The sequence below is a fragment of the Anolis carolinensis genome, chromosome 1 (assembly GCF_035594765.1).
Source record: "Anolis carolinensis isolate JA03-04 chromosome 1, rAnoCar3.1.pri, whole genome shotgun sequence".
NCBI lineage: Eukaryota > Metazoa > Chordata > Lepidosauria > Squamata > Dactyloidae > Anolis > Anolis carolinensis.
In genome coordinates this window covers 58,891,932-59,036,110 of record NC_085841.1, presented here as the reverse complement: position 1 = coordinate 59,036,110, position 144,179 = coordinate 58,891,932, and the positions used below count along the sequence as shown (strand labels likewise).

General features: G+C 41.0%; 2 long non-coding RNA genes across 4 annotated transcripts; both read left to right on the top strand.

Annotated features, from left to right (window-relative positions):
* Positions 1-26,640: 26,640 nt before the first annotated feature.
* Positions 26,641-35,460, top strand: LOC134297484 (uncharacterized). The gene is made up of 5 exons (XR_010004244.1): positions 26,641-27,014; positions 30,167-30,754; positions 32,521-32,611; positions 33,679-33,822; positions 33,925-35,460. It is a non-coding gene; the product is annotated as an uncharacterized LOC134297484 (long non-coding RNA).
* A 6,890-nt stretch (positions 35,461-42,350) lies between these two features.
* LOC134297481 (uncharacterized) lies at positions 42,351-118,601 on the top strand. Of its 3 annotated transcripts, none has more exons than XR_010004239.1 (4): positions 42,351-44,120; positions 100,817-100,866; positions 114,106-114,230; positions 115,425-118,601. It is a non-coding gene; the product is annotated as an uncharacterized LOC134297481 (long non-coding RNA). The 3 variants fall into 3 exon arrangements; XR_010004243.1 differs by having other exon boundaries at positions 100,817-100,878; XR_010004236.1 differs by lacking the exon at positions 42,351-44,120 and having other exon boundaries at positions 95,835-100,866.
* The last annotated feature ends 25,578 nt before the right edge of the window (positions 118,602-144,179 follow it).

Below are 144,179 nucleotides of genomic sequence, written 5' to 3'. Positions count from 1 at the left end.
GCTCTAAAAAGGGTATATGTATGCTTAAGGGAAATGTAAATGTGTCTGCATAACAGGATGTCATCATTATCCAGACTATCAATACGGATAATCCAAAATCCTCACCTTTCCTTCAGTTCCACCATGGATGGCTCTCATGAGATTTTGAATTGTCCCCTTTTTATTTTTTACCTCCTACTAGACAAATGCCCCGTGAACTGATAACTGTGCAATGATTTAACATCATGTGCTGTACTCCCCCCAATTTTGTGTGCTTTAAATGCTATTACAATTTAGTTTACAAATCTATACTGTATTTCAAATGTGTAATATTTAATAATTCTGTAGTATTAATAATTTTAGCAGAATTCTGCTTAAAACTCCAATGTATACATTCTGCATGCAGAAAATGGGACTTAAATCCACTGATCTATCATTCTGGAATGGGGAAGGTCTGGATTAAATGGTCATTTGCTCAGAATTCTCTAAGGTAGACCAAAAACTGCTAGTGTGTTATTACAAAATTCTAATGGCCATGTGAAGTAGTGTTTTATCAGGATGAGCTGATAAAACACATTTGAAAATTTAAGATAGGAGGGAATGGATAACATGATATTTTCTTTAGATTAAAAACAGCACATTCTGGTTTTTCAGTATGCAAAGCAGCTATCTGATGGTTTCTTCCTTGTCAAAGACTGAAATGTGAATTGTAGCATATGATTATTAGTATGTTGTTTTTTCAGCTGCAGCTATGCAGATAGTAATGTCATCTGGGGTCATTTCATTGATTGGATGGCAAGAGAAACATACACATTTTTGTAAGATAGCTTTGTGCATGAAGACAGAGATGTAAATGCTGCATTAGACTAATTGAGCCTTTTGCTACACTGGCAAAACAAAACAAAAAAAAAACCCCAAAAAAATCCGAACCCCAACAAATATAGCTGATTAAAATTAATGATGATAAATTGAGTAAGTGAAGGTTACCTCTTTGCAACTCATTTTAAACAAAGTCTAAATTGCCTAATCAAACATTTGTAGGCTCTTGTTTAAATGCCAATTGCTTAGGAATTGCGGCTGCTCCATCAGCTGTCACTGTGAATGCTGTGAAAACTTAATGAATGATCATCATGCTCCAAATAGATTAAAACAACTGTTGAAATCTGATTATGACAGTGAACCTGAATATTTCCTGTGCAAATGTACCCCTACTATAAATAATATTTGGCCCAATGGCATTAGCAAAATGTATCCAAAAGATCACGGTACAAATCAAGATGCACATTATAAACGTTTTATCGGAATTAGTTCAACTACAGTCTATCAGCATTTTTGTTCGAGAGCTGGTTGGGTACCAGCTAGTGTCATTTGTGACATACAGTAGAGTTTCGCTTATCCAAACTTCATTTATCCAACGTTCTGTATTATCCAACGCAGTCTGCCTCCCACCTGGATCCACAGATGTCTCTCTAAGCAGAACACATAGCGGGCTCTGCCTTTACTCTCCTTTGCTTCAGTCCCCTCTGTTTAGGTTCTCAACAGTGTAGATGCCTCCATTTGTATTAGTTTTTGGGTGGAGCTTAACCCCCCCCCCCCCAAGGTCAGTCTCAGCTGGTTTAGTCCCTCTGCCTGCATAGAGCTTTCTTACTAGGTCCTCTTTTCTTTCTACAGTAGAGCTACAGAGGTTGAGGCCTGGATATTGTCTGGAAATCTTAGGCCCTAGCAATTCAAACAGGCATTCTTAGCATGTACAAACTCTTCATATACCATCAGTCCTAATGACAACAGAAGCTTGTGGTCAGCCCAAGTTTCACAAAGTAGAAGATCAAGTCCATCACTTTGCATCAGAGGCAAAAGACTTCCCAGACTCCAGAAAAATGTTTGCAATTAGCAAAATCTGTCTTCGTTATGTATTGTTTTAAGCTATTTTACAATAGTCCCGGGTGGAGTTAGCCCTTTGTTCTTCCTGTTTTCAGTAAACTTGTTTTGGTTAACTTTCACCTTGCCTAAAGTGCCTCTGTATGTTAAAGGTCTTGATCTTAATAGAAGGTATATAGATAGCCGTCGAGTAAAGCCAGACACCACAGTTGTCCCAAAGGCTCGGATGTGCCATCATGAAACCAAAAGTTCCACTGTGAATTTCTAAAGGAATCAACATTAGATAGAAAGGAGATCACTTGTAGTTGTTGCTATTGTCAATATTGGCCTGTAGTGTTATGATCAGCATTACATTTTGATCTCTTTATTTTCTGCCCTTGTATGATTCTAAGTTTGACACTGTAATTATTGCAGATTAGTTCTAGCATAAATTTTGTATTGATATAGTGCTTTGTAGATTTTTTGCCATACACAAATGAAGTTAATCTGAATGCATTACACTTCTGATGTAGGGATAGTCTAGAACAGTGATGATGAATCTTTTAGAGACAGAGTGCCCAAACTGGGGTGCAGTGGGGTTGGGCACTTGAGGGCGGAGAGTGTGTGGGGTGTGTGTGACTATTGGAATGAGCAACAGGCAAGCAGTGGGCAGCAAAAGGCAAGCAACCAAAGGGGCTGGCAAGCAATGAGTGGGCGTCAAGTGAACAAGGAGGACTGGCAAGCAGTGGCCAGTGGTCAAGTGGTGAGTGAGCAAGGGGGCAGGCAAACAGCAGGCTGTGGATGAGTGGCAAGTGAGCAAAGGGACAGGCAAGTGGTGGGCAAGCAAGCAAGAGGGTGGGAAAGCAAGTGGGGGGGGGTCAGATGAGTGGGTGATGATGGTGAGTGGGTGGGGATGACAGCTCGCATGCCAGGAGAGAGGGTGCTGCATGCCCCTTAGGGAATGTGTGCCCTAGATTCACCACCTAGAATTTCTCAATACGTCCAATTCAAGTTGAAATAGTTTGGAATCTAATCTTTTTTCTAATGTACACTTTTAATTCAAGTTAATGGCCAGTAATATACTATTCCTCTGTACCAAAATTGGTTAAATTAGTGCAACCAGCTGGTTTAGACATTTTCTACCTAGCAGGTTTACATCAAGTTCAGATACAGTTTGTGAATCTTCTAAAATATTCAATGCTCTAAAACAGTGGTTCCCAAACTTATTTGGCCTACCGCCCCTTTTCCAGAAAAAATATTACTCAGCGCCCCCTGGAAAGGGGGTGTGGGTTAGAGGGGTAGGCCTGGCTACTGCTCAAGAGGGTGGGGCTGAGCCCCTCCCCTAGTCCAAGATGCAGGGCTGGGAAGGGGAGGGGGAGGTGGGTGGGGCCACAAATGGGCAGCCAGGACTGGGATGGACAGAGTTACGAGCTCTGAGCCAGGGCTGATCTTCTATCCCTGTCCTGCGGCGCCTGCCAGAACACAGGGGGTGGGGCTAGAGGAGGGGGTTGAACCTCTTCCCAAGTGCCTGACAGGGCTGAACCTCTATACCCCACCCCCATGTTCTAACAAGCGCCCCAGCGGAGGTATACAGAGGCTCAGCCTTGTCTCTCACTCTTGGGAAGAGGCCCCGCCCTCACTCCTAGCCCCGCCCTTTTATCCTAAAAGGCCTCTCAGGAGAAGTATAGATTCTCCGCCCTGTCTCGGGCTCTTAGAAGGAGGCCCCGCCCCCTTCCCTAGCTCTGCCCCATCTCCTAATAGGTACCATCACTGCCCCCCTGGATCGCTGCAGCACCCACCAGGGGGTGGTAGCGCCCACTTTGGGAATCACTGCTCTAAAAGGTCACATCCCTTAAAAAGCCAAAAAAAGTAAAATGGTCAGAAGTGACATAACATTTGGTGTTTCCAAGCATGCTCCACTATACAACTGCCTTCCCTTGAATAAAGCACATGACATGATCATATTGTGTATTGCCCCATTTTGACAACTGACAATGATGTAAGAATGAGCAATATGGTATGAGAATATCATATCATGTGTACTGATTGCTGCAAACTGTGTGACATCTATCAAGAACACTGAGATTATGAATGAAACATCTTAGCTTCTCTCACACTATCAAGTTTCAGGACAAAAAAACTTTCCCATTCCTCTGATCCACTGTTTTTTGCAAGTATATCACTGCAGTCAAATATTTACATAATGAGTGAGTGGGCTAGACGTACATGAAGATGTGTGAGAAGTGTCTGAACATGAGCTCAGGGCAAGACTTTGTTCAGCTGCCAGGTTTGTGTTCATACAAAAGTGTGTTCCTCAATCCTCTGCCCTAAACTTTCTTTGGATTGAGTCATATTATATGAATGCAACATGACAAAATCCTATGAAAACTTGGGATTTGTAGTTTGTGGAAGAGCATTAGAATTGTCAACCAGAACACTATAGTGCCTTACCCATTATAAACTCCAGGCCTTCTTAAAATGAAACCATGGACAGTTTTGCACAACCATTTAAACTAAGTCACAATTTGTATTAAAGAAAACTGGTTCACTGCAGAGCGCCTACACAAGCACCCCAGGAACTGGCTGGAGGCTGGGATGGTGGCCAAAGATATGCTGATTGTGGATTGATCCAAGCCCAGGGATTTTTTCTCTCTACTTGTCCAGCAGGATGTGCTGATGGTCATTGACATAAACCAGCACCAATGAGGTGAAGCATTTGTTTATTTTTTGTCAAGCCCCCCCCCCCCCCCCGTTGTTTTGAATGCATCAGAGCTAGCCCTGTCCCAATGAGTGTTTTGCATTTTTCTTTCTTGAGGCTGGCTCTACATGAGATATACACTGATTAGCTGGAGCAGATTTTATGGCTTATTTCAGAATTTCCAGTGTTTTTTAAATACACTATTTCTGGCAGGATATCTGCTGCAGTATATACGTTGTGTAGACACACCAACATCAAGGTGACTTGGAACAGCATTATAATGCTTATGTGGACCTGCCCCATGAATGTTTCAATACAATACATTTCTACTGTACTGGTAACTGAGGTTTCATGTACCCATGTCTGAAAAAAATGTTATCTCTAGACATTTTCTAGGTCATTTGACACAATTTTATGTTGTACCTTCACCAGAGGTCATAGAGTCACACTGGGGAATCTAGAAATGCTTTTACTGTACAAGCACAAAGCGTGGCCCTGAACTGGCATGAAAAACGCTAGTTTGAGACCACATTATCACCAGCCAGAGGTGCCAACTGTCCCTGCTGCAGAATAGTACGACTACAGCCAACTATGTTGGAGGTGGTCCAGCATGACTGGGAATGAGTTTGGTTTCTGCCCTCCCCAGCACCCCAATTGCAATCCCATTCCAAAGGCAGAAAAACTGCACATACATGATTTCCTGCTTGGTCTCTGCCATGTGACTAAGCAAGGCACTTTCAAGTGCTGACTTTCTGTCGTGGGGTGGGGGGTGCAGGGTGGGGACAACCCCATCTTCCCAAGAAAATGCAGGAAGGACTGCAACCCTGTCTTAACAGGCTGTCTGAGAAGTGTGGGATGGCTGTTCTGCATAGAAATCTGTAATGGGTGCCTGCACTTCCATTAACACAAGAAAAATTCTGAATATTTGAGCAGAATTCAGAATTTCTCCTGTGTTTTTAATGCCGGGTGCAGTTTCACTAAACTCATTGATCTGGGTTAATGTGAATTAGCCTGCATGTATTGTGTGGACACATGCAGGATGATCCAACCCCCACACCACATTAAATGACAGTGTGGAAGCACCCGCTGGATATGCTGTCACCCAAAATTGTTCATTTCAGTAAAATCCACTAATACCCAGTTTTGCATTTCCACAGTAAGTCCAGAAATGTGTCTCTTGTGGACATGATGTTCAGACTGTACAATTGCAAAATAAGTACATGCAGGGAAGAGTCCCTTCGTCTCAGAAGAAATGTAAAGATATTTCAATTTCTTGTCAATGCTAAAATAGCAAGAATTCTGGAATTCCAAACACAGAATCAAAGAGTTGAAAGAGTCCACAAAAGCCATCCAGTCCACCCCCGTGTCATGTAGGAAGGATCTTGCAAATGTTCTTTATGATACATAGAGATTGAGCAATAGATTCCAGTTTAGTTTTAGCCACACCTGATCTATTTAAGCTATGTGAAATCTTGCTCATAACAATATGTGATTTGATGTTCTCACATGAACAATCTCACACTGTTTGCCTACCTTCATAAAATCTATTTACATCCTCCCACTGCAGGCTGCATGTGAATTATTCTTGTCTTGTAGCTCATAAGGGCTTCCTTTCCTTTCATGACATTTTCATCGCTTATGGCTTGAGAATTCCTAAACCAAGCAGGACTTAATGGCATACTTTTGTTCTGAAGATGTTTTAGTTCATTCAGGCTTGAAATACAAGGCCAGGATCAGTGTCGTGACTCCACATGGAATAGAACCAAAGGAACATAGCCTAACAAAGAAGAGCACTGAGCACCCTGCAGATTTGCCTCATCAGTGTGTTTGCCTATTAAATTTTCTATTCTGTATATTTCATTCATCACTTATGTCCTCCAGAGCTTAACCAGTACTTGAGTGAATTAATGTGGCATAATAAGAGTAAGAGAGCACATTTAATTAGTGCTTGTTGTGTCTCTGCTCCTGGTAGATTACATTTGATATTACTAAGACTATGAGGCAATTTAATAAAATTTTAACTGTGATGTATAAGTCGCTTGTGCACTAAATCAACATTCTTATTCTGACTTTAGTTCACCCATTTGTCCTACAATATTGGCTTTGTCTTAATCATAGTCTAGATATCATGTAGATATGTAGTGTATATTTCCAGAGATGTGTTCTGCTTATTACTATTTACATTTATCTGGGTCATTTCTTTGAATGTGTAAATAAATATTTATATTTATGTAAATAGCCTTTCTATTTTTTTAAAAGGCAGTACAGAATTAATATTTGCCCCTACCAAATTATCCACCATTTTCACTATTATATTCCCCACCTCTTCTTTCACGCTCCCTTATTTTGTTTCAGTGTAGTAGTTGACCATAGTAATCAACAGAGCCTATCCTTCCCATTGTTTCAATTGTTCATTGGTATACTTACTTACTTAGGCGATCCCTTGTTGTCTGAGTATGACTGTCTTCCAAGTGCAGTGTCCTGGCAGTGGGTATGTAGTGACTGTAGAGCTCTATTCATGACTCCATGTTCTTCCGCAGTGGGGACATCAGTTTCCAAGTGAAAGGCGGTTCTGGTCAGGGTTGGCTTGATGCGCCTTCCTCTTGGCACATTTCTCCCTTTCACCCTCCATTCATGCCTCTTCAAATTCCATAGCACTACTGGTCACAGCTGACCGCCAGCTTGAGCACTCAAGGGCCAGGGCTTCCCAATTCTTGGTGTATATGCCACAGTTTTTAAGTTTAGCTTTAAGCCCATCTTTAAATCTCTTTTCCTGTCCACCAACATTTCATTTTCTGTTCTTGACTTGGGAATATAGTAACTGCTTTGGGAGATGATGATCAGGCATTTGGACAATGTGGCCAGTCCAGCAAAGTTGATGGCGTAGGAGCATCGCTTCAATGCCGGTGGTCTTTGCTTCTTCCAGCATGCTGACATTGGTCCGCCTGTTTCCCCAAGAGATTTGCAGGATTTTTCGGAGGCAACGCTGATGGAATCGTTCCGGGAGTTGAGTGTGACATCTGTAGGTGTCCGCGTTTTGCAGGCGTATAACAGGGTTGGGAGAACCATAGCTTTATAAACAAGCACCTTGGTATCCCTATGGATGTCATGATTCTCAAACACTCCCTGCTTCATTTGGAAAAATTTTGCACACGCATAGCTTAGGCAGTGTTGTATTTTGTGGAGATGTGGCTGCAAAGATAACTGAAATTGTCAACATTTTCTAACATTACACCATTAAGCTGGATTTTTGGCATTGCACAGGGGTTGGCTGGTGACTGCTGGAAAAGCAGTTTGGTTTTCTCGATATTTGATAAGAAGCCAAGCTTCTCGTATGCTTCTGCAAAGATGTTTAGAATGGCTTGTAGGTCTTCTGAATGTGCACAGACTAGGTTATCATTGGCATATTGGAGTTCTATAACAGATGTTGTTGTGACCTTGGTTTTGGCTTTCAGTCTGCTAAAGTTAAATAGTTTGCAATTTGTCCAATATTTCCACTCCAGTGGGAAGCTTCCCATCAACAAGATGAAGTATCATAGTGATGAAGATGGAAAATAAGGTAGGGGCAATAACACATTGGTTCATTGTTATGGAGTAATTCCACCTAGATTTTTTTCCATTTTGGATAGATAGAAGCAAAAAGAGTTTGTATGTGTTCCTTTGAATAAATAAAGTTCTAAGGACTTGGGAAATTACAAATGCATAAAAACTGGAGATATAGTCGTAGTCAGTGAATCTCATCCCAATTCCCCCCTCGTCCCTCCCTTAGCAGGCAGTAGTAGCTGCATCCAATGGGGATCTATTCTCTTGTTAACTGAGAAGAAACTAATTTCCACACCCTCTCCAATGCTACATTCAGAAACAGGCTCCTATTGAATTCCCTTTCATGGCAAAAGATTGCTCACACAAGGGGACTAGGACTATCAGCTAGTTACTTCCTAAATGACAGGGGAGCAGATCGCATAAATCACATGGCTGCTGACTGGTGATAATTTGGATAGTTTCATGGTCCCTGTGTATTCTCTAAACTTAGGGCTTCATGGGGACTTTGAAAACCAACTCCACACATTCTAGGAGCACCTTTGTAACTGCAAGAAATTCTACTGCACTTACATAAATGTATGGCTTATAGCAAGTGTTCTCCACATAATTATGATTTGTGGGATGTTACTAACAAAGGGTTTGTTTATTTTAAAATCCCTTAAATGGAAAACAGTACCCTTGCAGATAAAACTTTTAAGAGTTCTATAAGATAATTTTTAAATAAATGGCACTGTGGTTTAACAACCAGCTGCTTACCATTGAAATCACTGATGTGAACCTTTGTATTTATATATAAAATGAGGATCTATTTCATAGTAAACATTCTTGAAAAATGAGAATCTGAACCAGATTAAGAGTAATTTGCTGAATTAAAATATCGATTTATGTTAATCCAAGTAATCCATATATTTATGAACAAGGATAAATGTTCTCTTTCTATTCTACTTTCCATAAATTTATTCTTCTCTGAAAACTCTGAGTTGATTCTTTGCAGGGGCATTTTTCTGATTCAGTGTGAGCATTAAGATATATTTAATATTGTTTTCTCTAATTACTCTATTTTTTCTTCTGAAATAATCTTGGAACACCAGAGGAAAAGAATGTCAACATGCAATGTGAATGTAATTTCATGTATATATTTCTCTGTGGCTCTAATACAGAAAGAAAAAAGGAAGACCTTGCAAGAAGGCTCTGTGAGGCAAACAGGCTGAACCAACTGAGCCTGGCCTCTACGGTTTTTTTTAAAGCTCCACCCCAAAACTAATACAAATGGAGGAATCTACACTATAGGGAAAGCCTAAACAGGGAACTAAAGCAGAGGAGAGGAAAAGGCAGAGCCAAGACTTCACAGTACTGTACACCCTTTAAAATGCACATTTGTACAGAAAATTGCATTTTCTGCACAGAAAATAAATCCTATACAAAAATACTGATTGCTCTAGTCTAACACCATACAATGTAATGCACACCTCAATTTTCTAAAACTTGAAACCAAAATAAGAGGGAATTTGCTGGCAAATGTAATGCACAATGCTAAATAGTGCACTCTTTGTAATTTGCCCCAGAAAGGTGTGCATTACAGTTGTTGTGTGCTTAGAATTCCTTTTTTAAAAACAAAAAGTGTTAGAACACCGAAGCTTCCAGCAATTGAAGAAAAAACCCCAGAGAAATAGGAAACCCTTCCTTCCAAGAGCCTCTCCTGTTTATCCCAACTCAGCTTCCTTGGGTGAATCTATGCTGTAGAATGAATGCAGCTTCGCACCACTTTCACTGCCCTGGCTCAATGCTATGGAATCCTGGGGGCTGTAGTTTTACAAAATCATTATCCTTCTCAGCCAAAGGGTGCTGATGCCTCTCCAAACATGATTTACAAAATCTGATTTTGTGTAGTGTACAGAACCAATTTTTGCCATTTGGTTGCTTGTAGATGGCAGTGTCACTTTAAACCTTTGTGATGTGAAATTTATGAATGTTGCAACTAAATCAGATCAGTAATAAACAGTGGGGCTGCTTGAACTTTCCAATTTTACTTAGAGGTAAGTACAAAGCCTATGGGGTAAACAAAATTGAAACCATAAGAGCATGCTAGAAAGCCAGAAAAATGGCAATTTTTCTTGCTTATAACAGATATTGGCCACTTGTATGTAAGGCTCTCATAAATTTAAAAGCACATAGGCTCAGTGGAGAGGAGCAGAAGAGGCACACAAAGCCTCTGGAATCCAGAAACCCTCTGTGCTTTGTGCAGCCAACTCAGTAATATGTTTCTAATGACCCCTAGAGAAACAGGAACAAGAGAGGGGAGGAAGAGTGAATCACAGGAAATGAAAGCAGCAAAAATGAACTTCGATTTCCACCTTTCAAGAGGCAGAAAGAGAGCTTTGGAATTTGATCCTTTCCTCATTAAAGATGGACAGCCTTTCTGTTTTCAGTGCAAACAGGTTGATGCTTCTTGAGTTATACAAGGAAACACAGCTATCATGACAAGTGTGGATATAAACTTTACCAACAGTAATTAAACCACTAGCTATAAATCCCTCTCAACCCTTTATTATATAGGAATCAAACTGACAGCTTGACTGAAAACAAAGCACAGGGAAATCAATGTTTGTGGGGTTTGAAAACCTGAAATACACAATAATGTCACATGCATGCTATTTCTAAGTTGTATAATCAGGAAGAGCATCTGTAACAATGTTTGGGTTGGATTTGTACATTCATTTAAGCATAATTTTGCTTTCCTAGGCAATTTTGCTCAAGGATTTCACTAGTATTGCACTCTCTGATACTTCCCACCAAAATGTGGAAAGAGTATGTGGCACTGAAAAACAATGTGTGTGCACATCTTTCACATGTATGCCTTAAAGAGTTTGGATAAATTACACTTTTGGAGTATAGCTTTCATAATCTCCCAGACAAGTGGCTACGCTCATTGTGGAAATTCCGGGAGTTGCTTCCAAAATAGTATTCTTTACTTTTCAGTCTCTTACATGAATTGACACAGGGGCCATACCTTTCTAAGTTGTGTTGATATCCCTCTCTTCCTTAGCTATAGCACAGGCAGCAAAAGGGAGTAGCCCACACTGTCTGTCCTACTTTGGCAGCTCTCCACCTGGATACTGGAAGCTATGGTAACAGTTCTTCAGAAGGGTCAGTGGAGGACATAAGCAGCAAACTCTCAGCAGCTATGGGAGTTACTGCCAGATGGATGAAACTAGCCTGATTTTCTCTCTACTGCTGCCTACCCTAAACTACCTGGCAATGACACTGACTCCAAGTGACAGGTTGATAATTTTGGCTCTCTCTTGTTTAATGATAACTTGAAAAGATTGACATATTTCTTCATGAATAGGATACCTAGAATGTGGCATTTATATCTTTCCCTTGAAAACTGAATTCTGGACAAACTGAAGTGAACGGATTCATCCACTGAGGCAGAAAAATTTGAGTGCTGAAATCTTTAAAGGTCGGTTTTGAAATTCTGTATTTGAATTAAACATCGTTTGCACTGAGCTCCTACTGAGATTGCCAGCTGGAATTCAGGGGGAATTTTATTCAGATCTTTTAAGAATAAAAACTTACTAAAATTTACCCCAAAATGATCCTTGTCCCTCTTGGGGGAAGGGAAGAGATACAATTACATTTTAAATACAACTAATTACTAATGCATCTCTCAGACAAGGGAATTTTCCATCCCATTTTAAAGAAGCAGTAGTCAGACCACTTCTGAAAAAGCCCTTCCTTGATGCCCTGTATCTGAATAATTACACAGCAGTCCCTAAACTTCCTTTTCTTGGGGTGAGGTTGCCCTCAACTCCATGCAGTCTTGGATGACACACACACTTCCTTGACCCATTTCAAACCAGCTTCAGAGTATGATGCAGAGTTGAGACTGCTATGGTTGCCATTTTAACATTGACAAGGGGTGTGTGTCCCTGTTGGTGCTTCTAGATCTCTCAACTGCTTTCGATGCCATTGACCATGATATCCTTCTGGAGTACCTGGGGAGGGGCAGGGGATCAGAGGCACAGTGCTGCAGTGGTTCTGGTCATACCTCTCAGGCGGGTTCTAGATAGTGGTTTGGGGATAGCTGCTTCTCAAAAAAGGAGCTTTCACGTGGGATCCCACAAGGATCATTCTATCCCCAATGCTTTTTAACATTTACATTAAACTGCTGGGAGAGATTATCCTGAAGCATGAGGTAATGACACCCAACTTATTTTTTCCATGCCTTCAAAAACAGTTTTAGTGAAAGATAGTGTGTCTCCTCTGAATGAATCACTGGGGGAAGCAATGGGCTAGATGAGAAAGAACAAACTGAAACTGAAGACAGAGGTGCTTGCCATCAAAGGTGAGCATATCACCCCTATACTAAAGTCACTCAACTGGTTGCCAATTAGTTTCTAGGTAAAAAGTGTCAGTTTTGATCTTTAAATTCCTACATGGTTTGGGTCCAGGTTATGTACAAGATTCTCTTCTCCCATATAATCTGCCTTGAACACTTGAACAGTTGTTGTGTACTTGGTTTCTCTTCATACTAATGGATGGAAAAATTGTGAGAACTTTTTTTTTTCTGTTTCTCAGGTTTAGCAGTGCTGGTGTTTACAGTTTTTTTTTCCTCCTGAAATCCAACTTCCTGATCCACACCTCTTTCTGGTGGTTGCTGCTACTGCAATAACACATCTTCCACAACATCTCAGCCTGCATTATCCTGGGGCTGGGCAAAGAAAGCCATTACTCCCAACAAAAGAAGGAGGATATTTGGGGGAAATTTTGCATAGTGACCTTGTTTTTCTGTATAGGAGAAGCAGAAACAAAATGAGAAAAAGGCTTTCTGAAACTTCAGTGCTAATGTAGCATAAGCGAGTGCCAGTGTGATTTAGTAATTTGAGTGTTAGATGAGGACCATGGGACACCATGGCTCAAATCCATGCATAACCATGGAAGCCCTTGGAGTGACATTTGACAGATCCCACTATCTATTAACCTACAAAGAAGGTAGTAGTAGAATAAGTCTCTGAATAAATCAAGGCAGGTAATACAGTACAATAGGACTTCTGTAAGCCAGAGTTGCCTTGAACATGTATAATAACACGAATAATACACAGAGCTAGAACTAGGGGTACTTAGCCATGCAGATACAATTCAAGTGCACACATGTGTACACATGCACATATTCATTTAATTGAATAGGCAATCAGTTGGCAGTTAAGCTCCACTGATAATTGGCTGTGGATCTTCTATTGACAGCTGTAATGATTTTATAATGAAGGAAGACGCTAAATCCCTATGGTGGTGCAGTGTTTACAAAAAACAATTACAGAGAACATTTCCTGAGATAGTAGCAGTGAATACAGATTTTTCCTCCCCCCCCCCCCCCATCATTTACTTTTTTATGCCACAGTACCAATGACAGAGTGGAAGTACAGTCATTCCAAATGCCAGGGAATATTATCACCTCCAGTGCAGTGCACAAACCACAGATGAAGCATCCCAATAAGCTGTCAGGCTTTGACATTCGATCTGACATGCTCCTCTGTTCCTGCATGGCACTGTTTGGTACTTGGGAGAAAGAAGGCAAGAGACAGAAGCATCACTTGACAGTTATTATTTAAATGGCAAAATAAAGCACCAGGGAATTTACAGCTTTCGCAGCAGAAAAGCTGGACACTTGATGTCAAAAGTCAGACGCCAATAAGCGAACAAAAATAGAGTTTATTCAGCAGATAAGCCAAAAAGTAATGTTAACACAGAAAAAACCTTGAAACACTTCACTATCAGTGCTTCAAGAGCAGTTCAAACAAAAATATAATTCAGCAACACAAGCAGGTAAAAACAAAGCTAAACAAACTTAGTGCAAACTGCACTTTCTGAGTCCAAGCCCTGCCAGCCGGCTCTGTAGTTTTCAAAGGAACAGTTCCCAAAAGAAAACGCCAAATTGGTCAGGAAACAACCAAACAAACTAAGAATGCAGTAGACTGCTTCCACAATGTGGATAAAGCCGAAGGCTCCAAAAGGATGGTGAAAAGACGTCGTCCGGGATTCCAAGGTCAGGTCAGGAGATAACAGCGGTGTCCAAAGAGCAAGCCAGGAGTCAAAAGCCGATAGTAGTCATCAATCACAGGGCGAAGGCAGTAGCAAGGTCAAATTCCAATCCAAGGTCTGAAGAGGGTGCAGTCATCCAAAACAGGTCCACGATAAGACACAGCGAGAGCCAAGCTAGGTGATAACAGCAGATTCAAATCATAGTCCAAGTCCAGTCTTCATGGAAACACAGAGATCCCAATGGCGCCTCAGCAACACCTTGCCACACGCAAAGTGCAGTGGCCAAACATTCCCATTTTATTCCCCTTCCTCCTGGGTGACCAAACACTCGCACCCAAACACCAGGTGTCCCAAATCTACTCAGAGTCTGAGCTCCACACAGCTAGAGCTCGTGGATCTGGAGTACCTAGCAATTCGTCGGAGTCCCAATCATCCTGCCCACACTTAGCCCCATGAACACTTAAAGAACCATCCTCCCTTCTCCACTTAAAGAACCATCCTCCCTTCTCCAAGCATCCCAATTGGGATCAGCTCCTGCAGAAACCCCAGGTTCAGAAGTATCCATAGACCCCAAATCCCCAGACATCTCCGGTGGCTGTGCCCATTCAGTGCCCGCTTCCCCAGCCACCACCTGTTCCTCAGCATCCATCTCCCCATCTGAATCTTCCTCAGACGATCCCCCATATAGCTCTCTAAGTCGCTTCCTGCGCAACTCCTCCAGTGAACCCTCATCACGAGGGTTTTTTCTTCCTCTTCGAATTCCATCCCCATCAACCATAATCCCCGAAGGCGCAGTCACAACACTTGATGTGATGAAAGTTTGTGGTCTGCCTTCTAGAAATCAATTTACATGCTTAAACAGAGATATGGATCACAATTACATTTTTGGACCTTAACTGCTCCTTTGATATCATGGATTTCGGTTAAATACAACCTATTTCATAGAACATGCATGGCAGGGATGAAAGAGAGAGCAAAAAATTGGAAGAAAGAAATACACAGGCTTAAGCAACTTGACAAAGAAAAAAGGAAACATCTGGGCACAAAGAGGTCTTTTAGTTCCATTGCCTTCCCTCACTTTAAAAAAGTTCCTAGCCAAGACCATAAGAAATGGTTGAGCAGATGGATGGATTATGCAGACAAGAGATATATTTTAGGCCCTGCAATAACTTTCTAAAGAGTTGAACTGCATGCCCTTGACAATGTTGCAGTTCACCGAATTTGGTAGAATTGGCCATACTATTAGGTAGAATGTGCCAGTTGCTAGAAGGCAGATACTGGCTGAAATGTGCTGGAGGACAAAGCTCTGTGTGCCATATGACCTGTCTTGTGCCCCTCTTTACCTTCTCCCTGGCTGTAGCCCTCAGGTGTAGTAAAGGGCACTGTCAGATTGGTACTGTTTAATGTATTGTAGTTATCTGCCAAGACAGGTAAACTGTACATAAATTGGCAAAGAGGGCACCATTTTGTCCTTATCCTCAGATGAAGAGCTCATATACACTTACCAAAAAACTTGGGTAGCAATCTGGATATGAAACAGCAATCTGGATTGCCCCTGGAGGTATTCAGATACCCTGCTTCTGTTGTGTGGCAGCAAGAGAAGAATGCAAATGTTCCTGGCTAGACTCCCACTCTAACCTTTCTTGTTAGTCCCAGAGCTGCATCAGATAGGAGAGTGACGTAGGTCAAATCTATCCCAGTTTCTCTATGTCACCAAGGACAGGAAAAAAGGGATGGTGGCTCCAGCCCATGTGGACATCAGACTCGTTCTCATTGGAGCTTGTCTGCTGTCCACAGTCTGCTTGAAGTCCAGCATGTCTCCAGGGTTTTGGTGTTCCCTGATTTTGATTAATGCAGGACTAAACCACTTTACCCTGGTTTACCCTGAATTAAGAACTGGGGGTGCTTGGATTTTGTTTGGATATCCAGGAGCGACTTTTGGTTCATTCATACTTTAGGGTTTGTGTAGACAAGCCAGAAAATATCTTGGGCTGCCAATGTGAATTTGGCTAGGCCTAACAATAATTGAATTGTGCCATTAGGCTTAAGAAACATGGGATTCCAGCTGGCAACTCTCACAGCTTAAAAACTGAGTTCATTCTCCTGGAGAAAGATCTAGACTAAACAACTGTTTATAAAATGTAAACCATGTACTTAAGGCACCTTGAACAATATCTCATGATTCTGAAAAACCATGGAGCCCAGTTCAAATGTTCTTTCAGGACTGATTTGCCCAATCAGTTTCTCTCAAATCCTTCTTTCTCTTTCGGAGTCATCATGAATATGATCTGAAGGTATTAATTTGAAGTCAGAGTCGGTCCAACAATGAGGCAAATTAAGCGGTCGCTTCGGGCGCCAAACATATGGGGGCGCAGTCGAGACTGCTTTTTCTGTTGATTTGTTGTAAAACATGATGTTTTTGTGCTTAATTTGTAAAATCTTAATGTAATTTGATGTTTAATAGGCTTTTCCTTAATCCCTCCTTATTATCCAACATTTTCGCTTATCCAACGCTTTTATTTTTCAGTGATTGGTTTTTTTGGGGGGGGGCAAAATTCTGTTCACCTACACTTGAAAAATACCTAGGAATGGCTCTGTTTGAAGTTAGTATTAACCTGAAGTATTTCATTGGGGTTCCTTTCACATTGTACACATTGTACAAAGTGTTATCATAGGGAATTAAGGGATCTTCCATTCAGGGAAGGCTATTTAGACTTTTTTTTTTTTGCTAGAGAGCTGTAGTGTCTTTTCCCCCAGCTGCAACCCACAGGATTCCATAGGATGCAGACAGGGAAGTTAAAATGGAATCACAGTGCTGTAACGGAATAACATCAAAGAGACCCCAAAGTAGCAAAGCAAGGCCCCCATTGGTCCTATCTAACATAGCCATGAAATTCCATCTCAGCAGCAACTGGGAAGTTCGCCTTTTTTGTTTGCAATCAAAGTTGCTGTAAGTCATATCTATATTTACCTGAATAATCTAAGTTAAGGCTTTTTGTTCACAGGCAGCTAGCAGCTCCCTGCTACCGGCTTGCTGGTGATGTCGCATGGCTGGGCACCCTGGTGTATAAAAGCTGGTATCACCTGTAAACCTCTGCAGGATGCTGCTTGTTGCAAGTGATACAGTGATGGATCAGTTGGAAGTGTGGAGGTGTGGACAGTGGATTAGGACAAATCTGGCCCAATTCAGTTGTCCATACCTCCAAAACTCCAGGATCACCTCAGGTCTTCCTAGAAGCCCAGTGTAAATCCTGTTCCCTTTTGACCCACTTTAATGCCTGGATGTGGTACTTCTGCTGTGAATCCAATAATGCATTGTCTGGAGTCCCTACAGCAGCAGAGGGATAGGTCCTATTTATTTTGACAATGTAGACATGGTCACTGACAGAAATAGCTGTTGCTTATGTCTGTAGGTCTCCTCTATGTGCATTTCAACTCATAGTCATGTGCATATATTTTAAATAACATATCTGAGAAGTTGGTACTATATTCTTACCTGCAATGAACAACAGGCACTAACGTCTTTGAGATGCATACCTTCTAAGAAGTATATCCCATATGGTTCACTCCTTTCATTTCCTGTTTCAAGTATAAAAGATGGGCTAATTCTGAATCTCATTTCTACACAAACAGAACGGCCTGGATTTGAGGGCAAAGGGCAAATCCTATGGCATTCATAGCTGTATACATTCTTTTTTAAAAATATTTTTTTATTAAAGTTTTACAGTGAAATAAGTGGGTAAACTAAGGGGAGAAGGAATGGTGAAGGGCGGGGTCTAGATAATTCCAAAAGGAGGAAATGGAGGAAAATTGGGGGAAAAGAAAAGAGGAAAAAGGGAAAAAAACAAAAGAAAAAGAATAAAAACATACATAAGAGAAAGGAAAAGATAAAGGGGTGAATGGAGACTAATACTAGACTCCTGGGGAAAGGAACCCTAACAAGGAGATGGGGGGTTGACTTCCAATCAGCTAGCTTCCATCTTCAATACATGTAGTTTCTTCATTTCATCATATCTTGAAGGTATTATTCGAGAAGCGACCAATTCGTTTCTCTCATTGGTCTTCCGGTAGCTTTTTTAATCAAAAAAGTCAATCTGTCCATATTTTTAATGTCCATTAATTTCTCCAGCCACAATTCTTTCGAAAGGTTTTCCCTACCCTTCCAATTTCTTGCTAATACAAGTCTGGCAGCAGTTACAGCGTAGGTAAATATTCTCTCCTTATTATCTTTTTCTTTCTCTGACATTGTCTCTCCCCCTTCTTTAAAATTATATAGTCCTAATAAATAGTATTCTGGTTTGCAGTCAAATTCCAAGTTAAAGATTTTTTTTTTACATTCTATATGAATTATTTTTCCAGTACTTTTTAATTACTTTACAGTTCCACCACATAGTTGTATACATTCTATACACCTTAATAACTGTCACTTAAGTCTGCCTGGCAGTACAGTTAGTCCTGGGTTTAAATCTTTCTTAAGAATTCAATTGCTGTTTATATGTCTCAAAAAGGATAAGGCATGCTGGCTCCTCCTGCAAAAGGCAGGGCTACCCTCTTTGCCCTGTGGGCAACCACAACAGGCAAATCACAACTCACTGTGAGAAACCTGCCAAGATTCCAACAAATAAATTATATAACAGATGAAAAATAGTCTGTTGGAAAGAAGCCGTCTTTAAAAAATCCATCATACTATGATTATGCTTTTACAAAGGCTCCAGGGATGCTGTAGATAAAGGAGAAGGCTATGAGTCAGACTTCTGTTTACTGGGGAGACATTCAGTGACTCATTTCTGTACATATTTAGACTTCTGAATAAGACTGTTGTTCTTATTAAAGCACAACATTGCATTTTGACAAACAAGCAAGTTTTTCCTCACCTGTAAGGGGAAGCAGTATTTATTACAGAAACAAATCAGGTAGAAGATATACAAGGTCATCTTCATGACGATATTTGCTAGAGGCTTTATGTGGGGAGAGGTAGCAAGGGAAATGTTTTCTCTTCTTCTTTCAATCTATTTAAGGAAATTGCCTAAGTTTTCATTGTAAGTGATATTTTAAAAGTTATGACACCTGTATTCCTTTTGACATAAAAGGCAAATGCTTTTTACTATTCATGGATATTTAATGTTGGCAAACATATTTATGAATCAGATTGCAGAGCTTTGGTTAAAAAAGTCCTAATTTGTCAAATCTGGATATGGAAAATATTTCCAAATAGTATATATCTGGAGCCTTACATCTTTGGATCTTCCCCTTCTTAGACTTTACCTCACAGGGCTCTATAAAGGGTCTTGGTGTTGCAAGACCATCTTGCTTGAGAGCTGGGGTATATCAGTATATCAGCTCTTATTATTGCATCAATCTTTTCTTCAATCACTTCAGAAATTGTAACCTCAAAGTGCCTTTAGCTTACTGCAGCTGGGTTGCTGCATGTTTAGCTTACCACAGCTGCTGACATAACTCCTCCCAACCCATGCATTGCCTTTTTTTTCATCAATACGCTCCTCTTTTTAAGGTCAAAGATGAAGAATTTCTCAACTCTGAGAGTTCAGAATTTCTCAAGACTTAAGCTTCATCTCTATATGAGGTTAGTTACTTCTGCATTTTCACAGTACACGGCCATTATCCCTACAAAAACTTAAAACGCCATTTACAATAAAGATGAATTTTTCAATTTCCAGCATTCCCTTAATTTGTATATTCTGCAAGGAGGAGATGTAATTTTGATTGGCAAATCTTGTTTTGGGCTCCCCAAGCTCCATAAGCAGGCATACACTTGATCATTTTTAAAATGGACAAAGAAGTATTGCAAAAAAGAAGGAAACAGTTATAGCCTGTAATTGCCTGCAAAACTGTACATTTACATGAACTAAATGTAAAAGGGAACCTAGTAGTCCAAGATAGACACAAAAAAATTACAAAAGAAGCCCCCAAACCTAACAAACCTGATAAAAAGGTAAAGACCATGGGCAAGGTAAAGAGAATGAGAAAAACTAAGGATGAGAAAGGATGAGAAAAAGATTGTCATATCTGCAACCAAAAGATCCAGCATGAACTTCCAAAAGTTATTTAAACTCATGGATAGGAAGAAAAGGCGAATTACTACTGTTAAGTCAACTAAAGTTAAGAAAGCCAGGAAAGTTAAACTCAAGTCCAACCCTGAGCTCAAGAAGGAAGAGTTACTAACACTGGCCAACTTGGGATAAGCTCCAGAAGTAAACCAAGGAAACATGCTTCTGTCAAACCAATCTGGGGGACTAGACGACCTGCATGAACTAAACAGATTTTTTTCAATGAAGTGAACTGCAGCAGTTTGCTTGTGTCTACTGGGAAGGAAAAATTTCAACATCTCCTCTTCTTTCTCTGCTGCTCAGATAAATAAATGCAAATTACTTTAGTATATCAGTAACTAAGCCAAGGCCAGAAAGAAAAAGTGAGAGAGGGAGAGAGAAACTGGGACACTTATTCCAGACAATTAGATATATTGTAGTAAAACTGTATTGTAGCACTTATTTCACATGCCAGTAAGGTAATGCTCAAGATTCTACAATGTAGACTCCCGCAATACATGGAAAGAGAGTTGCCACATGTACAAGCTGGGTTTAGAAAAGGCAGAGGAACGAGAGACCAAATTGCCAATATCCGCTGGATAATGGAAGAAGGCGGGGAGTTTAAAAAATCTATTTCTGTTTTATTGACTATTCTAGAGTGAAGGAAGATAGACACTTTTGAACAGTGGTGTTGGAGGAAAATTCTGAGAGTGCCATGAACTGCAAGAAGATCCAACCAGTCCATACTCCAGGAAATAATGCCCGGCTGCTCACTGGAGGAAAGAATATTAGAGACAAAGATGAAATACTTTGGCCACATAATGAGAATACAGGAAAGCTTGGAAAAGAGAATGATGCTGGATAAAATGGAAGGAAAAGGGAAAAGGGGCCTACCAAGAGCAAGATGCATGGATGGTATCCTTGAAGTGACTGGCTTGACCTTGAAGAAGCTACGGGTGGTCACAGCTGACAGGGAACTCTGGCATGGACTGGTCCATGAGGTCACGAAGAATTGGGAGTGACTGAATGAATAAACAACAACAACAACAACAACAACAACAACAAAGTAAAACTGTGTGTTGTCAATGCAAATAATATCATGCTTGTATTAATATTCACTTTCCAGAAGACATACTTCTAGGAATTCAGCTTTTTTAGATGTGGAGATGTATGTTTTATCCAAATATAATTGGAATAGTACAACATAAAGTCTTTCATCCCCTTTCATCTAGTCTACTAGAATAAAAAAAAAGTAACATTTCATGGTTGGCCAGGCAAGCTCTTCTTCTCATTCATGTCCTTCAGAATAATGGTGAATATTTTTGACAATGTTGAAAACCCACCCTCTTTCAACATGGTTTTTAATGTACAAGAATTGGGAAACTGAAGTATTTTTAAGTCTAATGTTTTCATGATTTTAAGTATGGGGGAAAGCAATATTAGAAAATGACACTTTAAAAGAAAAGGATAGGGAAGAGGAATTAGAGCCAGTGCTGGACTAGGGATTCATCTATATTGTAAAATTAACCCAGTTTGATACCACTTTAACAGCTGCTATAGAATTCCGGAATCCTATAGTTGCATTCTTTAGCCAAGAAGACATTGTAAAACTAAACTCCTATAATTCTATAGCATTGAGCCATGGCAATTTAAATGGTATCAAACTAGATTAAATCTACAATGTAAATGTACCCTTGAGCTCCAGGAAACAAGGATTTAATTTCCTGCTCAGTCATGGAAACTCAATGGGTGGTCCTGTACAAGTTTTACCAGATAGTAGTCACCACTGCACAATAATTTCCAGTCCAAAATTTGGTTCCTTTCCTTTCTTTCCTTTCCTCATATAATCATATTAATCCTCCTTCCTCCTAATTTTCCCTTCTCATCTCTTCTGTTAAAAAACAGAAATGGAGCCAATTGGGGTTCTCCCTCCTCACTACTCTTCCCCTCTCAGAGGTAAGACAAGGTTTTTTTAAAAAAAACAACAAAACCAAAACAAAACCAGAAACTGGTGAATCTAAGGAACAACTTTTCCTCTCATAATGATTGCACCCTTCATTTTTACAAAAAAGGCATAAAATGTGCCCAATCATTATGCTGTGAAATGCAGGAATACACTGGATGGAGAAAAGGGGAAACCTTGTTTGAATCAAACCCTTTCTTCTTTTGATAGTGACTAATCACATCTACTAATACATAAAGGAAACAAAGCCAAACACTTATAGTTTATTATTTGAGTTAAAGTCTGCAGCAGGCTCTAGTAGAGTATCCTTTTCTCCTCTGAGAAAGTATTTTCACAGAAATAGTTCCAGAATTGAGGAAAACCCTGGCCAGACTTTTGCTCACTCTCAGAAATTCTACAATTCTTTTTTCTCCATATAATTTTTATTGCAAATATATGAGGAATGGGAAGGGCTACAAGAGTAGTTATAGAATGGGGGTATTTTTAACATCTTACATTACTTTTCTAATCTAAAGCAAAAGAATAGAAAAGTGGGTGTACAGTGTTTAGAAACAAAACAGATGAGAAAAGTTAAGAAATAGAAAATAGAAAGTTCTAACTAACACTTCTTGCTCTGTCTCTGCTGTCTTCTTCATAATACAAAATATATATTTTGTCATAATTTTTTTTTATCTCTGGTAAATTAACTTTCCAGGATCCCTTGGATATCATTAGGGATCCTATTATTCTTTTCACTAACTTCATTTTTTTTCTTGTTATACCTACATCCCTGTACTACTAATTTTCCCTTGATGCTATGGAAAACCAATATTTTCATTTCATTTCTTCTTTTAAATAGTCAATAAAAGGTCATTCTGCTTAATTTTTAAAACTATTGAGATGAAATTTGCCAGAATGGAAGCAAATATTCATAACTGTTTTCCTATTAAGTTTCATAATGTTTGACCCTTCCACTGATTTTTTGGGAATTTTCAAACAACATTTTTTAAAACGCAACCAGAACGATGATCCCTCTTCCTTCCACCCTGATTGGCTGAGAGGCATGCCAACATGGCTTCACCTCTCAGAGGGGCTACAGCTACATCTGAAGACATCAGAGACAGACGAAAAAAAGGTGCTTTTTGATTCAAATTCTTAATATTAGGAAGGCAGTGAGCAGATGTTTCAAAACTCGCTTCAAAAGTGCTTTTGAACCGAATTTGAAACTAATTTAATGGACTAACGAAAAATTTGCCTAACCCTATTATTTAGCAAGGATATTACATCAGTTCAAGGGATGATAGATGAGACAAACTGGTTCTTTGGGCTTCCTCATTTTGTCTGAACATTTTCTGTGCACTTTTGGTACATTTTTAAATATGAACATTAATATCCTTCAAGTAAAAAAATGTTCTAGAGCAAAAATGTCTGCAGCTTTTTGGCTTCAGAACAATATCACAAAATTCCAATGAAATCACAAATTTCACTGCAGAAATGCATTTGGATTCATTTATCTGTAATCCCTAAACCAACAAGTTAAGAGCCTATGCAAATTCATAACTCATGTATTCAGGAGAACATACTGAAAGGAAGAGATGTTAGGCGGGAAATTAGCTGACCCAAGATGTGTTTTTTTAAATGTTTTTATTTCTGAAAATCATACAGATAACAATGCATTACAGTACCAACTTTGACATTCTATAAATCAATATAGAGGACAACAGTTTTGTGACTTAGTTACATGTTCAGTTTGTACTTCAATGTAGATCAACTAGCTTTGCACAGCCATGTGTTGCTGCGGCATGGAAAATAAAGTAATGAGAAGTAGGCAGGCTTTGAAGCTGCAAGGCTATTCATTCCTATGTATTTGTTTAGGTTTTTTTTATTGGAGGTCATACCTTGGATGACCAGCTCTTGCCTTTTTGCATGGGTGTTTTTTTCCCTTGTGCAGTTTCTCAAGGGGCTCCTGACTCCATAGCTGGGCCTCATTCGCCGCCTGGCTCCAGTAGAAGCCAGAGGGAGGGAGGAGGAGAGCAGTCGGTGCCCTGGCCTGGCCTCGCAGTGGAAAAGTTCCCCCATGTGAGTGCTCCATTGGCTGGCCCAGCTCTCAGCACGGAGCAAGAGAGCCACCTCCGCCTGTCGTCATCCTCCTTCCTCCACTGGTCCCTCCTCCTCCATACTCTCATTCCAGCCTGGGCAATTGAGGACTCGTATGCCTCCATCAACTGGGCCGAGCAGCAATGCCGCCTCCTCCGCCATTGTCCTTCTCCCTCCCAAATAGTAATTTTATGTTTTCTTGTTGTAAAAGCGCAGACTGGATGACTATGTCTGTTGTTGTTTTATATATATATAGATTAGTTTCCCCTTAAATCCCCCCACCCTCATCTCTCCTCTGTTTTGCCTCCTGATCCATTAAAGATGTATTTTAATTAACCTTTTAGTGGTGCCACTACAATTAGCTCCCCCCTTCCTTTGCACATTATTAATCAGTGATTGGAATGGATACCCCTTTGGCTACTTCTGCCTCTTCCCAAGAGACTTTCCCCATTTTTTCCCACAAGATATGGGAATTTTAACCCTTATCCACCCATACATTTCAAGTGAGCTGGCATATGTAACATAAAAGGTGTTTTATAGGCAAGATTTTTTTATTTCACACAGGTATCTATGATATTTCTTCAATTGCAAGATGCAATCAATTGTAAGATGCACCCTAATTTCAGTATTGCCACCACAACTTGAAAATAGCTTTGAACTGTATTAAATCATAACTGTAGATGAGGCTTTAGATCACATTCAATCACACTGAAAAAAGAAGGATAGCCTCCTTAACTTGCTGCTTCATAGTGTGAAAAAGGCAATATAGTTCATTTGACATCCATGGAGAAAACCATGGAGAAAGTTCATCCAGTCTAAACCATGTTCCTATAAGATATCGCACTTTAAGTAACACTTCCACATACTTCTCTCTCAGTTGAAAGACTTCCTTTATGCCTCATGACACTGACCTTATAAAACCTCTGGTCTAGAACTATCTGAAAATCTTCACTCTTTATACTAAATTGGGTTCCCTAGTCCTTAGCTTATATCCCACTGCTTCATAAACCTAATCAAAATCTAATCATCAATCCTTTGCTTATCTGGAAATAAACCAATTACTTAGTGACTAAGATAGCTATAGTATACCATAATTATTAGGGATGTGCAACATTTCAATTCTTCTCTGTAAGTCATATCTAATTCATTTGATCTGTGCATACAACATGATATCCAACGTGCAGGTGTTGCCCACACCAAAACATTAAGAATCAAAACTTTTTCCTGGTATTTTTGGGTAAGTTACATAAATGCTGTAACTCTCTATTATGCAGTTTTAATTTAGAGAGCAACCAAGCACTACCGGGAAGGGAAGCCAGCCATGCCTCTCAGCCAATCAGGGTTGAAGGAGAGAGGGAGAGAAGGCATTGCTCTTTAAATTCCTGAATGTCACACCACAGAATCCATTTGCGATCAGGAAGGGAAAGTTAAAACAGCTCTGCACCATGCCAGGTTCAGTTAGTTGCAGGCAGGCACTAGGGTGCTACTAGCACCGGGGAGAGGGGGGGGGGAAGAGAGAGAGAGTGTGTCAGCAATAGCTTAAAGCTGAGGCTTTACTGTTTGCTTCTTTCAGGGGATGGGTGTGCAGCTTTTGCTTTTCATCTCCCCCCCCCCCCAGCATTTTAAGGGTATCTCTTCTAGTGACTGACACAACCATACAAGTTTTTTTTTAAAATTTTGCTTTCTGAGATTCAGTCCTCAAAGAGAGGAATAAATCCAAATTTATTTAATGCTTAGACCATAGGTCTTTCGCATGCAAGACAAGCAAACAAATACACAAAAGCCAGACCATCAAATACAATATAAAACATGCCATTAAAACCCTATATAAATCATGAAAACATTAAAATGCTGCAAATATCAATGTCAGGATATGCCCTTCAAATACTACATAGTTCATGGATTAGCACCAACATAATTAAAAACAAGATAAAACCAAGTAAGTACAGCATTATTAAAACTTAAGCAGGGAAGACCTTAGATATAAACAACCACTATTAGTTAAAAGCATCCCCAGCACAGTCAACTGTGATATCGGAGATTAGTCTTGCACAGATTCTCTGTGCTGCTAGGGCAAAAAGGGCCACCTTATGAGTAACCATAGGGTTAGTGTCAGAGAGAAGGTAGAAAATCCTTTCTGACACCATATTTATTAGGAGGGGATAAAGAATAGGTCCCAGAAGTTTAGTTCTTGGCTCCGAATACAGAGGGCAGGAAAACAAATAGTGAGGCAAATCCTCAATTTCCGAGGCCCAACACACACATAAACGAAGAGCCAGAGGGATGCCTGTATATCTACCATTAATCACGGCTGTGGGCACACTTTCCAAAACTTAGGTAAGCCTTCACAGCCCTTCGTTTCCAAAGGTTTTTTTTTAGGAAGGCACAATTCTTTTTTGGTTCATTTTGAGAGTATCACTATCTTCTAGGGCTCTTCTGGGGTTACTGTCTGTGCCTGTGTTGTGTGTGTTGGTTGCCACTAAGTCCAAAATCCTTTTGGGGAGAGACAAACTATAAAGATTCCCTGTGTTTTGGGAGACCTTGTTCTGAAATGGAGGTCTCCATCTGTTTTTAAATAATACCTTTCCGGTAAGAAAGAATAAGCATTTTTTTCCTGGCACTGAAAACGTTTGGGCTGCACAGAAAGTAACACATCAAACCATAAGAAAGTTTGGGATATTGGCTGCCTAACCTCCTGCTTTTTCTGTTCCTTGCCTTAGGACAGACAGAAGGAAGCCCTTCCAGAGCAGGAGGTGGAGATGCAAGGGCAGGAACCGGGACCTGCCAAGCGCCTCACTGCTGCTCAAAGGTTTGCAAAGCCACTGTCATTTAGCTTGACCGTGACACTACTTTAATTGCCTGACTCAAAATGCTATGGATTTCTGGGAGATCTAGTTTTACAGGGTCTTCTGTATTCATCTTGTGGGTCCTGAAGTAGAGGTGGAATACCTGGTGGAATACCTGGTGGAATACCTGGAAACACGTGACATATAGTACTGGTGTGCTGCCTCAAGTTGTAGGTGGAGAAAATAAGTTATAGCCATAGTTCAGCTAGTGGACCTGCAGATTCCTAGGAAATACCTCTCTATTGGCATAACTCTGTGGACCACATTTGTTGTTTTCAGATAAAAATGTATTTATTTTCCCATTTTCACAGTGGTTCTGTGAGGATACCTTTGGGATTCCTTTAAAGGAGATTTTATTCCTAGAAACATTGAGAATTTACTAAAAGTCGGTGGATGACCCAAACATTCTGACACTTGATGGGCTTGCTTGCAGTAGACAATGTGTCTTGTCCTCCAAGTGTGGACCCCACCCCACCCCACTCCACTCCAGCCAGCTATAGCAGCTAAAAAAGATTTAATCTTTTGACAAAAATTTTAAAATTCTCCCCAAAATGTGCTAATCTTTCTGAAACTTGGGGGGTGGGTGGACTGATGCTCTGGTTATGTTATGTAATTGTAGGAAAAATCAAGGACATGGTTCTTGTAGTTTGTTTTGATTTTTATTTTGTAAAAACCTAAAATATTCCTCCAAAATCAATAGAAATGAAATGTTCTGAATATTTGGGGGGGGGGGCTGTGTTACATATGTTCTACCATTATGGCAAGTTTCACCCCAATAGCTCTAAAAATGAGTGAAAAAAGAGCCCCGGAAGCTCCCCAACACAATTACTTAACAAAATAGTAACAAAAAATTTGTTACTCTCATTATAGTAACGAAATGGACACTTACAATATTTTAGAAACACTTTAGAAATGACTCGCCGGCACACCTAATTTTGTTATGAGTGTTGAATCATTTTTTTTATTGATCACACATGCCTAACAATTAGATAAGCTGCTTCTTTCTTAAACAGACATTTCACACACACTGTGTAAAAAGGACAACCTCTGCCATAGCTAGCTCCAACAGTGGCTGGAAAGTCAGTTGGGGAAGATAAAGGTCAGCAGCTCCCACTAGTTTCCCCAGTTTAGTTCAGTCTTTCTTGATGATAAGCCTTCAGCAGAGAGAGCTAATCCTCAGCAGTCTGAGCAAGCTGAGACAAATATAGAAGAATCAGTCAGATTCCAATTTTAGAATGCAGAAGAGAGTGTGCAGAATCTTGCAGGTCCACAAGATTAGCAGAGAAATGAGAATTCAAGAAGCAACAGCTAAGATCTTAGGATAAGACGGCTCAGTCTGAAGGCTTGTAGCAGTCAACATTGTTGTTCTTTGACTGAACCTAGATGCTGCTACTCCTGGACACTTGGTTTTTTTGGACTTGGGTTATTGTTTATCTTAGATCTGCTCTTGTAATTCTCCAGCTTTGACCCCATTAATTGAACTTAGACTACAGTTTTGGACTATCCTTATTTGTTATTGTTTGGATTTTGTGCTTTGACTTCAGTGACTGAACTTAGACTACAACCTTATGTATTGTTTTGAACCTCGTACTTTGAGTTTAGAACATTGATGTTTGCTTTGTTACATGAAGTCTGGCATTTTCCTTGTGAACTATGACTCTGATATTTAGCATAATTGCAACAACCTCTGTCTGGGACCCTGGAAAACAAATTAGCCAGAATACTTAAGAATACTCAGCAGTTATAGCAGTCTGATAACACTTTTATCTTCCATGGTTTCATCATATATAATGCTGGGATTTTTAGGCTGATGAAATACTGAGCATTCTCTGTAAAGGAACTGTAGTCAGTCCACTGAACTACACCACTCCAGGATATCTTGATAAGGTGCATAGAATTATATAACCAGAATATATATCACAGGGTATCTAGTCCAACCCTTCCCATTCACAGAAATATACAGATAGAGCATGTCTGAAGATGTTCACCCAACCTCAGTTTAAAGACATCCAGTGATGGATTGCACATCACATCCTGGGATAAGATAAAGGGCAAAGGCGGATTAAAAAACTAGATAGTGTGGTTAGGCTTATCTCAAAGAATACAGGAAATGAAAAAGAAAGAAGCAATCGATGCCCCATTAGATAAATAGATAGATAGATAGATACCGTGTTTCCACGAAAATAAGACAGTGTCTTATATTAATTTTTACTCCCAAAGATGCTCTATTTTCAGGGGATGTCTTATTTTTTCATAAAGAAAAATTCACATTGTTGAACAAAAAAATGAATCTTTATTATATACTGTACAGTAGTTGTCATCATAAACCAGCATAACCAGACAAACTGTGAATCCTATCAAGAATTTCTTGTTACTATCAATATTTCCATGTACAACACTTTATGGTACATACATTTACCAATCCTGCATGCTCTGGTGTTCTGTTCGGCGGGCATGTTTCCAAACAAAAACTTTGCTAGGTCTTACTTTCGGGGGAGGCCTTATATTTAGCAATTCAGCAAAACTTCTACTAGGTCTTATTTTCTGGGGATGTCTTATTTTAGGGGAAACAGGGTAGATAGAATCATTAGCTGGAAAATAGAAAGAGAAATGAATTATTGGGGAAATATATAAGGAATTACAAAGCAAATTTCCCTTCTCCTTGATGAGTGTATTTTACTCTTTGATGCACACAGAGTGCATTAGGACTTTATTGAAAGGGTAGACAAACCAGGTGACAGTTCCTATCACATGAAGCCATACACATGTCACTGCCTCCTTCCCATGATCAGCCCATCTCTTTTTTATTTTTATTTTTATTATTCACTTCACAAAATACAAAGGTACAGGAATACTATTGAATATTTATACCTCAGTATGATCAACTTATCCCTTGACAGCCCCCCTCCCCCACAATAGTTCACAATTCAACAATTATGCCGCACTTACATTTATGTGATGAGTCCATTTTGTTTCTGTGTGCAGGCATGTCAAATGTAAAGTGATGTGAAGGAGCACAAGTCTCCTCTCTCCCCATCCCAAACACGATTCCTGAGCTGTCAGTTTTCTGTTTTATATTTTACAGTTATACTTGCCTTTCTTTTTGTTTTCCTAGAATGGAGAAATTGCTTTAAAATCAACAAATTATGAAGCAGTGGAAGTGAGGTGAGGTAGGGTTACAAAGGTATGTGGAAGTATGATCATGCGCCCATGGATAGTTGAATCAGTGTAACTGTATAAATTGAAATAGGTACAATCTCGAAGGTGCTCATCCCAATATGTTCTCAGTTAGTTAGTTAGAAATGCTTTGCATGTAACTCCATGTGTTTTACTGTGTGCATGAAAAAATCTTCTTTCTGAATATGTGGTCATTGAAATCCACTGAAAGGTTAACTCATAAGTGGTGGGACTGGCTGAAAAGCTGAGTTATGGTCATGTTGTATATACAGAGTGGAAGACATGTGCTTGCTTTCTTCCTCTTCTCTTCTCCATAAAGGAGGACCTGTTGTCATGTTGACCTCTAAGGAGGATGAGCTCATGCATCATGAGCTATGTGTTCGTGAGTATCCTGAAACCTGAAATAGACTGTGTAAAACTGAACAAACTGAAATAAAGTCTTCAAAGTATTTTTTGGATGATACGGAAAGTTCCAGTGTTAAGATATAAGCTTCAGGAGCTGAACCGTATGTTACCCTTCTAATTGGTAAGTTGTGGGTAAAGGACTCTGCTTATGTTTGGCTGTATAGATCTACTTGCCTTGGAACTTTCCATCAAAGTACTGCATTAAGGTGGTGGTACATGCCTAATTAGCAGGGTTGTTGTGACTGTTGATCCTAACTCATGCTGACATATGTATCCACTAGCTATAGTAGTGTGACTGGTGTGGAATGGCAGGTTCCTGTAATAAAGCCCTGAATCTGTCTGCATAATAAGTTCAATTTGTTGTGCTGACATCCATCCTGTAAAAAGGAAGGTTCTTGAAATTAACCTGACTGCTACTGTGTATTTGCCTTACAGCTTCAGCTTTCAGTTAAAAAATTTAACCCTGAAACTCCGACTTGTACTAGACTGTTATTTCTCCTGAGATGTTAGGCTTTCATCTCCCCACTCACAAGGGCTTGCATGGGGCCAAGAGAAAATGTCAGAGCATGCTCCAGCCAAAGCTAGGTTTTCAGGAAGAGAGCAGTGTTGAGCACTTGCTTAGACATGGTCATTAGAATCAGTGAGCCATTTAAATAAATGTAAAATCCTAAATATTCTTATATGACTGCACAAATCACGTATATTTGGGAAGACATTTACAGACTAAAGGGCATTAGTGCATGTCTGGTACATTTCCATCTCTTGTTGAAATCCAGGCCCTGGTATATCTGAAGGTATGTTTGCGATGGAAGGAGACACATTCATTTAAGGCCAACCATATCTTAAAGAGCTCTATTCTAAATCTCTATTGTAAGGAGAATCCATACCTAAAGCAGATTATGGACAGTAATGTGTTTTTCCTTTGAGTTTATGGATACTCTATGAATAGGTGTGAATAATATTAATGAAATGTGATAAGTGTTTGGATTAAACTGTGAATAACATAATATGGTTCAACTCCATGAAATTGTTCAGCTGATTTGTAATGACTTGTCACTACTAGACCACAGAATGAGCTGTCAAGTAGTTTTCTTTTAATTCTCAGAAGAAAACATACCCATCCCCATTGCATAGATGCCCCAAGTGATAACCTGTGAATGGGATTTGTATAATTACTGGAGTACACTGATACCCAGCTTAAACACATTATGATATTTTCCATTTGGGGAAAAATCTACATAACACAACAGTCAAGAATGAAGTGAAATGTGTTTAGTGATATTATCTCAGCCCTTAAGGAACTGAAGTACACAAAGCATACAAAAATAATTTCATGGGATCAGCAGATTCCTACTCGGGAGAGAAACAGAGCTGTGCTTGCACAGAAATGGAATTATGTCTCATGTTTCCTCATAGCAATTAGGAACATCTGCAAAATTGTAGAAAACCCACGGAAATACAGTAAGCCAGCCAGAGCTTAAGCAGCAAATAAACATATCTATTGTTCAACAGGTAGAAAATAAAATCCTTGAGTATTAGCTGGCGATGGTTCTCTCCTTTTTTATTCATCCAGCAGAATAGTAGCCAAAAGCCAAGGATTAAATGTAGGCACCATTTAAAATAAGTCAGAAAACAATAAGTAATAAAGTTGTGTTTGTAAGAATAGATGAATTGCACTTTGACTTCAAAAAGAGCCCAACATATTGCACAGATCTCCTCAGCCATAGATTCTAGGTAAGTTTACATACTTGGACTGCCAATAATGTCAGTATCTTGGTAGAAAATATATAAAATATTACTGGATGTCTCTACAGGAGTACAACATTTAAAACAAGTCAAAAAAAGTAAATAATGAAAGCTGTGTTCATATTTTGACTTCCTTTCTAGGAAATATGAGGAATTAGATGAATTGTGCTTTGCCTTCGAAAAGAGCTTGGCTCTGCAGTTGTATGAGTGTCAACACATATATAGATTCCAGGTAAATTTATTTATTTGAAGTGCTAATAGAATCAGTATCTCTGAGGAGCAACTATGGCATTTGTAATTGGATGTCCTTACATAAGTACAACATTTACAGCCAGGGAAAAACACAATATGACTAGTTATTCAATTATAACTGGTGCTGGGAAATGGGACAATTTGGTGGCAGTGGTGGAGGTGGCGAGGTTGAACTATTTCTACTGCACAATTTTAAAGCTGCTCCCTACCATCTTGAAATGTTACAAATATTTTTTGGGGGGGCACACTTGGAGTCAGTTTAATCCCAGAAGCTAGCATGGTGTACGGACTAAACCCCTTCCTTGATGTGCCACAGTCCCAGAGTTGATCATAATTGCAACCTGTTCATAGAGTCATAGAATTAAAAGAGACCCCAAGGGCTATTCAGTCCAACCCCTGCCATGAAGGAACACATAATTAAGGCATTCCCAGCCTCTGTTGTGCTATTATGTTTTTCATGAATTACCATAAAAGAATGATGATGATAAATGTTTTTATGCTTCAAGTGTTTGGCTTTCCTTACATGCCTCAGAACAAGTGCGACCACGTGTCCTCTTCTACAGAGTACCTTCTTTTAGACCAGGGGTTCCCAAACTAAGGCCCACAGGCTGGATGTGGCCCTCCAAGGTCATTTATCCACACACGCTCTAAACTTTAGACTTAGGGTTGCCCTAAATCTGAAATGACTTGAAGGTGCACAACAACAAATCTTAATTAACCTGACTATCTCATCAGCCAAAATCAGGTTTCCACTTCTGATTGAAATACTGTTAAGTTTGTATTGGTTAAAATTGTTCTTCATTTTAAATACTGAATTGTTCTTTCATGGGTTTTTTTTTTTTGCACTACAAATAAGATATATGCAGTTTGCATCAGAATTTGTTCATTTTTTTTTCAAACTATAGTCTGGTCGTCCTACAGTTTGAGGAACCAAAACCAGTCCTCTGCTTTAAAAAGTTTGAGAACCTCTGTTCTAAATGAAGGACTGCCAGAAGATCAACTTCTTTTAGTGTATACATATTTCAAAATGTCATTCTTCTTTTCAAGACCTGTGTATGCCTCAGGATGGAAGAAATGCAACAAAACTGCCCTCTTACACATCTTTTTGAGAGTTTGAAATGAAATGAAATCATAAGCGGCCTGCAGAGCTGGGGCTGCATATAGTCCTCATCCTGATTACAGAATTCTTAGGTGATTCAAATTTCTAGCAAGGGAATCTGCCCCTCCCCTTATTCTGTGTAGGAATGAGTGGAGAAGAAGAAATAATACAATTCCCTTTTCACTTTGACTTAGGAATATAAAAACTTGGTGATGTTCACACTTCAACACAAAAGGTATGACTCTATAGAGTAGCCACCTAAGAAAATGAGAGCAAATGTGATGTTTTTCAAACTTTGAGCCTGCTTTCAGAAAAAGGTATGTGGTGCATGAATGCATGTTTTTTTCTGTTCAAAAAGCAATGTTTTAAAGTGGGAAACTGTATCTGTGCAGGGGGAAAATATACTTTTTCAGATCTGATTTTTCCCTAGAGAAGTCTGAAAGTGCAAATAGTAATTGAAATTGCACTAAGACACTTGTATTCTTACACAGAAGTGAGAAAACCAAGGTGTTACATTTGTTAATAGGCCCAGTCCTGACACAACAACATACTATCAAAAGATATGGCCTTGACAGAATATAGATTTCTCCATCTTTCTTTAATCATAAAATCATAGAATATTAGAATCATAAAGTTGGAAGAGATCTCATGGCCATCCAATCCAACCCACTGCCAAGAAGCAGGTAAATTGCTTTCAAAGCACCCCCAACAGATGACCATCCAGAGTCTGCTTAAAAGTCTGCAAAAAAGGAGCCCCCACTACACTCCAGGGCAGGCTAAACAGCTTTCACAGTGAGGAAGTTCTTCCTAATGTTCAGGTGGAATCTCCTTTCCTGTAGTTTGAAGCCATTGTTCTACATTCTAGTCTCCAGGGCAGCAGAAAGCAAGTTTGCTCCCTCCTCCCTATGACTTCCCCTCACGTGGCTTCTCCGGACACATTCCAGCTTGTCAACACCTCCCTTAAATTGCAGAGCTTAGAATTGGACACAGTATTCCAAGTGTGGTCTGCTCCTGGAAGCTATTCCTTTTCTGGTATAGTTCTTAGTAGATGTCATTCTTAATGACATTTGTAGGAAACACCTGTTTAGATGGGGAGTAGAATCCTGTTGATTCTCCTTGACCTCTCACTGGCTTTTGATATCATTAACCTAAGTGCCCTTCTAGAATAGAGTTTGTTGTGGGTGAAACCACATTGTGATGATTCTTCTTCAGCTTGTTTGGCTATTTCCTCAAAATGTTGTGGGTATTCTTTTTGACCCTGTGGCATTTATGTTTTGAAGATACACAAAGTTTTCTGTCAGCCCCCTGCTGTTCAATATCTATATGGAACTGCTAAGTGAGAACATCAAAGAATTTGAATGTTTTGATCTGGATGATAAGCAATTCTGGTTCTCTTTTTCTCCTCTCAACTAGTTAAAATGCAGGGTTCTAGGTCAGTGGTTAGCAATAGTAAAGGAGTGGGTGAAGGCAAATAAACAAACAAACCCTATATCCATGCATTGTTATAGATACAGGCATGTAGCCGGGGGGAGGGGGGCTTGAGGAGCGTCAGTCCCCCCCCCCCCCGAAATTCTCAGGGTGGTCTGCGAGAAGGCCTTATTGGTATTATTTAAGCTGTTATGTTTATTCATATCATGATCTGATCACCATGCTCAATATATCCCATATGCATGGGGGTATTGGGATAATGATACAAAAGGTTTGCTAGGGTAGATCCTCTCTCACTCAGACTCAGCAGCCCCCCCCCCCCCCCCCCCCCCGAATGAAAATCCTGGCTACGGGCCTTTATAGATAGATGTATGTTCCTTTGGCAAATATATAATGCTTAACCAGGACACTATATGGTGAAACTGCAATATGCATCCCGCCACCAGATGCCAGTGATATCTGTGGGAAAATGTAAAATCTGAGTTGAGAGGATATAATTTTTTTTTTAAAAAAAGAACATATGTTTGGAAAATTGTCTAAAGGTGTTATCATTAGTAGCTGGAGAACTGTGAAGGTTGTAGTTTATTTTTTTTTCTGAACCTTGTATATGTTTCTGCTTTATTGTTCTTGAGTTTTTTCAGAAATGATTCCCACCAGTGTTCCTTCTCCCTATTGAATTGGAGATTTATTTTACCTTATATGGAAACTTGTGTTGTTGTTGTGATTTGATTTGAATTGATTTGGTTTGCCTTCGGGGCATTTCCAACTTACAGTGACACAATGGCAAATCTATCAAGATGGTTTCTTGATAACATTTGTTCAGAGATTTTGCTATTGCTTTCCTCTGAAGTTGAGAGAGTGTGACTGATTCAAGACTACACATTAGACTTCCATGACTGAGCAGGGATTTGAATCCTGTTCTTCTGGAGTCCACTATTCAATTCATTGCATCATATCTACTGGTCCACATACATCCCTACATTCATGTTTATGCATATTTGTTTTTTAATCATACACATTTTAATTATAGAGGCAGTCCACAAGTTATGAACAAGATAGGTTCTGAAGGTTTGTTCTTAAGTTGAATTTGTTTGTACGTTGGAACAGGTACCTTTTTAAGTGTAACTTTTTCTCTTTCTCTCTCCTGTGGAGTTTTGAGTTTGTTCTGCTGTCTGTGCTCCTGCTCAGAGGATTTCACCTCACTTCCTGTCCCTGTGATAGATGAATTTTGAAAAAAAAATGGCTTGTTGTGGAAACAAGGATTGGTAAGAAAGCTTCAGTAGGTCCACCTTCAGTAGGTCCATCCTCAGGAGGTTCAAAAAAGGACATTTCCATAATAGAATGTGAACTCAACAAAATTGTTCTTCAGTGCCCTAGTCTTTAGGCTCATTTGGGAACACAAACTTAAACATGCAAGTGCATCGATATTAACTTGAATAGGAAATAAGGAGTGGCTGATTTATGTTACAACTATTGCTACATCAGCTAACCCATCAAATTAATTTTGATGTGTGCCTTCAAGCTGAGAGAAAGGGACTTGTCCAGCTCACCCAGTGTGTTTCTATGGCTGACATGGGATTCAAATCCTAGTCTCCAGAGTCATAATCCAGCACACAAACCACTATACTATGCTAACTCTATCAATGTAACAAGCATAACAGAAAAAAGTAAATATAACCATGAACAGCAGTCTTTATGATCAATTGTCTCTCTAGGTTTTAATTCCTGAGCAGTAATGGAAGCTTTCCTTTTGTGGTCAGTCATTTCTCACTGGCTAAGACTTCTTTCTTGCTAGTTGTCCCAGCCAAAAACTGAGACCACCATGCTCCCGGAAAAAATTGGGTATTCCTTATCCAAAATATTGAGGTCTAGAAATTATTTGGATTCTTGCTTACTGTATTTCACATTTTGGAATATCTGTATTTTCAGGTGCATACACAGTGAGCTATCTTGGAAATGGGACCCCAGTGTAAACATGAAATTTATTTATGCTTCATATACAGATTACAAGCATTGTCTACTGTAATTTTAAGCAATATTTGTAATCATTTTACACATTAAACAAGGTTTGTGTGCATTGAAACATCAGAACACAAAGGTATCAACCTCAGCCACCCATCTGGACAATTTCAGATTTTAGAATATTTGGGGGTTTAGAATTCTAGATAAGGGAGGCTCAATCTGCATTTAAAAAAATGAAATTGATTTCTCACTTCAACTGCATGAGGCAGTCTCTAGTATTGGTATTCCACTTCCAGAATTGTAGGTTCAAAATAAACTAAAAATGTACTTTCTCCTCCCATGGAATCATTCAAAATTACTCTTCAATCTTTTCCCAGGAAGCACTGATGGCAGAATAGCAGAAGAAAAGAATGGAATTTTCCTCTATGGCCATCAACAAATCATTATAATCAAACATCTGTTATAGAAAAAGGACAGACATACATATTGATAGGTCTAGCATTTTGAGTTTAATTTTAATAATTTCAAAAATCATTTGATTGTTACTTGCTCTCATAAGTAATTTTTGTCACTGTTATTTACCAGGTCTCTCAAGCAAACAATCTTACTTGTTCCATAGCTATATTAGTTTAAATTATGGTTTCAGTTCCTACTACATATTTGTATGCTCAAAAGGATATTGTCTTTAAGCATCACATCTCCTATTGTCCAACCCAATCAGTATTTGTATGTTTTTTCTACTGATGCCAACAAATCTGTATAGCAGAAATCTTATTGTTCCTGAACCAAGGAAAATAAATAAAGTCAAGACAGTTTTAGATGAAAAGCTAATGCACAAACCTGTATTGTAATCAAATATTTGAACCATTTGACTTTCTGTTAATATAAACTATGATGTGTGTCATCAAAAATACTTCAAATATTTGGAGTCATTTTGTTAGTATGATATGTATCACTACAAATTAAAAAAAGTCTTTAATTCCAGAAGAATGAAAGAGGCTTTGAAAACTTGAAGAAACTAAACTTTAAACTTGAAATAAAAACAAATAGTCTTTATACTAGGTCTGGGAAACTGAGGCCCACAATCCACATGCAGCCCTTGGACCCCAAATTTCTGTCTCCACTTGACCACTGAAGCCCCCCACATTAAAAAAGAATAATTTTAAGGAAATCATAAAATAATCCCATCAAATATATGCTAAGATGAAAAAACCCAGCTGTATAAAGCTCCCAAGAACAACTTCCAAATAATTCCGTTTCCCTCTGCAGCTCTTCTCAAAAACAATGTTGCTTCCTTTTTTTTTTACATTTTTATTGGGTTTTACATTCATAATTCATAATTCATAACAACACTACTTCCCTTTTTTAACATCTGCCAATATTTTTTTCCCTCCCTACCACCCACACCCTCCCTCCTCAACCACAGTATGTTTATATTAATCTTGCAGATCCAGCCACAGGTAAAGTCTTTGTATTTTTTCTTTAATGTAATCGTTGGCTCCTCCATTTTTCACCCAGTTGAAGTAGTCTTTCCATCTGTTTGTAATGTCCTTTTGTTTATTCATTCTTGTTACTTGGTTAGTCATAATTCCTGTAATATCTAACAACACTTGATCATACATATAATCATTCCAATTATTTAACGTCTATTTCGATTTGTCTCTCCATCCTCTAGCAATCACAGCATGTGCTGCTCTTATTGTTACTTTCAATAACTCTTGGCACTCAGTTTTTATACTTGGATGATCCAGCACTCCCCAAAGTAACAAATCATTATTAATTTGTATTGTTATCTGTAATAAGTCCTGGATTTTCCCTTGTATCATTAGCCAAAAATTTTTTAATTCAGAACACTCCCACCACATATGTGAATAAGTGCCCTTTTCTTTATTACAATGCCAGCACTTTGAATTCTTCCCTTTTATCATATAAGACAGTTGTTCCGGAGTTCTATACCATCTTAATACCATCTTTTTTTCTAATTCATTGTATTTTTCTGTTTTTATTTTATTTATGTTCCTAATTATTTCGTCTACTTCTTGTGTGCTTAATATTTTAACCCCATTCCATTTGTTACGTATTGCTCGGATCATAAATTCCTTATCTTCTACCATTAAATTGTATATTTTTGCCACTGTTCCTTTACTTGTTTTTTCTCTTGCATTTAGCAATTTATCTACCTTCAGTTCTTCAGTGGGCTGTGCACCCTCTTTTTTTTACTTTTTCCCAGATCCCTCTTAATTTTAACCAATATTCTTTCCCCCCTTTTTCCAAAAGGTCTAGCCAGTTAATTATCCCTCCATCTTGTTTCCACATATCTTTTACCCTCCTTAATCCTTTTTCTTCTAAGGTATTTACCAACCTTTCAGGGAGTCCCATGCTCTTAATTGGGGTCTTTCCAGAAATTTTATTTGCCCATAGTTTTTGCCATTTTTGCCAACATTCAAACTCAATCTTTCTTGGACCTGTTAGTTTTTCTTTTATTTCTTTAATATCTCTAGTATATAGCCCATATTTTCCCCGCCCTTCATTTATTTCGTTCTCTACTTTTATCCATTTATCTTCTCCCTTTAAACTTATTTCTAGTAAAGATCTTAGTTGGAAGGCCTCATAATAGTTTTGTAGATGTGGAAATCCCCATCCAAGTAATCTTCTTGGGGTATATTGAATCTTTTTCATTATTCTGTTTCTCTTTTTTCCATATATCCATTCTCTCAAGGTATTATCCCATTCTTTTATTTGCCTATAGTCTATTTTTATTGATAGGGTTTGGAACAGGTAAAGTAATTTGGGTATTATGCACATTTTTAGTGCTAATATTTTTCGTTTATCTCCCCAGGCTTTTAATTTTTCCTGGATTTTTTTCCATATTGCCCCATAATTGGCTACTTTTAACTTAGTTATTTCTTTTGTAATGGTTATACCTAAATATTTTATTTTATTTCTTATTATTTTTATGTCTCCCATTTTTGTCTGCAGCTCCTTCTGCTCCTTTTTCCCCATATTGTATATCATCATTTCTGATTTGCTCATATTCACTTTCAATCCTGAATATCTTTCAAAATCTTTTAATATTATTTGTATTTCATGAATAGCTTCTGCTGGGTTTTCCATTATTAGTAAAACATCGTCCGCATAAAGATTTATCTTCACCTCTTTGTTCCTAATTTGATATCCCTTTATCCTGCCGTTGTTTCCTATTCTATCTGCTAGAGGTTCCATTGCTAATGCAAATAGGAGCGGAGACAGAGGACAACCTTGTTTTACACCTCTTTCTGTTTTGAAATATTTTGTTAAGCCTTCATTTACTCTTATTCTTGCTCTTGAATTACTATATAACTCTTTTACTATTTTAATAAATGAAATGTCAAATCCGTAATTACCCATTAGTTGTAACAGATATTTGTGGTTTAGTGAATCAAAGGCTTTATAAATGTCTAACTTTAATAGTGCAAACTTTCTTTTTTTGTTATGATTAAGGATGTTTAATACATTTCTTATAGGGTGCGCAATATTCCTGCCTTTTATAAAACCATATTGATCTTCCTTTACTATTTTGGATATAATCTCTTCTATTCTATTTACTAATATTTTCGTGATGTTGCTTCTTATGACCTCATCAGGCTAGCCAAATTTGGCGGTGTATGCCAGTTCCTCTTCAGTTTTGTCATGGAGCCCAGATGCTTCCCCATGTGGGATAGGGTAAGGGGGAAGCTGGGAGATGCAGGGCATGGGTTGATGGGTTCCCCCACCCCCTGCTGGGCATTGCTGGCTTTGCCACAATGCATGACAATTTGAGCTGCAAATGTGATGAGGCCCTTAGTACCATTTTGAGAAGAAACACAAAGAAAACCAGAGGCATTTGGGCTTATTGTGTGTGTGGGGGGGGCGTGCTTCACAGGGAGGCTGAGAGTGGAAATTGGCTAGACATGCACCCCTTCTATATACAAGGGTACCATAAATCCTTTGGCATACCCATGGAAACCAGTGATGTATTTCAGTAAAATAGTTTCCAATTAAATAGGTTTCATCTATATAGTTCTCATGTACTAGGACAAATTTAAAATTAGAAACAAACATCAGCTGTGGTAAAAAAAAATCAGGTGCCCTGACAAATTTGTGAAAATCTTGTGATGACATAATGGCAACAGTCTTAGACAGCAATGGCTCTCAAAGTGACCCATTCAAGATGGAATCAGGTGTCAAACAGGGATGCATTATTGCCCCCTTAACCTTACTGCACCTTGCTGATGGGAAGCTTCCTACTGGTGTGAAAATCATCTATCAAACAGATGGCAAGGCATTTAACCTCAGCAGACTGAAAGCCAAAACCAAGGTCACAACAACATCTGTTACAAAACTCCAATATGCTGATGATAATGTAGTCTGTGCTCATTAAGAAGACCTACAAGCTACTTTAAACACCTGTGCAGAAGCATACAAAAAGTTTGGCTTTTCACTGAACGCAGGGAAAACCAAAGTGCTCTATCAGAAGGCATCAATCAATTCATCTGCTATATCAAAAATGCAGCTTAATTGGGCAATGTTGGAAAATGTTGACCTTTTTCGCTACCATAGCAGCCACCTCTCCACAAAAGTCCACACTGAAACTGAAATATAACACCGTCTGAGCTCTGCGACTGCAGCATTTTTTTTTTTAGTGAAACAGAGTGTTTGAGTATCAGGACATTCATAGGTAAGGTAAAGGTTTCTCCTGACGTTAAGTCCAGTCTTGATCGACTCTGGGGGTTGGTGCTCATCTCCATTTCTAAGCCGAAGAGTCGGCGTTGTCCATGGACACCTCCAGGTCATGTGGCCGGCATGACTGCATGGAGTGCAGTTACCTTCCCGCTGGAGTGGTACCTATTGATCTACTCACATTTGCATGTTTTCAAACTGCTAGGTTGGCAGGAGCTGGGGCTAACAGCGGGCGCTCATTCCGCTCCCGGGATTTGAACTTGGCACCTTTCGGTCCACAAGTTCAGCAGCTCAGCGCTTTAACACACTGTGCCACCAGGGGCCCCAGGATATTCATAGGGATACCAAAATACTTGTTTATAAAGCTATTGTCTTCCTAATCCTGCTATATGCCTGTGAAATGTGGACTATCTATAGATGTCACATTCAACTTCTGGAATGGCTCCATCAGCTTTGCCTCCAATAAATCCTGAAAAGTTATTTGGAAGACAGGTGGGCAAATGTCAGTGTGCTGGAAGAAGCAAAGACTAAAGCGATGATCCTCCACCATCATCTTGGCTGAACTGGCCATGTTGTCAAATGCCTGATCACTGTCTCACAAAGCAGTTACTATATTCTCAACTCAAAATAGAAAAAAGGAATGTTGATAGACAGCAAAAGAGATTTAAAGATGGACTTAAAGCTAACTTTAAAAACTGTGGCATAGACAGAGAGAACTGGAAAGCCCTGGTCATTGAGCATTCTTACTGGAGGGCAGCTGTTACCAGCAATGCTTTGGAATTCGAAGAGACATAAATGGAGGGCGAAAGGGAGAAGCATGTCAAGAGGCATGTGTGTCAAGCCACCTTCCTTCTGGAAATTGATGTCCTCACTGTGAAAGAACATGAGGATCAAGAATAGGTCTCTACAGTCACCTACAGGTGGTACCACCACCAAGACCCTACACTTCAAAGGCAATAATACTCAGCCATGAGTGATAGCCTCTGAGGATGATGTATCTAGGAATGGCCTAATGCCATTAAATGATTTTGTTAGATATTCTTAAGTGGTGCTGGTTTAACTTATGTTCAACTTAAGATAGGCATCAACATACTCTGAGACTTTTAATGACAAACCACATAAATGGATGATATGATAGCGTAAGATTGGGGTGGAAAAACCTGGACATCCCCAGAAACAGCTGTAACTAAATCCAATACTGAGACCCTACACTGCCATATAATCCAGGTTATCAAAGCAAATAATCCACATTATCTGATTTGAACCAGATTGTATAAGTCTACATTGCTATATAATCCAGTTCAAAGCAGATAATCTTGATTTTATATGGCAGTGTAGAAGGGACCTGAGAGGAACACCTACATTTTCCACCTCTTTTAGCTAAATCCCCTCCCCCTCCACTCAAGTTCTCTTGTTCTCTATCTTCCCATTTCTATCTGTTTTTCAAAATGAAGGTCAGGCTGACCTCTAATCTTCTGGATTCTTTTTTGGAAGAGATGGACAATATTGGTCCTTCTCCAGTCCTCTAGTATCTGACCTGATCTTGAAAATGTCTCTAAAATCATTGCATGTAGTTCAGAGCATATATTATCATGTTACTTCAGTACTCGGGGATGCAGACAAAATGGAAGCAAAATAGGTATTAGTTCTGCCTTTTTATTGTCATCTGTTAGCATTTTATCATTGTTAATGAATAACAGCCTTACAGTCCCCTTGGTCATTCCCTTCCCTTTTGTTTTTACTCTTTGTTTACCTGCCTGCCTGGCTGAGTTCATTCTGAACTTTAGCTTTCTTTATATACTATTCCTGAGAACTTGGGTTATGCATCTGCATTTCACCTTGGTGATTTGTCCTTCCTTCCATTAATTATACATACTCTTTTTTCAGTTTTGCTTTCTCATTGAGTTTGCTTTAGAATCACATTTTTCAGATATTTTCCACTTTTCTTTTTCCTGGGATTGTCTGTGATTGTGCTTTTTGTAACAATTTCCTTTCTTTAAGAACTGCAACCACTGCTGGATGTCTTTCCCCTTTAATGCATATAGCCATGGGATTCCATCTAGTGTTCCTCTGAACTTGTAAAAATCAACTTTCCTGAAATCCAAGATAGGTGTTTGACTATACTCTACCCTATCCCAAAATTGTAAATTCTAACATTGTGTGATTACTTCCTTCTAAGTATAAACTACTTTGGTTCCAGGGACTGCCTCCTCCCGATTGGTTAGGATCACATTCAGGATTGCCATTTCCCTTGTTTCTTCTAAGAGGTGGATTTGCAAAACAGCTTCCAGCTATCCCAAATGTAAGAAGCCAAATATTTTTACATTCTATACATCTTTTATATATATATATATTTGAAATAAATTATAACACATCAGGTCTTGTTCTGCAGCAGTAAAACTCTTCAAAGGCTAGAGTTCTAGGCAAACAAAATTGGGCCAAGTACAAAAGAAAAGAATATATCTGCTACTTGCTCAGTTCTGTACAATTGTCCAAGAATTATAATTAACCTAGATTATTTTTAACATGTCAGCCACTTGGGAAGTACGTTCCTTTTGACCAGCCTTTTACCTCTGGGCTTCATTCTGCATTTTTGCAGAACAGAAGGTTTGAGTGTTACGTGTTGTGTGCTGACCATAAAATTTTAGCTGCTATTCAGTAGTACAGGATGAGTCATCCTGCACTTTTATTCAAGCATAGTGATTTAAGACACATTTCATCCTTGGTTTGCAGGGGTGAAAGATGATTACATTAACTCATTGTGACTCCCACCTCTTGGTTCTATCTCTTCATGCTTGTGGCTGTACTTTGCATGAAAGGATTGCCAAGTTGACAATCTAGTTGTAAGTTCAGAATACTTAAAAATAAGAAGCAAATGTTGAGAAATTATAAGATTCTGAGTGCTATTTTTATAACTCACATTAGCACTTCCATGTCAAGGTTTGACAGGTAATAAAACTTCTAACTCTTTCATTAAATGAACTGAAATGAGCTCTTCCATGCAGGTAAAGGACTTCTCCTAATAGCTAACTGATTCCCATTAATATGCCATGAAAAATATTTCAGCAAGAGTGAACACAATGTTCACTATTCTGGAAGAGATTATATGGTGTTGACTGAAAGACATGAAAGATGTTAGACAATAATTCTAATAAATCATTAGGCAAATTCTGTCTGCAGCACAATTTCAGGGGTGGGGGCATAATAGCTCTTTAAGAACTTAATGGTTCATTTAATGGTGTAAACCAGGCATGGCAAAACATATGACACAAGGGCTGCTGGATTGCATTTTAAAAATTGATGGAGGGGCTGGGCCAGTGGCCAGAATTGTTGGGCAGGAAATATGTGATTTGATTGTGTATTTTGTCAGAGTATTTTGCAGCGCAGCAGTAGTTGGATGGAATCAGTGGAACGCAGAATGAAGTGACACTCAGAGACTTTGGTAAAACTATATACAAAGTTTTACTGTAAGCAATAAATAGACTTGCAGACGAACACAGGACTTGACTCTCACTCCAGGCAGACAGAACTCAACTCAACACTGAACTGAACTGATGTAATCAGTAATGCATACACACTTGTGTCTGGACACTCCCCAGTTCCAGCCACACATCAAGGTCATTACAGCTTCTTAGCAATTAACTCTTTCCAGACTATAGTACACTCTGGATGATGCAATCAGTATGCAATACAGACAAGACACAAATTTCATTTAAACACTACCAATACACAAATCCCACATTAACATATTCCTGCATGTTAGGGTATTTGACTGAATTGTCCTTGTAGTCTGTCTCAACTTTATGATTCTAATGAAGAATGGACTATAACATTCTTTTTTCTGGACAAAACTCAAAAAATGTTCTGTCAAGATAACTGTTCCCTTGTGTTTGAAGTCACCTCGATTTGAAGTCATTCATGTATTGACAAATACATGCAGTCATTTTAGATTTAACCATAAAACCTCTGCTTGTTGTTATGTTCTATTGCCATCCATGTGATGGTATGTTCTTCCAAAGAATTGTTTTTATGTTACACTCATACTAATTTAGGCAGCTAGGAAAGAGGTTAAATTATGGGTTTTAGAATCAGGGCCAATTAAGAATAGAGAAATAGATCTATGAATAGACAGGAATAGTAAGAGAAAGAGAAATCTGGTTTGATGAAAGTTAAGAATGAGGAAAGAATTTGAGGGGGATGTACCAAATTTCATCATATAATAGTTGTCATTGCATAATAGTCACATCCTCATTTTCGAGGTGGCAAAATTGGTATTTTAGTATTCCCCACATAATAGTTGCACCCTTAGTTCACTCACCTGGGTGAGTGAATTAGGGGTGCAGCTGTCCTTTTGGTGCTTCGAGGCATTAGTCAGCTGGGGGCCAAGTCAAGCCCCATAGTGCAAAGGAAAGAGGGTAGGCAGGAGAGTAAAACATCCTTCTCCCACCTGCCTGCCCTTTTTGCGCTATGGGAACTGGGACCCAAGTCAAACTCTAAAGCACCAAGGAAAGGAAGCAGGTGGATGTGGGAGCAAGTTAAATTTTAAAAGGGGATAAAAAGTGTGACTAGTACATGATGAAATATGGCATTTGTTTTTAAGTGAGCAATTGCATTATATTGTGTATAGTGATGTAACGCTTAAAGTATAACTTATGTGTCAGACAACAAATATTTCCTCTTTTGTTTACCGCTGTGCCTAGATATATTGTGTTTCTGGCTTACTTTGAGAATTAGGTCACATGTTACTAAACTGGACCCACCAATAAACACACCTACTTGTCCAATTATTTTAGGCCAAAGTATCAGAGATCTTAAGGGTAAAAGGTAAGGTTAGCCCAAGGGCTGGACCTGAAGAGCTAAACTGGAGAACCTATCTTACCCATCTGCACTGCCAATTCCAGAGTTAATCTCATAGCTTTCTGTTTCAAATACCTCCTACTGAATCAATGCAACTACTCTTCACTGCTTCTAGTTGTCATATTGCTAAGCCTATTGTGCAATGGAGAGTTGCTTCTGCCAATAATATGTTTTTCTTATGCCTTCTTGAATCTGACTGTTATTATTTCAACATGAATATCAGGAGAATTATAAAAACAAAGTCACATACAGGATGTTGTAGTCCTAAATTCTTTTCTTCTAGCACAAAATGGAATGATAATTGAGATTGATTTCCTATAAATCTAGTGTAATTCTTTACATCCATAAATTACAAATACCAAACTGTGATGGCACACCTAAGTAAAAAGGGAAAACTATAATGTCTGGCTTCCTCGGAGGCTATTGGTTACCCTCTGGTGAAATTAAGACTTTAACATAAAGAGGATTCAAATAGGATGAAAGTTAACCAAAACGAGTTTACTGGAGACAAAGACAAAAGATTAACAAAGGACAACTCAAAACTATACATTAAGAATGAAGAATCCATTGATTGTAGACATATTTCTGGGAATGGTGGGTACTGTACAGAGCTATGTTGGTGGTACAGCTATACTATATTGGCAGTTCTTGGCAGTACGTGCTGAGAATGCCTGTCTGAATTGCTGGGGCCAAAGACCCCAGACAAATCCTGGCCGCCTTCTCTGTAGCTCTGATGCAGAAGAATGGGAAGGCCTTGCAAGAAAAGCTCTGAGGCAAATGGGCTGAACCAACTAAGACAGGCCTCTTGGGAAGACAGGGAAGTGAAGCAGAGGAGAAAAAAGTTAGGGCCATCACACCAACCAACCAAATTCTCTACACCTTCTTTCCATATAGATACCTCAAGATGGGAGATTTTGACAGGCACATGATTACACACAGAGATACGCACACAGAGTGACTGTTTTGGTCTATTTTATGTACATTTTAGGTAATGGGAGGGGGAGGGAGAAAATAGTTCATTTGACTGTAACATGGTCACTGAAAGGTTATTTGAATGCATTATTTTCCCCTCTGATGTTTTGTTTTTCATTTGCACTGTTGCTGAACCTGTGGCCAGGCTGTTCTTATGGAGCAAATCAAGGGAAAATGTTGCAGACAAAACTTTCTGGATGAATGAGATGTTTATTTTAGTTTGTTTTGATCACAATTTACTACAACTGGAATAATCCTGAACAGCATTAAGACAAATCTTCTTGCATCAGTGTCTCTGTGCCATTTTACAACAGGGTTGTACGATGTTTTACAACTCACACGTTCAAATGGTTGTGCTGGTGTATATTTTTCCGGGTTCTATGGTGCCAAGTATTACAAACATAATTATAATTTAAGTCCCAAACCAGTATGGCATAGTGGTTTGAGTGTTGAACTATGACTCTGTAGGTCAGGATGTGAATCCCCCACTCAGCCCTGAAAACCCACTGAATCCAGATAAGTCACACAGTCTTAGCCCCATAAATCTCTGTGATAGATTCACTTTAGAGTAACCATAAGTTAGAAATGAATTGAAAAACACATAATATCAATGTCCTAAGAGTACAAGATCTCATCTGATCTTGACATTAAAACAAATTCAGCCCTGGTTAATATTTTGATGAATAACCACCAGTGAATATCTGGTGCTGTGGATTATATTTCAGAGGAAAGAACATACAAAACTATCTCTGAGTATTCCTTGTCTAAGAAAACCTTATGAAATTATTGGTGGTGACATAAGTCAACAAGCGACTTAATATCATTTTCACACATACATATTTAACAACAGTACAACAAGTTATATATTACATTTGATACATATACACTGTTTTCAAAGTTCCATGCATACAGTGGGGCACTAGAACAAGACATAAATGGCAATATTTGGATTCAGCCTTAAAATCAACAACAACAACAACAATTAAAGGCAAAGAATTTACCCTTTTTTTCTTTTGGAAGTAGAGATAAGCAAAGGTAAACCCGCTCTGAATAAACCTTGCCAACAAATCCAGGTGATAGGGTCACCTTATGGTTGTCCTCAGTTGGAAATGACTGGCACACAACAACAACAACAACCACAACAACCACCTTACCTTATGCATGGCGAAGAGGGCCAACTTTACATTCCTGGCAATTGAAGCTTCTCTCCTGTTCCCTCTCAATTCATCCAACAAATACAGGCCACCCTTAAGATTTCCTTAGTCAGTCAGCCAAACCAATACAAGTGTTATATTGGCCAGGGGTGCTAGGGAATCTAGTTCAAGTATCCAGAGGGCTGCACAGTTCTTATCATTTTTTAAAAAATGAAACAGGTCAATTTTAAACAGAATATCTCCTAGTGCTTTAAAATGCAGAGCAAACAAAATTCCTCAATCATAATTGAGCACATCTTTCTCCTGGACCCATGAAAATGGAAGAGATGGATCTCAGGCCTTCTGTAGTGACAGTTTTTATTCTTATGGTGAGGAAAGCAGTCTTCCATTCTATGAAACTCAATTCTTGTGAATGAATGTAGTGAAAAATGATCAAGTGAATCTGACACTCATATTAGGAGCTACAGGTGAATCTGAAAAATTAAAGTGGACCAGCAATGACACTTACCTGGCATTTCTGAGCACAAGTGACATCTCTATTATTTTAGGGATGCATGCACAGAGCTGCCAGAGTCAACCTCAACATTCTGGAAGTATATCAAAATAAGGAAGGTAATCAGCACATAGTGTCTGGAAAGCAGACTCCTCATAATCATTACCGTGCTTATGGAAAATGGATGAAAGGCAGACAGACCACAGTCTGCCAAAACACCAGCCTTATGCAATCTAATGAAGTAGACTCAACCACACTGTCCTTGCTAAAACCACTTCAGGACATTGCTATTAATCAATGTGGGTTTGAGCCATTGCCAAAGAAGAAATTGTCAAAGGAATATATTTGAATTCTTCTGAAAACATTCCAGGTTCCCTTTCAATTTCAAAATCTGTCCAAATTCCTTATAATTCATGATTAAACCAGGTTTTTTTAAAACCCTTAAACCCCTCCCCCCCCCAGCTACAGGCCTACTGACTACTTAATCCAACATGAGCCAACAGTGTGGAGACCAGCATGAGCCAGCAGTGTGTCTGGAGACCATGTCCTATGAGGAGCATCTTAAAGAGATGGGTTGAGAGGAGACATGATAGCCATATATAAATATGTAAAAGGATGTCATAAGAAAGAGGAAACAGGCTTGTTTTCTGCTGCCCTGGAAACTAGGACTCGGAGCAGTGGGTTCAAATTACAGGAAAGTAGATTCCACCTGAACATTAGGTAGATCTTTCTGACTGTAAGAACTGTTCAGCAGTGGAACTCTCTGTCTTTGAGTGTGGTGGAAGCTTTTAAACAGAGGCTGGATGGCTATATGTCGGGGTTGCTTTGATTGTGCTTTTCCTGCATGGCAGGGGATTGGATGAGATGGCTCATGTGTCTCTTCGAACTCTATTTTTGTTACTATTAATGTATGCCAACAACCACTGCAGACAAAATTCTCAGACTTAGAGTGCATTACTTTAGTGGCTTAAACAAGAATAAATCAACTTTAATCCAAATCCCCGAATATGCTGTTTAGAAATGCTAATGGGTACTGCTTACAAATATAAGCAGTACCCATCAGCTTCATGAAAGAAAATCTAAGGATATCTCACTTACAATCTCATCAGATGGACAAAATTGCCAGCCATACAACGCTCCCTGCCAGCTCCCATCCCACAATATAGCTCTACTTCTGGCAGGCTCCATGGTGCAAGTGAATAGGGAGCATTGTAAGCCGCCATGGCAGCAACACAGGAGGCTTCCTGTGTTGCACAGGCAACAACGGGGGAAGCTGGCCAGTGGATCATGAGGAGGAAGCCAGGCAATGTGGGGTGTGGAGTGACAGATTCCCCCTGCCAGGTTTTGGTTTTAATCTGATGAGGTTGTTTGTTAGCTTGTCAATGAGATGGATGGATCTAGCAGTGATTCAAGCCCTGGTCTCTAAAGTCTTAAGCCAATGCTCACATTATTACATCATGCTGGATCACGGTTATATCCTATACACTGGTCATTGAGCGGGAGGGGTGCAGCCTACAAGGCACATTGTGTCTTGTGTATTACATAAAACGATCTGAGGAAGTTCTCAGTGGCAGAACAGGTGGAGGATAATTGCATGTTACAATGTCTGTGATGATGGATAAATGCTGCAAGAAATAAAAAGCCACCAATCATCGTGACATCTATGCTATTCGATTAGAACCTGTTTCTGTGAAGATTGTGTGTTGGTCGCTATGCACTGATCTTCACAGATACAACAAATTCATGCACAGCCATCTTCCAAGCAAGTCAAAACCAACAAAAATCCCACAGCAATCAGTGAGTGGAGATGGGGGCAGGACTGCGAAATCTGGAAGCCCCTAGTTACAGACTGGCCCATGGATGGTGGATATGTATTCAGTCATTCTAACTAACCACCATTCTAACTAAACACCAAAAATTGGGGAAACAATCATACTCAGTCATGAGTGATTATCTATGAAGTCTAGAAGGAGCAGTAAAACCAAAGCCACTACACTCACAGCCACAGAGCTCCTGGATTTAACCCAAACATGTGAAAAGAGGGGACAAATTTATTCCACGCAAATGGGCACTGGGTCCTAGAGAGACACTGTCTGAAATGAAGAGCTTTATGATATCTGAAATACCAAAAACAGGTATAAAGGTAATTCATATTTAGTGATGATCAGATTTTCAGACTATAGTTTTCCATATAAAGGGAATGGCAATAAGATAAGGCTTGGTTTCTCCTTCTGTTTACAAGTTTAGATTGACTTAGCACCACATAGCTGTAAGAGGGTATTCCTAAAGACCCTGAAGAATATAGCTCTTCATTACTTAGTAAATTCTCTATAGTCGTGAAATCAGTGAACACAGTAAGTAGTTTTCAGTGTACTATGATATTAGTAAATGTAAAAGCTTCTGTATACTCTTGTATAAAGAGTAAGATTGTGCCCAGATCAATTTGGGCCAAAAGTGATTTGTAAAATTCGGTGATTTGTTTGCTAAATTTCCGAAAACAGGATTGCGGGGAGGACAGGAAACCGGAAAGCCTGCCAGAACAAATCAAGAGAGCAATTTCTGTTATTATAACCATTGTTTGCCGCTCTGATTCCCACCCATGGGAGAAAGCGGGATAAAAAAATAATAACTACAGTATACCTGAGACAGGGATCTGCCACGGGGGCTCCTGGAGATGATGGGGTTAACTGCAGTGTCTCTTCTTCTTCCTTACCCGCAGCAGCAGCATCCATTTCTTCTGGAGAAGTTACTTAGGTCCCTCTTTCAGAGAGGGCCCTGGTGAGAACTCACTTTCCCAGCAGCATTTGCATGGGGTGGGCATTGAAAAGTCTCTGAGCTTCTCTCGGAGCATGATGGGAGTTGAAGTTTTTTCTCTCTCTCTGGTTCTCAACCAATAAAAGGCCTGGTTGTGTCCATGGTCTGATTGGCTGAGAATGGACACAACTGGTGACAACAATTCCCACAACTCTCTCTTGTGGTTTGTCTTATTTTAGAAAATTTTATGTTAAAAACTTAAAATAATTCTAATAAATCGGTATATTGTTGAATTGTTCTGAAACTTGGCAGGCCTGCAGTCATAAATGGATTCTAAAACTGAGGTAGGTTTCTGCATATGGATCTAAAAATGACCGAGGATTAAGCCTCTAAAGTTTTCTCATTGTAGCCAATGGGCCAAATCTTTGCCGAACGAAAATGATGCACCTCCCCCCCCCCATTTGAGCAATTTCCCAGAATGAGGGGTTATCCAAAAATGGAACTGAAAATGGTTTTGTGTCGAGTTGCACAACTCTAATAAGGAGTGATAAATGTTAATGGTTGTAAGGTTTATCACAAGAGCTGTTTAAAGTTTCTTTACAAACTGAAGTAAAGCAGATATTGACTAGAAAGAGGAAATTTCCAATTTTTGAACCAAATTGCCAAAGAGGTTTGCCTGACATTGTCATTATTGAATTTCCAGTGTCAGGGAAAACCCTTGTTATTTATTCACATAATTTAATTTTGCATTGTTTTGTGTTGAAATTTTAAATCTTCTCTCTGTCACTGGTTCAGGTGTTGCTTCATTTTGTTTGTATGCTTTTTATTCTGTTAGCTGCTCTGAGAGCTGTGCCTGAATAATGCTGCTCTTTTTAAAAAGAAATAATCAAAATACATCTGTTTATTTGAATCAAATCAAGGGAGACCTTTGGCAATGACAAGGAGAGTCACAATTTGGTCATAATCAAAGAAGATTAATGTTATTGGCATCTCATTGCCTAAAATGTCTGGGTCATATGGCATAATAATATTCCCTCCACCCACATGCTGCCAGCCACCCACAGAGTTATACTTGGGAGGGTGTAACATAAATATCCGATAAAAGCAATACTAACTTGTAGTTTATCCTTATGAGGGTTGCAGCCTTCGTAAAAAATACTATGCACTTGAACAGTAAACATATTTATAGTGAGAATGGACTAATTCATCTTATTTCCTTTATAAAATTCTCTCTTCTCCCCCTATATAAGCTTCATCAACTCCCATTTTTTCATTATTCACAAGAGAGGTTCAATATGAAAGTGTCTATACATTCTTGGTATGAAATACCCCTAATTTGCCTTTATCATATACATTTTTGTATGGGAGGATTGAATTGCAAAACAACAGAGATTATGGAATTCTAGTTTATATATTGTTTTAGAATATCTGCATTATGCTCTTTCACATTAAATATCAAAATGTATATTAAAACACAATTAAAATGAATGTTGACTGTATATAAGCCAACACCTTCCCTTATAAATGCCCTGAACCCCTCAACTTCATTGGTTTTTTGAACTATGTTTAATGCAGTTATGCTGGAACTCTGTTTTACGAATTCTCTTATGGAAGTTGTTGGATATGTTTAGATTTGTGCATTTGTATAGAATCACTGTTTCTTTTTGTTTCATTCATAATACCCCCATTTTAGTTTTGGAGTGCCTTCCAAAAACAAGCACCATTCCGAATGGGTGTTTTTATTCAGCATCTGAAAATATGAAAAATTTTGACCCATTGGCTACTATGGGCAGGCTTCATCAGTTTTTGAGCTAGAGGGGTGAAAATCATCACACATGGAGTGCACATCTGCCACTTTTAGCCCAACAAATTTTATAATGTTTGTGTCATCCCTGATTTTTAGGATTTCTTTTTCTTTCTATAAATAAAATCTCATTAAAAACATTCCCTCTTTTTCTCCACTGACCCCACTGTCTAACTTCTCTAGGAGCAGGAGCAGGAGGAAGGCAGGGCAGGGCACCATTCCTTCCAGCCAAATGTCAAAGATGCTCCACACACACACACACAGCCCAGTGCCCAGCCCCATTATTTCACTTCTTTAACTGGCAGCAATGTGGGGAATTGCCCTCCTCTTCCCATCATTTTTGGCAATAGCATGGTTTGTCTTGGCGCCTTGGGTTGTTGCTTGCTGCTGCTGCTACCTGGCTGAGCACCTTCCTCTTCTCCTGAATCTCCTCCTCCATTTCTCATGCAAGAAAGGTGCCTCCAGTGCCCCTCTTCTTCCTCCTCTTGCTCCTCTTGCTAAGAGGCGCAAAGGAGGAAGAGGAGAGGGGCTGGGGGTGCCTTCCTTGCATAAGAGATGGAGAAGGAGATTCAGGAGGAGAGTCACCATGCACTCTCCAAGGCATTTTAAAGAGGCTTCCCACTTCCAGCTAAGGAAGAGTAATGACATCCTGAAAGAGGAGAGAAAATGGGGGTTTATTTTTTGTTTGCTGGGGTGATTAATAAAAAAGATTAAATTGTGCTCACAAAAAGCAGACAAGGAAATGGTAACTGTTCCCGCTAACTTTTGTTCCAAGCTAATTTTCATTCCAAGAGAGGGGAGGTGTCCCATTTCATGCTCCAGCCTGAAACAAAAGGAACAATTATTTATTTATTTATTTACAACATTTATATCCCGCCCTTCTCACCTGAAGGGACTCTGAACAAAAGAACAGAAGAAAAGGGTGAAACAGGTACTGCTCACATGTCTAATAATTTTGTCTTGTGAAAAATATCTGTGAAGTTGCACAGCGCATGTGAATGAATATATACATTCAGCTGAGCTTTTATATGCATATTTGAGTGTGTCTTGAGTTATGCAACCTTGCCAAATACATACATTTACACCATACAGGTTGAGTATCCCTTATCCAAAATTCCAAACTTTGATTTTGTGTGTGCATGTTTCATGCATAAAATTATTTAAAATAGTGTGGTTAAAGTTATCTTCAGGCCATGTGTATAAGGTGCATAAGAAAACAAAAATGGATTTTGCCTTTAGATTTAGGTCCCATTTCCAAGATATCTTATAATTTTTATAAAGAAAAAAAATCCAAAATCCGCCCCCTCTCCAAAAAATCTGAAATATGGAACAGCTGGTCTCAAATGTTTTGGTAATGAATACTGAACCTGTACTACCAAATGCCAGATATCAACGTCAGGTGGTTAGATAGTTAAAACAGAGGTATATACCAGTTTGCAACAGAATTATCAAAGCTATGAACACAGTAGCGACTCAAGCTTAAAAAACATCAAAATGAAATTCAGTCATAATAATTGTTCACAGATCACCAATTGTCAAGATGCCATCTCCAGCCATGTGAAAAAGGCCAGATCGGTCACCCTGACATGTGTGGAATGCAAAAAGGAAGGGAAGGAGGGAAAGATTGGGCTGAGGGAGGTTTGAGGGGGATGTGCGGACAGGAGACTATATAATCCAGCATTCTGTCTGCCTCGGCAGAACTGTGTTCTTTGTACTCTGGTAAAAGGGAAAAATAAAGTTAAGTTTCCAGTGTCTCTGCATTGTGAGTGGCTTTTATTCCGAGAAATTCCAGGACCTAACACCAATAAAATTATGGTATAGTTGGTTCAATTACACTTCACAAAAAGCTCATAAATGGAGCAAAGTCTAATGAGGCATCTAATAGTCAAGGATGTTGTGGCTTGCCTAATGTCAAGTGGAAGAGAATTTAAGAGGGTGAGTGATATTGATTATCCATCTCTGAAGTTGAACTCAACCATCTAAGTCTTAACATCCCTTCTTAGAAAAGTGAAAAGAGAAAAGATAGATGGACAACTACATAGGCTATAAATCTGTTTCTCTTTTTTTTTAATGAAGAGATTGCCTGAAACGAATAGAAGGCTTAGAAAGATAGAAGGTGAGACAGCCATTTGATGCTGCAACCACTGCACTGAACACTTCTGCACAGAGTCAATTGGCGAGAAAGCTTTCCTTTCAGCTTGTGAGACTGACATACTGTGTGAGGCAGAAGAGCTGTGGCACTCCGTGTGAGACTCTTGCAGTTCTGACATCTGGCTGTATCACAGACAACTTGAATCAGTGTGAAATGTCAAAGCTTTTTTCTATCCCATGGTAGCAAGCAAGGGCATTTTCATCAGCTTGGCAAAGTTATCCCCCCTCCCTTCTCTTTCTCTGTTTGATGTATCCCCTGTGTCAGTCTTCTTTGTGAAATGGGAATTTGGGCACTGGTGTGTAAAACATTCTGAAAAAAATACTGTTGTCATTTTCTATCTCACTTGTAAACTATCGTATTAACTCCCCCTGTTTGGTTTTGGTACAGTTACATAAATAAGCAAATATTTTTATGTGATTGGAATATCAGAATAACAAGCAGAAGTGCGCAGTAATGGGACATATAGACGTAAAAGCTATTTTGAGGTCTACAAAGCTTTCACACACTCGTATTTAAGCAACATATGTCTTCCTCCTTACTAAAAATGGAGGGAATATTTAGCAACAAGAAATATTCCTCCCAAAAATGGAGAGTAGAAGTGGTGCAGCAAGGGATATGTTCCCATAGGTTTTCACAAGAGACTAATTCAGCCCCCAGTCCCTGGCAGTTGCCTATTCCAGACATGAAGAGAAGAGACTCATCACTGCAATCCTCAATATTTGCCCTAGTCGAAGGGATGACTCCTGAAAATCTTCAAAGAAATCTTTAGAAGTAATCTGCCTTTGTGAAACAGAAACAATTACTTATTATTACAATATCTTTCATCTTTCTACTTTATTGGGGAAAATGAAACTAGCTTTGCAACAACTAATGATTTTGTAGTCCATATGAGACTGGATACATTTGCTATCTCCTTCATCATTATCTCAAATTAATTTATTTACAGGATATATGCTAGCTAGAAAAGGAAAAGTCACATTAGATTTCCTCTGTTGAAGCTTTGGGACATAGTATGGTGTTCTCAGTATCTTTAGTATATTTTCAGCAGAGCTCTAATAAAAACAGAGAGCTTTTCATCTAAAAGTAGTTTGTTGTGAAGAGTAAGATCTTGAAATGTTCAGCTTTCAAGCTATATTTCATTTAGATGTACAAAATCATTCATAAATTCTCTGCTGGAGTATTGTGGGGAAACACTGTAAACAACTGTTTCTTTAATGGCAGTCATAACTGACTGCATACTGTTCACATGTTCTGGTTTGTGCCTGGGTCTTGCAGAATCAGGTGCTATCAAATTACAGATAAGCTGAAGCTGCAGTTGGGCAACAGAAAAAAATAACCTTTTCAACAGTGGTTCCCAACCTTTGGTCCTTGGGCCCTGCTGTTTGGTGAGTCAGCCTGTTAAACCACCTAGATTGCTAATCCACCTAGAGAGACGGGGCCTGTGCGTGGTCTCCCCACCCAACCTTCCATTGGACTGTTCTAGCATCCTGCTCCATCTAGAGATGCACTGCTATCACTTTATTGACTACTATCTGGACTAAGCACTTTATCTAGCTGTTGTAATTAATTGTTTTAACATTCTATGATGAACCTTTCCATGCTGCTATGAACTATGTTTAGCCTATCAATTTGGAGCCACGAGTGGGGGGGTTGGGGTGGGTTGCCTAAGATGCTTGGGGAGGGTGTGCCTTATTATGGGCCTTATTATCGACCTACAGAATAGCATATTCTGACTGGGATTATGTCAAAGCACAAAGTCCCTTTATCACTTAAAGAACTGTAGAACGCTTCAGTAAGAGCTAAAGCTTCTGGCACTTTAATTGTGATTTTATTACTGTCCCTTAGTTTGTTGTTCTACCTCCCGCACCTCAGTGATTCTATTTTAACAACTCATGAACTGAATCCCCCCCACCCTTAGCACTTTGCACTTTTGGGAACAAATAAGAAGGGAGGGACTTAAAGAACTTCATAGTGCACTTTATGTTAGTAACTCCCAAGTGAGGGGAGTGGGGAGAGGAAGGAGCTGCAGCCAAAGGAGAGTGGAGCGAGATCCAATTTAAACAGGGATTTGGTTTACACCTGAAAGTTAGTGCCAGTCCAATGATGGAAGAAGGGGAGAGGGGCCATGTAGGGGGAGGGGGTGTCCACTAGCCAAGACTCCCCCATAGAGGTAATTCAGGGGGCTCCTGACGTGGTAAACTTTTGGATACTCAGGTTGGCGGTTCCTCCGGATTAAAGGTGGTGCTGTTGAATGCCAGGTCTGTAAATAGAAAAACAGCAATCATCCAAGACCTCATCTTGGACGAACGGGCAGACCTGGCATGCATAACAGAGACCTGGTTGGATGAGGCGGGTGGGGTCAATCTCACCCAACTCTGTCCTCCCGGGTACTCCATGCAGCACCAACCAAGATCCGAAGGATGGAGAGGCGGTATCGCAGTGGTCTATAAAGAGTCTATCCCCCTGACCAGGTGCCCCATCCCGTAGTCAACCTTGTTTGAATGTGTCCATCTGAGGGTGGGTGACTGGGACAGATTAGGGATTCTGCTAGTGTACTGACCACCCTGCTGCACAACAGTCTCCCTACCTGAGCTAGCGGGGGTGGTCTCAAGCCTGGCGTTGGAGTCCCAGTGGCTTTTAGTGCTGGGGGACTTCAATGTCCATGCTGAGACCATCCTGACTGGGGCAGCTCAGGACTTCATGGCCACCATGGCAACCAAGGGGCTGTCCCAATTGGTATCTGGTCCCACCCACAAAGCGGGGCCACACACTTGACTTGGTTTTCTGCCAGGGATGGGAGGAAGGTGGCGGTGTGGAGGAGCTTACCATTGCTCCTTTGCCATGGACCGACCATCACCTGATCAAGTTTAGGCTGACTGTGCCACCTAACCCCCACAGGGGTAGAGGACCTATTAAAATGGTCTGCCCCAGGAGGCTTATGGATCCAGATGGATTCCTGACGGCTCTTGGGGAGTTTCCTGCTGCCTCAGTTGGTGATCCTGTCGATGCTCTGGTCTCTCTCTGGAATTGGGAGGTGGCTTCAGAACGTCCCCTCTCGAGTACCTGAGCTAAACCATCTCCTTGGTTCACCGAGGAGTTGGCAGCGATGAAGCGAAAGAAGAGGGAACTAGAGCACGTGTGGCATTTGAAACAGAACAAATCAGACCGAACACGGCTGTGCGCCTATCTAAGGGCATATGCTGCGGCAATAGATGCTGCAAAGAATGTTTTCTTTTCCAGCTAATATTGTGTCTGCAAAGAACCGTCCGTCAGAGCTGTTTCAAGTTGTCAGAGGTCTGTTAAATCCCGTCACCCAAGACGGGATCCCTGACAACTCAGCAGCCCACTGCAAAGCATTTGCTCAGTTCTTTGCAGACAAAGTCGCTCTGATCAGCTCCGGCTTTGACACCATATCAACGGCAGTCTCCGAGGATGTAACATGAGCACCTGCTTGTCCTATTTTGATGGATTCTTTTCAATTGGTTCAGCCTGAGGATGTGGACAAGGTGCTTGGAGAGGTGAGGGCATCCTAGACCCCTGCCCATCCTGGCTGATAAAGGAAGCCAGAGGGGGTTTGGCCGAGTGGGTGAAGGTGGTGGTGAATGCCTCCCTTTGGGAAGGCATTTTTCCAGCGAGCCTTAAATTGGCTCAAACCGCTGTTGAAGAAGCCATCACTGGACCCCACTCAATTGGACAACTTTAGGTCCATTTCCAATCTCCCCTTTTTGGGCAAGGTCGTGGAACGTGTAGTGGCCGTACAACTCCAGGCATTCTTGGTTGACACTGATTTTCTAGATCTGGCACAATCTGTCTTCAGGCCGGGGCATGGTACCGAGACAGCCTTGGTCGCCTTAGTTGATGATCTACACCGGGAACTGGACAGGGGGGGTTTTTCCCTGCTGGTTCTGCTCGACCTCTAAGCTGCCTTTGATACCGTCGATCACGATATCCTTCTGGGTCGCCTTGCCGGGATGAGTCTCAGAGGTACTGTTTTGAAGTAGCTCCGGTCCTTCCTGGAGGGGTAGTCCCAGATGGTGTCATTGGGGGACACCTGCTCGACCCCACAACCATTGTCTTGTGAGGTCCCGCAGGGGTCAGTACTGTCCCCCATGTTGTTCAACATATACATGAAGCCATTGGGAGAGATCATCCAGAGTTTCGGAGTGAGGTGTCATCTGTACACAGATGATGTCCAGCTCTGTCACTCCTCCCCCCCCCCCCAGCTACATGCCTGTCCCATCCCATCTCTCCGAAAGGACTATATTTTCCCTCTGAACTAAAATTCCCATAAAAATTCTTACCCATTTTTTGTATTTTGCACCTTTATGTGCACAATTTACACACTTTTCCTTTATTGACTAAAGCATGTTTTTGTAATTTTCCCACAATTATGCACATTTCGATTATTACGCTTTTAAATATTCCCATTGTTATGTCAGATTTATTTTCCAGAAATTCTCTGTAAGGTTTGCATATGTTGAAATGGTTGAGGCAAAGTTTCAGGAGATCCAAATATGTTGCTTTGATGGTCAAGTCTGGTAGAATTTCTTTTTACCTCTAGACATTTTTGAGCTGTGTGGACCAGTGATAAGTATGATGCAGCTTCCAAAATATTATATGTGCCTTGTGGTTAAGTAAAAGATAGTGGAGAAGGCTCAGAAAACCAATGTGAAAGACAAAGAGCAAGAAGATAATGGGGAAATGGAACACAGGAATCTGCCCTTTATTGCTCCAGAACAATAAAGGTAGCATTTTCTTCAAATTCATGGGTAGCATTTTGGGTAGCATTTTCTCCAAATTCATGCCATTCGCAAGTAGTCTTCTATTCAAGTTCTAGCTGGATCTACCCTGTTTCCCTGAAAATAAGACATCCCCAAAAAATAAGACCTAGTAGAAGTTTTGCTGAATTGCTAAATATAAGGCCTCCCCCGAAAGTAAGACCTAGCAAAGTTTGTGTTTGGAAGCATACCCGGCACCCGCCAAACAAAACACCATAGCATGCAGGATTGGTAAATGTACATAATAATAATAATAATAATAATAATAATAATAATAATAATAATAATAATAATAATACATCACACAGTCCTAGACACTTGGGAAGTGTTTGACTTGAGATTTTGTGATACGAAATCCAGCATGTCTATCTTGTTTGCTGTGTCATACAATAAAATAATAATAATAATAATAATAATAATAATAATAATAATAATAATAATAATTTTATTTTTATACCCCGCTTCCATCTCCCCAGAGGGACTCGGGGCAGCTTACATACCAGTTGTATATGGAAATAATGGTAGTTACAAGAAATTTGTTACCGTTTGTCTGGTTTAGTTATGTTGGTTTGTGATGACAACTACTGTACAGTATAGAATAAATGTTAATTTTTTTATTCAACAATAAATATAAATTCTTCTTCATGGAAAAATAAGACATCCCCTTAAAATAAGACCTAGCGCATCTTTGGGAGTAAAAAATAATATAAGACACTGTCTTATTTTCGGGGAAACACGGTATTCCTGCATAGGTTCAGAAATCAGATGGGAGCATTTTGTTGGGTGTATGCAAACTTACAAAAGGTGGGGTGGGAGAATTGTTGGCATAACCACTGGCACAAGGCAACTTTTTTTTAAAGTATAAATCATGAGTAGTTTGCCCATGTGAATTCCAAGAAATGCTGTGACTCATTCTGTGTTGATATTCCTTAAGAGTTGCTTTAGTCAACTGAGTTAAGAAGCAGGTGTCACATTCCGACACCCAACCCTACAATCTGTCATTACTCCAACCTGGTGTCCACATGGGATTTGGTGTTTTCTAAAAGAAGTTGAATTTATGACAACACCTTGTTAAAACATTGTCAGGATGTTACTGCTACCAAGGGGACAGAAAAACTGTTCTCAGAATAAATGTATTTAATAACTCTAGACTCCCTTAGAAGGCAGTTTCTTCTTGGACTCGAGGAGTCTCATCTCTGCGGGGGGGGGGGGGGGGGGGGGAGGGGGGAAGAATGAAACTGGATATGTGAATTCTTGTAACATCTTTTCCTCTGCAAATGTGCCTAATTGTGGTGTTTGAATCACATTTTAGATCCAAACAAGCTAATTTTGATTCCCAGCACAGCCCAACTTTTAATATTTCTCTATAAGAAGATGGATGGTGTCAACCCCTTTTATTATTATTCAGAGAGATTTTGGTGAATGAAGTGGATGAACTGCTTCACCTAATCAAATATTATTCTTGCTAGAAGAGGATCTAATATACCCTTAATATCATTAAGATAAACTTCATTGGCCTTAATGGTATCTTGGGATAATCCAATCACTTGATGGCATTGGCTACTATCACCTTTGCATATAGCTCCTAACAGTTATCTGTTGATTCTAACTTTTGTGAACAACATTTTGATTCAGTAAGCATGTTGAAGTTTGCTTTTTATCTACATATTTTTGTGGTTTGTTTTAGTTATGACCTCTTTCAACATTTACCTGCTGGAGATACTTTAAGAGGGGGGTTCTGCATCGCACAGGGGATTGGATTCATTGGCTCATGAGTCCCCTTCCAATTCTATGGCCCTATAACTCTATGGTTATCTGAACTACAAAGGTGCTTGTTTCCAAAATACTCTGTATAATCTGGCATAGCAGTGTACAAATGGCTCCCAAATTATACTTTGCTTGGCTTCTAAAAGTTTACTTTCAATCCAATCTACCAGTCATAAATATTTGAGGTACACTGGGAGTTAATAATAAAAATATTAATTTGACATTTAATTCCCATTACTGGGTTGCATCCAATAATGTCATTCTCTTATCCCAAATTTCTAGCTTTTGTGAAAACACTGTTTTATCATTGCACAAAGGTCAACTCTGATACCTTGGATACACTTACTTCACTTATCTCCTATCCTATCCTATCCGATTTGTCGATGATCCACTCCTTTGGGCTTCACGCAAATCTACCATTTGCCAGAATATACTATCCTGTTCTTTTCTTTTCCATTTCTGGCTGAATAGCTTAACCATTGGTTAGTGCCATTGAGTACGAGGGCCGCTTGTGGTCTCTTGGCATTCAGTTTGTTAGTCAACATGCCCATCAGTTGTCTTTTGTTCATGCTATGTGCCCTGTCTATCTTCATTTTACCTCATAGATTTCATTGACCACGTCACGTACCCTGATTCTTTATTTCTGACTTTGTCTCTTATTGTCATGCCACAATCTATTGCTCTCTGAGTCACCACCAGTTTTTTCTCCTCTAACTTTGTTGTTGCTCATGTTTCAGATGTGTATAACATTGCTAATAAAACTAGTGTTGAAGATATCTGCTCTGACCTTCATTGGCAGCTTATCATCTGTTAGCACTGTCTGGTTTCAATTAAAAGCCATCCAAGCCACCTTGCGTCTTCTTGCCCATTTGCCATTTGCCAAATTATTTCACTGTGCTTGTTGTCCAAAATATACATATATACATATATTTAGCTGGAGTTCCAACTTACATACAAATTCAACCTAAGAACAAACCTACAGAACCTATCTTATTTGTAACAGGCCTATAATAGGATTTTATTCCTTTTTCTGCATGTCTTTGAAAACAGCTCTAGGGGTAAATCTACACTGTAGAATTCATGCAGTTTGACACCACTTTAACTACCATGGTCCAATACTATTGTACTGTGGGAGTTGTAGTTTTTGCCTGATTTTTAGCCTTCTCAGCCAAAGAGTGCTAGTACCTCACCAAACTACAAATCCCAGGAATCTATAGCACTGAGCCCTGTCAGTTAAATTGATGTCAAGCTAGCAAAACATTAAAAAGTGTATCTTTAAAGGCCCAGAAAATAAGAGTCAAATTAAACTTAATCAAGTCTGTTCATAACCCATAACATTTTTATTGTCCTCCTCTTTATTTTTCAGTCTAGGACAGAGAGTGGCTTACAATAACTAAAACAAACATTGTTAAATTTTTATCAGCTAAGATAATTAAACTATCATTACAATTAAAACCAGTTAAATAGCCATCAAAAAAGAAATTGTCTCATATGTACTAATTATACTGCAAGATCCTGAAATAAGTGGCATGAACTACCCTTCAGTTGGATGGATAAAGATTCAGTGAGAAATAATAAAATTTTTACAAAAATAAAATTGTAAATTATAGTGCAGGTAGTTCAGATTTTACAACTGAAGCTCATGTGACAGAAATCATAGGAACAATGTGTTCTATTTGCCAGTACACTACAAAATGGCATGGAAATAATATAAAAAAATATTTAAAAAAACAGTTTAAAAACACATGTCTCAAGACACACAAGAAGAGTCCTGGGCTGCCAAGAATCTGCACAGTTTGGGACTTATTCTGTGAAAATTCGTGCTTGGCATTTTATCTGCATAGAAATACTGCTGTTTCATATACAGAAAATGTAACTGTGTTGTTTGTTTAGAATACATAAAGGGAGCTCAATATATTATTATTGACACAACAACATTGTATGACACAGCAAACAAGATAGGTATGCTGGATTTCGTTTCACAAAATCACAAGTCGAACACTTCCCAAGTGTCTAGGACTGTGTGATGTATTTTCGGATGATGCGTGCAGATCCCAGTAAGGTGGCCTTTTGCAGTTGGCAGATCGTAATTTTGTCAATGTCTATTGTTTCCAAATGCCGGTTGAGATCTTTTGGCACGGCACCCAGTGTGCCCATCACCACCGGGACCACCTGCACTGGTTTCTGCCAGAGTCTTTGAAGTTCAATCTTGAGGTCCTGATAGCGGCTGAGTTTTTCTTGTTGTTTTTCATCAATGCGACTGTCACCTGTGATGGCTACATCAATGATCCAAACCTTGTTCTTTCCCACAACTGTGATGTCTGGTGTGTTGTGTTCCAGAACTTTGTCAGTCTGGATTCGGAAGTCCCACAGTATCTTTGCGTGTTCATTTTCCACAACCTTTGCAGGTTTGTGATCCCACCAGTTCTTTACTGCAGGGAGGTGGTACTTGAGGCATAAGTTCCAATGAATCATTTGGGCCACATAGTTGTGCCTCTGTTTGTAGTCTGTCTGTGCATTATTATTATTATTATTTGTTATTATTATTATTGATAAAACTTTATTTGTATCCCACTCCATCTCCCCGAGGGGACTCGGAGCGGCCTACAACACAATAACAGTGCAAACCATAAACAATAATTATTAAGATAAACAACAAAATTAATTTAAATCAACAAAAAGGGACACAAAATAATATGAAATAAAACAACATATTAAATTAACACAACAGCCATCATTCATAAGTAAAATTTAACAGTGGTGATGTTATATAAACCAATTAAAATGTTGATGCATGAGATCAAAACATTTACATATAACAAAATATAACCAAAATGAATAATTAATAGCATTTACCTGCTATTTATTTATTTAAAATATTGATGTCCTTTCCTACCTTTTAGCTATATATTTCTTATAGTGAATACTAAATGCACATTAAATGAATGTGTTTTTCCTTAGTCTCATTTGTGTCTTTTAGTAAGTCTTCAGTCTAGTTAAATTTAATAACGGTAGCAGAACCTCCAGAGCAAGTGAATGAGATTTATGAATAGCATCTAGCTGTTTCCTTTCTTATAGTTTTTAAAGCACTTACATCATTTTGAAAGTCTGGCTCATAATTCTCAATATCAGAAATTAATGTCACTTGGGCCTTTGGTCTCTGTATCTGACTGATAGCAATGGTTAATGAGGGAGGATGCTTTCCAGAATTTCAGAGATGCTTTCCTAGAAATGAAATGTCATATTCCCAAAACTGAATTGGGGAATGTGAATACCAGTCTGTGAATATTTCCAGAGGAAATTAGTTGGCTGGCAAGGTTAATATTCAAGTAATGGTTGGCCAATTTAGATACATTAGCTTGGAATGGAGATAACCTGACAAATAGTTGGAATGGGAAGCAGGCAAGCTAATACATTGACCACAGCTCATTCTCTATACCAGAGACAGGTCACTGACTGAGAACTTTACTGCAAGGAGCAGGGAATTTGAGTACTGCAGCTGTGTGCATCCCACTGCTGGTCTATGTCTCAACACCAGTCCATAACGATTAATGGGTAAAACCTATCAATTGCCTGCTTGCTGAAGCTTCTCTCCTATGCCCTGGTGTTTGTGTGGTGTGAAAGAGACCCACAGACTGTTGCTGCTCATTGCTGAGGGGCAGCAGCTTTACGGGTGTTTTGGGGGGTGAGAGAGACCTACAGACTGTTGCTGGTTGATGCTGCGGGAGAGAGACCCACAGTGCTGAGTAAAATGGCAGCCAGAGGTTTACCTCTTCCCCCTGAGGACACACAATACCTAAAGCAGAGCATCCTGCTCCTCACTTCATTGAGGAGATTTTTACTTCCACTTTCTATGTCTCCCTCTAGGCCTCAGCTTGTAGCACACAAAAAACAACCGGTATCACTGTATCTTATTTTCGGGGTATGGCTTATATTGTACAAATGCTTAGAAATCCTGCTATGGCTTATTTTATGGGTATGTCTTATTTTAGGGGAAACAGGGTACTACTTATGCTCAACAAAAACAATTCAGTACTTCTCTCTTCTGAGAAGTCCTGACCCGAGAAAGTGTCAGAGTTGCTAGAACTCCCATATTCCAATCCTTGCTTCAGAGAAATTAAAAGACATCTGGAATTCATTATATTGGTGATATTTTAAACAGAGATTTATATTGGGTTGTTGTATGTTTTCCAGGCTGTATGGCCATGTTCCAGAAGTATTCTTTCCTGATGTTTTGCCCACATCTATGGTAGGCATTTTCAGAGGTTTTGAGAGATTTATATTTCCTTTTTCATGTTTAAAATCTTCACAACATGTCTTGCAATTGAATGAACAATTCCAAATGCACAAATTGTTCAATACAACATTTACAATTCTAATGAAGACATAACAAAAATAGCAGGAATACCAAACAAACCTCTAGTTAAAAATACAGTACTGAAAATACAGAACTCCCTATAGTTCAAAGAAGCAGTCTTCCATAAGGCTCATCTGTACACATCTATACTGATCTATACTGATCATTAGATATCAATCAAATCTGACTTGAAACTGCAATAACCACAACACACACACTCCTAATACATGCTGCAGCATGGATTAAAGCAGGGTCCTCAAACCTTTTAAGCAGAGGGCCAGTTTACAATAGCTCAGACTGTTGGGGGGCAGCGTGATGGGTGATGATGGACTATAGTTTGAAAAAAAAAAGCATTAACAAATTCCTGTACAACACTGCACATGTCTTATTTGCAGTGCAAAAAAAAAAATCACAAAAATACAATTCAATTTTTAAAATGTTGAATAATTTTAACCAACATAGACTTACCAGCATTTCAATGGCAAGTGTGGGCCAGCTTTTGGCTGATGAGAGAGTTTAAGTTAATTAGGGTTGTTGTTGTTGTTGTTGTTGTTGTGTGCCTTCAAATTGTTTCAGACTTAGGGTGACCCTCAGTCTAAAGTTTATGGCAGGGGCTGAGTAAAGGATTAAAGGATATACAGTGCATTAAAGAAAATCACAGGAATGTCCAAGTGAAGCCCATTAATGTGCTGCATAAAATTCCAATACATTCCAGACTGCTTGTCAGGACCCAGGCTGCGGAGCACCAATAACCATGCGCAGAGACCAGAATCTATCTAATATCTTTATTAAGGAAATATATAAAGTCAATAAAAACAAGTGTAGAATATAGTTCAGAAGTAGACCTTTCAGGAAAGGTCAAATATAGCCCAGGAAAACAATGTCCAATATGTGATATTAGAGTCCAAAGTTATAATCCACTTAACCGAAACACACACTATTAGGCAAGCTATAGTGTGGGGAACTGTCCATAGTCTTTCGAGGCTTAAGGTAAATCCGAAGGAAACTGGAAAACAAGGCTTGGAACTTGGAAGCAAGGTCCGTATTTAAAACGCAAGGCAAGGCAAGACTTGAAACTTGGCAAGATCAAACTTGAAACAAGACAAACATGAAACAAGAACTGAGTCCATAGAAGTCCGTGGAACGAGGCAAGGCTGGAAACTTGATCCAAGGAACAGGAACTGGAGTACGAAGTCTACACACGATCTCACTCCTGAAGCTGACGAATTGACTCTGCAAGGTTTCCTTCGCGGCAAAACCCCTAAATAGGGTCTCGTTTCCCGCCAGAAGAACACTTTCCCTGGAGAACTAGAAGTGAAACTCATCTCTGTCCAGATGCATGACTCCTTAGAATTTCCCAAGGGAAGCAGGCCTAATCAGCTAATTGTTTGGCTGCGATTCTGGCGCTTCGGCGATTCGCCTCCCTAGCGCCTCTATCTTTATTATAATTGTCCTTTCGAGAAAACGGGGGAGAATTCTGCCCAAGGCTTGTTTGGCTAACTTCTTGAGGGCAAACATCCTGCAGGTGCAGGGGCTCCGTTTCTGGTTGAAACGGTGTAAATCCCATGTTTTCCTCTTTGTCTGCCACAATAGTACTAGGAACGGGACTACAAGGCCCATGAGACATCACACTGCTGTTGCTGATGAGCTGTGTAAAATTTGGAATGAGGGCAAGAGGGCTGCCGAAAAATGCCCCAAGGGCACAGCTGGCAAAGAGGGGACTAATGGACCTTCTGGGAGGGGTAATTGATTGCCTCTATTCCTAACTGCCATTTTTACTAGGTTTTACAAGAGCTCTGGGTGTTACATTTTGCACAGACTGGAATTTTGAAAACATCTTTAATGGTTATCCAACATTATTACAGTTATGCCTGGATGTAATCAGAACATAAGCTACAAAGACAACATCCATGTTCTCTTGATAAGACTGGAATTGTCTGACTAGCCAAAGCTTTTTTAAAAACTCTAAAATTAGTCAGCTTCAGCAGAACTGATATACTGTTCAGGTGCTTTGGATTGTACATATTGACTAGTCACTCTGTACATGCTATTAGGCCAAAACAGTGAACTTAAGGATGTTCAACTCTGTATTAGATGATGGCAATTTCATCTACATTTTTCTAAAATGGAAATAAAGCAATTGAGCATTAAAGTGAAAACTAACATTTAAAAAGATATTTCAGGATGTTAGTATGGAAGGTAATGCTAGTGTATGCTCATAGCTTTCTGCTTGCAGTATGTCTGAAAAGGATAGCATAACGTTTTCACATTGTAACCTCCTCTGAATTAAATGAGATTGTTCTTGAAATGCTGGAGGTGTGAAATAGCTAAACAGGTTTCCAGGATTGCTAATGGGGACTGTGTGCATCCGAGCTGAAGGTGATAGCAAATATTCTGGTTTGCCAGAAGCAGAATACAGCAGCTGTAGAAAGTATTGCGTCATTGCACCCACCTGATTCTTCCTGGGGAAAAGCCTGCAGACATCAAGGGATGCTTCTTGGAACAGAATCACTGCAATATTATTTTGGCACAGTAATTAATCATTTCATCAAATGTCCAATTACTGGTCCCCTTTCAAGTTATAGAACTCAGGATTGTTCATAACTCTCAAGTATTTTTTTTAAAAGAGGTTATAAACAGTCAAGAAATATTTCATGTATTGCTATGGCATAGTTAAGCATTTCTCCAATTCTCTCCCAGTGGGGAGTGAAATGCTTAATTCTGAATGGGGGTGTCCCTGGTTTTCATAGATTTTATAGTGGAAAAACACTTCTCTGAAAGAACAATAATTTTTTGTATTACCCTCAGGTTGCTTGGTAAAATGGTATTTTTAATTGAATTTTGAAAGATAGGTAATTCTGGCCATGTTAACTCAGAGAATTACACAGTGTGCTCTGCTTGACTGTGGATGAAGCTGTTCAGAGATGCATATGGGACACCTGTTCTCAGTTTCCTTGACTTCTGTAATTTTTCTTTCTAAAGAAAAATACCAGGAGGAGTGGGTTGCTATTCCTATCTCTGGTAGCAATTAACTTTTTATTGGAACTGAGCATAAACTTTTTACATTTATCCTGATGATTAAGGAGGAAAGATATAGTAACTCCCAACAGAAGCACAATCAGGGGAAAATGTGGGAATTATGACAGCATCCTCTTTTAGAAAAAATGATCAACCTTTGACTCATGTACACTGGAATAAGAGTCCAGATTAGTTTTGATTCTAACTCTTTAATGACCCATGAGGTTTGGTTCCACCCAGGGAAGTCTCAGATCATTTTGTTACCTAACGATTGCTGGCTCTTTTTCAGAGTTCCCACTTTTCAGAACATTTCTGCTCCTTTTCAGTCCTGGAACATGTGATGAGCTCTGTGCTTCTCTATGCATGGAAATAGGCTGAAGTGTCCTATGAGGGGGATTTTTTTTAATGTGATGAGGTCGATTGCCTGAGTTTCTTCCATTCAGGACACTTCTGCCTCTGTTCAATGTCAGGGTATTGTGTTTTGTGAAATGCTAAAATCAATCTGGGTTATTAGAAATGCCTTATGTGTTAGTTTTTCCGGCAAGGCATTTCAGCAGTTATGGAGTTAATGAGAGTCTGCTATGATTGATGTATCACAGGGCCAATGAGGTCAAGTTTGTTTTGACCGGGACTTTCTTTCCTGTTCCTGTGGAATGCAGAGGAGTTTCCTGAGAAGTAGAGCAGTGTGTGTGTGTGTGCATGAGTCGCTTCGGCAAGCACTCATGGAGAGAAGGACTGATTTGCTCTGTTTGTATATAGAAATGTAAATAAAAGTTTATTGCCGTTGGATTTCCAACCGAAACCTCGACTGCTGGAGTGTGTTTGTCCAGTGCTGTTTTTCCACACGGAAGACAGTCTGGAGGAGGTGAAGACCGGGATGGTGAATTTTTGGATTTCACTCTGCTACCCATCATCCACTGACATTCAACTATGGAGAGCTATGCATAACAGCCAAAAGTAGTTTAACTCATGCAATGATCTCAGTACCTCACCATGCTTGAAAAGAGGCTGAAGTGTCCTATGACTGGGAAATTTCTCCATGTAATAAGGTGGTTAGATACATCTGAGGAGGTGACACTGAATTTCTGCATGCTCAGGCTGTGTGTGTCTCTGAAATAAGAAAGGATGCTCACTCTAGCATTATAAGTAGAGCTAGCTCTAAAATTATTATGAGGTAACACAATCAAGTCTGTAAAGGTAGAGAATCATATACAGTAGAACCCCGGTTATCCGATTTAAATGTACGGATCAAATTTCGGATACCCGGATTTATCGGATAACCCAATCTGCAGGCCCAGGCACCTAGTGGAGGGAGGAAACGTCTCCCTTCTTGGACCCAGGTGCTTGGACCCAGGGAAGCGCGAGGCGTGCTGCTGCTTAGCGACACACCTCGTGCTTCTCTAAAGGCCCAAGCGCCTGCCGGAGGGAGGAAACTTTTCCCTTTGGCAGGTGCTTGAGCCTTTAGAGAAGCGCAAGGCGTGTTGCTAAGCAGCAGCACACCTCAAGCTTCTCTAAAGGCCCAACTGCCTGCCGAAGGGAGGAAACTTCTCCCTTCGGCAGGTGCCCTGCCAAGGGAAGCAGGCCATGATTGCAGGCCGCTTCCGAGATGCTTCCTCCTCCCTCTCCCAACTCCCTTCGTGCGAGAGAAGGAGAGGGAGAGGCGGGGCATTTCTGGGGCGCTTGCTTCTCCCTCTCCTTGCGAGATCCCTTTGCTCGCGAGAAGGAGAAGGAGAGGGAGGGGTGCTTCCGGTGGGGCCTCAGATAATACAGAGCTTCAGTTAATCGGAGCTCGGTTAACCGGGGTTCTACTGTATTGGTTTTGTTTTTCAGCTGCATAGCCATCTGTCTGTTATCTTTTTGTTTACTTTTAGCAAGCTCTCCAGATTTCAGCCTTAGCAACTTCCTTCTTTATACTTAGGGAAAGTTAAAGGTTAACGTTGAAGGTTACAAGTTAACTGTAAATTTAAAAGTCAATATATTTACAGAAATCAGTAACATTATAGGATTAAACATCACTCCGGATGCTAGGTTAGCATTATTAATGGATGCTACAAAGTTGAATTTAAAAATGGAAAAGAAAGAATTGATGATTATTTTACTCACAGTGACGGGACTTATAATTGCAAGGAATTGGAAGATATAACCAATCTTACACTGGAAGCATGGTATGGGGAGGTATGGAATGTAGCTTTAAATGATAAATTATCAATGGAAATGAGGATGCTCAAGGGGGAAATTAATAGATCTGATTTTGATTTATACTGGTCAGTTTTTATTAAATATGTTCTAGAAAGTGAAAAAAGAAAACAATACAATCTTGTTGGTCAGGAATTTTGGATATGAGATTTGTTTAATGGTTGACTTATAAATTCTATGGTAAAGGAAATTATACTGTTCAGGCCTTGGTGGTGGTTTTACGTGTTTGTAAAATGTTCATAGTTTTTGTGTTTTGTTTCATTGTAAGTTGTTATTGTATGTAAATAAACAGAAATTATATTTTAAAATTTTAAAATTTAAAAGTATCTTCTAAACTTATGATTTTAACATGCAGAGCACCAGGAAGCAAAATTATTAACAGAATTTCCATCGTAGCTGAATCAAATCAGACATTCATCCAAAATGTTGTGAAAGTGATCCAGAAAGGACCACCCCAAATCTGTTTATTGATTCTTCAGTAGGATTGGAATAAATGCTTCAGAATTCACTTTCTTTCAGTTTAGCAAGCTGGTGAGAGGGCCAACAAAACAAAGGTGGATACACTCCTGCCAGTTGCTTGCATAAGTCATCCACCAGAATGACCAAAGCCACCTCTATCTCAGGCCTGAAACTAATTCTCCAGAGCCCCTTTAAGACCTGGGAGACAGCAATAGCAGATTTGAGGGTGTATTAAAAGTAAAGAGAGCTGGAACAGAAGGAAAAGGACGTCTATTCTGGAGGTGAAACTTTGCTAAGAAAATTTTGATTGCCTTTTATTGGCAATCAAGTCAGTAACTTTAAAAATCAATGGTGATAACTTCTTATTATGCCAAGCAACCTCTTTTGCAGTATTTATTTATTTATTACAACATTTCTACCCCGCCCTTCTCACCCACAAGGGGGACTCAGGGTGGCTTACAAGTATAAAACACACATATAAAACAATTCCAATTACAGTTCATTACAAGATAAATTAATTACATTAAAACATTCATATAACATTAATATAAATATACATTCAAGGCGCATTCTGAGTCCGAGCCGGGTTTGACACTATATTGTAAATCATTATAGTTGTAGTTGATGTTGCTTCTATTTTTCGAAAGCCAGGTCCCACAATCAGGTTTTTGTTCTTTTGTGGAAAGATAGGAAAAAGGAAGCCTGATTTCATTTGGGAGGACGTTCCGTAGATGGGGGGGCACCACTGAAAAGGCCCTGTCTCTTGTCCCTGCCAGCCGCACCTGTGAGGCTGGCGGGATCGAGAGCAGGGCCTCCCCCGAAGAGCTTAAATTATGTGGTGGGTCATAGCGAGAGATACGTTTGGACAAGTAAGCTGGGTCAGAATCATTTAGCGCTTTATAGGTTAAATCCAGCACTTTGAATTGTGCTCGGTATTCGGCAGCCAGTGGAGCTGACGTGACGTAAGAGAGGAGTGGCACACTCCCTCTACGCCACTCTGGTTATCAGCCTGGCTGCCTCCCTTTGGACTAATTGAAGCTTCCAAATAGTCTTCAAAGGCAGCTCCATGTAGAGTGCATTGCAGTAGTCTAATCAGGATGTAACAAGAGTGTGGACCACCATGAGCAAGTCCGGCTTCCCAAGGTATGGGCGCAACTGGTGCGCAAGTTTTAACTGTGCGAAGGCTCCCCTGTCCACTGCTGAGACCTGGGGTTCCAGGCTCAACGATGAGTCTAGGATCACCCCCAAGCTGCGAACCCATGCCTTCAGGGGGAGGGTGACCCCATCCAGCACAGGCTGTAACCCTATACCCTGTTTGGCCTTACGACTGACCAGGAGGACCTCTGTCTTGTCTGGATTCAGTTTCAATTTGTTGGCCCTCATCCAGTCCAACACAGCTGCCAAGCAGGGTCAGGTAGGCATGTGTTTACAAGCAGCTATGAAATGCCAAATTAATCCTAATTGATGGAGTAGAAATGGCTGGTGCCTGTTCCTGTAAACCTAATGAAATTCAGGAAAGAAAGAACATTTTGTATTGTTTGATTATTACTGGTGCTAGAAAAATCCTTTCATACAACCTTGACAAATCTCCACACAAAGGATTTTAAAGCTGGTGATCCCATGGAAGAAGAGGAGGAGGACGAAGATAAAAGATGTAACTGGGAATAATCAACATCAAAAGAATTGTTGTGTTCTGAATTTTTATTTGAACAAAATGTATTTTCTAGAGAAATTCATGTAAATCATGGTTATGTACTTGCCTGTGGTATACATAATAAGTTAAGGATCTATTTGAGGGGAGAACATGTGGAATATTAAGAATGAGCATTGCTTAGCAGAATTTTTGAATGGGATTGTTAAAAGGATGGTGCATTTGGTGAGAGATAAAAGTCAGTTTGAGATATGAGTTAGAAGTAATCATTTAGAGTGGCATGAGATACTGAAAGGAAGGAGGTTGTGTTTGGAATCTGTTAGAATTTTGTAGTGGTAGAGAAAGAATTTGTGAAATGTGTTAGTGTCTTATGATATTTTTTCCAAAAAGTTGTGCAAAATTAACAGCCATAGTCAGGGGGCAGACCTACAACTGAGAAATTGTTTTTCAAAACATTGCAGAATTCTGAGTGAAACTGTATGAGATTTTTAAAAAATGAACAGTTTTGTAAATTGTGTTTTCTATCATTTGCCAGTAAAACCTTCTGAACACTATGGAAAGAAATGTCATTGTCTTTTCCTCAACATCTGTTGGGAAGGGGGAATTGAAAGTTCTCACACTTAATTTTAATAAATATAATCAAAATATGAAATAAAGCAGCATTTGCTTCCTAGTTAATAAAAGACTCAGAGAACTGTTATCAGGTAGCTCAAAAATATAACAACATGCATGTATATATGTATGTATGTATTATCTGCTATTTCACTGGCCCTGGGACATGTCAGCTTACAATACAGATAGAGGTAAAGGTTTATATTGCTAAAATGTACAAAAGTTCAAATAGAATTAGACTATCAATATAATTAAAAGCAAGGGGAGAACATATCAGTTAAAAAGCAACTGACCAACCATAGATTATTAAAGGCCTTAAAAATAGTGAGTTTCAAAATACCTGTCAAAACTAAAAAGCTTCATTTGCAACCAGAAAGACCAGTTTAACATCCCAATACCAATATGTTTAGGGTTATACTATAATAGGGCTGAGAGATGTTTGTCAATTCTCTGCATATGTTACATCCTTCTTCCCCTCACTGCTTTTCAGTGCTCAAGGAAATAAAAAACTGGTTGACAGAGCTGAAACCCTATTCAGCAGAAATAAAAGCTTGGCTTCTTTTTTATGTCAGACGGAGACAAAGGGCAATAGGACATAGATGAAGTGGTTATATTTTAAACTTTCTTCTTCCCTGGGACACTGACCCATCTGAGTTTATGTAAATGACATGCTTATGTCCCCCCTCAAAGAAGCAGTGTTGGGTTCAATGTGGGGCAAAGTCACTGAAACTTAATTTAAACAAGAAAAAGTAGTGTGAGCAGGGAATTTGTTGAGATAGATGAAGATATGTGCTCAGTTCTGGATGGCATGCCCTTCTTCCTGTAAGATTAAATTTGGAGCTTGAGCCCTTCTAAAGCCTGTCTGTATGAAACTGCAAGTAGCATGATAGCTAGAATTGCTTTTTCAACCAATTACACTGATTTTTGTCAGTGTGGTTCTATGTAGAAAAAGGAGAGCTTGACACAGCTCCCTATGTCCTGATTACACTGGGACTGATTTACTAACATTAGCTATACTTGGGACTGCCTTGTTGACTTTTTGGAAGCCTCAGTTAATGGAGAACACAACAGTCTAAACACTGGGCCAAACAATCAGAGCACGTTAAGCTCTATACTATACCAACTACACCAACTATTTCTTTTCCAATTCAGTTTCCAGTTTAAAGAGCTGGAATTGCTCTTTAGAGCCCTAAATGGCTTGGGATCAAGATATCTGAAAAGCCACCTATTCTTTTTTTTAAGCCTATTTGAGATTTAATCTCATGATTTAAACAGGTGTCATCTTCTGTCAGTGTGTCATCCCTTCATGGGATGAAACTCCCCACTGAAACATAAGATAGAACTGTCACCAAAATGTATTATATCCGTGGGCATAAGAGACAAATCTTTTCAGGGGCATCACTATGTTTATGGACTTTCCTCCCAAATAATATAGCTGGGATTTCCTCCTTTCCCAAAGGACATAGGTTTGATCTGTACTTTGCCCATTTTTTAAAAGTCTGGAATATCTTGTTATTTCACTCTGTTTTTAAAACCATACTTGGAGTGCTCATAATTCTTTTCAGCACTTGCTGTTTTCATGCTCTTTGTTGTTGCTGTTAATGTTCCATGTTCAACTGATGGTAATTAACATGTGCATTGTTCCTTATAATTTTATGTTGCTGCAGTGTCAATATTTTAGTACAGGTTGTAATTTTTATGTGATATTGCAATGATATTTATGGGGGTTTTGTGTGTGACAAAATGGCCAAATTATATAGCTAGAGTGGAGGGGATATAACTCTTTGCTTCATTGATTTCGTGAGATCCTTCATCTGCCACCGACTGTGGTAGAGGTCGCTTAACTACCTGTCTGCCATCCTGGCTTAACTGCAGTGAATCAAAAATGGCTAAAAATAGGTATCCTGTAATTTGTTCTTTGGGGCAGTCTCTGCATGACTCATCCTGTGTGCAGAAAAGAGTAGAAAGAGCTCCAACCTGATTAATCACAAGCACTTGCATTTTACCTCCTTGGGTGGTGGTTGAAACATTTCATTTCCATTTAGATCAGATGATTCTTTTTCTCAGAGTTCAGAGGAAACATTGCTTTCTATTGTTTGATAGAAACTCAATAGTGTTTCTTTTGCTTTGGGGGTTATAAAGCAATATTTAGAGGACTGAATGCAGCAGAAGTTTATCCACAAATCATGGTCTCCTGAAAAAATATTGAGGGATGAAATTGAAGGGGGTGGTTTCCCTTCCTATTTATGTTATGTTTGCTTGCTGTGCTTCTGGGGCTAATTCAGCTTTTAAGTTTTGACTCATGTGGCTTTAGCAGAAAATAAATCTGACAAGGCCTACAGAGCTAGTACATTTTCCATGAAAAAAGTGAAGGGCTCCTATGGATCACGAGGTAGATAGAAAAGGTCTGAAATGATACATCCCCCTGGTTTCTATGTGTCATCCTCTCAGATTTTCTTTACCCTGTGCCCCACATTGTAATGTTTGAAAAGGCTACTGCATGTAAGGTAAAACAAATTAAAGTTGGCATTTGTCTAAGCATTGCTTCTGATGTTCTCATTTCTGTGTCCCCTGTGAAGTAAAATGACTAGCAGAAATCACTTTTTTTGCAGATGAAAAACAGGGCTACAATGATATATAGCATGGGTGAACCACTGAAATAATAATGAAGACAGTTTCTCAGAGAGCATTTTGATGGGGAAGGGTGCTGTCAAATTATCCATTGCAAATGAGTAAAAATGAATCATCAGAACTGTTCTAGTCTTGAAGCAAGACTAATATAACAGCATTAAATGAATCCCGGGTATTTGCTCATTAGCGTTCATTAGAGTAATTATTGAACTAGACGGGGTTTCAGATTGCAGAAATCAAGATTACGCCCGGTGATTGACTTCACACATCTGGTGACTGAACAGCATGTTATAAAGTATAATGAAACTAACAAAGCTAGTGCTTGCTATATATTCCCCTTCCTGGCACATGCTTGTGGAAGAGCAGTAAGATCGTGCTTTGACTAGTGCTTCCTTTCTCTCCAGGCAGCCCATCAGGATCCAGTTTTTTTGTGTGTGTGTGCCAGGAGTGACTTCAGAAACTGCAAGTCACTTCTGGTGTTTCAGAATTGGCTGTCTGTGAGGACGTTGTCCAGGGGACGCCTGGATGTTTAATGTTTTTACTATCCTTGTGGGATAATAACAATATTATGTCCCCGCATGGGGAGCTGGAGGTGACAGAGGACGCTCATCTGCACTCTCCCCAGATTCAAACCGGCAACCTTCAGGCCAGCAACCCAACCTTCAAGTCAGCAGCATAACCAAGTTCATCACCCAAGAGGATCAAAATTCAAGCTATAAGAAAATTATGCATACTTCTTCACCCAAGTTTGCTCTGTGGCTTAAGGAGTAATGCTCTGTGCGTCGAAGATTTTCTTCTGCATACAACAGGTCAATAGGTCTATGTATTGATCAATATTAATCAATCTAAGACGAATTAGACTACAAATAGATCACTTGCAAAGCCAGAGCTAAATTAATTTAACCCAGTGGCAAATCACATATTGTCATATTGTGAAGTATGGCTGTATGCACACTGCATAATTTTAGCAGTTAGACACCACATTAATTGTCATTGACCAATGCTATTGGGTTTGGGGGTTTGTAATTTCAGGAGATAATTACCTTTCTGTGTCAGAAAGCTCTGATGCCAACACAAATTATCCCAGGATTCCATAGGATGGAATCATGGCAGTAAAAGTGGTGTCAAAATGCTGTAATTCTGTAATGTGGATAGAAGTTAGAAAAATCAAGACATTAAGATGAACAATTTACCAGCTGAATGCCTAGTTCCAAGGACAATCAATGGCTCCTTAACAAAAAACAACAACCTCATAACATGTGAAGAGATATTCAGTAAAGGAAGTAAGACAAGCTACTACATCAAGACTCTAATATGAGTTTTAAAAAAGTTTTAACTTATGAACATATCATACATACAACACAGTTATATATACTCTTTATCTTATATACACACATAAAACATACAGGACAGGACACATATGAAACATACACAGTAAAAGCTTGTACAACGGAATATGTTACCTGCTGTTTTCCATCTGCCATAATGGTGCTAGCCACCTGCCAGGTCATCATTTTTCTTCTTTTATTATAGTTGTAGGCTGATTTAGAAAGACTGATAGCTGCTGAAGCAACTCACTGGAGTGGGCTTTGAGCAAGAATCTTTGAAGGGGTCAGAGACTGAAAAGTTAATGTTCTTGAACTTCAGCTCTCAGAACCCCCAACGAACATATTGTCTGAGGAATTGTAAGAGATTTTATTCAGAAAAACAACTTTTTCTGGCTTTGGAAAGAGCTGTCTCAAACAACCTTATTAACTTCTTGGACATTTTTTTTTTTGGAATTCTGTTGGGTAATTGTAAATGTTTGTTCAGATCTGGGTATATCAAGTCGAAGGCACTGTTCTAGTGATCAGACAAAAGCAAAAGGTCAGCTTCAATTATCTGTGCTAGATCTGGATACAACCAGCTTTTCATACCACTTGCCAGATGTCATGGCACCTATTGGTGCCCTCTTCTTCTGCTTTGTTTCCTTCTGTTTATGGAATTTAAGCTAACAAAATCCAGCAGAACTCATTATATTAGACCAGTGTTTCTCAACTTGTGCATCCTCAGATGTTTTGGTCTACAACTGCCAGAAATCCCAGCCAATTTACCAACTGTTAGGATTTCTGGGAATTGAAGGCCAAAACATCTGAGGACTCACAGGTTGAGAATCACTGTGTTAGATCATAGCCTCAGAAACTGTGTCATTTTCTGTCCAAGCTTCATATTATGTGTATGAATGTTTTGAATATGATGTGAGCTGCCTTGGGTCCATCCTGGAGAAAGGCAGCATACAAATATATAATATCTTAAAGCAGTCATGACAGAGCTAAGGATTTTTCAGTGACGTAAAGTCTCTACTACTAAGCCTACTAAGTAGTAGGCTACTAAGCCTACTAAGATGTAAACTGATACACTTGGACTTTTTCCACGTCTCCTTGTCTCCTTATTCTCTCAGTTATACTAGATATTATAAATTAAGGGAATGTGGGTTGCTGTGAGTTTTCCGGGCTGTATGGTCATGTTCCAGAAGTATTCTCTCCTGACGTTTCGCCCACATCTATGGCAGGCATCTTCAGAGGTTGTGAGGTATATTGGAAATGTTTTGAGGCCAATTATGGATTTTGATATGACCTGTGAATAAGATGAGGGCCATTCCTTGGAGAAGGAAAAGCACCAATGCCATCTCAGCCATCCCTGATTGCTGCCACCATTCCAACACCCAGGCATTTAAAAAGTCTAAAAGTGGTAACATGGCAGAAAGAGAGGGTGATGTTTCTTTTAGGTTTTCCCAGGATAAAAAAGATCATGCCTTTCATCTGCTTACTCAGAGAAGGAGATGGTTCCTTTAAAAATTACGGTTAGTACTAGTATAGCTTCATGAATGAGTTGATCCAGTTTTTCAGTTGATTTTTTTACTAGAATTTCTAGATGTATTGTATACATGAGTATATAGGGTAGTTCTAAGTTAGTTTGCTATGTTTAATGGGGCTCTAATAATAAAGTCTTCCTTTGTTTCTTTAGCCAATTGTGTCTTTACTGTTTAATTAGAGTTGCTAGCTGCTGTACAAACACACGGTCTATCAATCCATATATTACACTGGCCAGCACACATTTTGGTGCCTCAAGTGGCAGCCCGGTTTCTGGGTAAATTTTACCTGCTGGTTCCAAGAATGGCACCAGTCTTCCCCTAGCAGCCCTAGGTTTTAAGATACAGAACCTAGGTCATATACCAGTCATCATCCGATTGCCCATAGAAAATAATAATAACCATATCTGAGAAACTAGAGCTGATGTGGTCTATCCAATGCAATGAATCAATACCTAAATAACGCCAGGGACGGGACTATAAACCAAGACTTTTTTGTTGGGCTATGATCCTCTCACATTGATGTGGGAGGAGAACAAAAATCCCCGTGTGTGCAATAGCTACTTATAAATAGACCAGATTGATAATAATAATAATAATAATAATAATAATAATAATAATAATAATAATTTTATTCTTATATCCCACCCCATCTCCCCAAGGGACTCGGGGCGGCTTACATGGGGCCATGCCCGGGTATAACAATACAAGTCAAATAAAAACATTAAACAAATCACCAAACAATAAAACTACAACATGATTAAAAACAATAATAGAAAATCAATATACAAAATAACATTAAAATCACAATGTGGGTCAAAAGAACCAAGCCAAGGTGCAAAACAATGTCGAATTATCAGGGAGGGATAATACACAGCAGGAGTAATACTTAAAGTGCTGAGTAAATCCTAAAAACAATCCAAAGGGTCTACTGCTTGGCAGGTAAGTAACACGATCCCACAGGGATCAATCAACAAAGGCCTTCTGGAAGAGCCAAGTTTTCAGGCTCTTCCTGAAAGAAAGTAGGGTGGGGGCCTGCCTAATCTCCCTGGGGAGTGAGTTCCACAGCCGGGGGGACACGACGGAGAAGGCCCTCTCCCTCGTCCCCACCAATCGTGACTGCGAAGGTGGTGGAAGCGAGAGGAGGGCCTCCCCTGACGAGCGAAGAGATCGTGCAGGTTCGTAGGGGGAAATGCGGTCTCGAAGGTAGGTGGGTCCCAAACCATTTAGGGCTTTGTAGGTAATAACCTGCACCTTGAATTGGGCTCGGAAAGTAAATGGCAGCCAGTGGAGCTCTTTAAACAGAGGCATTGAACGCGCCCTTAATAATTAATTAATGAATCTCTAACTCCCTGCAAGCACTACGGAACAGGAAGGGGCACACAAAAGGATGTGCACTAGAGTTGTGTGTGAAATTCATTTCCTCTGTTTTCTTCAGTACCTTTGGTACTTCAGGAGCTCATAACGGTAAGGGCACTCCTGGTACGAAAACCCGCCCGCCACAAAAGCAAATGAGAGCCAATCTTGGCTCCTCTTCTGCTTTTCGGCATCACAGTTTAATCTTTTTTTATTAATCCCCCAGCAAACTGAAAATTACTCTCCTCTTCCAGGAGGTCATTGATCTTCTTTACATAAAAGTGGGAAGCCTCCTTAAAACGCCTTGGAAAGAGTGCATGCATGGCTGCTGGTGTGGTGCAGCCTGCGAGAGAAAGCATGTGTGCCTGCCTGCAGCCAAGCACCTCTCCTCTAGAGTAGAAACAGGTAAGAAGCTTCCTTAAAGTGCGCTTGCCTGCAGCTGAACACCTCTCCTCTAGAGTAGAAACAGTTTAAATGCCTAAAATGATGGGAAGGGGAGCTTGGAAAGCCCTCCTCCCATAATGGGCTGATAGAAAACAGGTCTTTCGGCACCCCATAGCAAAGACAGATATCTGCTCTCTCGATTTTGGGAGGTTCCCGAAAAATGGATTAGGGCTCCCACCGAAAACCAGGATATGAAAGGGGTCAAGGTTTACCCATATTGCATAAACTTAATGCACCTGACCCTTCCCCTCTGTCCTATCCCTAGTGTCTCACCTGAAGGAGGTTACAATCTCACTTCAAACATTTTTGCTCAGAAAGAAGATGGGGTAAAATCACTTGAGTACACACCTCTGAAAGGACAAGGCCTCTGATGGTGTGGACAATGAAGAAACAATACATCAGATAATATATTAGGATATAAATAAGCCCAATCACACCAGATCTGTTGCTGAATTTCTTGGGGTAGGGGCTAGATTTGTTGGGAGCAGAAATAATCATCCATCTTTCCTGGGACTCTCTTCCAACCTGTCAACATGGGAAGGAATTGGTGTCAAATATCCTCTGTAGATCGTTTTACAAATATGTTTTGCCAAATCATAACTCTGTAAACTTTAAGCTACTTGTGCTCCTTCCTCATCTTCATTCCTTATTTGCATTCTGATTCAAGAGTCTATAAATTACTGAGAAGCAAACCATTTATTAGGGAAAAAAAACTCTCAAATGTCCTGCCATGTTTAAAAAATTACAGGTCACATATAATATTATTAATGAACAATATCCTTTTAAAGGCCAGCACACTGAGTAGAAAACAATTAAAATTAGCTTTGAACATCTAGAGTTGATGAATTAATTTTACCAATTAACAAATTATTTCAGCCATAGTAGTAATTACCAGTAGCATGTTGTTGTTAAGGATGATAAGGATTATAGATGCTTGTGTAGGTACTTGTTGTCTTAATATTTTTTTTCATGCCAATACTACATGACTGAATTGTTTTTTAAAAAAAAAATAGGTGTGACCAAACACTGGCAACAGGGCAAAGAAGTAGAAAAACACATTTCCCACTTAATATGTCTAAATAATACAAAATCCCATTTTCTGTGATTATTTTAAATGTATGAAAATTCAAATGTAAATTGTGTGTCTTTTCAATTCACACATGAATTTCCCTAAACTATTTTTTTTTAAAAATATCCCCAATGTATTTTTGAGTGATCAAATTTATTACTAGATTAAAAAAAAATAAACGAATTATCTCTGTATTAACCCATGTAATATGAATTCATTTGGTTCGTTTTACAAAAATGAATATATTTTCAGGTATGTATTCTGCCTTTTCACTTAAAACTAAACCAGTGTGTGTGTGTGTGTGTGACTTCAAGCTGCTTGTAGACCTCAAGAATATTGTACGGTTTTTTTAGGCAAGATAATCAAAATCAAAATTGTAACGATGAACATTCTTACAATACTGCCATATTTAACCAAAAATTGTTATATGCCAAGAATGTAATACATTGTCATAATGTACAATCAAAAAACAAAGGCATATAATTTGTTCTCTGAATGATAATCTCAGCAGAATAGAAATTAGAATAACTTTATTTGTCATTGTGCTATTATACAACGAAATTACATGCCTTCCCCCCCAAACACACACATCACAAAACAACACACCCATCTCTCCACACCCTCACCACCACCCAAAGAGGGGAGAGGGCAATCAATGATTCGCTATGCAGAAGTGGTGACCCTTTGGAGCATCTTCCTATCTGCCACTGTGCAGCAACCAACAATGCACAGATGCAGTAGGTTAGGACACTCTCTATAGCACAGCTGTAGAAAGTCACCAGCAGTTTTTCATTCATTTGGTAGTTCCTTAGGAGTCTCAGGTAATACAGTCTCTGCTGGGTCCTCTTAATCAGCACTGCCATATCAGTGCCCCATGTCAGATCCTCCTTAACAGTGAAAACAAGGAACTTAAACTGGCTACCTGCTCCATTTATGACCAAGGGCTGAAGTTCTAGTCTGTTCTTCTTATAGTCCACTATGGACTCATTGCTCTTACTGATGTTAAGAACCAGATTATTGTCCCTGCACAATGAGAGAAGCTAATCCACCTCATCCTGATAGGCAGACTCATCCCCTTCAGAGATAAGCCCCACCACAGTTGTAACATCTGCAAATCTGGTGAAGATATTGCTATGGTGGATGAGGGTACAATCAAATGTGTACAAAGTCAAAAGCAGAAGACTCAACACACAGACTTGTGGCATCCCAGTGTTGAGAGTGAGAGCTGAACAGGTATGTTGACCAAATCTAACCCTCTGGGAATGTCCAGACAATAGTATAGAAATAGTCAATACATGTATATATTCTTAAATAAATAAAACTCAACATGAAAATCCTTTCAATGAGACTATAATTTAAAGAGTTATGGAGGGCTTTTCTTCTGTAATCAAATTAACAAGCCAGATTCCTGAAAATAATATCTCTTTTTTTTAAAAAAAAAAAATGGTAGTACAGTATAAAAGGTAATCAGCCTTTCACAGTACTGATTAAAATTTTGAGAACAATTACAATCAGCAATTCTAAAGAAATAATCAGAAGCAAGGGACATTCCCCTTCAAAAAGTCATTGTCCATTTTGTCAGAGTTTGTTCTATACTCTGGTATCTTGGATGGTAAATTGACCATCTTCTGAACAGCACAGACAGACCAATCGAGTGGCCATGCCAAATAATCTCAGTCTTCGCCGGGTTCACCTTCAGTCTACTAGCACGTAGCCAGTTCGACAGAGCCTCCAGACATAAGGTGAAATTGTCTGGTATTAATGTTGCTCCAGGCTCCAAGCGCAGAAGGAGTTGGGTGTCGTCCGCATATTGATAGCAATCTAGGCCGAAACTCCGAGCCAAACTAGCAAGGGGTCTAACATAGATGTTGAAGAGAAGAGGGGAGAGAATTGCACCTTGGGGTACCCCATGTAGGAGGGGAGATCTTTCAGATACTTGATCCATACACTCCACACATTGGCTCCGGTTTCGGAGAAATGAGTTGAACCAATTGAGGGCCTGACCACGAACTCCGGACATGGCGAGACAGTGAATCATTAGATCGTAGTCAATGGTGTCAAACGCTGTGGTAAGGTCAAGAAGCCCTGATCCGCCACTATCAGACTGGCGACGGAGTTCATCTGTAATGGCAACCAGGACTGTCTCTGTCCCATGGCCAGGGCAGAAGCTTGACTGGAAAGGGTCCAGGCCGGCTGTATCATCCAAAAATTGTTGCAATTGTCCCAGTACAGCCCGCTCTATCATCTTACCCAAGAATGGGAGGTTAGAGACAGGACGATAGTTGGCAAGGATCATGGGATCCAAGCTAGGCTTCTTTAGCAAGGGACGAACCCTTGCCTCTTTTAGGTTGTCCGGGAAGACTCCTTGTTCAAGAGTGCCATTGATTATATTACTCAACTGATCGAGTAGACCTTCCAGGCAGCTCTTCACCAGCCAGGAGGGGCACGGATCAAGGGAACAGGTGGTTGGTTTTGCAACAGCCAGGATTCTAGCGACATCTTCCTTGTCAAGCGGAGTAAATCGGTCAAAGATAGGCCCACTAAGCGGCCACAAAGTCTCAAGCTCATCTCAAGGTATCAACTGTAGGGGGCATCTCTTGTCAACCTCTCTTGTCATCAGGATCCCCCTCTAATATTTAGGTGAAATCTCTTTTTCTGTAGTTTGAATACATTGTTCTGTGTCTTGATATCTGAGGCAGCAGAAAACATATTTTCTCCCTCCTCATGGCTATCATGTTTCTTCTCAACCTTTCCTTCTCCAAGCTGAACATAACCAGCTCCTCAAGTCACACCTCTTAAGAGTTTGGCTTCAAGATCTTGTACCATTTTAGTCACTCTTGTCAAAATCCTTCCTGATTTGTAGTGCCCAGAACAGGGCAAAGTGTTTTAGGTTAGGTCTGATCAAAGTATAACAGAATGGCAGTATTCCTTCCTTCAGTCTGAACTTTATAGTCATATTGATGCAGTCTAGAATTGCATTGGCTATTATTGTTGGGACATCACACTGTTGACTCATAGATGTGTGCAATTTTTTGTTAGTCACTGTAAGTCATACCAAATGCATTAAATTCATACTTATGATGCAATATCCACCCAGTGCGTGGGCATGGCCTGGGCCAAAAACTTAAGAATCAAAACTTACCCAATTCTTTTTTGTTTCACTTTTGTAAATCTCAGAAACCTCCCAAAGTCAGTTTCAGTTTCAGTGCAAGGAAGCAAAGGAAAGGCAAAAGGTTGCCTTTTGTCTTTAAATTAATGACTTCTCACCATTAGGAGAGGAAAGTAGCAGGGAGGAAGCAGAGTTCACTGAGAAAGAGACTCAGAAAGCACAGAATTCTGGGAAATGTAGTTTAGGAAGTCGAGGAGCCCTATGCCAGAGAATTCAAAAGGCTCTGTCCTAAACTACATTTCTCAGAATTCTTCTCAGCATCAGAAAGCTTCAATCAGGATAGGGGAAAGACTTGTCCCTCTGTAGCATAAGCCAGCCAGAGTTCCAATAAATTGTTGAATCTGCAAAGAGAGGCACTGACCGATAATTCTAGTAAACAAACCTGTGCTGGGCTGGAAAGAAATCCCCAAATAGAAATTCTATTGGTTAATAGAATCATAGAATCATAGAATCATAGAATAATAGAGTTGGAAGAGACCTCATGGGCTATCCAGTCCAACCCCCTGCCAAGTAGCAGGAAATCGCATTCAAAGTACCCCTGACAGATAGCCATCCAGCCCCTGCTTAAAAGCCTCCAAAGAAGGAGCCTCCACCACAGTCCGGGGGAGAGAGTTCCACTGCCGAGCAGCTCTCACAGCGAGGAAGTTCTTCCTGATGTTCAGGTGGAATCTCCTTTCCTGTAGTTCGAAGCCATTGTTCCGTGTCCTAGTCTGCAGGGCAGCAGAAAACAAGCTTGCTCCCTCCTCCCTATGACTTCCCTTCACGTATTTGTACATGGCTATCATGTCTCCTCTCAGCCTTCTCTTCTGCAGGCTAAACATGCCCAGTTCTTTAAGCCGCTCCTCATAGGACTTGTTCTCCAGACCCTTGATCATTTTAGTGACCCTCCTCTGGATGCTTTCCAGCTTGTCAACATCTCCCAGAATTGGACACAGTATTCCAGGTGTGGTCTGACCAAGGCAGAATAGAGGGGGAGCATGACTTCCCTGGATCTAGATGCTATACTCCTATTTATGCAGGCCAGAATCCCATTGGCTTTTTTAGCAGCCACATCACATTGTTGGCTCAAGTTTAATTTGTTGTCCACGAGGACTAGAAGGTCTTTTTCATACGTACTGCTGTCGAGCCAGGTGTCCCCCATTCTGTATCTTTGCATTCCATTTTTTCTGCCGAAGTGAAGTATCTTGCATTTGTCCATGTTGAACTTCATTTTGTTAGTTTCGGTCCATCTCTCTAGTCTGTCAAGATAGTTTTGAATTCTGCTCCTGTCTTCTGGAGTGTTAGCTATCCCTCCCAGTTTGGTGTCATCTGCAAACTTGATGATCGTGCCTTCTCACCCTTCGTCTAAGTCGTTAATAAAGATGTTGAACAGAACCGGACCCAGGATGGAACCCTGCGGCACTCCACTCGTGACTTCTTTCCAAGATGAAGAAGACGCATTGGTGAGCACCCTTTGGGTTCGTTCACTTAGCCAATTACAGATCCACCTAACCGTAGTTTTGTCTAGCCCACATTTTACTAGTTTGTTTGCCAGAAGGTCGTGGGGAACTTTGTTGAAGGCCTTACTGAAATCCAGGTAGGTTACATCCATAGCATTCCCTGTATCGACCCAATTCGTAACTCTATCGAAAAAAGAGATCAGATTAGTCTGGCAAGACTTGTTTTTAGTAAATCCGTGTTGGCTATTAGCAATGACCGCATTTGTTTTGAAATGTTCCCAGACCACTTCCTTAATGATCTTTTCCAGAATCTTGCCTGGTATCGACGTGAGGCTGACTGGACGGTAATTGTTTGGTTCATTCTTTTTTCCCTTCTTGAAGATAGGGACCACATTCGCCCTCCTCCAATCTTCTGGGACTTCTTCTGTTCTCCAAGAACTCTCAAAGATAATTGCCAGTGGTTCTGAAATAACCTCAGCTAGTTCCTTCAATACTCTTGGATGTATCTGATCTGGCCCTGGGGACTTGAATTTGTTTAGAGAGGCCAGGTGTTCCTGGACAACTTGTTTCTCTATTTGGGGTTGGATTTCCCCTAATCCTTCGTCCATTCCATGTTGCTGAGGTTGAAGATGGCTTTCTTTTTGTGAGAAGACCGAGGCAAAGAAGGCATTAAGTAGTTCTGCCTTTTCCCTGTCCCTTGTCACCATCACCCCATCTTCTCCTCGCAGAGGCCCTATCGCCTCCTTGTTCTTCCTTTTTCTACCAACATAAGCAAAAAAGCCTTTTTTGTTGTTTTTAATGTCCCTGGCAAGCCTGAGCTCATTTTGCGCTTTAGCCTTGCGAACCTTTTCTGTACAGGAATTGGCTATACATTTGAATTATTCTTTGGTGGTTTCTCCCCTTTTTCACTTCTTGTGCATGTCTCTTTTGAGTCTTAGTCCTGTTAGAAGTTCTTTGGACATCCATTCTGGCTTCTTTGCACTTTTCTTATTTTTTTTTCTTTGTTGGAACTGTTTGCATTTCCGCCTTGAGTATTTCACTTTTTAAAAGTTCCCATCCATCCTTAACTCCCTTGTCTTTTAATATTGGCCTCCATGGAATGCCACTCAGTATTTCCTTCATTTTTTGGAAGTCAGCTCTCTTAAAGTCCAGAATGCATGTTTGACTTGTCTTACTTTCAGCTTTCCTTTGTATGGCAAACTGCAGGAGCACATGGTCACTTGCCCCTAAGGATCCGACCACTTTGACTATATTGATCAGGTCTTCCACATTTGTTAAGATTAGATCAAGAGTAGCCGATCCCCTTGTTGCCTCTTCTGGACCATAAAATTTTCTGCAAGGCAAGTAAGGAATTTGTTGGACTTTGTACTCTTGGCTGGGTTTGTTTTCCAGAAGATATTGGGATAGTTGAAATCACCCATGACTACTATATCTCTTCTTTGTGCCTGACAGAAGGCTTCATCAAGTCCTTCATCCTGACTCGCCCCTTTGTTCTATTTTTGTGAAAGAGGTTATAGCCCTCAATGGCTACATTCCAGTGATGGGAGTCATCCCACCAGGTTTCAGTGTTGCCTATGACATCGTACGTGTGGTGCTGTGCTAAAAGTTGGAGTTCATCTTGCTTATTTCCCATGCTCTGTGCATTAGTGTAAATACATGTAAGCCCCTGTGACCTTCCCCCGAGCTGTTTATTTGGGATTATTGTGCTCTCGGTACTTGGTCCTTGCTGTGTTTGTGGAGCCCTCAGTTTAGCCTTTTGGGGGTTCCCTGTGGTTGTGGGTAATATAGTGTTCACCAGGCTGTTGTTCCCCTCCCACAGTGGATCTAGTTTAAAGTGTGCCTGATGAGGTTTGTGAGTCTGTTCACAAAAAGATGTTTTCCTATTTGTGTGAGATGCACCCCATCACTTGCCAGTAGGCCATCCTCCTGGAAGAGTAGGCCATGGTCGAGGAAGCCAAAACGCTCCTCTTGACACCATTTTCTGAGCCAGTTATTGATCTTACTATTTTTCTGGCCCTTGTTGAGCCATGTCCTACAACGGGGAGGAGGGATGAAAAGGTCACATGTACATTACACAGTTTTAGCTTTGTTCCGAGAGCTCGAAAATCGTTTGTGATCTTTTGAAAAGTATGCCTAGCGGTGTCATTGGTTCCTACATGAATCAACATAAGGGGGGGAGGGTGATGGGGCTTTGGGAGCCTGGTGAGCCTCTGAGTGATATGGTGTATTTTTGCCCCTGGGAGGCAGCATATTTCTCGAGCCATCCCATCCGGTCTGGAAATGATGGCTTCCGTTCCTCTAAGGAGGGAGTCACCTACTATCAAGACCTGTTTCCTTTGAGGATTGACAGGGTCCCTTTTGTGCAAGACAGTGTGTAGGTCCCCTGAAGAGTGTTCCAGTTGAAATGAATTGTGTAGGTGTAAAATGTTGTCCTCCTCCTCAACATCCCCAGTGCATTCATCAATGACAATCCATTGAGATGCATCCAAGAGCCCATCACTTTCCCAAGAGTGTTCCTGTTGTGCCTGGTCTACAATTGGGGATGGAGCATCTGCATTATTGTGTAAGTGTAAATGTGATGATGCATCACCCTTGTCATGGCTATCCACCGTGCATTGATCAAGGGTGACCCACTGAGTGGTATCTAAGTAACTGTGGTCCTCCACAAGATGTGTTTCCTGATCAGATGTTAGTGGTGTAAGAATTTGGAATCTGTTGTGTAAGTCAAGCTGAGCAGAAGTATTCTGTGGAGGCTGCCTGGTCCTGTGTCTCTTTCTACGGGTGACCTCCTTCCAAGCCTGAGGGTTGTGGACATTCGAATAGATCTCCCCATAAAGTTCCTCATCATGCTGTTAGTGTGATGCAGGTTGTGTATCTAGAACAATGTGTTGTGCAGTGTCCAAGAAGAGCTCGAGTTCCTGAATGTCCTTAAGGGTCTTAATACGGTCCTCTAGCTGTTGGATCCTCTGCTCCATCAGAGTCATCTGTTTGCATTTGGAGCAGATGTAGTTGATTAGTTTTTATGTGAAAAATTGGAACATGCCACAGCTGGTGCATGTGATGGGAAAGTTTTGCTTTTGTTGCATCTCTTGGTGAGAGAGGTGGCCTAGTGGGATATTTATACAGTTAGGTAATATGCACGCACTTTATGTGCAGATGCCAAAAACCACCTCTTTGTGTATTTGTTTATGTTGTTTTGTTTTCTGTATGTACTGTAAAGGATAGTTAGTAAAGGTGTCTTTTTCGCGCGCATCGTTAGGCGTGTGCGACACTGGCTAATATAGCTTCCCCAGTCACTCAATTAACACAACAGTTAGACTTTGACCACAGGAGCCAAGCCCACACTCAGTTTCAAATCTTAGCCAAATCTTAGCCAAATCTTACCTGAAGCCAGGGAGTAAAGATGTCCTCTTGCTGCCTCAACTTCTGTGAGAACCAAAATGTGAGAATTTCAATGAAATAGCTGTTGTGACTTTTAAAAAAATGTTATTTATAAAAACTTTTGAAAATTCCCCAAAACTCTGTGGATAAGTGAAACGTTCTGAAACTTAATGGACTAACAGTGGTAAATATGTTTTAAATTGTAGCAAGTTTCACCCCAATAGCTATAAAAAAGAGCTCTTGAATTTCCCCCTCTTGCACAATTACTATAAAAAGTAACAAAATTTTATTACTCTCGTTACAATAACGAAGTTTTTACTAATGATACTTTAGAAACATTTTAGAAATGAAAATCTGGTGACCCCTAATTTTGTAATGACTTTTGAAATATTTTTGTATTGATCACATGGCTCTATTGACTCATGTTCAATTTGTCGTCTATTAAGATTCCTAGGTCACTGAAAAAAACATTATATCCCAAAATATATGGGATTGTTTCCATCTTCCAGCACCCATGTGGAAATCATTTTAGTCTAATGATTTACTTTTTGTATTGAATTTCAAATTTCCTTTTTTTCTGCTCTTTTCTTTTCTTTTGATTTAAGGTCAGAGTTTATTATGAGGCAAAGATTTAGGCAGCCCTGTCTTCTCTGCAATGTTCTCATTTCTGCTAGTCTCTTCCATTAGATAATTGTTCTGCATATCTGTTTAAAAGCCCATTATTCAACGATGACTTTTTTCTGCAGACAGAAGAAGAGGAGGTGGGTGACAAGAGAAAAGGACAGAAAGAGTCATTCATATAAACAAATGATGAGACAGTGATTGATTGAGGGAAGGCCAGATGCCTCCGGGGCTGACAGAATCAATCTGATCTAAAATATTGTTAGGAGACATCCTCACTGGATGCAGCCTGTGTTGAATAATTATTGTGCTTTAATGCTATATACGACATTCACAGTCAGGAAAAAAAGTACAAACTACCAGAAGAAAAATGAATGAAGAATGAGGGCATATTTTCTTGTAAATGGAGAATTCTCATAACCAATTAATCCTCACAAAGAAAACCTTGGGATTGCCTCTAAATATTAAATTCTATACCATTTTAGAGGAAAATACAGTTTAACCATTCTTTTAAATGGGACAACTTCTGCAGGCCACATCTGTACATGTTTTTGAAACTTTGTATTCTTAAAGCATACGCATCCTATACACATAGACTGAGGCTACAAGATTTATAGACAGTGCACATTAGTATGTCTTCGCACGCACATGCATAGACACAAAGTTGTAAAAGCTGAACAGTGAAGAAAGGTGATGGAGAAAATCAATTCATTTGAAATGTTCTATGGATACCATAGTCTGCTAAGAAGACAGGAAAAACTAAGTCATAGAACTCCCTTGAGAAGCCAAGACTTTTTTTTTTTTTTTTTTTACTTTGGCTATATCATGAGAAGTCATGACTTGCTAGAAAAGACAAAGAAGTTGGTAAGGAGAACACAGTAGGAAAAGAGAAAGATGCATAGACTCAGTTAGGTAAGCAGGGCTGTAGTGTAGAGGATGTTGTGACTTGCAGGTCTCTCATTCATAGGGTTGCCATAAGTTAAAATCAACTTATAGTAAATGTTAACAATAGTTATTCATTATCCATTAACATTAATGGTTAGTCACTTTGCAGCAACATTGGAAAACATTATGTTAGTAATAAATGCAAGCATAATTCCTCTTTATACACAGGTATGTATCCTTTATAGATATTCCTTGCCTCCTACCACAATTATTTGGGTATGGTGTACAGTAAAACTTGGAGATAGTGCCAATGTATATTCTTGGCAGCACTATCATTGTCTAATTTGGTAATGTCCTATATCTCCATGAATAATAATATGATGCCAGGTGGATGGCTGAGGGGTGTCTTCTTGGAATCAGCCTGATGCTTCCTTGTGAAATCTCTCTCTCACACACATACCCATTCTGCTAGCTTACAAAAATTCAGAACGTTTCCCTTATCCTCTGATTTTTTGGTAAATTTTTCATATCTTTTATAATAAAACCATTTTTAATAATTGCAGAAATCTGTTCCTGGTTTGAATGTCTTATTTCCAGTTTCATTGGGTTTTCTTTACTTTGAAAGTCATTGTTCTACTACAGAAACTTTGTTTTTGTGGCTGAAACTTTGTTAAATTGGTGGAGAGTGTCCCAGGAAACCATATGTGCTATAGCACCATGTCCCTTGTGCAAAAACAAAGCTCAAATTATATGCAGTGGGGATATATATTATCCTCCTTATCCTTCCCCTCCTCCTCTTCTTCCTCCTTCTCCTTCTTTCGGAGGAGGTTTGCAAAGCTTTAGAGAACTTTTGTGCAAAAGAGGGAGAGAGAAAGGGAAGCCAAGGGAAACTTCTTCTCCTTTTTCCCCTCCTCCTCCTTCCTTCCTCCTTTATCCCAGATTATATGCAGTGGGTGCTCATATAATCCAGTTTAATCCAGTTTAAATCAGATAATCTGGAATCAGATCCTGGGATATAAGGCAGTGTAGATCTTCAACACTCTATACCAAGATCTGATACCAGATTATCTGCTTTGAACTGGATTATATGTCCACACTGCCTGGGATAAAATAATCTAGGAGTGGATTTCTTCCGATGGGGCTTAGCCTGCTTCTAACCAGGAGGGGAGGAAACTCGCTCAGGACAGGGGCTTATGTCACATACACACAAATATAGAGCAAATTTTAAAAGGAAAAAAACATAGATTTAAAATGCAACCATTTCTCTTCCCAGAATGACACTATTAATATTATATTATATATATATATATATATATATATATATATATATATATATATATATATGGCTTGATCGATCCACGAAAAATTTGATTCTAAACTCGTTTCAAAACTAGAGGGGGGCAGCGTTTCGTTTCTGAAGGTATTTCCGAATTTTGCCCCCCCAAAAAATTCGAAATTAACGAAAATTCGTTATCTTCAAAATTAATTCGTTAATGGCGGACGCGCATGCACAAACAACACCCAGAAAATGGGAATTCCAGACAGGAAACAATCAGGGCCAGCTAATACCTCCCAACAAAGGATTCCCCCAGGTAGGAAGCAGCCAGGCTTTGAAGCTGCAAGGCTATTCAATGCTAATCAAGGTGACCAATTGCAACATTCACACTTGCCTCCCACAGACAAGAGTTCTTTCTCCCACCCTGGACCTTCCACAGATATATAAACCCCACTTGCCTAGCTTCGCACAGACATCAAAACCTCTATGTCTGCCACAGATGTGGGTGAAACGTCAGGAGAGAATGCTTCTGGCACATGGCCATAGAGCCCGGAATACATACCACAACAGTGTGATCCCGGCCATGAAAGCTTTCAACAACACAACCACAGTATCCATTCAAGTTCATGTAGCGTGGTATGGAGACCTGTATTGGGGGGAGGGAGGGTGCGAATTTGGGCCCCTGGGAGTCGTAGTCCTCCCTCCCTCCCCGGGAGCAGCCGAGGACGGGCCTGGCCCACACCCCCTCGCATCCCGGGCCTCTTCCTCCTCACCGCCGGGCCCCTCTCTGTCTCTCTCGGTCTCTCCAGGCCTGAGCTGAGGCGAGGCGGCGGCGGCGGCCATTTCCCCCCTCCGTCTTCCTCCTCCTCCTTGGCCTCCTTCCCCCTCGCCCCCTCCCATTGGCTGAGCCCGTGACACCCCTTTTGCTGCAAAAGGAAAGGGCCTGAATGGTGGGAGTTTGGGTGATTTGCAAAAGCTTTTTTTTCCTAATGAAAAAAAACGACGAAATAAGAAAAAATGGCCTCTCGCGATTCGAAACCGCGATATCCAGACGTGTGGACAATCAAGGCCGTATATTGCTTCAAAACTAACGAAAATAACGAATTAATAACGGGTAACGGGGAAATCGAATTATTTGAGCAAGCCTAATATATATATATATGGGTTATCCAGTAAGTTCATTACGTTTTGGAATTAAAAATAAACAAAGTATAGAAGAAAACATTTACCATAGTCAGTTGAAAGCCAGACCCAAATACCAGTTCTCACCATAGTCCCAATTGAAATCTAGGCAGTTATCATAGCGATAAAAGTGTTTGGAAAGCCTTCCCCCCAAAAAAAACATTCCCGCCTGGCTTGCATCCAGAACCAGGCTGGCTTCCCTTCCCTCAGCTGCGCATGTGCTGCGCTCAGCTTTCCCCACGATCTTCCTGGATTGCTCTTCTGTTTTGCAAATGCTTGCAGAGAAGGTTTTTTGGGACAGGAAAGGTGTGCTTCTTGCAAAACCTTAGAAGAGCACCTTCCTTGCAAGCATGTGCAGCTGAGGGAAGGGAAGCTAGCCTGGTTCAGGACGCAAGCCAGGTGGGAATGTTGGGTCGGGGGGGGGGGGTGCTTTCCAAACACTTTTATTGCTATGATAACTGCCTAGATGGGCTTTCCTTGCCCATTTCCAATTTTCTTCTTCCCCTGAAGTCACCAACCTGGGTGGAGAGTTCTAGTTTGGGGTTTTGCCAGCACAAAACTGGAGTGAAGTGATCTGGATCGTGGATTGTGATGGATCCCCCTCCTTTTCCTCCTTTCCTCACTTAAAGCTTCTGGCAAAAGCAGGAGGGAAGGCTGCGAAGGAGAAGAGAGGAGATCTTGCAATGCGACTCCCTCCTCTTGCAACCCGGTTTAAGCAACCACTCCAGGACAGGGAAAGAAGAAAGAGATTTCTCTCTTGCAACCTGGTTTAGGAGGCCCATAGAAAGCAACCACGGGGAAAGACAAACAAGACTCCCTCTCTTCTGCGACTGGCCAGAGGGAGGCAAGGCAAGCCCAGGCTAGTCTGCACCTCCCTCAAACCAAGTTTGGGTGATTTGGAAATGCACTTGCTTTGCTTCCGACAACATCCGACTCCATTAGAAAAATAGGCTATCACGGTTCGATATCGCAGGATACAAACGACTGGATAACCCGCTTCAAAGTCACTTCGAAAGCTACAAAACAAACGAATTAGATCCGACATATGCAGGAATCAAATTTTTTACCCAACCCTACTATCTGCTACTGCTTTCTGCCCTATATTAGGACCAACATATATGTTAATTTCTCAGCAAGATTAGGGAAGTTGGATTTTTTTTTTAAAAAGCATGCTATGAAATAGTTCCATATTTTAGTGTGAAGAATGCTTAGCATACAAAAAGTCCCAGTTTCAATACCTGGGTTGTCTAGGTAACGCTGAGGAAGACTTTTGCCTAAAATCTTGGACACCAGCTGGATCAGTGGTCTGTCTTGGTAATAGGTAGATTCTTTTATTCCAGACAGTGAACTTTGCTAATATTCAATAGAAACAACATGTGATTGCTATACTAGTGCTCTACGATAAAAGGTCTCTTTGTGAGATGGTATGAATCACTATGCTTTTGGTTTTTCCATAGTGATTGAAATATTGGCCCCCAAAGGGCTTCCAGGAGCTTTTTTTCATCAAAATGCTAAGCAGCTTCAGTGTGGTTTTGCAAAATGGGAAGTTTATTTCTGAGGAGGGCATGAAAATATGTGAGCTGCCAGAGGGATAAACCGCTTAACACACCCATTTATACTGACATGGCAGAACTTGAAATGAAGTCATTGAAAACATTTTTATTCTGCAGTCCCCCTGGGTGAATGGGAATCTTGATGTAGCCTAGCCACTGGAAAAAAAGTCTTTATCTTGGGGAATGGGAAAGTGGGGAATAAAACATTCAAGGTCAATACTTTTTCCTGTTAATTGCAAGAGTTTTCAACATTATTGTTACTGTATTATCAAACTTCTGAATTGTGATCAGCAAGACCTTTCTCAACCCAAACAAATTATATCAGGAGTCCATCTCCAGTATTGTATTATGAATATGATTATAATCGCCTACCCACCTGGTTCCATGATTTATTTCAGGGAGGGAAGCATGCATCTATCATATTGTTTGATTGCAACTCCTAGGATTCTTCACCATTGACTATGCCATTCCACAGCACTGGAGGCTGTGGTTCCAAAAACTGTGGAGGGTAACAAGACACTACAATTTGCTAGCAGGTTAATATTTTATACCAGTGATTTAATTGTGTCACAACTATGACTATATGGTTTTTGTGAAATGGAGCATTTACCTATATTTACTCCACTGTATTCAAAATCTCTCCTTACCCATGATTGTGACACTATTTCCATAATTGTAGCATTGTATACTTAAACAAGTAGATATTGTATTACAGGCTAATATTAGTATGTTAAACTGATGTGACAATAATATATTCCAGTGTGAGTTTCTTCGTATCAAAAGATCTACTATGAAAAAGGAGAAGGATGGTATCAGCTGATTTTTACATTAAAATGATAAGATAAATGGCACAGGTAGGGGATTTTTTAACTTTTTGGTTCTCAAAAGCCCCAGGCAACATGCCAGTGATAAATTATTACAGAAGCTGTAGTTCAAAACTTCTGTAAGGCCAACATTTCCCCAGCTCTAGGATATGCTGGGATCAGTAATCAAAAAATAATACCCTTGTTTTGTGTTGTTGCCCCATGGTAATGTATGGCAAATATTCTATAGACATTTACAAATAAAAATGGAGCCATTAATCTCTTCTTATCTGCCAAGCTCAGTCTCCTGCTTTTTGAGAGAAAGTAAATAAATTATCACCTTTTGACAGACAAGGAAATTGTGCCCTAAGGATTCAGATTATTCCTGAAAGGGATTTCGGAAAAACAGTCTATGAATTGTTACATTTAGAACAATTAACTTGGAGATGTTGGGAGGGAGGGGGTGGTGGTGATTCCAAAACCTAAATACTGTAGTTAAGTTATCCAAAAGCAGAAGAAGGAATTTATTTATTTGGCATACTTTTCCACCCCCAACCCCAACATCTCCAAATGGATTGTTGAAGGCTTTCATGGCCGGAATCACTGGGTTGCTGTGAGTTTTTCAGGCTGTATGGTCATGTTCCAGAAGCTTTCTCTCCTGATGTCTCGCCCACATCTCCAAATGGCTTTGGCTCTCTTCTTTGGGCTTGTTGATAGAGTAAGAGCTTTGAAACATCTCATTTAAGCACACCACCACTTTGAAACTCACTGGCAAATTAGTTGATTTTTAAGTGTTTGAGTCTTCTGATAATTAGATACATACACTAATAATATATCAACAAAGAAGTGATGTGTATAGAAACAATCATCCACAGAGATGGCTTAATGTTGCCAAGGAACTCCAGCAAAACACTGAGAGCACCTGGAATATTAACCAATTAAACTTATTGTCTTAGGCTGGATCTACACTGCCATATAACTCAGTATCTGACCCCAGATTATCTGCTTTGAACTGGATTATATGTGTCTATACTGCCATATACAGTAATCCAGTTCACAGCAGATAATCTGGGATCAGAAACTGATTACATGGCAATGCAGATCTAGCCTTATTTGCAATTTTTCTCTGGTATTCCAATGCTGCAAGTGAATGATAAAATGGTTAATGGAAAATGATGAATTGCTACTCTGACCTAATGGTAGAAGATTATTCTGAATGGGCTTGTGCCAACACAACCTGATTGTACTACCTTTGGAATGGATGTTGCAATGATGGTTCATGATTTGAATAGAGGGTGTATGTTGGAAACCCTCAGGTGGTAGACTGATACATCAGGCCCCTTCTAAACTGCCATATAATCCAGTTTATGATCCTAGATTATCTGCTTTGAACTGGGGCAATGTAGATCCAGCCTCAGGCTCTTTAAGTGAGAGGAATACTGTATGCTGTTTCTTTATTAAGTCAGTATCCCTTATCCAAAATGCTTGGAACAGAAATGTGCAGGACCTGGTATTCATTGCTTGTCTCCAATTCAAGTACTAAGCAGATCTGATCCTGCTTACCTTCCAAGATCAGATGAGATCTGATGCCTTTATGGTATTTTGGTGTTAGTCAAGTTCTACCATTGTTTTCTAGCTGGCATTAAACAGCTAGGTGTCTATGTACATATAACTATGTTTGCACAAAAAAATGGGAGAGTGAGTCTTGAGTAAATATTACTCTAACAAAATATGAACTATGTAGATTTTTGCCACCACTTTAATGCAGCAGTCTTTGTAGACTTCATTATACTACTAGGCTTGTCTCCTGTCAGAATGGAAATATAAACAGCAGATCCAACAGTGCATAATGCAGAAAATTATGCATCCATTATATTTGATTAACTTTATTATACTCATTCCACCATTAAATCTCAATAGGAAATGAAAAGATAATGCCAATAATTCCCCTCCTCTGAGACATTTAAATCTTATACAGAATAATGGTCTAATTGCTAAATCCTTCAGTTTCATAGACAATTACCATTATTTTACTAAGATTATAACCAAGCATTACTTGGTTATAAGGTATAAATTGCAGCAATTAAATGCAAACCATGTGTTCTTTACTTCTGAGAATGGCTGCAAAAACAGCAATTAGTTGTGCAATAATTCATGTGGGAAATATTACAAATATCTCAAAATGGTAACAGGCTCTAGGTCTGCAATAGTATCATCATTTGTCTGGGAAGCAGCCCAACCGTGCCCATTAGAATTCAATATACATGCATGGGATTGTGTTGTAAGATCTTTTTAAAATGTACAAACAAAGTTTTGATAAGGAGACTTGAGAGCTGGAATTGGTCATAAACTGAATTATTCAAGATAACTGCATAATGATATAGAATTACTTCTTACTGTATGGATGTAATATTGATTTAGTAATACATATCTTTTAATGCTATTACACTGATGCTGCTGCACGAGCAGCGCACGGTCTTAATTTCTAAAGAAAAAGACACTGACACTACATTATTGTACCTAAATCCATTTGCTACTTCCAAACAGAATAGACCGCTGGTCCCCTAAGGCAGCATTAGTACTCTCCCCTCTCCATAATGACCCTCAACTTCTGCAGTGACCATATCAAGATCTATAATTCTGTTCCCAATATCTGCCCTCAAATTATACATGAAATTGACTTATACATGAGTCTTGATCCTAGAAATACTAACCCTGTCTCCTAGATATGTAGCTACTGTTGATACTTAGCTCAGAGGGAGCATTGTGGATGTACCCAATGGTATTTCTTCTTTCTTCACATTTTCCAGGACTAAGCTAGTCTGGTAAGGAAAATCTGCAATTTCTACTGCAGATATACTAAATTTTATTGCATGTTTTAACTTTCCATGTGATATGCTTTGTCAATTTATTGTAAAATCTATAAATCTTGTCATCCGAGAATATTGCTTATTTTCATATTGTCCATTGCACTCATCTTCAGAAATTCTCCTGATAACTTTCTAAGAAAATGTTTAAAGAATGCGACTTCCAGGAATGAGATGGAAATCATTCCTCTGTCTATGTACTAATCCATTTAGTCAGAATAACTAATGGACAAGAGTCCTAGGTAGCCATTCTTATGCTGATTTTACTGTATGACAATGTAACAGTAAGTAGATTTAGAATGTTTCACAGACTGATATGCCAAAGATACTATAATCTGAAGAGTAATGTAAATAACTTGCAAATTTGTAATTGTTACCCTTTAATCTTAACAGAACTCATTAGTTTGATAAGCTTTATGTAGTCTTTTCTAAACTTGTCCTCCATAGGATGCAGCTTCCAGCATCTCCAGCCATCATGGTCACTAGCAGGTTGAGAAGTAAGTAAGTAAGTAAGTAAAAGTTTATTTGTATACCGCCCTCTCTCCCGAAAGGGACTCAGGCCGGTTTCCAATATAAAATCAGCATAAAACTGTGAGAAGCTGTGGCTCTTCAGTTGCTGCTAACATTCCACATTATCCTTGAGCTAGAGTAAGTGAATTATAGGATTTACGATGCATCTGTACTGTAGAATTAATGCCACTTGGAGCATAAACAATGGATGCTGGCAGTAGCCTGGTGCTGGCAGCAGTCATCATTTCCGCCGGAAATCTTGGAAACCTTGTACTTCCTGTGTTAGACCTCTGGTGAGCTTCATGCCAATTGACTCTTGGAATGGAACATTATGATTATCCTTTGGCCTTGTCCTCTGAATGGACTAAATACTATTATAACTTGGACTGCCTCTGACTATGCTTGTTGAAGGACAGGTTGCTTCCCTGTAACTGTGTTTCTTCGAGTGTACTCTGTGAATTCACACTAATGGAGAAGGCTGCGCCTGCACAGGCTCCAACAGATACTCTTCCAAGCTAAAGTTTGAAATTTGGCGGTAACCCCGCCCCTCTCCCCAGAGGGTATAAAGGGCACCCTCCGCGCTCGCTCTCCAGTTCCTACGCCGCAAAGGCGACGAGAAAGGGAGAGGTTTGCATGTGGGGAAGGAAGGGCGGGATTGTGTGAATTCACAGAGTACACTCGAAGAAACACGGTTACAGGTAAGCAACCTGTCCTTTTTCTTCGTGTACTCTGTGAATGCACACTAATGGAGACTAGCAAGCTGAGGTGTAGGTAGGTGGGATAGCAAACCCGATAACGAGTTTAGTGTCCAAACAACACATTTATTGAGCACAAGGTGCAAAAGCAAGTGCAATAGTCAAAAACGATGCAACAGCATATAGTGCAAAACCGATCCTAGTTATTAGGATCCAGAACACAATCACAACATTGTATGTGAGCGATAGTCTGTAAGAATTACAGAGGTAAGTATAGACCGATTCCCTGAAACAGAGGTAGAGGTATTCAGGAAATACATTTCAGTGCAGTGGGTAAGTATAGTACACAAGCACTACGTTAATGAACCCATGAACATATCATGTAAAATAAAGGCTGAATGACATCGGTGAACTTGTAAGAAAAGAACAGCAAAAACTGGCTCTGAGTAAGGCAAGTAACGTTAGGAAAGGCAGGAGGAAAGGATAGACCTGGCGAAGGCCGAGTCCCTGAGGTTCTTTGAGTCCATCCTGTAGTGTGAAACAAAGGTGGATGGAGTGGACCAGATAGCCGCTCGACAGATGGAGTCGAGAGGGACACCCCTCAGGAAGGCAGTAGAAGTGGAAAGGCCCCTCGTTGATCTAGGGCGGATCGAAGGGGGGGGTTGGCGTTTAGCCAGCTGGTAAGCGAGTTCGATATCCTGAGCAATCCAGTGTGAGAGTCTTTGGGAAGAAAGTGGTTCGCCCAGCTTATGGGTAGCATAAGCCACAAACAGTCTAGGTGACTTACGTATGTCCTTAGTCCTGTCCTTGTAGAAAAGGAGGGCTCTCCTGACATCCAGGAGACGAAGTCTCCGCTCCAAAGAAGAAGAAGGATTAGGAAAGAAAGCAGGGAGTATTATGTCCTGGTTAAGGTGAAAAGTAGAGACCACCTTAGGTAGGAAGGTGATGTCCGCGCGAAGAATAGCCCTGTCGTGGTGGAAACAGAGGTAGGGTTCGTCCACCCGAAGAGCAGCCAGTTCCGAAGGCCTGCATGCAGAGGTGATAGCGACTAGGAAGGCAGTCTTCCAAGAGAGAAGGTGAAGGTCGGCGGAGGCCATAGGTTCAAAGGAAGCTGAAGCTAGTTGAGAAAGCACAAGTTCGAGGCTCCATCCGGGAGTCGGAGGTTGAACTGGAGGGTGCAGGTTGTTGTAACCTCGAAGAAAGGTCTTAATGAGGTTGTTAGAAAAGAGAGAGGGTTGTCCTTGACGTTGGAAATGCCAGGAGAGAGCAGCGAGATAGGATTTTATCGAGGCCAGAGAGAGTTGACGATCCGCAAGAGAAAGTAGGAAGTCCAGGACCAGCGGGATTGAAGTAGAGGAGGGATTGACGTGTCGGTCCTGAAGGAAGGTTTGGAATTTTGCAAGCTTGTAGGCATAGGCCTTTGACGTGGCCGGCTTATGGGCGGCACGAAGGATCGCCTGCAGGTCTGGGTGGAGAGAATTTAAGGAAGTATCCTCCAGGCAGTTAGGTGTAGGGACGGGACGTCGGGGTGGAGGACCTGTCCCCTCTGTGAAGATAGTAGATGAGGGAGAGTTGGGAGAGTGCGGGGAGGATCCGCACACATCCGGAGTAGAGTTGGGTACCACGGCTGGCGTGGCCATGCAGGGGCGATCAGGATGGCTGATGTCGGAGTTAGATAGAGTCTCTCTATTACCCTCGAGATGAGAGGGAAGGGAGGAAAAAGATAGACGGGCTCGAGAGTCCAATCGAGGAGAAACGCGTCTCCGAGACAGCCCGGAGTCGAGTTTGGAGGTAGTCTCGCTCCGAAGCGAGGAAGTTGAGCGTTCGAGGGGGAGGCAAAAAGGTCTAGAGCTGGCCAGCCACAATCGTCGAAGACGGATTTCAGGATTTCGGGATCGAGACGCCACTCGTGGGGGGAGGTCGTTATTCTGCTTAGAGAGTCTGCTAGCGTGTTTTGAGCACCCGGAAGGTGAACCACCAACAGGGTTATATGTCTCGCTATGCACCATAGCCAAATGTCCATTGAGAGAGCCATCAGTTTCCTCGAGCCCGTACCCCCTTGTTTGTTGATGTAGTACATAGCTACTACGTTGTCCGTTTGGATCAGAACAGTCTTGTGGGGAAGAAAGCGAGCAAACGCCCAGAGAGATTTGAAGATTGATAACAGTTCTAGAAAGTTTATGTGGTGAGACTTCTCTTGGATGGACCAAAGGTCCCTGACAGTGAGGTTTGACATATGGGCTCCCCACGCAAAATTGGAGGCGTCGGTCGTGATGGTGACTGACGGAAGGGAAGGATGGAAGGGAAGTCCCACACAAACGTTCGCTGGGTCCTGCCACCAACGAAGGGAGAGGCGAACCTGGTTCGGTACCGTGAGAAACATTGAGCTCGGATGCCGATGGGGTTTGAAAGAGTCTATAAACCATCTTTGGAGAGGTCTGAGACGTAGTCTGGCGAGAGGAGTAACCATGTCCGTGGAGGCCATGTGACCCAGAAGAACCTGGACAGAGTGGGCTCAGATCCTGCGGTTGCGGAGAAGGAGAGAAAGGTGTTGTTGAAGGGCTAGGAACCTGTCCTTCGGTAGGTAGGCGGTTTCTGCGATGGAGTTGAAGAGAGCTCCGATGAAGCGGATTTCTGTGGCCGGGAGGAGTTGGGACTTTGTGACATTCAACTGAAGGCCCAGCCGTTGTAGAAGAGAAAGAGCTTGAGAGACGTGGTTTTGAAGGGATGAGGGGTCGGATGCGACAATCATCCAATCGTCCAAATAAGGAAAGACCATTATGCCCTGTTTTCTTAGGTGTGCTGCCACCACGGCAACCACCTTGGTGAAGACCCTTGGGGCCATGATGAGGCCGAAAGGGAGAACTGTGAACTGGTAAGACTGTCCCAGGAGCTTGAAGGAGAGGAAGCGCCTGTGAGATCGGCGTACCGAGACGTGGAAATACGCATCGTGTAAGTCTATAGAGGCAAAGAAGTCTCCGTGTCGGAGCATTGGGAGAATGGAGGCCACCGAGACCATTTGAAATTTTGAAGGCAGAATGAAGAGGTTTAAGGCTCGCAGGTCGAGGATGGGCCGAAGACCTCCACCCCTTTTGGGAACCGTAAAGTATCTCGAGAAGAAACCTCGAGTGTCCTGCTCGGAAGGAGAAGGCTGGATTGCGCCATTCGCCAGAAGGGAGTCGACCTCGGAGCATATTTCCGGTGAAGGGTCGGTGTGGAGGATGTGACCCATGGGGGGCAAAGTTTCGAATTCCAAGGCATAGCCGTCTCTGACAATGCGGAGAACCCAGGCATCTGAGGTGATAGACTCCCATTCGTGGTAGAAAGGAGCTAGGCGATCGCGGAAAGAGCAGAGAGGAAAGTTCTGGTCGGAGCCTAGGAAAGGCATGGCAGTGGCAGTAGTAGTGAAGGTAGAAAAGGCCCCGAGAGAGTGGACGTCAGGCCCGTCGTTGGGGTTGTGGCATAGCTGTAGCACCCTTGCCCCGACCTTTCGGGACCTGGTGCTGGCGGCGAGGTTGTTGCTGATGACTGTGGTGACTTGAGCTCAACGAGCTTCGAAACGGTTGGTGACGAAAAGGCTGAGGGTAGCGACGGTATCGTTGCGGGAACCATCGGGTCCGCTGAGCCTGAGGTTGATCGGTCCCGCACTTTGCTGCTAGGATCTTGAAGTCATGATTGGACTTCAGTTTGTCATCAGTACCAGAGTTGAAAAGACCCTGAGTGTCGAAGGGAAGGTCTTCGATCACTTGTCGAGAGGAAGAAGAGAGTCCTGAGGCCCGAAGCCATGCATGCCGTCTGATCGCAACTACGTGGGCAATCATCTTTCCGGCGGTATCGCCAGTGTGCTTAGCCATTTGGATTTGGTGGTGTGCAAGGGAGTCCGCCTCCTGCTGGAGGGTTGAGAGAACTGACGGGTCTTCGTCAGAAAGTTTGGTGAAGAAAGGTTGGGCTTTTTCCCAGAGGATCTGTTGATAAGCGCCCATACAGGCTCCGTAGTTCGCCATGCGGCAAAGGAGGAGAGTGCCGGAGTAGAGCTTGCGGCCTACGGCATCGAATCTTTTGCCCTCCCTGTCGGCAGGGGAGTTGGACTGTCGACCCGACGATTGGGAGGCCTTTACCACCATGGAGTTTGGATCAGGGTGATGTTTGAGCCATTCCAGGGCTTCATCATCAGTTTGGTACCAGGCCTCTATTTTCTTAGAGGTTGGAGGTATCGAAGATGGAGTCTTCCAAGATGCCTGGATTACGTCCAGGAGGTATGGAAGAAAAGGCAGCAAGGTGGCTGGCGGGGCTTGAGCCTGGACCCTCTTGAAAACGGGGTTGGTAACAGCTTTTGAGGTTTGCTTAATTTCCATCCCCAGAGCGTCTGCCATTCTGACCATCTGGTCGGACAAGGCCCGGATATTATCCGTCGGAGAAGGTGGGTCGACCTCGTAGGCGTCGTGAGGCGGGGAGAGGTCGAGACCGAGAGAGACAACGGAGGCGGAGAGGATCGACTCGGGGTGTTCGATATCGGGGTCATCCTCCTCGGGCCCTTGAGGGGACCGGGGAGGAGAAACAAGCGCAGAGTCCTGTTGAGGTATCACCTCAAGAGCAGTAGGAGCCGGCTGTGGACGAACGCCCTTGGACGCAGAAGCCTGGGCGGCACGGGCTAAGCGCGTCATCTGTCTACCCCTCTCGGGTGTCTGAGCCGGGGGAAAAAGCTCTTGTTGAGCCGGAAGGCGTGATGGCGCTGGCTGGGGAGCCTTAATAACTGTCCTGACCGACCGGTCGGGAGAGGCTTGAGCGTCCGCATCCGAGGACTGACCATGAGGAGAAGAAGAAGAGCGGAAGCGTTGCGCCGGTTGGATAGGGGAGGATCTCCTGGAGGAGGCCACAGAGGAGGGGACGTCCTTCTTCGAAGAAGCTGAGGAGGACGACCTCTGGATCATTCGTTTCTTTGCTGGAGGTTGCTTCGACGCGACCCTTAGCGATTTTCCCGGTGTCGGAGGAATGGGGCACACAGCTGCCGAGTCAGAATGGGCTCATCTGGATTCCTCCTGGGCCCTCTTAAGGGCAATCTTCATGGCGGAAGAAGATGGAGGCGAAGCTAGGCGGGATCGAGTGGAAATGGCCGAAGTTACCGAACTTGAAGTCGATGAAGGGCCCATTTTGCCCGACCGGGTCGAAACCGTGGCTGTAGTCACCGTGCAGGGCGGTTTGGCCAGTTTTGCTCTCGAAGTTTTCGAGGCCTTGAATGATACCGACGGAGCAGGCCTGGGCGCCATCGAGGTCGGGGTGGAAGTAGAAGCCTCAGGAGCAAGAGTCTTTTCGTAGAGAGCTGCCCGGAGTCTCGCAGCCCTATTTCTTCGGGCCTGAGCTGTAAAGGCCAGGCAAAAACGGCAGGTACCGACGACGTGACTTTCGCCGAGGCAGAAAAGGCACTTAGCGTGACCGTCGGAATCTGGAATCTTAGCGGCACATTGAGTGCACTGCTTAAAACGCGTGGTCGACATAAGAACGAAGAGTCCGAAGTGAGCTGTGCGGCGGAAAAAAAGGAACTGGAGAGCGAGTGCGGAGGGCACCCTTTATACCCTCTGGGGAGAGGGGCGGGGTTACCGCCAAATTTCAAACTTTAGCTTGGAAGAGTATCCGTTGGAGCCTGCGCAGGCACAGCCTTCTCCATTAGTGTGCATTCACAGAGTACACGAAGAAAAAAGAATGATTCCATCCTCCTGACACCTCTGTACTTACAGCTCATCCAGGCAGGCTCAAAAGCTAGAGTAGAGTAGTAGAGTTGTAGTAGAGAATGAGTCAGACAGATGCACATGGGAACCACGATCTATCCCAGTTATGCCACCTCATGGGTAGATCGTTTAGCCTCGTCCTCTCTCAGCTCGTAACAGTGAATGAGAAATTAGATCATCTCCTCAAAGGAATTTTGTTACTGGTAAACACCACTAGACTACAGGATGTTCCTGGGGAGGATAATAATAATACTGGTTATGATCTAAAGGAGGCCAGTTGTCCTTCAGATTTGGTGGGAGAGGTAGAACTTGGGCTCCAAAAGGGTATTAAGGAGCTAAGATTAGAAAATGACGAGGTTGAGGGAGGGAATGATTTGTTTGTTGATCAAACTGTTCAAAGGAGGGAAGGTATGGATCTAGATTTGGCAGCGGTGAAGCCGATAACTAATTCTCCGTTGGAGGGGGATTTCTCTCCTCCATACGTAGAGGATTACTATGAACATCTTGTACAGACGAAACAGCTGGCTTTTCAAATTGAAGACTCTATATTGAACAGGGGTAGATGGACCTCGGAAAGAGTGATCCAGAGGTCCTTGGGTCAAATTCTTTCAAGGAGCCTGACGACAGTCAAGATAAAGATGATCACTTGGCTCCATAAGGGCTATCAATCATATGATCGCTCTTTACGCCTTATCTTCACTTTTGAGGATAAGTCTATAACAGAGGAATTATGGGCCCTTAGGTTCCGGCTGCTCTCATGGGGCATTACCATTAGAAGAGTATTTGTGGACCCCGTGATTCGCCCTTTGGTGGCCAACCTATCTTTACACACTCAACCATCTGTTAGGCCCAGAGATAATAGGATGTGTAGTCCTCAGCGTAGGCTCCCCCCTTTAGAAAAGTCTCAATTAGAGACTCTGGCCCAATCATTTTCCATACCAGACCAGCAACTTTCACCCTCTTCAACCTCACTACGTTTTTCCAGTAGGCCCCATTTATCCCCTTCTTTTGAAGTAAAGTTAGATGGTGTGTCTAGTAACCTTTTGGATCCAGGGAGCTGACTAGATTCTCTTAAGGATGCTCCAATTGAGCCAGACTCCTTGGGGGGTGGGGAACAGGCGGGGGGTGGCTCCATCGAGGTCGTGTGGGGGAGGAGGAGGAATTGCCGTCAACGAATTTCCAGGGAGAAGCGCAACAGGGTTCTTGCGACCCTGGAGAAGGATAGGTGTGGTAGCCTCCATGGTAGCCCCTCCCGGCTGAAGGTCCTGCTGTTTAATGCCAGATCCGTCAAAGGTAAATCATCTATTATCCAGGATCTAATCATGGATGAACATGCGGATCTGGCCTGCATCACCGAAACCTGGTTGGATGATCTGGGTGGGGTTAGTCTTACCCAGCTTTGTCCTCCGGGTTTCGGGGTGCATCAGCAGGCCAGGCCAGGAGGGCGGGGAGGTGGGGTTGCGGTGGTCTTTAGGCAGTCCATCGCCCTGGTCAGATGCGTCGCTTTGCAATCGGTCGGGTTTGAGTGTCTCCACTTGAAGGTGGGTACCCGGGACAGTTTGGGGATTCTGCTGGTGTACCGTCCACCCCGTGACACAGCAGTCTCCCTGCCTGAGCTAGCAGAGGTGGTTTCTAGCGTGGTGTTGGGTTCCCAGCGCCTGTTGGTGCTGGGCGACTTCAACATTCATGCTGAGACCACCTTGACAGGTGCAGCTCAGGAATTCATGGCTGCCATGACGACCATGGGTCTGTCCCAAATAATATCGGGTCCCACTCATCAAGCTGGACATACACTCGACCTGGTTTTTGTTGCGGGCGACGGTTTGGTCGGAGTGGAAGAGCAAATTATTCTTCCATTGTCATGGTCCGACCACTATCTGATCAGTTTAAGACTAACCGTCTCTTCCAACCTCCGCAGGGGTGGTGGACCAATTAAGATGGTCCGCCCCAGGAGACTTATGGATCCTGAGAGATTCCTGAGGTCTCTTGGGGATCTGTCTACCATGGAAGCTGCCGATCCTGTCGATGCCCTGGTCACTCGTTATAATGGCGAGTTGTCCAGGGCAATAGACACGATCGCTCCTGAGCGTCCCCTCTCGCTGCGTGGAGTTGCCCCAGCTCCCTGGTTTACTGGGGAGCTGGCGGAGATGAAACGTGCAAGAAGGAGACTAGAGTGCTGCTGGTGGACAACTCGTGACGTATCTGACCGAGCACGGTCTAGAGCCGCTATTAGGGCCTATTCCGCGGCATTGCGGGCAGCCAGGAAAGTTTTCTCGACTGCCCGCATCGCGTCTGCAACAAATAGATCTTCAGAGTTGTTTCGAGTTGTTGGGGAGCTCCTCCACCCTCCTCAGGTTGGGGGAGCACCCGACATCTCGTCAACTCGGTGTAGCGAGTTCGCTCACCATTTTGCAGACAAAGTCGCTCAGATTCGTTCCGACTTAGACGCCGGCCTTGATGCATTGCCAGGTGAGGTAACCGAGGCATCTGTCTATTCGATCTTGTGGGATTCGTTTCGGCTTGTGCAGCCTGATGATGTGGACAAGATTCTTGGAGCGGTGAGGGCGACCACCTGTGCCCTTGACCCTTGCCCATCTTGGCTCTTAAAACAAGCCAGTGGAGGGCTAGTTGATTGGTTTGTGAGAATAATCAATGCCTCTTTGGAGCAGGGCATATTTCCATCTGGCCTAAAACAAGCTGTGTTGAGGCCTGTTTTGAAGAAAGCCTCCTTGGATCCGGCTAACCTCAGTAACTACAGACCAATCTCTAACCTTCCATTCTTGGGCAAGGTCTTGGAGCGGGTGGTTGCTTCCCAGCTCCAGGGATTCTTGGAAGATACGGATTTTCTGGACCAATCGCAGTCTGGTTTCAGACCTGGCTACAGTACCGAGACGGCTTTGGTCGCCTTGGTGGATGACCTCCGCAGAGAGCTGGACAGGGGGAGTGTGACCCTGCTGGTTCTCTTGGACATCTCAGCGGCTTTCGATACCATCGACCATGGTATCCTTCTGGGACGTCTCTCCGGGATGGGCCTTGGGGGTACTGTTCTGCAGTGGCTCCAGTCCTTCCTAGAGGGCCGTTCCCAGTTGGTGAAGCTGGGGGACACCTGCTCGGACCCCTGGCCATTGACCTGTGGGGTCCCGCAAGGTTCCATTTTGTCCCCCATACTTTTTAATATCTACATGAAACCGCTGGGTGAGGTCATCCGGAGTTTTGGAGTGCGGTACCATCTCTACGCGGATGACACCCAACTCTACTACTCCTTTCCACCTAATTCCAAGGAAGCCCCTCGGATACTGGACCAGTGTCTGGCCGCTGTATTGGCCTGGATGAGGGCGAACAAGCTGAAGCTCAATCCTGATAAGACAGAGGTCCTCCAGGTCAGTCGTACGTCTGATCGGGGTCTTGGGTGGCAACCTGTGCTTGACGGGGTTGCACTCCCCCTGAAGGCGCAGGTCCGCAGCTTGGGGGTCCTCCTGGACTCTGCGCTGACACTTGAGGCCCAGGTGTCGGCCGTGGCTGGGAGGGCCTTTGCACAACTAAAACTTGTGCGCCAGCTGCGACCATACCTCGAGAAGTCAGATCTGACCATGGTGGTCCATGCCTTAGTTACCTCTAGACTGGATTACTGCAATGCGCTCTACGTGGGGCTGCCTTTGAAGACGGCTCGGAAACTACAACTAGTACAACGATCGGCAGCCAGGTTTCTAACTGGGGCAGATTACAGGACGCGCTCAACGCCGCTGTTTAAAGAGCTCCACTGGCTGCCATTTATTTTCCGAGCCCAATTCAAGGTGCAGGTTATCACCTACAAAGCCCTAAACGGTTTGGGACCCACCTACCTTCGAGACCGCATTTCCCCCTATGAACCCGCACGACCTCTTCGCTCGTCGGGGGAGGCCCTCCTCTCGCTTCCACCAACTTCGCAGTTGCGGTTGGTGGGGACGAGGGAGAGGGCCTTCTCCGCCGTGGCCCCCCGGCTGTGGAACTCGCTCCCCAGGGAGATTAGGCAGGCCCCTACCCTACTCTCTTTCAGGAAGAGCCTGAAAACTTGGCTATTCCAGAAGGCCTTCGTTGACTGATCCTTGTGGGATCATGTTATTTACCTATTAAGCAGTAGACCCTCTGGATTGTTTTTAGGATTCATTCAGCACTTTAAGTATTACACCTGCTGTATAATTATCCCTCCCTGATAACTTGATATTGCTTTGCACCTTGGCCTGGATCTTTTGACCCAAATCGGGATTTTAATATTATTGTGTATATTGACTTTTATGACTGTTTTTAATCATGTTGAAGTTTTAATGTTTTATCTGATTTGTGCTGTCGTGTCTGGGCATGGCCCCATGTAAGCTGCCCCGAGTCCCTCCGGGGAGATGGGATATAAGAATAAAATTATTATTATTATTATTATTAAAAGCTAGGGCCTGTCTTGGTTTTTACTGGAGGTGTCCAAAGGATACCTCTGGTAAAAGTGAATTAAATCAGAACAAACCAAGGTTTCCTTGGTTTGTCCTGAATTAATTAGATACCATATTATATCCGGACCTTCCTTAAAGGCCTAGGTCTAATGGGGTATTGGGCCTGTGGAGACTCACTTTTTGGGCAGTCTCAGGACTACCTAGGAGTGAGTCTCCATTGCCATCTCACACCTTTTGGGCTCCTGGAGTCCAAAAATGCAGGATGGTGCCAACCCCCTCACAACTTTCCCCTAAAAGTTAAAGAAAAGGTCACCATGACTTTCCTCCTTGCATCCTCCTGGCATGAGAAAATTATGCACTATGAGACCAGGTTTGGGGGGGGGGGGTGCTCACCCCTCCCATTTCCTCAGGTGTCATTTTCTCATGCCAGGAGGATGCCAAGAGGAAAGTTATGGGGAAACTTTTAGGGGGAAATTGGGGGGGGGGGTGCTTTGGGTTGGCATGTAGCCACTCCCACCCCCTGGAAAGCCTCGATTTTTGGGGACTTAAACCCGTGTCAAAGCGGGTTATTTAAATCCATTTCGGCACAGATTTTAGTCCTGTGTGGGAGTGCCCTTAGAGATACTACAGCCTTGACTTTTACAGCAGGGGTGAATGAATTACAACCCTCCAGACACTATTGAATTGCAACTCCCATTAGCCCTAACTAGCATTGCCAATGGCAAAGAATGATGGGAATTACATTTCAATGACATGTGGAGCACAGTTTTTTCCTAGTTTGATTTTAAAGCAAGTTTGCCATTTTAAATACCTATCTCCAATGTCAATTAAACATGGTTTATAGAACTTTATTTTTTTAATTTGGTATGTATATGGCTCTGTTTCTGATGACCTGGTTCCCTGTCATGAGCTTTACTGCTGTATTTCTTGTTCTTCATTGTTATTATTTGTAAGGTATCAGCATTCATAACTTAATCATATATACATATCAAAATATATGGAATTTTATATAGATATCTGGAAAAAACACAAGTCACTTAGAATCCTCATGTGACATTGCACCATATACATTTAACTTGATCCTGTTTAGACCAAGAATGGTCAATCGTATGATGCGTAGCCCCCCTCCCTTTCTTTAGGTCCCTCCCATGGCTAGTCTAGGCATCTCCATGTGCCTCTGTTGTTGCAAGTAGAAGTGATGGTATTTGGCACATTGGAGCTGATGTGGTCTAGTGGTTGGAATGTTGGCCTATGACTCAAGACCGTACTCAGCGAAAGAAAAAAAAACTGGGTGACCTTGGGCAAAGCACACACTTCCAGGCCACTTCTACACTGCCCTATATCACAGGATTTGATGTCAGATTATCTGCTTTAAACTGGATTATATGAATCTAGACTGCCAGATAATCTGGCATCAGATCCTGGGATAAAGGGGCAGTGTGGAAGGGGCCTCGGTCTCATACAAAAGGCAAAAAGAAATCCCTTCTAAAATCTTGCCAAGAAGACCTTGTTATTGGATCACCTTAAGGTAATTATAAATCAGCAATGGACTGAAGGCACACAATAAAAACAACAATACATATGTTTTAGGGGGGAATGCCCAAAATGAATTTTAAAAAAGAAATAGGGGGTTATTGTAGCCCAGGGCTCACATATGGCCTTGCATCTTGCCAAATTTAATTCTATGGTAGTCCACAGGCAGCCTCTCCCATATCCAGTGGTTCCAGAAAGTCTGCTTCATAGCACAGAAACTCTCCGAAAAGGCAGAATTAGATAGAAGAAGAACAATAATTGCATTGCATCCATAACATCACAGTAAAAGCGGATGTGATGGTGCTTGTGTGCGTGGGGAAATAAAATGTGTTTGTGCTTGATGGCAAATTTGTTTATGCACAGCATGTACAACATCATTCCCTCCAGCTATTTTTCATAGTACAGAGCCTTTCCAAAAAGCAACTGAAAAGTCTTTAAATTATAAAAAGCTTAAGTGCAAAATATTTTTATAGACCTTAACAGCTTTTCTGTAAAAAAAATGAAGATAATTTTCCTTTTTTCCAGGCAACATTTCACTGTAAAAGAGAGATTTCTTTTCGGTTGCCCACCCCATCTGTTAAATGTATACTTTTCCTCTTGATATCATCTGCCTGGTACACATAGAAATCTCTTCTGAAGTCCTATGCTTGAGTCAGTGGGGTTTTTACTTATATAACCAGGTTGTAGCTGAAATGTAGAAAAATTGTTTTGTTTTTTCTTAAGGTTTTATGTTATGATAGGGCAAAAGATATTCCCCAGAGGCTAATTAAAACTGTCCAGATAGTTTGAATATACAGTACTTCTGCTTCTATATTTATTATGCTTACTTTTCATTACTATTAATGTTGTAGAGCCATCATGGTGCAGTGACTTGAAAGTTGGACTACAATTCTGGAAAATGATTTGAATCTTTGCTTGACCATGAAATCCAGTGGATGACCTTGGGCAAGTCATTCTCTCTCAGCTATAGAAGAAGGTAATACCAAACCTCCTTTGAAGAAGTCTTGCCAAAGAACCATTTAGGTTATCAACTGATAGAGAATTAAAGGCATACAACAACAACAACAACAACAACAACAACAACAACAACAACAACAACACAATACCTTACATATGCAATAATTGCTTTCAAATCTCTTGCATGAGAGGTGTAAAATAGATAGGGATTATTTACCTACCAGGAGACGCAGAATAGTGCTTTCCTTGTGTTTTAATCTATGTTGAAAGCTAAGTTGAATCCTAAACTGGGAGAAAGGCATGATATAAGGTATATGAGAGTCCTTATACACATGGCTAAAAACCCAGAAGTAACCAGGAGAAAAGGAGGTTGGCTACATGATGCTTCAACAAAGTGTGGGCGGAATCAGGTTAACAGCTGAAAAGCAAATGTTTAAAAGATACACTATAACCTGATTCTGCCCCAAAAATACAGTCATGCAAATCACGTGCTTTCCTCCCTTCCCCCTGTGTGGACTGCTCCAGCACACATGAGCCTTTTAAAAGCCCGTACAGAAGATCAGTTAATCGGGCTGTCAAAACATGGAGCCACAGATACACAGGTGTCTCAAGGGAAGCACAAGTGGAAAGCAATTAGAACTCTCCGAAATGCTTTCTTTTAAACTTTATAATATTAAGCAAAGCTTGAATTAACAATTGGGTGAAGAGAGAGATCGGAAATCTGCTTGTGTGTACATTAAGATATTTGCATGAGCACATATGAAGTCCAGCACATTGTGGAGAGATTTTTTTGAAAAAACTTCTGCCTGATGTCCCCTGCCTGCACTCCATCTTGATCCACTTCAAAGGGAGATGTAAGGATGATAAGGGACCATTTCCCAGAACTGGCAGGTCCCAGGATTTTTTGCCTCAGTTTTAAAACACGCATATTGGCGCTGTCTGGAAGTGCTCTGAATGAATCTATGTATAGAATAAAAGTCAAAATATTTCTGTCTATCTGTCTATCTATCTATCATATTTGTATGTTTTTTTTATAATTGTGCATGTTTCTTGTCTATTGTTGTGTTTTATATTGCTATTGTTTTTGTTCGGGCTTGGCCCCATATAAGCCGCCCTGAGTCCCCTTTGGGGAGATAGAGGTGGGGTATAAAAAAAGTTATGATGATGATGATGATGATTATTATTATTATTATTATTATTATTATTTTTCAAGATGGCTTCCACATCCAGAGAGCCCTGTGACTCCTACCAATGTTGGATCTGGACCAAATTTGACACACACACTCCCCATGACCAACTTTAAATACTGGCAGATTTTGAGGGGCAATAACAGATGACAATGGGAGTTATCGTTCACTCATATGCGAAGAGCACTCTGAAACCAACTGATAATGAATCTGGACCAACTTGATACACATGCCCATAATGGTCAACTTTAAATACTGGTAGTATTTGGGGGACTGATTCAAGATGATGGGAGCTGTAGTTCTCCCAAATGCTTATGCATTTTCTAATGGTTCCATTCATAAAATCCAAAGCCAAATATTTATTGTTTCTACTTTTAATCCTTCTAAAATATCTAACCTGAGCATTGATGGGTACCTAAAGTAGTAAATAAATAAATTTAGGGGTAGATCTGCACACAATAAACTGATTGGGAAATGGCTTGTGTATCATAGATATTTCATTATTCCAGCATCTGAATAATGTAGTAGTCATGACCTCAGCAGTGACTGTTGGCTTTCTGTCTGCTTTGGGTTTTATACCAAACTTTAAAGTACTAATGTGTGGGCCTGACACCATTCTAACAAAAAAAGTTCAACATCTTGGAAGTTCTGTATTCTTGCCCATGTTGTGCATGTGTAAGAGTTTGTTACTAGCAATAAATAAACTTTACATTAAGCACTAAAAAGGAAGCTCTGCTTTATTGATATTGAAGGTCACCAGTTACACTCATTCCATGCAAACTGTGGAAGGAAGAGAAATATAGTATGACCCTCATTTTGATCCATGTCAAAATGCATTGTGGACCCAGACATTTTCTAGGTCCACTATGTTACTCTTGTCATTAACTATTACCTGTTCAAGATAGGTTTGTTCTGAAGTTTAATTTGTTTGTAAGTGTAACTGCATCCTCTCTCCCCACAAAAGTTTGGATAGCATAGAGAAGGGTTAACACCCCTATGGTGTTTGTTTTGCTGTTTGTGCTGTTGTTCAGAAGAATTCACCTTACTTTCTGTCCCTGGGATCATTGAATTTTGAAATAATTGGCTTTTTATGGAAACAAGTTTTGGTGCTAAAACTTCAGTGGAGACACTTTTTCCCCATGATAACTCTTCCCGTAGTGTATTTCCCCTCCTAGGGGTAGATATCTCTCACTTCCTATGGTTTCACTCCCATTCTTAACTAAGTTGTTTATTTGTAACTCGAGCACTGCCTGTACAGGGGTTATGCCATACCTTCAAATTGAGAACCCTGAAGCGTATGTGCCTAAGTGGATCAAAGCTGCTTGAGTGTGATGCCTTTGCCTTAGTAGTAGGGATGGAAAGACTGTTTAAAAATATTTGAAAAATGGTAAAAGAAAAACCCAGATCTGTTAAGGTTCAGGATATTCTTAGATGGGCAAGAATCTTCAAAATTCAGATCTTATTTTGCCCCAGAGGTGCTCTTTGCCCTTATTACAAAACAAAATTTTCTGTACAGAAAAGGGCACTTTCTGTGCAAATAAAATAAAACAAAACAATTATGTGTGGAAAATGCTGTTTTCTCTGCAGACATCCATGCAAAATTGCACATTTTCCCACAGAATAAGTACCAAATAGCAAATAAGCTTTGAAAATGATAAATTGATTCATTTTGCCTGTGAGAACAAAGTTTATTGAAGATTCATGCAATAGCTGCTTTTTCATTGATGCCCACTTGAAAGCTCCAACAAGGTGGCAGGAGAAGGAGCCCCAGAAATTAGGATGACAGCTCATTTATGCTTGTAGATAGATGAGTCACATGAATGAGGGGATTATTGTGTGATGCTAGAGAAACAGAGACAAGAAATTTGCTTGTCTAAAAAAGGAGTCTTAAATACCATGAAAGCATCAGACTCTATCTGCTCTTGGAAGCTAATCAGGGCCAGCTGAAGTTTTTGGATAGAAGATTGCCAACAAATAACAGATATTATATCTTTTAAAATATGTCTACTCTAGTTGGGAATGAAACATAGATTCAGACCATTGCTTATTTTCTCACATTTTACTCAAACTTTGTTCTGTGCTTTGTTTTTTTATATATATATATAAATATAAAAAGTAACAGGAAAGTGGCATTGCTTCTAAATAGTCCGAAACACACTAAGTACTATCTCTGTACCCATGTTTTCAGTGAAATCTTACGTACCACATAATGCAATTGGACTTTCAATAAATTTTCACCATCTGATGAAAATGTAATATTTTTACCTTCTGATATGCAGTTACATCACAATCATGTTTAATCAAATATTGAGCCTATAATTATAAATATTATTTTTGGGGAAAGTGTTTGGCTCCTGAATTGCTTGGGTATTCTTAATAATGAATTATGCCTCATTTGTGAATGCTAAGATCACAGCAGAATTTATCTCACTATGCAGAAGTTTTTGCCTCTCATAACAAATTTCAAGAAAGAAGCTATCTAGTCAGTTGTTTGACATTTTGTACACATCTGGGGGGCTATGCTAGTTAACTTGTTTCATTTTCTTTCTTTATGAAAATGAAACCATAATTCCAAACCCTTCCCATATCTTATCATACATCTGTTATTTGAAGCAATCTATGCAAACAAGAAACAAAAGCTCATTTATCAAAAGGCATTTTCTTCATAGTCTTGACTGCCCATACTGGTGCTTTAATAACACATGCAAATACATTTATAGGCAGGTGAGTGCTTTTCTATAGCAAATTCAATGGTTTCTTAACAAGATCTGAGTTTTACATAACTTAGCGAACAATGTTGCTTTGTGCATACACACAAAAGGAGGAAAGACTTAACAATTGTATGCACAGAAAAAGACCCTAATGAGTATATATTTCAAATATCTGACATATCAGAAATGCAGAGGATGTATTAAGTGCCCTTGGGAACATTGTGACCTGCTGGAGAACTGAATAAAAATATTTTCAAAGATAATTATTTATTTATTTATTTATTTATTTATTTACAGTATTTATATTCCGCCCTTCTCACCCCGAAGGGGACTCAGGGCGGATCACATTACACATATAGGCAAACATTCAATGCCTTGACATAGAACAAAGACAAGACAAATGCAGGCTCCGAGCTGGCCTCGAACTCATGACCTCTTGGTCAGAGTGATTGGTCTCAGCTGGCTGCTCACCAGCTTGCGCCACAGCCCGGGCCTAATTAAAAGCAAGCTTGCTTGTTTTGCCACTGTAAGGGAAACAAACAACAATCCATTCTAATGTAAGAAATTGTATTATTTTGAGGTAGGTAATTTATCCATCCAGCTTGTTAACTTGGCTAGCCTTTCTGAACATTTGGTTTCAAGATATTCTGAACTAGTTTTTTTCACCTTCTACCAACATGGTTAGATTCAGGGTTGCTGGGAGCTGTATACAATATTTGGAGAGTAACAAGTTGATTCCAGATATCCATGATTCCATGCAAATGTCTTTTCCAGCCCCACTATTTAATGTCATGGATGCATGCATGTTGAAGACATGCTCTGCTATTCAGTGTCATACCTAGTATATCTGACACACAGTTCAGATCATTTTTAACACCCCTTTGTTCAAAAACAAAAATATTTTCAGTAATATTTGTGAAACGAAAGAAATAATAATACTGGCCAGAAAAGAACTGTAGACTATGGGCCCATCCAGAAAGGCTCAGAATATGGGATCTGCCTGAGTTTTTACTGGGGGTGTCCAAACTACCAGGGTTTAATAAGTATTAGGCCTGTGGGGACTCACTTCCAGGTAGTCCTGGGACTATCTGAGAATAAGTTCTCATTTGCCATTCCAAACCTTTTGTGCTCATGGAGTCCAAAGGTCCAGGATAGCACCCAACCCCTCGCCTAGCCCCCAAAATAATTCCTTAAAAGTAAAAAACAACAAAAAACAAAACAAAAAAAACACCCTTACCTGGCTGCCATTAGGTCCTCCTTGTGTCCTCTTGGCATGAGGAAATGATGTGCCAGGAGAGAAGGGGACAAGGAGGGATTTTCCTCTCCCCCCCCCCCCCATCTCTTGGTGCATCATTTCCTCATGCCAAGAGGATGTGAGGAGGACCTTAATAGCGATCAGATAAGTTTTTATTTTACTTTTTAGGTGTTATTTTGTGGGGCTTTGGGGTGGCTGCATGCCAACCTGATTGTTACTGAGATGGCATGTAGTCACCCTCCTCAGGAAATCTGGGTTTGGGTGGCTAGTGAGGCCTAAAAACCATGCCAAATCCACATTTCCTTAGTACCTTTTTCATTGTTTTTCTTCAATTATCAATCTCAATCTTTGCTATTTATTTCTAGTAGTATAGTGTCTTCTGACTCTTTTAATGCTCCTTCCTCCACCTTTTACTTTTTCTTCCTCCAATATTAATCCAGTTTTGAATATAGTATGTAATGTATACACAAGAATAATAAAATGTAATCTTGCCTAACTTCTTTACCAATGGAATGTGCTCTGTTTCTCTATATTTTAACTTGACAGCAGAGGCGGTTTCAACCACCAGGCTAACTAGGCAGTTGCCTGTGGCGCCATCTTGTTGGGGGCGCCATCGAGGCAACTCCTGTCTCCTGCAGCCTGCCGCTGCTGTCGCGCCTCCCTCTGAAAGGAAGGAGCCGAGCTTGCTGCTTTGGGGAGCAGAGAAGCGGCGCCAGGAAGGTGTTCAGGACTTTGCAGAGCAGAGAAGCTACCGAACGCCTTCCTGGCGAGGCCTTCCTGGTGAGGCCTCACCTGGAAGGCCTCGCCAGGAAGGTGTTCGGGGCTCCTGGTGCCCGCGCTGGGCTGCCCAGTGCCCGCGCTGGGCTGCCCAGTGCCCGCGCTGGGTCTCCCGGTGCCTGTGCTGGGCCCGCTTTTGGGGCCTTCAGAGATTGTGAGGTAAGTGGGGTTTATATATCTGTAGAAGGTCCAGGGTGGGAGAAAGAACTCTAATTAATCACCTTGATTAGCATTTATGGCCCTGTGGCTTCAAGGCCTGGCTTCTTCTTGCCTGGGAGAATCTTTTTTTGGGAGGTGTTAGCTGTCCCTGATTGTTTACTGTCTGGATTTCTCCTGTTTTCAGAGTGTTGTTCTTTATTTATTGTCCTGATTTTAGAGGGTTTTTTTTTAACACCAGGAGCTATCTGGGTTATCTAAGTCCACACTGCCCTATATCCCTGTTCAATGTTTGGTGCTAAATTTTCAAATATAGTAATTCCTGCATAACATTACCATGTATTGAACTGCTTTTTTTGTTGATTTGTTGTAAAACATGATGTTTTGGTGCTTAATTTGTAAAATCTTAATGTAATTTGATGTTTAATAGGCTTTTCCTTAATCCCTCCTTATTATCCAACATTTTCACTTATTAAACGCTTTTATTTTTCAGTTATTGGTTTGGGGGGGGGGCGCCATAATTCTGTTCGCCTACACTTGAAAAATGTAGGGCCAGCTCTGCTTGACAGTGATCTCTTGTACTGAATATATGCTATGCATAAGTACAGACAAGATTGTTATGGTATATCCATTTCTTTATGAGTAATCCATAGTATTTCATTATATATACAATCAAAGTCTTTGCTACAATCAATAAAACACAGACATCTTTCTTTTTTCTGAAATTCATTATCCAATGTATATTTTGGAATATGATCTCTAGTACCTCTTCCATTTATGAACCCTCCCATGACAGCTGACATTTCCTACTCTAAGTGTGTTGAATGTTTAGCTTCACTATGTTTGCACTAGAGCAGGGCTTCTTCAACTTTTCCACTTGGGACCTCTTTTGGCTTGAGAAATTTTACATGACCCTCAGTTATATAGGTAAATAAAATAGGAATAAAAATCAAATATTTACTGATAACAAATAAGCATTTGCAATGCTTGCTAAACAGGCTGATTTTCCTTTTTATGAAGTAAAGCTGAAGTATCACCTCAAGAGACCACCGTGAATGTGTGAATGTCTAAAACAGCCACTAGAATTAGGTGATGTTCAGGAAAAAAAATGGGACCCCAACATTTGAGGCCAGGGCCCATAGTTTAAGAAGCAGTACACTAGAGAATAATACAAGGGTATGATGGTTACTGCAGTCCCTGATATCTCATTTTTGGGGAAGTAAAATGTACATTGAGAATTTCCAGTTTGTGAGCTATTGCTTTGTTTATTGGCAAATTTTAGTTAGAATTTCAGTGGATTCTGCCTCTGATGCTTGAAACAATTCTATTGGCACATCATCTGTTCCAGTGATTTATTTCTTCTAAGTATTTTGAATGCAGCTTCCACTTTATCCAAAAATCATTCATCTTTGAATAGTTCTTCAGATAGTTCTTCCTTGAATGAATCTGTCTTCCCTTCATCTCTTTTATATGTGTAGTCTTTGGTATATTGCTTCTATCATCTTTTTTATTCTTAGTCAGGTCATATGACTGGTCATGTAATATCTCTACTTTGGATTTAAATTTTCCTTTGATTTCTTGGATCTTATGGAAAACATCTCTTTTTCTTTCATTTTTCATCTTCTATTTTTCTGCAAGAGTTGTGGTCAGGATACTGATTTTATTTCTGTCACTTTTTAATTTTGCATCTCTATGCTTAATTTTTCATAGCAGTTCAACTGTCATGTAATGAAAGTTTCTGGGTTGTTGTTTTTTTTTGGCTGTAGTTAGTTTTGTACATTTTCCCTTCAAAATGTCCCTGGTTTCTCAGTCAATTAGGCTTAGTAGTGGAAAACTGTTTTTTTTTGTATTAAAATCTACTAGGATGTTCTCCCTCTTTCTCTGCATTTCTCTCTGCCAAGCAGTTTGGTTCCTATCATAGACTTCACATTGCCTGTTACAGATTATCCTCAGACTAAACCACAATCTAAATTTGCTTTTAGAAAGAATGAATTCCTTGTATTTTATGGGTTTCTTAGAGCCTATGCCACTGTCCAATTCACTATCTGTTATTGCTTCCTTGGGAAGGAAGAAAACTTCATAATCCTATTTGCCTATGAAGATCCCTGTATATGAAAGTCAAATCAATTGTAAATCTTTATATTAGCTTTGCTCAACATTGCATTCTTTTCGTTAAGATTCAGTTTATCATGTTCTTAATTTTAAATTGCAGCAATCATGAACAAAATATATATTTTAGAAAGTATTACAATAAGCTGCAAGCAGATGACTGTGTTTATCTATCCTTTTCCAAAGTTAAAAACAATTAAGAGAATATCTAACTTTAGCATAATCCCTATCAATTGGTGGCTCCACTCACCTGCCTAAACCAAAGCAAAACTGCTGTTTAGGCGAAAAGGCACTAGCAAAATGAAATTTAGGGAAGTAAAGCTTCATGAAGCTTTGTTATATTGAGGAAGAATGGATAATTTTGCCATTTTTCTTCATTGAGAGAAAATAATTTTGAACTATAGTAGTCTCACTTACCCAACCTTTGCTTATCCAACATTTTGTATTATCCAATGTAGTCTGCCTTTTAGTAGTCAATGTTTTCAATACATTGCGATGTTTTGGTGATAAATTCGTAAATACAGTAATCACTACATAACGTTACTGTGTATTGCACTGCTTTTTCTGTCGATTTATTGTAAAATATGAAGTTTTGATGCTTAATTTGTAAAATCATAACGTAATTTGACGTTTAATAGGCTTTTCCATAATCCCTCATTATCCAACATTTTTGCTTATCCAATGTTCTGCTGGCTCATTTATGTTGGATAAGCGAGACTCTACTGTATATAGTTTTCAAAGTCTATTCATAGTTTGGAACTCTCTCTGTGAAAAAAAAATATGTAGGAGTGTTTTGGTGCCAAAAATAACATTTTCTGCCCCTTCCAACAACAGCCTTTTATATATGGGAAACATGTTTTATTTACATGAATACTGTTTTCCCTGAAGAAAACACTGTTTTCTTCTCAAAAATGTTTTCTGTGGAGAAAATGCCACAACATCTAAGATCCTTTTAAAACTCATCATACTTGGGAGAACCTTTTTTTTTTTTTTAACAATTCCCCCAATATTTTCAAATAATCTTTCCTTCTCAGTGCAGGGTTATACATATAAAGTAGGCTTGGGTCCTGTTACATTTAAGCTTTGGATAAACATTTTGGTGATGTGGATAGATTCCTAAGAGTATCAGTACATAAGCATATTTCAATAATAAGTAGGCTTGAGACAACTGAAAACTAGTTAAACCTGTCACTACTGCTTTCCTATGACATTGTTCACTTTTTAAAATAATAACAATAGGTTGCTGAAAAGTTATTCTCGGGAAAGATTAAACTGAGTTAGGTTTACCCATTTGACTCCTTTCTTTCACCCACTTTCAGTGCATCTGCATTGTAGAACTAATGCAGTTTGACACCATTTTAACTATAATGGAGGGGAACTGTTAATCTGCACAATATTTCAGCCATTAGAACATATAGCAATGCTTGATGTTTGATGAGGTTTTTTTTTAATGAGCTCAATACTTTTAATGTTATTAAAAGCCATCAGTGATATTGTTAAACTTTACCAGGCAAGATAATATCCATGACCTTTCCTTGAGACTCATTTCTTTGCAATTAAGTGTTAAGTGTACTATTCCATTTTTAATAAATGTCATTTGCCATCAATTTTGTACTGCTATAACAGGGCCATTTAGCAAAACTGCTGCAAAACCTATTGGAGTGGTATTTATTAGAAAGCTAGCCAGATACATCTGGAATTAGTTTTAAATAGCATACTCAAAACACATTCAACATTTTCTATACATGTCTATATGTATATGTATGCACATTTGTGTCTGTGTATGTGCAAGATTCATGCTTGCCTCAGGTTTTTTTTTAACTCAGGGTGCAGCTGCATTAAGCAGTTTCTCCTGGGTTAAACTGGATCAGCCGATGTGTGTTTTGTGGCTGCTTGGGAGCCAGTTCAACCCCAAACTGACCTAAATCTACACGTGGCCTCAATTAAAAAGAGGAAAACATACTAAAGGTGGTAAACTAACACAGAGTTATGCTTGTTCTTCTTCCTTTTTTCTTATAGAGAAACCAACAAAAGAGAAGCTGGACATACTTTTTAAAAACTAATTTATGTATGTGTTGGTAAGTTTAGAGTTCTAGGTAGAGTTGTATGTTTATTAAGCAATTGTTTAAGTATGTCTATGTTCATATACTTATAGTATTTTTGCTTTTCTCTGTGTATGTTTTTATTATCAAAAATTAATTTAAAATATTGGGAAAAAACCTATCTTGGTTCCATTTGTTCTGAAGTAGCAGAGAATCAGTCAGGTGGGAATAAAAGAGGTAGAAAGGTCTCTCTGAGCTTACAATTCAGGGGTTTAGGATAGGTGGATAACAGATGAGATTTCGAATAGTTGAAAACTGTATTACTAAAGCTCTTCTTGAGGCAACTTTAACTTTTTTTAAAAAATTATTACATTTTGGTTGCATTTCCAAATGTTTTGAACTGAGGAAAGTCCTTTTATCAACCAAGAAGTAAATCAGAAGTCAATTTTGAAATTCAGTAAACCTAATTAGAAGGTAGACCTGCAGTTATTCAATCTCTTGTATTCCCTCCTCAGAAGCTGAAAGACACTTTGTTATTCATTATGTCTTTCTGAAACCTACACAAAGCTTTCCCCAGGATTTAGGTTTGGTTTTGGCATTTTTGGAGAGAAGCCTGCTCCACCTTGGGAAGCATCAGAAGCAGCCCTAAGGGACTTGATTCATTTTAGACTTCTGGCTTCTTCTGAATCAAATGAAAATCCCCACTTCAAATAAGAGAGGCATTCATACAGAGGGCTCTTCTCTGATAGTTATGCTTTGTAAAGGATGGTACAACATTGCTTAGGAAATGGGAAGAAACACAAAATTAAAATCAAAGAATTTAGATTACAAGATTCCATCACATGCTAAGAAATCACAAAAAAAAAATCCCAAAACAAACATATTATCCATTCGGAAGCTTTTCTTATCTATGAAAATCAGTATTCAAACATATAGTTTGAAAATTTAATTAAAACATATTTCTAAAGCTGACATACTTGCTCTTTTAGGAAAGCTCTCCTATGGCTCCACATATTCCTACCAACCTGTTCATAATTCATTACTAGTCAGGGCATATTTGTGGACCTTCTTGAAGTTCAATTTTAGCAACTTCCTGGTGCTCTACAAATGACCAGGCCCTCAATTTGGCTCTGAGTGCATGCAATTTGTTCCTTGTTTGCAGTGATAATTATATTGCAGTTCAAACAGAACATAGCCTCATCTTCTTGAGTGATGCCCATTCTCTTTATTTCAATAGCATCACGGAGGTCGCAAGCTGCCTGGCTTATTTCCATCACTTGGAAAAGTGGGATAAAAATGCTTCACACAGCTCTCCACAATCCAAAAAGAGATGGATAACAACCTTAGCAAAATGGACATGGTAGGGCTGCATGTATATCCATAGCACATGTTCAGAACTGATTCATAGTTATATGTACAGAAATCTAGTTTCAAATAGATTCTCTTTATATGACAACATTTTAGAAACTGACTGATAAAACACATCATAAAAGGTCTTCGTTGTTCCATTTTTGATATTACATTGGGGTTACTTTGCAAACTGTGACCAGAGAAGGGAAGGAAAACATACTCGCCTTGCTGGATCATAATGTTATCAGACCTTTCCACTGAAAAGACAAGTGACAAATATCACTGAAAGCAAATTAAACTATGAAAGCATCACCAGAATCAATAAGAACAACAAGGGCCGAAAAGGCCAGATTAAATGCATGCTTTCACAGCCTTCCTAACAGTAATGAGAGTGACTGATCACAGTGACCAAGGACTGATCTCTAGGGCAGGAACCCTTAAGAATGAAAGAATACAAACTTCTAATTTTAGCTCTTTTAACTTATATCTCCATAAGGATAAAGTGAAATAAATGTTAATAGTTTCTATTTGTATTTTCTTTCTGCTTACATGTTGAAATGGTTTTCATACAAAACTTATACATTACCAAAAAGAATTACGGTACCTATACCATCAAAAAAAGTGACAAGAGGTACTGGCTTAACATATTCATATACCAATGTATATATTTAGATAGCGAACCTCCTCTGTTTATTGTCCAAGAGCTGTTGATGGATAGCTTCAATGGTCCTGTCATCTTTTCTTATCAATTTTTATCTTCAAGCTGCACTTTGAATGGGAATCTTTGTGAAGAGCGGGTAGTTTCAAAGCAATCAAGTCCTCAAGTAGAATATGACACAGAATACATGGACGTTCAAATCCCCAAGGATGTTTAATTTCTGGGAAACACACATTTCATAGGGCTTATATAGGGCTTCTCCAAAGCAGCCCTTGTATTTATAGAGGCAATTTACATTTAAAGAAGGTAAAAAGGGATTTGAAAAACCTTTTGCCAATATTCATACCATGTTCTCAAGCTTTGTCAGTCTGTTGAAAGCTTAATGATAAGCCATTTAAAAAAATGCACCCATTCTAAGTTGTTAAATGGTCAAAGCAGCCAAAAGTCATTGCAGTTTGATATCTTTTGCATGTTTAAAAAGGGTTATAACATCTTCAATTTGAACCTAATTTAAATCAGTGCTTTTCAGAGTTGTGGTGTGTCGGCTGGTGCCTGTCTGCAAGCCCTAGGCTGCCAAATGACAGTGAATTTCTAGGAAAGAAAGCAAACACAACAACAATATGGCAGAAATACAATGCTGGTTAATGGCACATTTTTGGTGGGGAAAGTTGGTCAAATACATCAGATAGTATCAGAAGCATTGCTTCTGTCCCAGTTGTCCCTACACAATCAGCCACACTTTCCCGCCCAAGAACACTTCCCCTGTTTAGTCCACTTAGTTCCCTCGATGGCTCTCCTTCCAGTTTAACATCTTAGAAGGAGCTAAGATGGCGGCGTGGCAGCAACAGCCTTGATGGGCTCTGTGGCTAGGCCTTGATGGGCTCTGTGGGAGATAGGTCATCCAGGGACCTATTCTTATTCTTTGATGTCTGTCCCCTCTCCGCCTGTGACCTCCGTGTGGCTCCTTCCCCCCCATCTAGAAATGCACTGTTAGCACTTTATTGATGATCATCTGGACTGAGCACTTTATCTAGCCCTCATAATTGATTGTTATGAATTTTCCATGCTGCTATGAATTGTGTTCAGCCGTGTTAACTCAGAGCTACAAGTTGAGGGTTGGGGTGGGTTGCCTAAGAAGCTAGGGGAGGGTGTGCCTTATTCACCTTCAGAACAGCTGTAGTCTTACCGGGGATGTTGAAGCACAAAGTCACCTTATTATTGGAAGAACTGTATAACGCTGTAGTAAGAGCTAAAGCTTCTGGCACTTTAATGGTGATTTTATTGTTATCCCTTAGCTTGTTGATCTACCTCCCTCGCCCCATTGATTCTATTAGAACAATCTATGAACTAGATTCCCCTCCACCTTTAGCACTTCGCACTTTTGGGAAATTAAAGAACTTTATATTGCACTTTACGCTAGTAACTCCCAAGTGGGGGGAATGGGGAGATGAAAGAGCTACATCCAAAGGAGAGTGGAGCGAGATACAATTTAAGCAGGGATCTGGCTCATATTTGAAAGCTAGTGCCAGCCCAATGACGGAAGAAGGGGAGAGGGGCCATGGAGGGGGGGGAGGATGTCCACTAGCCGAGGAGCCCCCATAGAGGTAATCCAGGGGAGGGGGAGATACGGGAAAGGGAGGCCAAAACTGATTCGGCCTAGGGAGAGGAATAGATTTCTTGTAGATTTAAAATGGCCTCCTGATATGGTAAACTTGGATACCCAGGTTGACGGTTCCTCCGGATTAAAGGTGGTGCTGTTGAACGCCAGGTCTGTAAATGGAAAAACAGCAATCATCCAAGACCTCATCTTGGATGAACGGGCAGACCTGGTGTGCATAACGGAGACCTGGTTGGATGAGGCGGGTGGGGTCAATCTCACCCAACTTTGTCCTCCCGGGTATGCCGTGCAGCACCAACCAAGATCCGGAGGACGGGGAGGCGGTGTTGCACTGGTCTATAAGGAGTCTATCCCCCTGATCAGGTGCCCCATCCCACAGTCAACCTTGTTTGAATGTGTCCACCTGAGGGTGAGTGACCAGGACAGATTGGGGATTCTGTTAGTGTACCACCCACCCCGCTGCACTACAGTCTCCCTACCTGAACTAGCGGGGGTGGTCTCGGGCCTGGCATTGGAGTCCCAGCGGCTTTTAGTGCTGGGGGACTTCAATGTCCATGCTGAGACCATCCTGACTGGTGCGGCTCAGGACTTCATGGCCTCCATGGCAACCATGGGGCTGTCCCAATTGGTATCTGGTCCCACCCACAGAGCGGGGCACACACTTGACTTGGTTTTCTGCCAGGGATGGGAGGAAGGTGGCGGTGTGGAGGAGCTTACCATCGCTCCTTTGCCATGGACCGACCATCACCTGATCAGGTTTAGGCTGAATGCACCACCTAACCTCCGCAGGGGTGGGGGACCTATTAAAATGGTCCACCCCCGGAGGCTTATGGATCCAGATGGATTCCTGACGGCTCTTGGGGAGTTTCCCGCCGCCTCGGTTGGTGATCCTGTTGATGCCCTGGTCTCAGCCATCACTGGACCCCACTCAATTAGAGAACTTTCGGCCTATTTCCAATCTCCCTTTTTTGGGCAAGGTCATGGAACGTGTGGTGGCCGCACAACTCCAGGCATTCTTGGTTGACACTGATTTTCTGGATCCGGCGCAGTCTGGCTTCAGGCCGGGGCATGGTACCGAGACAGCCTTGGTCGCCTTAGTCGATGATCTACGCCGGGAACTGGACAGGGGGAGTGTGTCCCTGCTGGTTCTGCTGGACCTCTCAGCGGCCTTCGATACCATCGATCACGGTATCCTTCTGGGGCGCCTTGCCGGGATGGGGCTTGGAGGTACTGTTCTGCAGTGGCTCCGGTCCTTCCTGGAGGGTCGGTCCCAGATGGTGTCCTTGGGGGACACCTGCTCGGCCCCACAACCATTGACTTGTGGGGTCCCGCAGGGGTCAGTACTGTCCCCCATGTTGTTCAACATATACATGAAGCCGTTGGGAGAGATCATCCGGAGTTTCGGGGTGAGGTGTCATCTGTACGCAGATGATGTCCAGCTCTGTCACTCCTTCCCACCTGTCACTAAGGAGGCTGTCTGGGTCCTGAACCGGTGTCTGGCCGCTGTGTCGGACTGGATGAGGGCTAACAAATTGAAATTGAATCCAGACAAGACAGAGGTCCTCCTGGTCAGTCGTAAGGCTGAACAGGGAATAGGGTTACAGCCTGTGTTGGACGGGGTCGCACTCCCCCTGAAGACACAGGTTCTCAGTCTGGGGGTTCTCCTGGACTCATCGCTGAGCCTGGAACCCCAGGTCTCGGCGGTGGCCAGGGGAGCCTTTGCACAACTCAGACTTGTGCGCCAGCTGCGCCCGTTCCTTGGGAGGTCTGACTTGGCCACGGTGGTCCACGCTCTAGTTACAGCTCGTTTGGACTACTGCAACGCGCTCTACGTGGGGCTGCCTTTGAAGACGACCCGGAAGCTTCAATTAGTACAACGAGCGGCAGCCAGGCTTATAACTGGAGCAGCGTACAGGGAGCACACCACTCCTCTGTTGCATCAGCTCCACTGGCTGCCAATATGCTACCGAGCCCAATTCAAAGTGCTGGTTTTGGCCTACAAAGCCCTAAACGGTTCCGGTCCAACTTACCTATCCGAACGTATCTCCTCCTATGAGCCCATGAGAACTTTAAGATCGTCTGGCGAGGCCCTGCTCTCGGTCCCACCTGCCTCACAAGTGCGGCTGGTGGGAACGAGGGACAGGGCCTTCTCGGTGGTGGCTCCTCGGCTGTGGAACTCCCTCCCCAGTGACATCCGGCAGGCTCCATCCCTTCTGAGTTTCAGAAAAAAGGTAAAGACCTGGCTTTGCGAACAAGCGTTTAATGAATGAATTATGATGGCTTTAACTCGGTCCGGACTAAGGTTTACGTGCAAGGTTTATGTGGACGAATGGATTAAGTATTTTATTATACTGTTTTAAATGTATTTATGGGATTGTTTTAAATTGATTGTTTTATATTGCTATGTTTTATTTTTCTACTGTATTGTGAGCTGCCCTGAGTCCCTTCGGGTGAGAAGGGCGGCATATAAATGATGGAAATAAATAAATAAATAAATAAACATCGGAAGCCTCCCTACCTGAAGGCCAAGGGAGACTATACTCCAGCCTTACTTCTTCTGAAAGTTGACTAGCCACAGATCCCAACCATGTAGGGGGGGAGGGGGGACCGGAGGAGGAGGGCACCATTCAGGTCGTGTGGGGGAGGAGACTTGTGGGTCACCAACACCCTAGGGAGAAGCGCAACAGAGTGCTTGCGACCCTTGAAAAGGTAGGAAGTGGTAGGCCCCATGTCAGTCCCCTTAGCCTTAAGGTCTTGCTGATCAATGCCAGATCCGTCAATGGTAAGACCGCTGCCATTCAGGACTTGATCCTGGATGGGGGGGGGGGGCAGATCTGGCTTGCATTACCGAGACTTGGCTGGATGAGCTGGGGGGAGTAAATCTCACTCAGCTGTGCCCACCAGGCTTCGGAGTGCATCAGCAGGCCAGGCTGGGGGGGCGCGGAGGAGGGGTCGCAGTTGTCTATCGGCAATCCATCACCGTGGTCAGATGCTCTGTTCCGCAAGCATCTGGGTTTGAGTGCGTCCACCTGAGGGTGGGGAACCGTGATAGCGTGGGGTTTCTGCTGGTGTACTGCCCACCTCGCGACCCAGTAGTTTCCCTGACTGAGCTAGCAGAGGTGGTCTCCAATTCGGCCTTGGTCTCCCAGCGCCTAGTGGTGCTGGGAGACTTTAACATTCATGCTGAGACCCCCTTGACTGGTGCAGCTCAGGATTTCATGGCCGCCATGATGACCATGGGGCTATCACAAATTATAGCTGGTCCTACCCATCAGGCTGGACACACACTCGACCTAGTTTTTGTGGCGGACAGTGGAATGATCAGAGTGGAAGAATAAAACACCCTTCCTGTGTCATGGTCTGATCATTATCTGGTCAGTTTTAGACTTTCGGCGACACTAAACCTCCGAAGGGGTGAAGGACAAATTAAGATCGTCCGCCCCAGGAGACTGATGGATCCGGAGGGATTCCTGAGGAATCTTGGGGTCCTTCCTGCCATGGAGCCTGGCGATCCTGTCGACGTCCTGGTCGATCTCTATAACAGGGAAGTGACCAGGGCGATAGATACGATCGCTCCCGAACGCCCCATCACGTTGCGTCATGACAAGCTCCCTGGTTCACCGGGGAGCTGGCTGTGATGAAGCATATGAGGAGGGGGCTAGAGCGCACTTGGAGGAGTTCTCGGGACGTGTCCGACCGAGCACGGGCTACAGCCTTTCTTAGGGCGTATACCGTGGCTATACGGGCAGCCAAGGAGTCCTATATGACTACCCGTATAGCGTCTGCAGCAAAAAGATCATCGGAGTTGTTTCGGGTCGTTGGGGAACTCCTTCAGCCACCTGTGGTGGAGGAGACTTTTGACGACCCAGCAACTCGGTGTCGTGATTTCGCACACCATTTTGCAGACAAAGTCGCTCAGATACGCCTTGAGCTCGACTCCAATTCCACCACAGTGCCAGGGGAGGTGATTGAGGCATCTGCTTGTCCGATTTTGTGGGATTCTTTTAGGCTTGTTCTTCCTGAGACCGTGGTGGAGGTCCTTGGGGCTGTGAGGGCAACCACGTCAGTTCTGGACCCTTGCCCGTCTTGGCTAATTAAATCGGCCAGGGAGGGGCTGGTTGATTGGTTTGTGTTGATCATTAATGCATCATTGGAGCAGGGGTTTTTTCCATCTTACCTGAAACAAGCTGTGGTTCGTCCACTCCTTAAAAAGGTTTCCCTTGACTCCACGGTGCTGAACAATTTCAGACCAATCTCCAACCTCCCTTTCTTGGGTAAGGTGCTGGAGCGGGTGGTTGCCTCCCAGCTCCAGGGCTTTCTAGTAGGCTTGATCGATCCACGAAAAATTTGATTCTAAACTCGTTTCAAAACTAGAGGGGGGCAGCTTTTCGTTTCTGATGGTATTTCTGAATTTGGCCCCCCAAAAAATTCGAAATTAACGAAAATTCGTTATTTTCTAAATTAATTCGTTAATGGCGGACGCGCATGCGCAATTCCCAAAAACAGCACAGAGGGAGAGGACTTTACAGGACTCTCCCACCCTCATTTTTTGAGTGATCTTCTTCCAACTTGGTACAGTGGTAGAACACATTTAACACTGATAGCTCACCAAAATTTGGAACGTTTCCCTTATCCTCTGATTTTTGGCGAATTTTCATAGCTTTTATAATAAACCATTTTTTAATAATTGCAGAAATCTGTTCCTGGATTGAAAGTCTTATTTCCTGTTAAATTGGGTTGTCTTTACTGTGAAAGTCATTGTTCTACTTCAGAAACTTTGTTTTTGTGGCTGAAACTTTGTTAAATTGATGTGTGTGTGATATATACTGTGTGTATATATATAATATATATATAGTCCCTGCATAATGTGTGTGTGTGTGTGTGTGTGTATAGGTAAAGGTAAAGGTATCCCTTGACGTTAAGTTCAGTCATGTCTGACTCTGGGGGTTGGTGCTCATCTCCATTTCTAAGCCCAAGAGCCAGTGTTGTCCATAGACACCTCCAAGGTCATGTGGCCGGCATGACTACATGGAGTGCCATTACCTTCCCGCCACAGCGGTACCTATTGATCTACTCACATTGGCATGTTTTCAAGCTGCTAGGTTGGCAGAAGCTGGAGCTAACAGCAGGCACTCACTCTGCTCCCGGGATTTGAACCTGGGACCTTTCGGTCTGCAAGTTCAGCAGCTCAGTGCTTTAACACACTTCGCCATCGGGGCTCATGTATATATAATATACATACACATACACACAATGTGGAGAATATGTGGAAAGGTAGATAGATAAGTTGGGAGCCACAGCGAAGGCACCTTCCTGGGAGCAAGGTCTAATAATAATAATAATAATAATAATAATAATAATAATAAAAATCCCTTACAATATCCAAGATGGCTCACTGCTACAGAATCTTGGGAGGTTTAGTTTGATATGGTACCATTATTGGCAGAGAAAGCTAAGCTGTAGGAGTTGAAATCCAATCATTTATCCTCCCTATAGAATCAATTTTATATGCATTTTTAGCTACAGAAAAGCTAAAATCAGGACAGTAAAAGAACAACACCCAGAAAATGGGAATTCCAGACAGGAAACAATCAGGGCCAGCTAATACCTCCCAACAAAGGATTCCCCCAGGTAGGAAGCAGCCAGGCTTTGAAGCTGCAAGGCTATTCAATGCTAATCAAGGTGACCAATTGCAACATTCACACTTGCCTCCCACAGACAAGAGTTCTTTCTCCCACCCTGGACCTTCCACAGATATATAAACCCCACTTGCCTAGCTTCGCACAGACGTCAAAACCTCTGAGTATCAGGCCTGGGCTGAGGCGAGGCGGCGGCGGCCATTTCCCCCCTCCGTCTTCCTCCTCCTCCTCGGCCTCCTTCCCCCTCGCCCCCTCCCATTGACTGAGCCCGTGACGCCCCTTTTGCTGAGGGGCAAAAGGAAAGGGCCTGAATGGTGGGAGTTTGGGTGATTTGCAAAAGCTTTTTTTTCCTAACGAAAAAAACGACGACATAACGAAAAACGGCCTCTCGCGATTCGAAACCGCGATATCCAGACGTGTGGACAACCAATGCTTCAAAATTGCTTCAAAACAAATGAAAATAACGAATTAATAACGGTTAACGGGGAAAACGAATTATTTGAGCAAGCCTACTTTCTAGATGACATCAACTACCTAGATCAGTCACAGTCTGGTTTCAGGCCTGGTCACGGCACCGAGACAGCCTTGGTCGCCTTGGTGGATGATCTCCGTAGAGAGCTGGACAGGGGGAGTGTGACCCTGTTGGCTCTCTTGGACATCTCAGCGGCTTTCGATACCATCGATCATGGTATCCTTCTGGGACGACTCTCTGGGATGGGTCTCGGGGGCACGGTTTTGTCGTGGCTCCGATCCTTCCTGGAGGGTCGATCCCAGATGGTGAAGCTGGGAGACGCCTGCTCGGATCCCTGGCCTTTGAGCTGTGGGGTCCCGCAAGGCTCTATTCTGTCTCCCATGCTCTTTAACATCTACATGAAACCGCTGGGAGAGGTCATCCGGAGTTTTGGAGTTGGGTGTCACCTCTATGCAGATGACGCACAACTCTACTACTCCTTTCCACCTAATTCTAAGGACGCCTCTCGGGTGCTGGACGAGTGCCTGGCTGCTGTGTCCATCTGGATGAGGAGGAACAAGCTGAAGATCAATCCCGACAAGACAGAGGTCCTCCTGGTCGATCGTAATCCTGACCGGGGTATAGGGTGGCAACCTGTGCTGGACGGGGTTACACTCCCCCTGAAGCCACAGGTCCGCAATCTGGGAGTCCTCTTGGATTCATCGCTTACGCTCGAGGATCAGGCGTCGGCGGTGTCTGGGAGGGCCTTCGCACAATTGAGACTCGTGCGCCAACTGCGACCGTACCTCGCGAAGGCTGATCTGGCCGGGGTGGTCCATGCCTTGGTCACCTCCAGACTGGTCTACTGTAATGCGCTCTACGTGGGGCTGCCCTTGAAAACGGCTCGGAAGTTCCAACTGGTCCAACGAGCGGCAGCCAGGATGTTAACTGGGGCCCCTTACAGAGAGAGGTCAACCCTCCTGTTCAAGGAGCTCCACTGGCTGCCATTTACTTTCCGAGCCCAATTTAAGGTGCAGGTGCTTACCTACAAAGTCCTGAACGGTTTGGGACCATCCTACCTCCGTGACCGCATCTCCATCTACGAACCCACGCATTCACTTCGGTCATCTGGAGAAGCCCTGCTCGTGATCCCGCCTGCGTTGCAAGCGCGGTTGGTGGGGACACGAGACAGGGCCTTCTCCGTGGTGGCCCCCTGACTCTGGAACACCCTCCCCAAGGATCTCAGACAGGCCCCTACATTGGCAGTCTTCAGAAAGAACTTGAAGACCTGGCTGTTCCAATGTGCCTTCCCAGATTAATAGGAAATCTCCAACACCAAGTCCCATAAGCACTTTATTAGAACTAAGATCGTATATCGCACTCTGCACTTGCCCTAGAAGCCTTATATATCACCTGTCACATCAGCACTTTTAATCTTGTACCCATTACTCTGGCCCGGCCCAGTTTTATTGTGTTTTAGCGTATTGTTTATTGCTTGTTGTTTATACTGTTTTAATTGTTTTTAATTTGCCTTTTGTTTTGTATTGTTATATTGTGTGTTGAGGCCTTGGCCTTTGTAAGCCGCATCGAGTCCTTCGGGAGATGCTAGCGGGGTACAAATAAAGTTTAATAATAATAATAATAATTGCTATAAAGGACTTAGAATATAACCACACGTTATCCTGACTGTGCTGTAATCATTTTTCTCCAGAGAGAGAGAGAGAGAGAGAGAGAGAGAGAGAGAGAGAGAGAGATTAAACCCTCATGTATCTATCTTTAATCCATTTTTAATTCTACAGTAATCCCATGGTGTTCCCAAGACTAACATTCCAGTCAACTACTTAGTCAACAAACCACATTAAATTAGTTAAATAATGTGTTTATCTTTACAAATTAACTTTACCATTTCTAACATTTGACATTATTGAATTAATTTTCAAGCCTAACATTCCAAGCTCTGAATGTTCTTCAGATCGATTGCCATTGTGATTTACCTCATATACATGGGAGCCTCTGAATTCTGAATCACAGAATAATAGAATCATAGAGTGGAAGAGACCTCATGGGCCTTCCAGTCCAACCTCCTGCCAAGAAGCAGGAAAATCGCATTCAAAACACCAAAGACAGAGCTTAATGCTTGAAAAGAAGAGGCTTCCATGTTTTATAAATCACACACTTGTTTAGAAGATTGTTGTTTAACTTTATCTCTCAACCAACTAAAAGAGTGTTGGTGGAATGAGAAAAGGAATACATTATCTTTTAAAGGTCTTACGATGGAGAAGAAACACTAAAACATTATTTTATAAATATTGTAGGTTAGCAATCCCTCTGAACTCAGTGTGATCTGCTTCTGAACAGACTTGTATAGAATTTAACTCTAAACTGTATAATGAGCATTTATTAATCCATCACTCATTACAACAATATGGAAGTGGCAGCACTTGTTTGGAAGATGGTTGTTTAAATTGTTCCTGCAATAAAAGCTGCCTAATTTCATCCTGCTAGTGCCAGAAAATGGCATTTTCAGTGAAATGCATGCTGTGAATTCAGAAAAGAAAGAACTTTGATAGAATAGCATATTTTATATTCAGAATATATAAGAATGGCTGCCAAAGAGATAACAAAAATTAGGAGAAGGAAGTAAGATTCCCTCTTGAATTGGACAAATAATCACGTTTATAGACTTTATACCATATAAGTTCCAATGAACTGAAAATTGTTCTCGCTGATCTTTAGATAATACTTCCAACTTGACATTACTGTTAGATATATCCTTAACACTCCAGTCAGTGTGGAACATTTACAAATAACATTTTTCATCTATAGACTGATCTGAGCTGGCTCAGTTGAACTTGAATTTTACAAGGTAATGCTTACACAACTTCAATTAGTACAATATCCTTTCATATCATAGTACTCTACAAGGGAAAGAGATACATACATACATCTTTTTGATAAGGGCAATGCCTAGATTGCTATGTAGTTTATGGGGATCTCTGTCATCCTCTGCCTTATGGGAAAAAGCCATTCAAGTATAGGCAAGCATCAGTATGCAATTCTGAGCCAATTTCACAAGAACCCCCATTTTTAGGATTAAATAAGATGTGGAGGCATTGACTGCTGTATTGAATGCAACAAGAAGGAAGATTTCAGTTTGTACTTTGAAATGAGGCTTCCCTCTACCAGGATGAATAGAAATCCAGGATGTAAAAGCTCTCTTCCTGGCCTCTTGTCTAGTGCAGGGCTTCTTAACTGTTTTTTTTTAAAAAAAATTGCAACCCCTTTTTACCCTAAAATTTTTATGCGACCCTAGGAATATAAAGGATGGAGGAAGGGGAATGAAGGGCAAGCAGAGAGGTGTGCGCACATAGGAGAGAAGGAAAGATGACCCCATCATACAGTTACGATGACCCCATTTGGAGTCCCAACCCATAGTTTAAGAAACTCTGGTCTATCTAGCATAGCTCATAACAATCTGCCTTCAATTTGATCTTAACCCTTGGCCAACCTATGAATTAAACATCAGCAAGACACCCTATCCATGACAGTCCTTCTCAGGTCTTACTGACTCAAAATCATGGTGTCTTTGATCGAGGCTATCTGTCAGAAATGTGTTTTTCCTCTTTTCCTATTGCTTTCAATCTTACCAAGTGTTATGGTCTTTTCTAGTAAGCCATGCTGTTTTGGGATGTCAAAGAATTAATTCAATGTGTTCATTTTGATGTGTAGGGAGAGGTCATGGTTGATTTGTTCTAGGACCCATTTCTTTGTCTTCTTAGTAATCCACAGTGTCTACAGAACCCTATTCCAGCATAGCATTTCAAATGAGTCGATTTTCTTCTTGTCAACTTTTTTCATTTTCCAGCTTTCACATACATACATAGTGAGACAGGGATTACAATGGAACGGACACACTTGACTTTAATATCCAATTATATATTTTTTTTTTCAGCTTCTCCTAATTCAGGGTAAAAATAGGTTAACTGCACATGGACATTCAGTTTCAACTTTTGGTTGAACCTGGGGTATAGGGTCATTGTAGACTAGGCTGTAGATCAGTAGTTCTCAACCTGTGGGTCCCCAGATGTTTTGACCTTCTACTCCCAGAAATCCTAACAGCTGATAAACTGGCTGGGATTTCTGGGAGTTGTAAACCAAAACACCTGGGGACCCACAGGTCGAGAACCACTTCTGTAGATCATGATATAGATTCACAGCCATTATTTCTAATTTTGCATTTATTTATTTGTACATTTATAGGTTACCCTACGTTGTGAATCATAGGGTGGCACATAATGAAAAACATTTAAACAATATAATACTTAGAATAGTAGCAGTAATTTAAACAGATAAAATTATTTAACAATTCAACATATTAAAACAATACAAAAGGTCAAAACAATTAAAACATAAATATTTGGAAAATTATATCAATCCCAAAGGCTTTAAAAAAAACTCAGCTGAAAAATAAAGCCAATACTGGCACCCAAATGAAGTACATTCCATAAATGGAGAATCCAGGTAGAAAAGACTGTCAATACATATAAACAATGTGTACTGTATACTTTCATTTCTACTGATTTATGATGACCTCGTGAATTTCATAGGGTTTTCTTAGTTGAGGAATGCCATTGCCTTCCTCTTTAATATATACCACTACACCTGGTATTCCTTGACAGTGTTCTACCGCAGATACTAGCCAGGGCTTCTGCAATGCCTTTATTTAGCATTTCTTCTGCATGGTAGTACACATAAATGACATATTCTGTTTCAGGATATCTGTCCATTCTCTTTCTAATGCTTATCTATTTTTTTTTTCATTTGCAACCAGTCACCATTTTGTGTATTCTGTGCCTGTTCAGTCCTCATGGTCCTAATTTCAGATCCATTTCTTTAGCCCCTAAATATCTTTTCTATTTCTCTGAACTATTTGGTTGAAGCCTTTGTCTTGTGCATGGTTAATATAAATCAAGCTGCATAAGGACAGGAATTTGGAGGCATGAATTAGAGAGAGGGGAGAGAGAAGGGGGGAAATTGCTTATATATTATGCAGAACAACCACTTAAGGATGGCAGGGATGAATTCATAAATATACAGAACTGGACTATGTTCAAGTCCCATAGGTGTGTAGGAAATAATTTCTGTAATGGAAAATCTTTCTTGACAATACTTGAACAGAATACATTTGATCAGCAAACTGAACAACAAAAGATCCATTAAATGTTTCTGATGTTGTGACATTTCTGCATTTTCTTATTTATGATCTTGGAAAGATGATCATTCAACTGTGGAATTATAAAGGGCTTTAACTAGGGATCTGCATACAATTACAATTCTTGGATGAAAGCAGTGTATCAATCTAACTGGTTCATCTGCCTCTTTCTTTTGCCTCCCACTCTTCCACCCTAATAATAAACCTTTTTTAAAATGTATGGAAAGGCAATGAATAAAAATGCATTTGTTTTGTTCTGAAATACCAAGATTTAGTCAGGTAAACTGTGGCTAAAACGCATCAACCACTCTAGTTGCTTTCTGGACCCCTGAAGAACAGGAACTGACTTTTCAACTGTTTAGTCAGTGACATGATGTTATCATTTCTGTGTCACAATATCTTTCAGTAAAATGTGGGAAATTCCATGGGAGCACAATTTGAAATCAAGATGGCTAAAAGAAGATTATACCACTTTGGCCACCTCATCAATAACTGTCAAATAAAGTTGATAAATAGTCAGATAAATATGCTGGGAATAGTATAGTAGTTTGTTTCAACCAGATCATTTCCTCTTAAGGCTAAATGGTTTTATTAGAGGGCATCAGATGTACTAATGGATTTACAAAAAGGCAGAAGTATATTTCCAGGGGAAGGCAGAATTTTTCATTGTCCCCAGTAAGAATTCTTCCTTCCTGAGTGAAATTTTCTTTCAGCCTTCAAATTTCAAGCATTGGAGAATGAGACATTGAACATTTCCCACACTTAGACTTTTATATCTGCGATGTTCACTTATCCTGGATTGCCTGCCTCTTTTCTTTGGGTGCAACTGAAATTTTGTGTTACTGCCATGCTAGTTAATGCAATGCAATGCCCTTATTTCTCCACCATTACTGTATACAGTAACTACACACCTGGCGATTCATTGCTATGGACCAGAGAAAATCTGGAATCTTCCCTTTTGGGATAAGAGACTCTAAAACTAAACTTTGATTCCTCTGCTTTTGTATGTGTTGACCTGTCTATACTTTTAAAGTGTTTGTCAGTTGTGCTATAGAAATTTGTGTGCATTGTTGTAGTTACCAAACAGGCTACATTATCTCTTGATATCACACTCTGACAAATGATTATACAGCAAGAATCTTATTTGGATGAGCGCTAGCATGTAGTCTACTCCGTGGTATCTTGTAATCTGCACTCTTCTCTGACTGTAGCAATGTTTTGGACCTTAGTTTTAGCAATGTAGCAATATTTTGTTCTTGATCTGTCCACTATCTTTCAGACAAATACTGGATTTCAGGATGAGAGGGTCTCTATAATACATACTGATTTTGATGAATCATTGCTTGGAAATCTCTAACCATATGATGAGCACCATGGTCACAACCTGTCTTTTAAGCAATGAAATATCCCACTCAACAAGCCATTTCCTTGTGGTCAAAGAGTAGAAACATTAATATGGACACTTTCAGCAATTTTCCTGGACATACTGTAAATGCAGATATTTGTTACAACACCTTCGTAGCTAATTCCCTGATCCAAGGATTTCTATCTGATACCAAATAACAAATCTAAGGTATTCCTCCGTACCCACAGAAAGTTGTTCATTTTGGTCCACTTTTAGTTAAGCTTGGTTGGTCAATGTGTGTGTGTGTTTAGGATTGTACATGATATCAGTAGTTTTCTTTAAAAAATGAGCAGAATCATCACGGTCAACCCAGGAGAAAAACACACACACACACACATACTTTCCGAAATATCAGTACCGATTCAGAGATCTAGAGAAATTTCTCTGGAAAAAAAAAGAACATAGTGACCCTGACAGATGCAGGTCAAGAGCAGAATATTGTGTTCTGGGAAAATACAGCATGAAGTGTTGTGCTTCTGTCACATTGAGAAATGTTCCCAGCTGATAGCCTCTTCCCAGATCAAGACTGAGAACTGTGTGTCTTTCAAGAAACTGTGGAACTGCAACTCCCAGAGGGAAAGCGGAATTTCATTTTAGCACCACCTTGAGAGCTGCATAACCCACTCTATGCTAGATTTTGAGTGCTGATAGCAACTAGGAAATGGTCAGATTCCCTCTTCTCACCAGGCTGAGAAAGATATCTTATCTTCTCAGCAGGCTGATAAGGATAAGGCAGAGAATGGGAAAGAGAATGGAAAGCAGGTACAAGAAGGAAGGAGAGAAAGAAAAGGCAGGGACAGGGGAAGGGAATTGAAAGAATGCACAAGAAGGACAGGGAGAAAGAAAAGGCATAGAGAAGGAAGGGTGGAGGGAGAGAAAGAAGGTATTTGAGAAAGGAGACATAGAGAGGGAAAGGGAATGGAAAGAAGATGCAAGAAGGAAAGGGAGAAAGAAAAGGCATAGGGACGGGACAGAGACAGCTTTGATTGCCTTGGTGGATGACCTCCGCAGTGAGCTAGACATGGGGAGTGTATCCCTGTTGGCTCTTTTGGATCTCTCATTGGCTTTCTATACCATCGACCATGGTATCCTTCTGGGCTGTCTCTCCGGGATGGGACTTAGGGGCACCTTTTTGTAGTGGCTCTACTCATAATTGGACGATCGGTCCCGGATGGTGATGCTGGGGGATAACCATTTGAACCCTATGCGGTTCCACAAGATTCAGTTCTATTCCTAATGTTTTTTAACATCTGTATGAAACTGCTGGGTAAAGTCATTCGGAGTTTTGGAGTTTGGTGCAATCTTTGTGCAAATGACACACAACTCTATTACTCATTTTCATCTAAAACCAAGGAAGCTGCCTGGGTCCTGGACCAGTGCCTGGCAGCTGTGATGGGCTGGATGAGGGCTAACAAACTGAAGCTTAATTCAGACAAGACAGAGGTCTTCCTAGTCAGTTGGGAGGCTGATTGTGGTATAGGGTGGCAACCTGTGCTCGATGGGCTAGCACTCCCCCTGAGGACACGATCCGCAGTTTGGGAGTCCTCCTGGCAAGGAGGCCATAGATTGAGGCAAACACATTATGTGAATCTAATGCACACCCCAATTTTGGCAGAGCAATTTCGCCAAAAAAGGTGTGCATTAGAATTGCATTAATGTGGTATTTCCTATTCAATCGCATTTTTCTCCTAACCCATCAGGGGAAAAATCTAGAAATAATAGACTTGGACTATGCAATGAATAATGCTGCAGGAAGACTATGCTTTTGATGGCCTCCATGTTGAGAGACCAGGCACAGGGCATTGGAACACAACATGTGATAGAGTGGGGTGGTAGGTGATTTAAGACCTGGCTGCCTGTTGCCACCTATTTAGCACAAACTACCAAGTTCTCCAAACCAGCTTCCCAGCCACCCTTGCCTGGCTTGCACTTGCTTTGCCCATGTGCCTTCGCCCAATCTTATGATAGCCTCCCTTTTTCTCCTCACTGATATTACCCACCAGCACTGTCTGGAAGGGCAGTGGCTAGACGTGTTACTGAATGGGTGTCAGCCCTCCCCTCCACCCCAGGCATACCTTCCTTCCTTCCAGGACATCCTGAGAGGATTTATTTATTTATTTTCTTGTCAAAGGCATTGCATAAATAAATAAATATAAAACTGATAAAATAAAGGGAGCACAAGCAGCTAAATAATTTTAGACCAAAAACAGGCAATAACAACCACATTGTCTGTAGCTTTAAACAGTTCTTCCTCTGTGCATGAGGCAGGGCATAGTGGGCAAGCATATAGATGCTGAGTTGTTTTTTCTGCTACACAGTCACACAAGGTGGAAGAAAGATTCTTTTAGATAGTGCCATTTTGCCAAGTTATCTTTTGACCTTGTCCACTCCACTTCTGAGTCTGTTGAGAGACTTCCAAGTTGTCCATTCTTGGTTTGCCCCTGGAGGAAGACCCTCATAGGGGGCCATCCAGTTGGAATTGCCTTATATTTCTGCCCAGAGGGATAACCTTGCTATTGCTGAAGGAATATTAAGAGGAGTGATATCCTGAGAGGATTACTGATAGATTGTATAGGTTGACAGAACCAACTTGTACTTTTAACAAGATTTCCTTAAAAGACAGAACAATGGCATAATATTTTCTTCTATCAGGTTCTGAAATAATAGATGCAAACCATGTCTGGTCTCTCACTGTTCTTGGACTTCTGACTAACCTGTATACTTGTTGAAAAAGACCAATAAAGTACATAATCCATGCACAATTTCTTCTCCCCAATGCCATGTTACTGAACTAAAAGGGTGGTGATGTGGTATCTCTGCTTGCATATGTTTTCCTCCTTATGTCAGTCAATCAGTATCATCTATGATCACCAGCATATTTTGCAATCATAGAGAAAAGCAAAAATATGCTATAGAAATCAAAGACATAGCAACGTTAGCCTGGAATTTTAGTATGCAAAGTTGGTAGCATATACTTTTAATAACTGTGAGAATATATCTGCTTTGTAGATTACTTCTACAATTGAGTTGTGGCTGTTTGACAATACTTTATCTGCCACAGCTCAATGCAATGGAACCAGGGCAGTTCTAGTTTGGTGAGGAACTGGCACTCTTTGGCAGAGAAGGCTAAATGCCTTGTAAAATTATAACTCCCATAATTCAATAGCATTGAGCCAAGGCAGTTAAAACCGTGTCAAATTGTACAGTGTAGCTGAGTCAGCTTTCTTAGATACATCAATGGAAGCTTAGATTTCCAAACTCACAGTTAGTTTCTAAGGTGCTACAATATACCCTTGTAAACTAAAAGTGGGCTTTAAGTAAAAGCATTTCTGTTATATCCTTTAAAAATTTCCATAATCTAGCTACAAACACTTATTAAATCTGTTTTTCATTTGTCT